Source organism: Ranitomeya imitator, chromosome 4 (genome assembly GCF_032444005.1).
Source record: "Ranitomeya imitator isolate aRanImi1 chromosome 4, aRanImi1.pri, whole genome shotgun sequence".
Taxonomy (NCBI): domain Eukaryota; kingdom Metazoa; phylum Chordata; class Amphibia; order Anura; family Dendrobatidae; genus Ranitomeya; species Ranitomeya imitator.
This window is the reverse complement of record NC_091285.1, coordinates 193,595,088-193,739,266: the sequence shown is the minus strand read 5'-3', so window position 1 is coordinate 193,739,266 and position 144,179 is coordinate 193,595,088. Positions and strand designations below refer to the sequence as shown.

General features: G+C 44.7%; 2 protein-coding genes across 2 annotated transcripts; both read left to right on the top strand.

Moving 5' to 3' along the window:
* The first annotated feature begins 42,825 nt into the window (after nt 1–42,825).
* Nucleotides 42,826–57,683, top strand: LOC138675733 (PE-PGRS family protein PE_PGRS33-like). The gene is made up of 9 exons (XM_069764209.1): nt 42,826–42,932; nt 44,284–44,357; nt 44,987–45,049; nt 45,149–45,190; nt 51,555–51,596; nt 52,910–52,963; nt 54,209–54,259; nt 55,001–55,597; nt 57,569–57,683. Exons 1-8 carry the CDS (start codon nt 42,884–42,886, stop codon nt 55,589–55,591), a joined length of 966 nt encoding a protein of 321 aa, XP_069620310.1. The 5' UTR covers nt 42,826–42,883; the 3' UTR covers nt 55,592–55,597; nt 57,569–57,683.
* Nucleotides 57,684–68,704: 11,021 nt separating this feature from the next.
* On the top strand, nt 68,705–130,668 carry LOC138674023 (uncharacterized). The gene is made up of 9 exons (XM_069762001.1): nt 68,705–68,789; nt 69,644–69,735; nt 69,861–69,923; nt 72,828–72,875; nt 78,989–79,039; nt 82,090–82,155; nt 90,873–90,920; nt 109,949–110,361; nt 130,560–130,668. The coding sequence occupies exons 1-8, from the start codon at nt 68,735–68,737 to the stop codon at nt 110,339–110,341; spliced, it is 816 nt and encodes a 271-aa protein (XP_069618102.1). The 5' UTR covers nt 68,705–68,734; the 3' UTR covers nt 110,342–110,361; nt 130,560–130,668.
* The last annotated feature ends 13,511 nt before the right edge of the window (nt 130,669–144,179 follow it).

The following is a 144,179-nucleotide window of genomic DNA, read 5'->3' as shown; positions in this document are numbered from 1 at the left end:
AAAAATTATTTTTTAGCCCCCAGTTTTATATTTTCCTAAGGGTAACAGGAGAAATTGGACACCAAAAGTTGTTGTGCAATTTGTCCTGAGTACGCTGATATCCCATATGTGGGGGTAAACCACTGTTCGGGCGCATGGCAGAGCTCAGAAGGGAAGAAGCGCTTTTTGACTTTTCAATGCAAAATTGACTGGAATTGAGATAGGACGCCATGTTTCATTTGGAGAGGCCATGATGTGCCTAAACAGTGGATACCCCCACAAGTGACACCATTTTGGAAAGTAGACCCCCTAAGGAACTCATCTAGATGTGTTGTGAGAACTTTGAACCCCCAAGTGTTTCACTACAGTTTATAATGCAGAGCCATGAAAATAAAAAATGTTTTTTCCCACAAAAATTATTTTTTAGCCCCCAGTTTTTTATTTTTCCAAGGGTAACAGGAGAAATTGGACCCCGAAAGTTGTTGTCCAATTTGTCCAGAGTACGCTAATACCCCATATGTGGGGGGGAACCTGTCATGATTCCAATGGCAGGGAATCACAAAAGGACAAGCACCAACGAGATCTAGGGTGATGGAACCTGAGCTGACCGCGACCCTAAACCTGAACACACAAATAACAATAGCCGGGGAACGAGCCTACGTTGATCCTAGACGTCTCGCACCAGCCGAAGATCTAACTTCCCCTATTAGAAGAAACACAGACCTCTCTTGCCTCCAGAGAAATCCCCCACAGAAATAGCAGCCCCCCACATATAATGACGGTGAAATGAGAGGAAGGCACATACACAGTATGAAAACAGATTCAGCAAAATGAGGCCCGCTAAAACTAGATAGCAGAGGATACAAAAGTAAACTGCGCGGTCAGCAAAAAACCCTTCAAAAAACCATCCTGCAATTACTTGAACTCATGTTCCAACTCATGGAACATGAGGAGCAATTACAGCCCACTAGAGCAACCAGCAGCATAGAAACAATTATATGCAAGCTGGACAAGACAAAAATAAAGCAAAACGTGGAACAAGAAAATCAAAAACTTAGCTTGTCCTGAAGATTACTGAAGCCAGAAGCTGAGGTAACAAAACACTCTGATAACCTTGATAGCCGGCGGGGAAATGACAAGAAAGCCCGGTTAAATAGGAAACTCCCAAATCCTAATAGAACAGGTGGACACCAGAGACAGCAGAACACAAATCACCCAGTACCATCAGTAACCACCAGAGGGAGCCCAAAAACAGAACTCACAACAGTACCCCCCCCTTGAGGAGGGGTCACCGAACCCTCACGAGAACCACAAGGGCGACCAGGATGAGCCCTATGAAAAGCGCGGACCAAATCATCAGCATGAACATCAGAGGCAACCACCCAAGAATTATCCTCCTGACCATAACCCTTCCACTTGACCAAATACTGGAGTTTCCGTCTGGAAACACGAGAATCCAAGATCTTCTCTACAACATACTCCAATTCTCCCTCCACCAGCACCGGAGCAGGAGGCTCAAGCGAAGGAACAACAGGTACCTCATACCTCCACAACAACGACCGATGGAACACATTATGAATAGCAAACGATGCCGGGAGATCCAAACGAAACGACACAGGGTTAAGAATTTCCAAGATCCTATAAGGACCGATGAACCGAGGCTTGAACTTAGGAGAAGAGACCTTCATAGGAACAAAACGAGAAGACAACCACACCAAGTCCCCAACACGAAGGCGAGGACCCACGCGGCGACGGCGATTAGCAAACTGCTGAGCCTTCTCCTGGGACAACTTCAAATTGTCCACCACATGACTCCAAATCCGATGCAACCCATCCACCACCATGTCCACTCCAGGACAATCAGAAGGCTCCACCTGACCAGAGGAAAAACGAGGATGAAACCCCGAATTACAAAAGAAAGGAGAAACCAAGGTAGCAGAACTAGCCCGATTATTAAGGGCAAACTCGGCCAGCGGCAAAAAGGTAACCCAGTCATCCTGATCAGCAGAAACAAAACACCTCAAATAAGTTTCCAAGGTCTGATTAGTTCGCTCCGTCTGGCCATTCGTCTGAGGATGGAATGCAGACGAAAAGGACAAATCAATGCCCATCTTAGCACAGAACGTCCGCCAAAATCTAGACACAAACTGGGATCCCCTGTCAGAAACGATGTTCTCCGGAATCCCATGCAAACGAACCACGTTCTGGAAAAACAGAGGGACCAACTCAGAGGAGGAAGGCAACTTAGGCAAGGGTACAAGATGAACCATTTTAGAAAAGTGGTCACACACAACCCAGATGACAGACATTTTTTGAGAGACAGGGAGATCCGAAATAAAGTCCATGGAAATGTGCGTCCAAGGCCTCTTCGGGATAGGCAAAGGTGACAACAATCCACTGGCTCGAGAACAGCAAGGCTTAGCCCGAGCACAAACCTCACAAGACTGCACAAAAGAAGGCACATCCCTCGACAAGGAAGGCCACCAAAAAGACCTGGCCACCAAGTCTCTAGTACCAAATATTCCAGGATGACCTGCCAACGCAGAAGAATGGACCTCGGAGATGACTCTACTGGTCCAACTATCCGGAACAAACAGTCTCTCAGGCGGACAACGATCAGGTTTACCCGCCTGAAACTCCTGCAAAGCACGTCGCAAGTCTGGGAAGACGGCCGACAAAATTACCCCATCCCTAAGGATACCAGTGGGCTCAGAATTTCCAGGGGAGTCAGGCACAAAACTCCTAGAAAGAGCATCCGCCTTCACATTCTTTGAACCTGGCAGGTATGAAACCACAAAATTGAAACGAGAGAAAAACAGTGACCAACGAGCCTGTCTAGGATTCAGACGCCTGGCAGACTCAAGGTAAATCAGATTTTTGTGATCAGTCAAGACCACCACACGATGTCTAGCACCCTCCAGCCAATGACGCCACTCCTCAAATGCCCACTTCATGGCCAAAAGTTCCCGATTACCCACATCATAATTCCGCTCAGCGGGCGAAAATTTTCTAGAAAAGAACGCACATGGCTTCATCACCGAGCAATCGGAGCTTCTCTGTGACAAAACCGCCCCCGCTCCAATCTCGGAAGCATCAACCTCAACTTGGAAAGGAAGCGAAACATCAGGCTGACGCAACACAGGAGCAGAAGAAAACCGGCGTTTAAGTTCCTGAAAGGCCTCCACAGCCGCAGGAGACCAATCAGCATCATCAGCACCCTTCTTAGTCAAATCCGTCAAAGGCTTAACAACACTAGAAAAATTAGTTATAAAACGACGATAGAAATTAGCAAAGCCCAAGAACTTCTGCAGACTCTTAAGAGATGCAGGCTGCGTCCAGTCACAAATAGCCCGAACCTTGACGGGATCCATCTCAATAGTAGAAGGGGAAAAAATATACCCCAAGAAAGAAATCTTCTGGACTCCAAAGAGACACTTTGAGCCCTTTACAAACAAGGAATTAGCCCGCAGGACCTGAAACACCTTCCTGACCTGCTGAACATGAGACTCCCAGTCATCAGAAAAAACCAAAATATCATCCAAATACACAATCATAAATTTATCCAGATATTCACGGAAAATATCGTGCATAAAGGACTGGAAGACTGAAGGAGCATTAGAAAGTCCGAAAGGCATTACCAAATACTCAAAATGGCCCTCAGGCGTATTAAATGCGGTTTTCCACTCATCACCTTGCTTTATTCGTATAAGATTATACGCACCCCGAAGATCAATCTTAGTGAACCATTTAGCCCCCTTAATGCGAGCAAACAAATCAGTCAACAAAGGCAAAGGATACTGATATTTTACGGTAATCTTATTCAAAAGACGATAATCTATACAAGGCCTCAAGGACCCATCTTCTTTGGCCACTAAAAAAAAACCTGCTCCCAAACGGGACGAAGATGGACGGATATGTCCCTTTTCCAAGGACTCCTTAACATAATCCCGCATAGCAGTATGCTCTGGCACTGACAGATTGAACAAACGACCTTTAGGAAATTTACTACCAGGAATTAAATCTATAGCACAATCGCAATCCCTGTGAGGAGGAAGCGAACTGAGCTTAGGCTCCTCAAAAACATCCCGATAATCAGACAAAAATACAGGAACCTCAGAAGGAGTAGATGAAGCGATAGAAATCGGAGGTGCATCATCATGAACCCCCTGACATCCCCAGCTTAACACAGACATTGTTTTCCAGTCAAGGACTGGATTATGAGTTTGTAACCATGGCAGACCAAGTACTAGAACATCATGTAAATTATACAATACCAGGAAGCGAATCACCTCCTGATGAACGGGAGTCATACGCATGGTCACTTGTGTCCAGTACTGAGGTTTATTCATAGCTAAAGGTGTAGAGTCAATTCCCTTCAAAGGAATAGGGACTTCCAGAGGCTCAAGACTAAACCCACATCGCTTGGCAAATGACCAATCCATAAGACTCAGGGCAGCGCCTGAATCTACATAGGCATCGACGGAAATGGATGATAATGAGCAAATCAGAGTCACAGACAGAATGAACTTAGACTGTAACGTACTAATGGCAACAGACTTATCAACCTTTTTTGTGCGTTTAGAGCATGCTGATATAACATGAGCTGAATCACCACAATAAAAGCACAACCCATTTTTCCGCCTATAATTTTGCCGTTCACTTCTAGACTGAACTCTATCACATTGCATTGTCTCAAGTGCCTGTTCAGAAGACACCGCCAAATGGTGCACAGGTTTGCGCTCCCGTAAACGCCGATCAATCTGAATAGCCATAGTCATAGACTCATTCAGACCCGTAGGCGCAGGGAACCCCACCATAACATCTTTAATGGCCTCAGAAAGGCCATCTCTGAACTTTGCAGCCAGGGCGCACTCATTCCACTGAGTAAGCACTGACCATTTCTGAAATTTTTGACAATATATTTCGGCTTCATCTTGCCCCTGAGAGAGAGCTAATAAAGCTTTTTCAGCCTGAATCTCCTGGTTAGGTTCCTCATAGAGCAAACCCAATGCCAGAAAAAACGCATCCACATTAAGCAACGCAGGATTCCCTGGTGCCAATGCAAATGCCCAATTTTGAGGGTCACCCCGCAGGAAAGATATAATAATCTTAACCTGCTGAGCAGGGTCTCCAGAAGAGCGAGATTTCAAAGAAAGGAACAGCTTGCAATTGTTCCTAAAATTCAGAAAACTAGATCTATCTCCAGCAAAGAACTCTGGAATAGGAATTCTAGGTTCAGACATAGGAGCATGTACAACAAAATCTTGTATATTTTGAACCTTAGCAGCAAGATTATTCAAGCTGGAAGCTAAACTCTGGACGTCCATGATAAACAGCTAAGGTCAGAGCCATTCAAGGATTAAGAGGAGGAAAAAAAAAAAAAAAAAATCAGCCAGGCTGCAATTAAGGCTAGGCAGCAACCTCAGAGGAGAGAAAAAAAAAAAAAAAAAACTTCCTCAGACTACTTATCCTCCTACTTCAGCCCAAACATTTTGGGCCGGCTATACTGTCATGATTCCAATGGTAGGGAATCACAAAAGGACAAGCACCAACGAGCTCTAGGGTGATGGAACCTGAGCTGACCGCGACCCTAAACCTGAACACACAAATAACAATAGCCGGGGAACGTGCCTACGTTGATCCTAGACGTCTTGCACCAGCCGAAGATCTAACTTCCCCTATTAGAAGAAACACAGACCTCTCTTGCCTCCAGAGAAATCCCCCACAGAAATAGCAGCCCCCCACATATAATGACGGTGAAATGAGAGGAAGGCACATACACAGTATGAAAACAGATTCAGCAAAATGAGGCCCGCTAAAACTAGATAGCAGAGGATACAAAAGTAAACTGCGCGGTCAGCAAAAAACCCTTCAAAAAACCATCCTGCAATTACTTGAACTCATGTTCCAACTCATGGAACAAGAGGAGCAATTACAGCCCACTAGAGCAACCAGCAGCAAAGAAACAATTATATGCAAGCTGGACAAGACAAAAATAAAGCAAAACGTGGAACAAGAAAATCAAAAACTTAGCTTGTCCTGAAGATTACTGAAGCCAGAAGCTGAGGTAACAAAACACTCTGATAACCTTGATAGCCGGCGGGGAAATGACAAGAAAGCCCGGTTAAATAGGAAACTCCCAAATCCTAATAGAACAGGTGGACACCAGAGACAGCAGAACACAAATCACCCAGTACCATCAGTAACCACCAGAGGGAGCCCAAAAACAGAACTCACAACAGGAACCACCGTTTGGGCGCATGGCAGAGCTCGGAAGGGAAGAAGCGCCAATTGGAATGCAGACTTAGATGGAATGGTCTGCGGGCGTCACTTTGCATTTGCAGAGCCCCTGATGTACCTAAACAGTAGAAACCCCCCACAAGTGACCCCTTATTTGAAACTAGACCACCCAAGGAACTTATCTAGATGTGTTGTGAGAATTTTGAACCCCCAAGTGTTTCACTACAGTTTATAACGCAGAACTATGAAAATAAAAAATCTCTTTTTTTCTCAGAAAAATGATTTTTTAGCCCCCAAATTTTTATTTTCCCAAGGGTAACAAGAGAAATTGGATCCCAAAAGTTGTCCAATTTGTCCTGAGTACGCTGATTCCCCCATATGTTGGGGTATACCCCTGTGTGGGCGTACGGGAGAGCTCGGAATGGAAGGAGCACTGTTTTACTTTTTCAACGCAGAATTGGCTGGAATTGAGATCGGATGCCATGTCGCATTTGGAGAGCCCCTGATGTGCCTAAACAGTGGAAACCCCCCACAAGTGACCCCTTATTTGAAACTAGACCACCCAGGGAACTTATCTAGATGTGTTGTGAGAACTTTGAACCCCCAAGTGTTTCACTACAGTTTATAACGCAGAACTATGAAAATAAAAAATCTCTTTTTTTCTTAGAAAAATGATTTTTTTAGCCCCCAAATTTTTATTTTCCCAAGGAAAACAAGAGAAATTGGATCCCAAAAGTTGTCCAATTTGTCCTGAGTACGCTGATACCCCATATGTTGGGGTACACCCCTGTGTGGGCGTACGGGAGAGCTTGGAAGGAGCACTGTTTTACTTTTTCAACGCAGAATTGGCTGGAATTGAGATCGGATGCCATGTCGCATTTGGAGAACCCCTGATGTGCCTAAACAGTGGAAACCCCCCCAATTCTAACTCCAACCCTAACCCCAACACACCCTTACCCCTAATCCCAACCATAACCATAACCACACCCCTAACCCGAACATGTCCCTAACCCTAACCACACCCCTAACCCCAACCCAACCCCAACACACCCCTAACCAACCATAACCCTAACCACACACCTAACCCTGTCACACCCCTAACCCTAATCCCAACCGTAAATGTAATCCAAACCCTAACCCTAACTTTAGCCCTAGCCCTAACTTTAGCCCTAACTGTATCCCAAACCCTAATGGGAAGAGAGAGAAATAAATCCTTTTTTTATTTTATTATTTTTCCCTAACTAAGGCGGTGATAAAGGGGGGTTTGATTTACTATTTATAGCAGGTTTTTATAACTAGTTATTATGTTTGGCAGCTGTCACACACTAAAAGACGCTTTTTATTGCAAAAAATAGTTTTTTCGTTACCACATTTTGAGAGCTATAATTTTTCTATATTTTGGTCCACAGAGTCATGTGAGGTCTTGTTTTTATTGGTACCATTTTTGGGCACATGACATTTTTATTCCGATTTTTGTTAGGCAGAATGAACAAAAACCAGCAATTCATGAATTTCTTTTGGGGAGGCGTTTATACCGTTCCGCGTCCCGGTAAAATTGATAAAGCAGTTTTATTCTTCGGGTCAGTACGATTAGAGCGATACCTCATTTATATATTTTTTATGTTTTGGTGCTTTTATACAATAAAAACTATTTTATAGAAAAAATAATTATTTTTGCATCGCTTTATTCTGAGGGCTATAACTTTTTTATTTTTTCGCTGATGACGCTGTATGTTGGCTCGTTTTCTGCGGGACAAGATGACGTTTTCAACAATACCATTTTTTTTATATCCGTGTCCGTCTTTTTGATCGAGTATTATTCCACTTTTTGTTCGGCGGTATGATGATAAAGCATTGTTTTTTGCCTCGGTTTTTTGTTACGGTGTTCACTGAAAGGGGTTAACTAGTGGCACAGGTTTATAGGTCGGGCCGTAACGGACGCGGCGATACTAAATATGTGTACTTTTATTGTTTTGTTTTTTATTTACATAAAGAAATGTATTTATTGGAACAATATTTTTCTTCTTTATTTAGGAATTTTTTAATTATTTTTTTTACACATGTTAATATTTTTTTTTAACTTTTTTACTTTGTCCCAGGGTGGAACATCATTGTATAGTGTCAGATTGTTTATCTGACACTTTGCAAAGCACTGAGTCAGATCAGTGATCTGACAGGCAGTGCAGGAGGCTTGCCGGCGCCTGCTCTCAGCAGGCGCTTGCAAGCCACCTCCCTGCAGGACCCAGAAGGACCCCCGCGGCCATCTTGGATTGGGGCCTGTAGGGAGGAGGACAGAGGAGACGCAATCACATCGCCTAGTTCCGAAGGTCTCAGGGAAGCACGCAGGGAGCTCTGTTATGATCATGTGGCCTTGGAGCAGCATGAAAACCTTCACTGGAGTAGGTGGTAACTATACTGACCGCAAACCCTGATCTTATCTCAGCAACTAGAAGTAGCCGTGGGGTGTGCCTAACAAAACCTAGACACCTCGACACAGCCGGAGGACTAAATACCCCTAAAGATGGAAATAGAAAAACTATCTTGCCTCAGAGCAGACCCCCAAAGGATAGGCAGCCCCCCACAAATAATGACTGTGAGTAGGAGAGGAAAAGACACACGCAGGCAGAAAACAGGCTTTAGCAAAGGAGGCCACTTCTAGCTAAATAGAAAAGGACAGGACAGGATACTAAGCGGTCAGCATAAAAAATACTACAAAAATATCCACAGCAGAAAATACAAAACTCCACCACCTAACTAAAGATGTGGAGAGTATATCTGCAACTCCAGAAAATCCAACCAGACTGAGAAAAACAACTGACACAGTCTAAGCTGGACAAATAGAAACAAATGATCAGCACTGAAAATAAGCACACAGCATGTGTGCCTCAGAAAAAGAAACTGCTGAATTGGCAGCTACGCAGGAGAGACCAGGCAGAGATCCAACACTTCCAAAGAAACATTGACAACTGGCATGGACTAATGAGTCCTGCAAAGCTAAATACCCCAGTCAGAATTGCAATTAGCAGATACACCTGTCCAAGACTGCAGCCCAGGGGCAACTGCATTACCATCTACAACCACCGGAGGGAGCCCAAAAGCAGAATTCACAACAGAGCTCCCTCCCTGCGCGATGCTTCCTTATGCCACCGGAACGCTGCGATCATGTTTGATCGCAGTGTTCCAGGGGTTAATGTGCCTGGAGCGGTCCGTGACCGCTCCTGGCATATAGTGCCGGATATCAGCTGTAATAATCAGCTGACACCTGGCTGCGATCGGCTGTGCTCCCCCCGTGAGCACGGCTGATCGCACATGACGTACTATCCCATCCCTGGTAATTAAGTCCCAGGTCACCTCGATGGGATAGTACATCAGATGGCAGATAGGGGTTAATGTTGATGATTATGGCTTATAGGCAATGAAAACCAAAAAGTCATTATCTCAGTAAATTAGAGTAATTAACAGAAAAACTTGCAAAGGCTTCCTAAGCATTTAAAAAGGTTCCTTAGTCTGTTTCAGTAGGCCCCACAATCATGGGGAAGACTGCTGACTTGACAGATGTCCAGAAGGCAGTCATTGATACACTCCACAAGGAGGGTAAGCCACAAAAGGTCATTGCTAAAGAAGCTGGCTGTTCACAGAGTGCTGTATCCAAGCATATTAATGGAAAGTTGAGTGGAAGGCAAAAGTGTGGTAGAAAAAGGTGCACAAGCAACCGGGATAACCGCAGCCTTGAAAGAATTTTTAAGAAAAGTCCATTCAAAACTTTGGGGGAGATTCACAAGGAGTGGACTGCTGCTGGAATCATTGCTTTAAGAGACACCACACACTGACGTATCCAGGACATGAGCTATAAGTGTCACATTCCTTGTGTCAAGCCACTCATGACCAATAGACAATGCAAGAAGCATCTTACCTGGGCCAAGGAGAAAAAGAACTGGACTGTTGCTCAGTGGTCCAAGGTGTTGTTTTCCGATGAAAGTAAATTTTGTTTTTCATTTGGAAATCAAGGTCCCAGAGTCTGGAGGGTATTGACAAGAGGAAGATGAGAGACACCAGACCCAACAATGCAGACCAGCTGGAGGCTGCTATCAAAGCAACCTGGACTTCCATAATACCTCAGCAGTGCCATAGGCTGATCGCCTCTATGCCACGCCGCACTGATGCAGTAATTGATGCAAAAGGAGCCCTGACCAAGTATTGAGTGCATTTACTGAATATACATTTCAGTAGGCCAACATTTGGATTTTAAAATCATTTTTACAGCTGCTGTTATAAAGTATTCTAATTTACTGTGATAATAATATTCTAATTTTTTGAGCAGCACCTGTACATGAAAGATGTTAGAAAGGGGCTAAAACTTATGCTCACACATTGTATACAATGGAGCTTAAATGTGTTTTCTCTAGTACACAGTAAGTCATTTTTATAGTTGTCAGTAATATGCATTAAATGTATATATTAGGTTTATTGCCATCATATACTGCAAATGGATGCCTCTGACAGATGCCATAGAATACTTTTTTGGGGTGGGATGTCAACTGTTCAGCAAAATATGTCTAAATATTTTTTTCTTCAATTTATAAACACTTCCTGGGCAAAAAAAGCTTCCGCCAACAGTGTCATATATTCTTGTTTTCTTTGCAAATGGCACATTAAATTACAGGGAAGTCATTTCCAAAAATCCATCAAAGGTTAGGTTAGCCAAGCAAATATTTACATAAAGCAGGAATGGCTTGTTCCAAGACATTACTATGTATAGTGCTGATACAATCAAAGACACATGAAAACGAGAACATGTCTTTAAAGGTTAATGACTGATGTTCCTTGTGACAATCTTATTAGTTCTGCCATATTTTACAAGGTAATCCGCAATATTTATCTAGTGCTTTACTTTTTCTCTTCTAGAAGGTTACATACAGTCATGGCCAAAAGTATTGACACCCCTGCAATTCTGTCAGATAATACTCATTTTCTTCCTGAAAATGATTGCAAACACAAATTATTTGGTATTATTATCTTCATTTAATTTGTCTTAAATGAAAAAACACAAAAAGAATTGTCCTAAAGCCAAATTGGATATAATTCCACACCAAACATAAAAAAGGGGGTGGACAAAAGTATTGGCACTGTTCGAAAAAACATTTGATGCTTCTCTAATTTGTGTAATTAACAGCACCTGTAACTTACCTGTGGCACCTAACAGGTGTTGGCAATAACTAAATCACACTTGCAGCCAGTTGACATCGATTAACGTTGACTCAACCTCTGTCCTGTGTCCTTGTGTGTACCACATTGAGCATGGAGAAAAGAAAGAAGACCAAAGAACTGTCGGAGGACTTGAGAAACCAAATTGTGAGGAAGCATGAGCAATCTCAAGGCTACAAGTCCATCTCCAAAGACCGGAATGTTCCTGTGTCTACCCTGCACAGTGTCATCAAGAAGTTTAAAGCCCATGGCACTGTGGCTAACCTCCCTAGATGTGGACGGAAAAGAAAAATTGACAAGAGATTTCAATGGAAGATTGTGCGGATGTTGGATAAAGAACCTTGACTAACATCCAAACAAGTTCAATCTGCCCTGCAGTCCGAGGGTACAACAGTGTCAACCCGTGCTGTTATGATGCGGTGGTCTAGGAGCAACATGGAACGAGCTCTGAGGGAAGTGGTAACTGTACTGACCGCAGACCCTAAGCTCAACACAACACTAGAAGCAGCCGTGGAATGCTCCTAACTCTCCCTAGGCATCTCGTCACAGCCTAAGAGCTAACTACCCCTTAAGACAGAAGCAGGAAAACTATCTTGCCTCAGAGAAAATCCCCAAAGGATAGATTAGCCCCCCACAAATAATGACTGTGAGTGGAGAGGAAAAAGACATACACAGAATGAAACCAAGATGAGCACAGGAGGCCAGTCTAGCTTGATAGATAGGACAGGATGGAACACTGTGCGGTCAGTATAAAACACTACAAAAATCCACGCAGAGTAAACAAAAAATCTCCACACCTGACTAAAGGTGTGGAGGGTCACTCTGCTTCCTAGAGCTTCCAGCAAGACAGAAAATAATTCAAACTGAAAATGCTGGACAAACAAAGAAAGCACAGAATGGATAAGTCCACAAGCTATGGACAGAAAAAGTAAGCAAAAACTTAGCTTTGCTGAACTGGTCAGGATAACAGGGAACTCCAAAGAGATGTGAATCCAACCAGGAACCATTTCCAAGTGGCACTAGCTGAAGGAACAGCCAGGCTTAAATAGGCGAGAGAGGAGACGATAAGTGGAGGCAGCTGAATACAGCTAACTCCAAGGAGCAGCCATACCACTTGAAACCACAAGAGGGAGCCCAAGAGCAGAACTCACAAAAGTGCCACTTACAACCACCGGAGGGAGCCCAGGAGCAGAATTCACAACAGTACCCCCCCTTGAGGAGTGGTCACCGAACCCTCACCAGAGCCCCCAGGCCAATCAGGACGAGCCAAATGTAAAGCACGAACCTAATCGGTGGCATGGACATCGGAGGCAACAACCCAAGAATTATCCTCCTGGCCATACCCCTTCCACTTGACAAGATACTGAAGCCTCCGCCTCGAAAAACGAGAATCCAAAATCTTCTCAACCTCATATTCCAACTCCCCCTCAACCAACACCGGGGCAGGAGGGTCAACCGAGGGAACAACGGGCACCACATATCTCCGTAACAAAGATCTATGGAAAACATTATGAATGGCAAAAGAGGCTGGAAGAGCCAAACGAAAAGACACCGGATTAATAATTTCAGAAATTTTATAAGGACCAATAAACCGAGTCTTAAACTTAGGGGAGGAAACCTTCATAGGAACATGACGAGAAGACAACCAAACCAAATCCCCCACACGAAGCCGGGGACCAACACACCGACGGCGGTTAGCAAAACGTTGAGCCCTTTCCTGAGACAACGTCAAATTGTCCACCACATGAGTCCAAATCTGCTGCAGCCTGTCCACCACAAAATCAACACCAGGACAATCAGAAGGCTCAACCTGCCCAGAAGAAAAACGAGGATGAATACCAAAATTACAAAAGAAAGGTGAAACCAAAGTAGCCGAACTAGCCCGATTATTAAGGGCAAACTCGGCCAACGGCAAGAAAGACACCCAATCATCCTGATCAGCAGACACAAAGCATCTCAAATAGGTCTCCAAGGTCTGATTAGTTCGCTCAGTTTGGCCATTAGTCTGAGGATGAAACGCCGAAGAAAAAGACAAATCAATGCCCATCCTAGCACAAAAGGCCCGCCAAAATCTAGAGACAAACTGAGAACCTCTGTCAGAGACAATATTCTCCAGAATGCCATGCAAACGAACCACATGCTGAAAAAATAATGGAACCAGATCCGAGGAGGAAGGCAACTTAGGCAAAGGTACCAGAAGGACCATTTTAGAGAACCGGTCACAAACAACCCAGATAACAGACATCTTCTGGGAAACAGGAAGATCCGAAATAAAATCCATGGAAATATGCGTCCAGGGCCTCTCAGGGACCGGCAAAGGCAAAAGCAACCCACTAGCGCGGGAACAGCAAGGCTTGGCCCGGGCGCAAGTCCCACAGGACTGCACAAAAGCACGCACATCGCGCGACAAGGAAGGCCACCAAAAGGACCTAGCAACCAAATCTCTGGTACCAAAAATCCCAGGATGACCAGCCAACACTGAACAATGAACCTCAGAAATAACCTTACTTGTCCATCTATCAGGAACGAACAGCTTCCCCACTGGACAGCGGTCAGGCCTATCAGCCTGAAATTCCTGAAGCACCCGCCGCAAATCAGGGGAGATAGCAGAAAGAATCACCCCCTCCTTAAGAATGCCAACCGGCTCAAGGACTCCAGGAGAATCAGGCGAAAAACTCCTAGAGAGGGCATCAGCCTTAACATTCTTAGATCCCGGAAGATACGAGACCACAAAATCAAAACGGGAGAAAAACAGGGACCATCGAGCCTGTCTAGGATTCAGCCACTTGGCCGACTCGAGGTAAATCAGATTCTTATGATCGGTCAGGACTACAACGCGGTGTTTAGCACCCTCAAGCCAAAGTCGCCACTCCTCAAACGCCCACTTCATAGCCAACAACTCCCGATTGCCGACATCATAATTGCGTTCCGCAGGCGAAAACTTTCTGGAAAAAAAAGCACACGGTTTCATCAAAGAACCATCAGATTCCCTCTGAGACAAAACAGCCCCTGCCCCAATCTCAGAAGCGTCGACCTCAACCTGAAAAGGAAGAGAAACATCCGGCTGACGCAACACAGGGGCAGAAGTAAATCGATGTTTAAGCTCCTGAAAGGCCTCAACAGCCTCTGAGGACCAATTCGTTACATCAGCGCCTTTCTTCGTCAAATCAGTAAGGGGCTTAACCACACTGGAAAAGTTGGCAATGAAACGGCAATAAAAATTAGCAAAGCCCAAAAATTTTTGAAGGCCCTTCACAGATGTGGGTTTGATCCAGTCATGAATAGCTTGGACCTTAACAGGATCCATTTCTATAGACGAGGAAGAAAAAATAAAACCCAAAAAAGAGACCTTCTGAACTCCGAATAGGCACTTAGACCCCTTCACAAATAAAGCATTATCACGAAGGATCTGGAACACCATCCTGACCCGCTTCACATGAGACTCCCAATCATCGGAAAAAATCAAAATATCATCCAAATATACGACCATGAATTTATCAAGATAATTGCGGAAAATATCATGCATGAAAGACTGGAACACAGATGGAGCATTAGAAAGCCCAAATGGCATCACAAGATATTCAAAATGGCCTTCGGGCGTATTAAATGCAGTTTTCCATTCGTCACCCTGTTTAATACGAACAAGATTATATGCCCCTCGGAGGTCAATCTTAGTAAACCACCTAGCCCCCTTAATCTGAGCAAACAAATCCGTAAGCAAGGGCAAGGGGTATTGGAATTTGACCGTGATTTTATTAAGAAGACGATAATCAACACAGGGTCTCAAGGAGCCATCCTTCTTAGCAACAAAAAAGAAACCCGCTCCCAAAGGTGACGAAGAGGGCCGAATATGCCCCTTCTCCAAAGACTCCTTAACATAACTCCGCATGGCGGCATGCTCCGGCACAGACAGATTGAAAAGTCGGCCCTTAGGGAACTTGCAACCAGGAATCAAGTTAATAGCACAATCACAGTCCCTGTGCGGAGGAAGGGAACTGGACTTGGGCTCATCAAATACATCCAGGAAATCTGACAAAAACTCAGGAACCTCAGGAGAGGGGGAAGAGGAAATTGACATCAAAGGAACGTCACTATGTACCCCTTGACAACCCCAACTAGTCACCGACATAGTTTTCCAATCCAGCACCGGATTACGTTCCTGTAACCATGGGAAACCTAGTACAACAACATCATGCAGGTTATGCAACACCAGAAAACGGCAATCTTCCTGATGTGCTGGAGCCATGTACATAGTCATCTGTGTCCAGTACTGAGGTTTATTCTTGGCCAGGGGTGTAGCATCAATACCCCTCAAGGGAATCGGGCTTTGCAAAGGCTGTAAGGAAAAACCACAGCGCCTGGCGAATTCTAAGTCCATTAAGTTCAGGGCAGCACCTGAATCCACAAATGCCATGACAGAAAAGGACGACAATGAGCAAATCAGGGTTACAGATAAGAGAAATTTAGGCTGTATAGTACTAATGGTAACAGACCTAGCGACTCTCTTAGTACACTTAGGGCAATCAGAGATAACATGAGCAGAATCACCACAGTAGAAACACAGCCTATTCTGACGTCTGAATTCCTGCCGTTCTATTCTAGTCAAAATCCTATCACATTGCATAGGTTCAGGACTTTGCTCAGAGGCTACTGCCATATGGTGCACAGCTTTGCGCTCGCGCAGACGCCGATCGATCTGAATGGCTAGAGACATAGATTCGCTCAAACCGGCAGGCGTAGGAAAGCCCACCATAACATCTTTAAGGGCTTCAGAAAGACCCTTTCTGAAAATAGCAGCCAGTGCCTCTTCATTCCATTTAGTGAGCACAGACCATTTTCTAAATTTCTTGCAGTATAACTCTGCCTCTTCCTGACCTTGACACAGGGCTAACAGGGTTTTTTCTGCATGATCCACAGAATTAGGTTCGTCGTACAATAATCCGAGCACTTGAAAAAATGCATCAACATTCAATAATGCCGGATCCCCTGCTTCAAGAGAAAAAGCCCAGTCTTGAGGGTCACCCCGCAGCAAGGATATGATGATTTTTACCTGTTGAATGGGATCACCAGAAGAACAGGGTTTCAAAGCAAAAAACAATCTGCAGTTATTTTTAAAGTTCAAAAACTTGGATCTGTCCCCAAAAAACAAATCAGGAGTAGGAATTCTAGGCTCTAAAGCCGGAGTCTGGACAACATAGTCCTGGATGCTCTGTACTCTTGCAGCAAGTTGATCCACACGAGAAAACAAACCTTGAACACCCAAGCCAAAGCATATATCCTGAACCACCCAGATATCAAGAGGAAAAAAAAAAGACAAACTAGAGCACAGAAAAAAAAATGGTTCAGAACTTTCTTTTCCTTCTTTTGAGATACAATTAATTCATTTTTGGCCACTTGTACTGTTATGATGCGGTGGTCTAGGAGCAACATGGAACGAGCTCTGAGGGAAGTGGTAACTGTACTGACCGCAGACCCTAAGCTCAACACAACACTAGAAACAGCCGTGGAATGCTCCTAACTCTCCCTAGGCATCTCGTCACAGCCTAAGAGCTAACTACCCCTGAAGACAGAAGCAGGAAAACTATCTTGCCTCAGAGAAAATCCCCAAAGGATAGATTAGCCCCCCACAAATAATGACTGTGAGTGGAGAGGAAAAAGACATACACAGAATGAAACCAGGATGAGCACAGGAGGCCAGTCTAGCTTGATAGATAGGACAGGATGGAACACTGTGCGGTCAGTATAAAACACTACAAAAATCCACGCAGAGTAAACAAAAAATCTCCACACCTGACTAAAGGTGTGGAGGGTCACTCTGCTTCCTAGAGCTTCCAGCCAGACAGAAAATAATTCAAACTGAAAATGCTGGACAAACAAAGAAAGCACAGAATGGATAAGTCCACAAACTATGGACAGAAAAAGTAAGCAAAAACTTAGCTTTGCTGAACTGGTCAGGATAACAGGGAACTCCAAAGAGATGTGAATCCAACCAGGAACCATTTCCAAGTGGCACTAGCTGAAGGAACAGCCAGGCTTAAATAGGCGAGAGAGGAGACGATAAGTGGAGGCAGCTGAATACAGCTAACTCCAAGGAGCAGCCATACCACTTGAAACCACAAGAGGGAGCCCAAGAGCAGAACTCACAAAAGTGCCACTTACAACCACCGGAAGGAGCCCAGGAGCAGAATTCACAACACCGTGCTATCCGTCGGCGTCTGAATGAAAAGGGACTGTATGGTAGGAGATCCAGGAAGACCCCACTTCTTACCTCGAGACATAAAAAAGCCAAGCTGGAGTTTGCCATAACTTACCTGAAAAAGCCTAAAATGTTTTGGAAGAATGTTCTCTGGTCAGATGAGACAAAAGTAGAGCTTTTTGGGCAAAGGCATCAACATAGAGTTTACAGGAGAAAAAAAGAGGCATTCAAAGAAAAGAACACAGTCCCTACAGTCAAACATGGCAGAGGTTCCCTGATGTTTTGGAGTTGCTTTGCTGCCTCTGGCACTGGACTGCTTGACCGTGGGCATGGCATAATGAAGTCTGAAGACTACAATAAATTTTGCAGCATAATGTAGGGCCCAGTGTGAGAAAGCTGGGTCTCCCTCAGAGGTCATTGGTCTTCCAGCAGGTCAATGACCCAAAACACACTTCAAAAAGCACTAGAAAATGGTTTGAGAGAAAGCACTGGAGACTTCTAAGGTGGCCAGCAATGAGTCCAGACCTGAATCCCATAGAACACCTGTGGAGAGATCTAAAAATGGCAATTTGGAGAAGGCACCCTTCAAATATTAGGGACCTGGAGCAGTTTGCCAAAGAAGAATGGTCTAAAATTCCAGCAGAGCATTGTAAGAAACTCAATGATGGTTACCGGAAGCGGTTGGTCGCAGTTATTTTGGCTAAAGGTTGTGCAACCAATTATTAGGCTGAGGGTGCCAATACTTTTGTCTGGCCCATTTTTGGAGTTTTGTGTGAATTGATAAATGTTTTGCTTTTTGCTTCATTCTCTTTTGTGTTTTTTCATTTAAGACAAATTTAATGAGGATAGTAATACCAAAGAATTTGTGTTTGCAATCATTTTCTGGAAGAAAATGAGTATTATCTGACAGAATTGCAGTGGTGTCAATACTTTTGACCATGACTGTATACAATGAGGTTAGGGGTTTTTATTCACCTGTCTGTTATTTTTATTTTGTTTTACAAAAAAAGCAGGAATTGATAAAAAAAAAGAAGGTAATAATTCCAAAACTTTTTGCTTGAAAGATTAGATGACATCTTGCTAGTCATGTTGTTGGTGAATAATGACAAATCACTCCTGATTGATAAATTGGCGCTTATCCTGGCATTATTTCAGGAAACTAATTCTCTATTTTAGGGCTATCAACAAAACAAGTTATCCCATATTGATACAATTACTAGGGGTTAACCACTAGGCCCTCCCAACATTCTCAAGATCATGAGTGAGGAGTTTGGACTTGAACTTGGCTCCTTTCATTATGAAGGAGAGCACACTTTCAGACTAATTTTTATGCAGCTTCCAAGCTCGGTTTTTCAGTTCTGGTGAATCAGATTACTACAAGACAGGTATAATTTTTATTGTTGTACTTTGGGCCTATCCAGTCCTACCACTAGTTTCAGTAGGACTAATTTGCCGATACAATGATTCGTTCTATTTTTGGCAAATAAGAGTTCTAAGTCTACATTGGTTGCAAAAAAATCTTCTTCATCTGAACTCTCACCTATCATTTTTGATGCAGTTCTGACATCATAATGAACACAACACCCAGTAGATGAAGAGGGCAGGTCAGAGAAGTGGTCTTCTCAGGGGAGACTGATCTATGTCGATCTGATTAGCATTATCATCTATATACAATATGCTGGGTGCTGTGAACTCTTATTCGCATATACAGTCCTGCCTTACACAAGACACTAGATAAATGGCTGCACTCAACTGTGCTAAATCAAATGAATTTGTGATATATGAAATGTGAATAGCATAATGGCTTGTGAAATCTATTAAAAAACACATGAGATGCTTAGCACAAAATTTGGCCAAGAAATGTGAGCCCATCCACCAACGTCAAGGTAATCTCATGAATCGGATGGGTCCCTGACCTAACTGCCTAGTGAGGAAACTTGCCTCTGGTTAATGTCATGGTAAAGCCTGTATTTATAGGAAGGTCGGAACCAAACGTGTTGGATGTAATTAAAATCACAGCATGGTGAAGGGCGGGATGTTCAAGTCAGAAAAAATTACATAGTAAATATAGGGAAACTGAATGAACAGCAAACTAGTCTGAACTGGTGCATAACCAAAAACAACTTACATAGCACATAGGTAAATGGCTGCACTCAATTGTACTAAAGCAAATGAAGGTAATCTCATGAATCGGATGGGTCTAGGCAGTTAGGTCAGGGACCCATCCGATTCATGGGATTACCTTGACGTTGGTGGATGGGCTCACATTTTTTTGCCAAATTTTGTGCTAAGCATCTCATGTGTTTTTTTCATAGATTTCACAAGCCATTATGCTCTTCACATTTCATGTATCACACATTCATTTTCTTTAGTTCAATTGAGTGCAGCCATTTATCTATTTGCTATGTAAGTTGTTTGGTTATGCACCAGTTCAGACTAGTTCTCTGTTCAGTCAGTTTACCATTACTTACACAAGACTCTGCTATGTTCTCTCAACTGCCTAAATAGATCAACCCACACAGAACACTTCGGGGAAGGTCTCTATTTGTGTTCTCAGTGGATGCTTAGAAATTCTTAATGATCTCCCAGCCTATATTTGTAGCTTGTCCGTGTCTGGACTCAGTAAGGTTGCATCTAATATACACGATGCACAGCCTTAAACAACCCCTGGACAGGCAAAAGTCTTGCAGGTCAACGGTTAGTTAATAGCCTGTCTAAACAGGCAGACTGCCCTTCTAAATAGATGTAATAGATCTTTCAGTACACATAGGCTGCCATTCATCGCAGCAGCACAGGTCCTGTTTACGTCAGGTGATCAACAGCTTGTTTACATTGCCCAATTGTCTTTAGATAAGTTTTTTTTAGCTTAGTGCTTCTGCATCTTTGTGCTGCTAAATAATGGGGGGGATCTCATCAGCCATCATGTCAGAAGTTTATCAAAATATTAGCTACCATTTAATGAGTTGTGGGCCTTTCTGAGAAGCTCGTGCTTTTGAACAACACCATTGGTTTTACCATGTCATGTACTCGAAAATGGGAAAAAAAATTCCAAGCAACATAGTAACATAGTATTTAAGGTTGAAGGAAGACTTTAAGTCCATCTAGTTCAACCCATAGCCTAACCTAACATGCCCTAACATGTTGATCCAGAGGAAGGCAAAAAAAACCCATGCAGCAAACACTAAGCTTCACATTGGGGAAAAAAATTCTCCCCGACTCCACATACGGCAGTCAGATTAGTTCCCTGGCTCAACGCCCTATCAAGAAATCTAATATGTATAACCTGTAACATTATACTTTTCAAGAAAGGCATCCAGCTCCTTCTTAAATTTTAGTAGGGAATCACACATTACCACATCATACGGCAGAGAGTTCCATGGTCTCACTGCCCTTACAGTAAAGAATCCACGTCTGTTATTATGCTTAAACCTTCTTTCCTCCAGATGTAGAGGATGCCCACTTGTCCCTGTCTCAGAGTAAAAAGATCATTAAAAAGGTCTCTGTACTGTCCCCTCATGTATTTATAAGATCACCCCTTAGCCTTCGTTTTTCCAAACTAAATAGCCCCAAGTGTAATAACCTATCTTGGTATTGCAGACCCCACAGACCTCTAATAACCTTGGTCGCTCTTCTCTGCACCCGCTCCAGTTCAGCTATGTCTTTCTTATACACCGGAGACCAGAACTGTGCACAGTATTCTAAGTGTGGTCGAACAAGTGCCTTGTATAGAGGTAACATTATGTTCTCCTCATGAGCATCTATGCCTCTGTTAATGCATCCTATTATTTTATTTGCCTTTGTAGCAGCTGCCTGACACTGGCCACTAAATATGAGTTTGTTGTCCACCCATACACCCAGGTCTTTTTCAGTAACAGGTTTGCTCAGTGTTTTACAAATAAGCACATAATTATACATCTTATATCTTCTGCCCTAGTGCATAACTTTACATTTATCCCCATTAAAGCTCATTTGCCATTTATCAGCCCAAGCTTCTAGTTTACATAAATCTTCCTGTAATATTTAAGTGCGATGAAATTGCAAAAAAAGTCCATTCTCACACTTGTTTTTTGTTTGACTTTTTTGCTATGTTCACTAAATGCTAAAACTAACCAGCCATTATGATTCATAAGGTCATTACGAGTTCATAGACACCAAACATGTCTAGGTTCTTTTTTATCTAAGTGGTGAGAAAAAATTCCAAACTTTGTTAAAGAAACAATTGCGCCATTTTCTGATACCCTTAGCGTCTCCATTTTTCATGATCTCGGGTTGAGTTAGGGCTTATTTTTTGTGCATCGAGCTTATGTTTTTAATGATACCATTTTGGTGTAGATGTGTTCTTTTGATCAACCATTATTGCATTTTAATGCAATGTCACGGCAACCAAAAAGCGTAATTCAGGCGTTTTGACTATTTTTCTCGCTACTCCTTTTAACGATCAGGTTAATCCTTTTTTTATATTGGTAGTTCGGGCGATTCTGAATGCAGCGTTACAAAATAAGGCTATGTTTGATTTTTTTTTAATTGTTTTATTTTGAATGGGACGAAAGGGGGGGATTTGAACTTTTTTTTTTTTAATATTTTTAAAAACTTTTTTTTTTACTTTTGGCATGCTTCAATAGCCTCTTAGCTCTGCTACGAACAGGTGATGATCAGATCACCTGTATGTAGTAGAATTAAACACTTGCTATGAGCGTTTACCACCAGGCGGTGCTCATAGCAATCTGGCAGTGACAACCATAGAGGTCTCCAGGAGACCTCTGGTTGTCATGCCGACCAATTGGCAACCTGCGGTCATGTAACGCAGGCACTGTTAAGGTACCTTCACACTAAGCGACGCTGCAGCGATCCAGACAACGATCCAGATCGCTGCAGCGTCGCTGTTTGGTCGCTGGAGAGCTGTCACACAGAGCGCTCTCCAGCGACCAACAATGCCGGTAACCAGGGTAAACATCGGGTTACTAAGCGCAGGGCAGCGCTTAGTAACCCGATGTTTACCCTGGTTACCATCGTAAAAGTTAAAAAAACAAACACTACATACTTACCTACCGCTGTCTGTCCCCGGCGCTCTGCTTCTCTGCTCTGGCTGTGAGCACAGCGGCCGGAAAGCAGAGCAGTGACGTCACCGCTGTGCTTTCCGGCTGCCCGGCGCTCACAGCCAGAGCAGAGAAGCAGAGCGCCGGGGACAGACAGCGGTAGGTAAGTATGTAGTGTTTGTTTTTTTTAACTTTTACGATGGTATCCAGGGTAAACATCGGGTTACTAAGCGTGGCCCTGCGCTTAGTAACCCGATGTTTACCCTGGTTACCAGTGAAGACATCGCTGAATCGGTGTCACACACGCCGATTCAGCGATGTCAGCGGGAGAGCCAGCGACCAAATAAAGTGCTGGCCCTCTAGCCCCGACCAACGACATCGCAGCAGGATCCTGATCGCTGCTGCGTGTCTAACTGAACGCAGTGGCGTAGGAAGGGGGGTGCGGGGGGGGGGGCGGTCCGCCCCGGGCGGCACAATGCTGGGGGCGGCCGGCGCTGCAGGAGAAGAAGATAAAAAAAAAAAAAAAAGACGCCCCTTTAAATCTTCGGGCGGCGCCGTCCGCCGCCACGACCAGGGCCAGCTCCCCCCACCCCCGGGTCCCGCCCCCGCCCCCGCCCCCCGCTCTAATACTCACCTCTCCTGGTTCCTGCGGCTTCAGCGTCCTCTGACTCTGCGACGTCTCAGAGCAGAGGGCGCGATGACGTCACTACTGTGCGCGCCGCTCTGCCTCTCTGTCCTGAGCGTCGCAGAGCCGGAGAGACGCTGACTGCACCGGACCTGCGCTGGGAACGGGAGAGGTGAGGATTTTACTTTTTTTTTTTTTTCTTTATGTCTGACTGTCTGGGGCTGGGGCAATGCTGGAGACCATGGGGCAGATTGCTGGACACACTGGGGCAGTACTGGAGACCATGGGGCAGAATGCTGGACACACTGGGGCAATACAGGAGACCATGGGGCAGATTGCTGGACACACTGGGGCAATACAGGAGACTATGGGGCAGATTGCTGGACACACTGGGGCAATACAGGAGACCATGGGGCAGATTGCTGGACACACTGGGGCAATACAGGAGACCATGGGGCAGATTGCTGGACACACTGGGGCAATACAGGAGACTATGGGGCAGATTGCTGGACACACTGGGGCAATACTGGAGACCATGGGGCAGAATGCTGGACACACTGGGGCAATACTGGAGACCATGGGGCAGAATGCTGGACACACTGGGGCAATACTGGAGACCATGGGGCAGAATGCTGGACACACTGGGGCAATACTGGAGACCATGGGGCAGAATGCTGGACACACTGGGGCAGTACAGGAGACTATGGGGCAGAATGCTGGACACACTGAATACTGGAGACCATGGGGCAGATCTCAGGACACATTGAGGCAATGCTGGAGACCCTGGGGCAGACTTCTGGACATACTGGGGCAATACTGGAGACCATGGGGCAGATTGCTGGACACACCGGGGCAATACTGGAGACCATGGGGCAGAATGCTGGACACACTGGGGCAATACAGGAGACCATGGGGCAGATTGCTGGACACACTGGGGCAATACTGGAGACCATGCGGCAGTACAGGAGACTATGGGGCAGAATGCTGGACACACTGAATACTGGAGACCATGGGGCAGATTTCAGGACACATTGAGGCAATGCTGGAGACCCTGGGGCAGACTTCTGGACATACTGGGGCAATACTGGAGACCATGGGGCAGATTGCTGGACACACCGGGGCAATACTGGAGACCATGGGGCAGAATGCTGGACACACTGGGGCAATACAGGAGACCATGGGGCAGATTGCTGGACACACTGGGGCAATACTGGAGACCCTGGGGCAGATTGCTGGACACACTGGGGCAATACTGGAGACCCTGGGGCAGATTTCTGGACACATTGAGGCAATGCTGGAGACCCTGGGGCAGACTTCTGGACACACTGGGGCAATGCTGGACACTGGGGCAGATTGCTGGACACACTGGGGGTAATATACTGGACACACTGGGGCAATGCTGGACACTGGGGGTAATATGCTGGACACACTGGGGCAGACTGCTGGACACACTGGGGAAAGGCTGGACACTGGGGCAGATTGCTGGACACACTGAGGGCAGATTGCTGGACACACTGGGGGTAATATGCTGGACATACTGGGGCAGATTGCTGGACACACTGGGGGTAATATGCTGGACACACTGGGGCAGATTGCTGGACAACATGGGGGTAATATGCTGGACACACTGGGGCAGATTGCTGGACAACATGGGGGTAATATGCTGGACACACTGGGGGCAGGACTTGAGGCATGGGCAGAATGTAGATACGGGGCATGATTGGAGACACGGGGCAGGATTGGATCATGGGGCAGGACGGATACGATGGAGGCTGGTGGGGCAGGATGGGGAGATCATATGGGGTAGAATGGATACTCATGAGGGCAGGATACGACAACATATGGCTGGAGCCAGGAATGAGATAAACGGGGTCAGGGTGGGGAATATTATTACCATAGGGGATAATTAAGGGATATTGTTACTGCAGTGATGTATTTATTTTATTTTTTGAGTATACTGTTTTAAATGGGGGGGCGGTCCTGTTACTGTGCAGAGTGACACTATATCACCTTTTTTTCTTCATGTGGTGTAATGTAGAAGTTGTGAAAAATTAAGTAATGTGTTCTGCAAGCGGAGCTCGAGATAACTGTGTTATTTCCTGCAGAAACGAGTCCTGGCTGGAAGGAATGATGGCGGTCTGTGCTGGATGAAAGATGAAGGACTTCACCTAGAGACGTCACTGGTGAGTCAGTGTTACCTATACACTGACACTATACACTGTATACTATATAGAGGTCCTGTGTATAATGTCACCAGTGATCTCTGTATTACCTCTACACAGACACTGCATACTAAGTACAGATCTCCTGTGAATACTGGCACTTATGGTGATAGTATTGTGGTTTTTTTTTTATTACTGATCAGTATTGTAGTATTCAGTCACTATGTGGTGGTAATATGTGGTCTGGAAATGGTGCGGTGGTATTTGTCCCTTGTATGTAGTATTATTCAGTCACTATGTGGCCTGGTCATGGTGTGGTGGTATTAAGTCACAGGTGTGGCATGTGGGGGTGACACCATTAGGCCCAGTTTAAGTTCTACAAAACAGGAAAACCATTTTTGGTAACCTTTGTGTGTATTGAGCTGGGGGGGAGGGGATGGGGGGGAGGCGCCAAACTCGGGAACAGCCCCGGGCGGCAAAAGCTCTAGCTACGCCTCTGACTGAACGATATCGCTAGCCAGGACGCTGCAACGTCACGGATCGCTAGCGATATCGTTTAGTGTGAAGGTACCTTTAGGAGGAGGTAATGACGCGCTTCCTGCGCAGGTATGTTATATGCCTCTGTCAGAGTTTGACAGCGGCATTTCACATGTTAACAGCCACTTGTGGATCGCGATTCTACCCAGGGCTGTTAGAGGCACATGTCAGCTGATCAGATCAGCTGTCATGTGCTGGAAAAGGTGCGGGCTCACCGCCGGAGCCCGCACCAAACAGAGGACTATGTCCATCTTTGGATGTTAAGGGGTTAAGAAAAAAACAAATGTATCTATTTCTGCAAAGTAGATTAGAAATAATGATGTGTCAACAAACACAAGGAGAAAGCCAGCACCATTCAATCAGTGTGTGTGAACTTGTCCTTAAGCCAAACTTTGGACTGAGCAATCAAGCCTGCAGGTATCAGGTGCCCACAAAATGAGATGCAAACATGTACATAGGAAGAAAAAGTAGTGGCACTCACCGGTCCTTGGATTTTACAAGATCGGTGAGTGCCACTTATTTTTCTTCCTATATAAATAATGATGGGTCACTTTCTGGACTGCTTGCTGTAGTTTTGATCAAACACTATGTTATGAGCAGGAGATTACTATTTATCATTGGGGCCCAATGTGCTTCAAGTTAAGGTACCTTCACACATATTCACACGATTTCGTTAAAGATATCGTTGCTTTTTGTGACGTAGCAACGATATCGTTAACGAAATCGTTATGCGTGACAGCGACCAACGATCAGGCCCCTGCTGGGAGATCGTTGGTCGCTGGGAGTGATCAGGACCTTTTTTTGGTCGCTGATCACCCGCTGTCATCGCTGAATCGGCGTGTGTGACGCCGATCCAGCGATGTGTTCACTGGTAACCAGGGTAAACATCAGGTTACTAGGTGCAGGGCCGCGCTTAGTAACCCGATATTTACCCTGGTTACCATTGTAAAAGTTAATAAAAAAAAACAGTACATACATTCCTGTCACATCCCCCGGCGTCAGCTTCCCGCACTGACTGTGTCAGCACCGGCCGGCTGTAAAGCAGAGCACAGCGGTGACGTCACCGCTCTGCTTTACGGCCGGCGCTTACACAGTGCAGGGAAGCTGACGCCGGGGGACGTCACAGACATCGGAATGTGAGTATGTACTGTTTTTTTTTTTTACTTTTACAATGGTAACCAGGGTAAATATCGGGTTACTAAGCGCGGCCCTTCGCTTAGTAACCCGATGTTTACCCTGGTTACCCGGGGACTTCGGCATCGTTGAAGACAGTTTCAACGATGCCGAAGTCGTTGGTCGCTGGAGAGAGCTGTCTGTGTGACAGCTCTCCAGCAACCACACAACGACTTACCAACGATCACAGCCAGGTCCTATCGCTGGTCGTGATCGTTGGTAAGTCGTTCAGTGTAATGGTACCTTAAGCCTCAGATTTTTATCAGGTAGGACAAGACAGAATAAGATAACATTGTACTGTCTATGAGAGAATGAGAACTATCCTGTCTTATGGGATTCAGACTTTCGACAAAGAGCTTGTGCAGAAAAGTTTGTTCAAGTCAACAAGTGTTCTGTCCTATAGATGTTGAAAAAGCAAGGTCATGGACGATACTATGCAAGAACGCTCATGAAACTGATATTCTTGTAACAATATACAAGACAGACAGAAGCAGAGTTTACTTACTGTCTGGTGTCTAGTCCAACAGAACTTTACATAGGATTTACGCTATTTCTATTTGCTAGCCAAGTTTTTGATATTTGTAGATGTATATAGGAACAATACTGTAAATCTGATAATCTGCTTACAAATCAGCGCTAATCCCATTGTCAACATGACAGGAGAGAATCTCTGCATTATGGTTGTTTAACATCACAGGAAACTAACATGAAGAATGGCTAAAAAAACCAAAGGCTGTAAAATGTCACACATTTATTTTAACATGTTCTTATGCTTACACTATTTCACTTATTAAGGCTAATTTCTATATATCTTACAATATTATTGGAAACATATTGGCTCCTTATTTAAAAGGTTCTGAATATGGAGATAATGTTATAGGAGGTGAATATCTCATTTTTTCAGGGTGAGCGCTTATTTTCAAAAAGGGGTTCATAAGGTAGTTGACAGCATCTTTATGGCTTGAAGGCTGCAGTCCATACACCTCCATGTGAGGAAATGGATTCTTAATGGATGCTTATGATTTATAATTAAAGGGGAGGTCCAAAGGCCAAAGTAATTTTCATTCTAAATCTATATTTAGTGCCATAATCTAAACTATTTTCTTATATACTTGCATTTATTTTTTTTCCCCCTCTTTCTTTTTGATAATGTTTTGTAAGAATCTCACTGCATGGTGGGATACTCAAACGAAGCATCACCAGGGGCCAGAGATTGCAGTTTCTGCACCCTTTCTGAAACGACATGTCACCAGTGACACTTGTTCCAGGGGCTGAGCTAGTTTTTGTCCCCTGTGCACTGTGAGATGTCCACAATGATGGTGTGCGCTCTGTTGCCAGCTCACATCAGTAGTAACTGCCGGCAACAGTTAGAGTACCCAGCATGTAAGAATACCCAGCATGCAGAGAACAGTGACGTCACTTGCGGGCAGGGCTGCCATCAGGGCATTACTGTCCTGACTGGCGTATGGGGCTCGATGAGCAGAGGGGGTCCACATCGGCCCTGTCTCTTCTGCTCATCGGGCCCCAGCGGCAGGCTTCTGCCAGAGCAGTAACTGAACCTGCTTCCGAGATGCAGGTTCAGTTAAACTCTATTGCCATGCGGCCCCGCATGGCGATAGTTAAAAGCCACCAGCCAATGGGAGGCTGACAGCTGACATCAGCGAGCATGTCGCCGGAGTATGACGTCATTGTCATTCACTGGTGAGTGCGCGCTTGATTTGCATGAAGGGAGCATCGCTGCAGGAGCGCGGCCAGGTAAGGAGAAAAGGTTTTTTTATTTTTAGTGAAAGCGGCCCGGGGGCAGGATGGGAGACACAGGGGCAGGATGGGAGACACGGGGAAGAATGGAGACACAAGGGGAAGAATGGAGACACAGGGGGAAGAATGGAGACACAGGGGGAAGAATGGAGACACAGGGGGAAGATGGGACATCACGTGGGGACAGAATGGATACTCATGAGGGAAGGATGGGAGAACATATGGGACCAGGATTGGAGAACATATGGCTGGAGCCAGGAATGAGACACACGGGGGCCAAGATGGGGGATATTATTACCATAAGGGCTAATTAAGGGATATTATTACTGCAGTGATGTTTTTATTTTATTTTTTGAGGATACTGTTTTAAATGCGAGAGGTGCTCCTGTTACTGTGCAGAGCGACACTATGTCACATTTTTCCTTCATCTGGTGTAGTTTAGAAGTTGAGAAAAAAATAAATACTGTGTTTTGCAAGCGGTGCTCTAGCTAAATTTTGTTATTTCCAGCAGAGGCGAGCCCTGGCTGGAAGAAGTGATGGCGGTCTGTGCTGGATGAAGATCAAAAGCAAAGATAAAGGACTTCACCTAGAGACGTCACTGGTGAGTCACTGTGTTACTTGTACACTGACACTATATACCATGTTCCAAATTATTATGCAAATTGGATTTAATTGTCATAAAGATTTAATTGTTTTGTTTTTCAAATAAATTTGTGGATGTACTGTGTCTCAGGGCTCAATGGATCACTGAAATCAATCTTAAACACATGTGATAATTAGTTTTCCAGGTGATTCTAATTAAAGGAAAACTACTTAAAAATGATGTTCCACATTATTAAGCAGGCCTTAGGTTTTAAGCAATATGGGAAAAAACGATCTCTCTGCTGCTGAAAAGCGTTAAGTAGTGCAATGCCTTGGACAAGGTATGAAAACATTAGATATTTCACAAAAACTTAAGAGTGATCATCATACTGTGAAGAGATTTGTGACTGAAACAGAGCACAGACAGAGTTCATGCAGATAATGGCATAATGAGGAAGATTTCTGCCAGACAAATTCATTGGATTAAGAGAGCAGCTGCCAAAATACCATTACAAAGCAGCAAACAGTTACCGTATATACTCGAGTATAAGCCGAGATTTTCAGCCCAAATTTTAGGGCTGAAAGTGCCCCCCTCGGCTTATACTCGAGTCACGGTAGCGGTGGGGTCGGCAGGTGAGGGGCTGAGGGCGCTGGGGTATACTTACCTAGTCCCAGCGATCCTCGCGCTGTCCCTGCCGTCCCACGGGCTTCGGCGCTGCAGTTTCTTCCTCTCTTCAGCGGTCACGTGGGACCGCTCATTACAGAAATGAATAAGCGGCTCCACCTCCCATAGGGGCGGAGCCGCTTATTCATTTCTCTAATCAGCGGTGCCGGTGACCGCTGATAGAGAAAGAAGCTGCGGCACTGAAGACAGGAGGGGACAGCGCGAGGATCGCCAGGACTAGGTAAGTATGTTATATTCACCTGTCCTCGTTCCAGCCGCCGGGCGCCGATCCATCTTCCCGGCGCCTCCATCTTCCCGGCGTCTGCGCTCTCTGACTGATCAGGCAGAGGGCGCGATGACGCATACAGTGTGCGCGGCGCCCTCTGCCTGATCAGTCAGAGCAGAGACGCCGGGAAGATGGAGGCGCCGGAACGAGACGCTGGGAGCTGCAATCAAGGGAGGTGAGTATGTGTTTTTTTTTTTTATTGCAGCAGTAGCAGCGGCAGCACAGATTAATGTGGAGCATCTATGGGGCACAGTGAACGGTGCAGAGCACTGTATATGGGCACAGCTATGGGGCACAGTGAACGGTGCGGAGCACCGTATATGGCACAGCTAGGGGGCACAATGAACGGTGCAGAGCACCGTATAAGGCACAGCTAGGGGGCACAATGAACGGTGCAGAGCACCGTATAAGGCACAGCTAGGGGGCACAATGAACGGTGCAGAGCACCGTATATGGCACATCTATGGGGCACAGTGAACGGTGCAGAGCACTATATGGGGCACATCTATGGGGCACAGTGAACGGTGCAGAGCACTATATGGCACAGCTATGGGGCACAATGAACGGTGCAGAGCACCGTATATGGCACAGCTAGGGGGCACAATGAACGGTGCAGAGCACCGTATAAGGCACAGCTAGGGGGCACAATGAACGGTGCAGAGCACCGTATATGGCACAGCTAGGGGGCACAATGAACGGTGCAGAGCACTGTATATGGCACAGCTAGGGGGCACAGTGAACGGTGCAGAGCACTGTATATGGCACAGCAATGGGGCACAATGAACGGTGCAGAGCACCGTATATGGCACAGCAATGGGGCACAATGAACGGTGCAGAGCACTGTATATGGCACAGCTAGGGGGCACAATGAACGGTGCAGAGCACTGTATATGGCACAGCTAGGGGGCACAATGAACGGTGCAGAGCACCGTATATGGCACAGCAATGGGGCACAATGAACGGTGCAGAGCACCGTATAAGGCACAGCTAGGGGGCACAATGAACGGTGCAGAGCACCGTATATGGCACAGCTAGGGGGCACAATGAACGGTGCAGAGCACTGTATATGGCACAGCTAGGGGGCACAATGAACGGTGCAGAGCACCGTATATGGCACAGATATGGGGCACAGTGAACGGTGCAGAGCACCGTATATGGCACAGCAATGGGGCACAGTGAACGGTGCAGAGCACCGTATATGGCACAGCAATGGGGCACAATGAACGGTGCAGAGCACCGTATAAGGCACAGCTAGGGGGCACAATGAACGGTGCAGAGCACCGTATATGGCACAGCTAGGGGGCACAATGAACGGTGCAGAGCACTGTATATGGCACAGCTATGGGGCACAGTGAACGGTGCAGAGCACTGTATATGGCACAGCTAGGGGGCACAGTGAACGGTGCAGAGCACTGTATATGGCACAGCTAGGGGGCACAATGAACGGTGCAGAGCACTGTATATGGCACAGCTAGGGGGCACAATGAACGGTGCAGAGCACTGTATATGGCACAGCTATGGGGCACAGTGAACGGTGCAGAGCACTGTATATGGCACAGCTAGGGGGCACAGTGAACGGTGCAGAGCACTGTATATGGCACAGCTAGGGGGCACAATGAACGGTGCAGAGCACCGTATATGGCACATCTATGGGGCACAGTGAACGGTGCAGAGCACTGTATATGGCACATCTATGGGGCACAATGAACGGTGCAGAGCACCGTATATGGCACAGCAATGGGGCACAGTGAACGGTGCAGAGCACCGTATATGGCACAGCTATGGGGCACAGTGAACGGTGCAGAGCACCGTATATGGCACAGCTATGGGGCACAGTGAACGGTGCAGAGCACCGTATATGGCACAGCAATGGGGCACAGTGAACGGTGCAGAGCACCGTATATGGCACAGCAATGGGGCACAATGAACGGTGCAGAGCACCGTATAAGGCACAGCTAGGGGGCACAATGAACGGTGCAGAGCACCGTATATGGCACAGCTAGGGGGCACAATGAACGGTGCAGAGCACTGTATATGGCACAGCTATGGGGCACAGTGAACGGTGCAGAGCACTGTATATGGCACAGCTAGGGGGCACAGTGAACGGTGCAGAGCACTGTATATGGCACAGCTAGGGGGCACAATGAACGGTGCAGAGCACTGTATATGGCACAGCTAGGGGGCACAATGAACGGTGCAGAGCACTGTATATGGCACAGCTATGGGGCACAGTGAACGGTGCAGAGCACTGTATATGGCACAGCTAGGGGGCACAGTGAACGGTGCAGAGCACTGTATATGGCACATCTATGGGGCACAATGAACGGTGCAGAGCACCGTATATGGCACAGCAATGGGGCACAGTGAACGGTGCAGAGCACCGTATATGGCACAGCTATGGGGCACAGTGAACGGTGCAGAGCACCGTATAAGGCACAGCTAGGGGGCACAATGAACGGTGCGGAGCACCGTATATGGCACAGCTAGGGGGCACAATGAACGGTGCAGAGCACTGTATATGGCACAGCTATGGGGCACAGTGAACGGTGCAGAGCACTGTATATGGCACAGCTAGGGGGCACAGTGACCGGTGCAGAGCACTATATGGGGCACAGCTATGGGGAAATATGAATGGTGTAGAGCACTATATGGCACAGCTATGGGGAAATAATGATCTATTTTTATTTTTGAAATTCACCGGTAAATGCTGCATTTCCACCCTAGGCTTATACTCGAGTCAATAAGTTTTCCCAGTTTTTTGTGGCAAAATTAGGGGGGTCGGCTTATACTCGGGTCGGCTTATACTCGAGTATATACGGTATTTGAATCTGCTGGTGCCTCTGGATTCCATAGAACCACAAGGTGTAGGATCCTTCAAAGGCTTGCTGTGGTGCATAAACCTACTATTCGGCCACCCCTTAAACAGTGTAACCAAGCAGAAACGTTTGCAGTGGGCCCAGACATACATGAAGACTAATTTCCAAACAGTCTTGTTTGCTGATGAGTGAGTAGTGGATGGTTGGTGGATGGCCATCATGTCCAAACAAGGCTGCGACGTCAGCAAGGAGGCGGAGGCAGTGTTTTGGGCCGGAATCATGGGGAAACAGCTGGTAGAGCCCTTTAAGGTTCCTGAAGGCGTGAAAATGACCTCTGCAAAGTATATAGAGTTTCTGACTGACAACTTTCTTCCATGGTATAAAAAGCAGAAACGTGCCTTCAGGAGCAAAATCATCTTCATGCATGACAATGCACCATCTCATACTGCAAAAATACCTCTGAGTCATTGGCTGCTATGGGCATAAAAGGATATAAACTCATGGTGTGGCCACCTTCTTCCCCTGACATCAACCCTATAAAGAAACTTTGGAGTATCATCAAGCAAAAGATCTATGAGGGTGGAAGGCAGTTCACATCAAAACAGCAGCTCTGGGAGGCTATTCTGACTTCATGCAAATAACTACAAGCAGAGACTCTCCAAAAATTCACAAGTTCAATGGATGCAAGAATTGTGAAGGTGCTCGGGGGACAGAGCGCTCCTCTCTCTAGCTACTGCAGAACGTACAGCTCCTCTCAGTGCAGCGGTCTCTCTGCAGGTGGCGGGGTCCAATCAATGTGGCCTGTCGCGGCGCCGGAACTCGGTGGGACGGAGCGTGCCGCTCACCTGACTGCGTTCTGCTGCGGGTTGACGCCAAAACTGCTGCTGCGTGCGCTTTCCTTTTATGTCACCCCACCTCCCCAGGTTAGGAGGTTGGTCCAGCCTCTCAATTCTTCTCACAGGCAACAGGGGATGCAGCCTCAACAGTTCCAGCAAGCAGATATCCGCAGCCCGGTCTTCCCCCTTACACCAGAAAATGGTACCAATAAAAATAGCAACTCATCCCACAAAAAAGAAGCTGTCACATGACTCTGTCGGCCAAAATATGTAAATTTATAGCTGTCTAAATATGGGGATGCAAAAACTAGTAAACTTACCAACCCGAGGAATACAGTAATGTAATTACTTATACCCCGAGGAATTGCATAAAAAATAAATAAAACCAATTATTCACCTTCTGTTGATTTGTTCATTCTGCCTCCAAAAAAATCGCAATAAGGCTCTGCTCACATTAATCCTGCTCTCTGCGCTGAGCACATACACTGGTGTGTCCATGTAAATCGCTGAAATATATGATACAGACAGAACCCCCAGCGGATGATTCCCTATAATGAGGCAGATGTAGGTGTGGCACCCCAGGAGTTCGGGTACCACAGTAGTGCTGCCTTCCTCTTGGGGAGGGTAGTGCTATGCCTGGAGACAGGTGAGATTCCCTTTGGCAGGTTTTCACACACACAATACCTACTGGATGGACAAATGTCTTTTTTCGGCCTTACTAACTATGTTACCTTCCAAATCCAGGCCAGGAGGGGGAGCTCAAAACCCTGTTTTAGGGCAGCTTCCCTGGATAAAGATCATGGTTTAGAGGAGGAGCTAGTTCAGTTAGTACAGACAGTCTGTGTGCGAGGACAGACAGGGATGGAGCAGAGTGGAGATACAGGACTCCAGGAAGGGATTAGGAAGGCCTCCAGGGAGTCAGAGCGCAGTAGCTGGGTATCGGGAGCCCGAGGTTTTTGTGGACTATAAGACACAGAGCAGAAGCGGAGGGCATTGAATTACATGGATTTTGTCCATATTTACCTGTGGCACAGCAGTACCTTGGAGCCTGGAATCACCGTGAAAGGACCCCAATAGGCACAGCTCAAGCTGCCTGCCATACAGGTACCTGTCCCTGGACAGGAGAACGAATAAGGATTTTGCTTAGGACACTTAGTGGCAGCAGGGACCTCAGAGACAGTAAGCGCATAGCGGAAGGCTCCTACCTGACCTGCCAAGGGGATGCCACTTGTCTCTGGACTACCTGGACCTCTAATTCACTCACCTGTTGCCAGTGCCCTGGACTGTGGTCTGTCACCCACAAGTAAACCAGGTAAAGACTTACAACTTGTCTCCTCCATTTATTCACCTGCCTTACCATCTACGCCACACACCATAGGACCCCTGGGGATCCCGCTTCACCTGTGGGAAGTGTAACATCTGGGCTGCTGAAACATCCTTCAGGGAACCCCTCTAATGCAGCGTCCACCGGTGGCGTCACAACAAACTTTGAACATTTAACCCCCTTTAACGTTAATGCTCAGGGCCACGGACCGGGTCGCAGCCACCATGACATCCCCCTTTGCAACCGGACCCGGTACAGAGTACCCCACTGCCCTGTGGGTGCGTCATAGGCACTGTGGATGCCATAGGACCTGTGATCCAGCAGTGTCCGTCTTTTTAGCCGTGCACAAAGCGCTGTTGGTCACAGTTTTGTGCACTTCTGAAAAGAAGAACAACACTGAACAGAAGCCAGACGGAGTCCAGAGTAACTTGCTGCCTCATTATAGTGAACATCTGTCACGTCATTTGGAAATTTAAATGGAAACCCCAAAATAAGAAATCAGTGTAGAGTGCCGGATAAATGTGATCCTAAATGTTATGTAAAATGTTCTCAATAAAAGCTTTATCTCAATCCACAAAAAAAGCAAGTACCCACTCAGTCCATCACCTGTCAATGGAAATATAGAGGGCTTCCACATTACTGGTAAAGCAAAATGGCTCATTGCACTCCAAAACAAATTCAGCAAATTCTGTGCTCCCAAATCCAAACGCCCCCTCTCTTCTAAGCCCCAGTGTGTCTAAAAAACATTTAGCGTCCACATGTTTGGCATTTCTCCTGCAATGACAGCCTGCCTAATTTACGTGAGTATTTCCAGAAGAATGAGCTGGTCACTATAAAGTACTGGGCATTACAACGCTAGTTTTAAATTTTCACTCAGCAACATCCACAACTGCTTGTTTCTGGAAAATACCCTAAGGCTATGTGCACACATTACGGATTTTGATGCAGATCCGCAGCGTTTTTGGATGCGCGGAATTGCATCAAATCTGCAGTGTAGTGCACAAGCAATGTTAATCTATGTGAAATTGACATTTAGTGTTCACATGCTGCGGAAAAAAAACGTGCGGAATCGCAGGGTTTTTTTCCCCACAGCATGTCAATTCTTTTTGCTGATCTGCAGCGTTTCTGCACCCTTTGACTTCCATTGTGTCAGGCCAATCAGCAGCAAACCGCAGGTTTAAAAAAGATCTGCGGCTTTGCTGCAGATGTCCCTGCGAGAAATGCTGCAGGTCGGGGAAGGAAGAGTGTGTGGGCGGAGACTATGTGTGTGGGCAGAGACTGTGTGTACGGAGATGTGCGGGGCTGTGTGCGGGTGCTTGTGTGTATCTGTGTGCGTGTGTGCGTGGGTGTTCGAGGCTGTATGAGTGTGTGTGTGCGGGGCTGTGTGTAGGCAGGCATCGTCCGATGGGACTACTACTATAGTGCAGATAGCCAGATGATGGGACAGTAGAAGTCCCATCATCCGTCTACTGTGTTCAAGTGTAAAAAAAAAAAAAAACACATACACACATGTAGACATACAGTACATACAACATACAGTATATACTCACCATGCACCTAGTCCCCGAAGCCCTCGATCACCTGGAAAAAAGTAAAATAATAAACCAACAGTAAACTCCCTCATCTGATGTAATCCATTTAATAACGAGTGTCCCACGACGATCTCCCGTGGAGAGCTGTCACATGCGACCGCTCTTCAGGGGCTCCAGGATACAATGAAGGAAGGTATCCTTCCGCACTGTATCCCTCCACCACTGTGAGTACAGTATAGTTCATACTATCACTTGCGGCACCGCTGCATGGGAAAATTCTCATGCAGCAGTGCCGTAAAGTGAGAGGCCATTGAACCCTCAGTGATAACACTGCAGGAGCCATTGTCTCCTGTCAGTGTGTCACTGGAGGCCTATAGAGCGGTCACATCAGGAGAGGGGAGATCGTCGTGGGACAGTCATTATTAAATGGACTGCGTCAGACCAGGAAGTATTTGTGTTGGTTTATTATTTTTTATTTTTTTTCCATGAGATCGAGGGCGTCGCATGGATTGGCAGAAAAATAAAATGGCAAAACTGTTTGGTGTTTTATTTAATTAAAATACCTTATTCTGCATGTGTGTGTGTTTATTGAACCCTTTCACAACTATAGGATTATTAATAGATAGGTGTCTTCTTGACGCCTCTCCATACTAAGGCGGCTTGATGTCACCTTACAATTCAAAGGTGACATTAACCCCCTATTACCCCATATGTCACCGCTACAGGGCAGTGGGAAGAGAGAGGCTAAGTGCCGGAATTGGCGCATCTAACAGATGCCCTATTTCTGGGGTGGTTGTGAGCTGGTATTTGTAGTCGGGGGGGGGAAGGCAGTATCCATTGGGCCAGCCTAGGCTATGAATATCAGTCTGCAGCTGTCTGCAAATAGCCTTTTCTGGCTATTAATTATAAGGGGACCCCATGTTGTTTTTTTGGGGGGGTCCCCCTACTTTAATAGCCAGTAAAGGCTAAATATATAGCTGTGGACTGATATTCATAGCCTGGGAAGTTCCATGGATATTAACCCCTTCCTAAGCTACAAACATCGGCCCCTAGTCGCTGGCTTTCACTCTCTGGCGCAGAAAAATGCGCGGGAGCCCACGCCATTTTTTTTCAATTTTTTTTATAAATTAAACAGATACTGCGTTTAAGGCCGGGGTTACACTTGCGAGAAATTCGCACGAGTCTCTCGCATCAATACTCGGCACTGCCGGTGGCACTCAGGACCGGAGTGTGCGGCTGCATGTATTTCTATGTAGCTGAACACTCCAGTCCCGAGTGTCGGTGGCAGTGCCGGGCATTGAGGTGCGACACTCGTGCAAGTTTCTCGCAAGTGTGACCCCAGCCTAACGCAGATTTTGTGTGTGTTTGTGTGTGTGTCTTTAACACTTTATGTACCATTTTATTACGTTTATTACTAAACATCGGGCTTGGTATTATCTATCTATTTATAGATACACAGTACAGACCAAAAGTTTGGACACACCTTCTCATTTAAAGATTTTTCTGTATTTTCATGACTATGAAAATTGTACATTCACACTGAAGGCATCAAAACTATGAATTAACACATGTGGAATTATATACTTAACAAAAAAGTGTGAAACAACTGAAAATATGAGGTTTTTGAGGAGAGGTGCTAACAGTGCAGCATCTCACTCCTATGACCGCATTAAAGGAGAACGATGTGTTTAAAAGAGTATTATTTTCCTTTGCAGATTTGTAAAAAAAAAATAATTTTGTTTTTATTGCCATTTTCCGAGAATCGTATCATTTTCATTTTTTGGGATATGCAGCTTTTTGATGGCTTATTTTTTGCGTCCTGAATTAATGTTTTAATGACAACTGTTTGGGGTAGAAATGATGTTTTGATAGCTCTTGTTGCAGTATTCAGGCAGCGAAAAAAACTGTTAGGCTGCCGTCACACTAGCAGTATTTGGTCAGTATTTTACATCAGTATTTGTAAGCCAAAACCAGGAGTGGGTGATAAATGCAGAAGTGGAGCATATGTTTCTATAAGGCCGGCGTCACACTTGCGAGTTTTACGGACGTAAGAGCGCAGAAACTACGTCCGTAAAACTCGCAAAAAATACGGCACAATTATTCTCTATGCCCCTGCTCCTATCTGCCGTATTAAACTGATCCGTATTATACGGCTTTCTACGGCCGTAGAAAATCGCAGCATGCTGCGTTTGTCACCGTACTGCGCAAGAAATACGCCAATGAAAGTCTATGGAAGCGTGAAAAATACGGATACGGATTACACACGGACCAGCAGTGTGACTTGCGAGAAATACGCAGCGGTGTTAGAGAGAAAAGCCGGCAATTCAGTGCGGTGTACAGTAAAATCACACTGACAGCTTACAGTCCAATAGGTAGAATAAATGTGTACACATAGAATAGGTATATATATATATATGTCAGTGAGACACATATATGTATATATATTAATATTTATTCCAGCGCTATACAGCTTGAAAGCCGGTAATTCAATTACCGGCTTTTTCTTTCTCCTTCCTAAACCCGACAGTTCCCACGATCTATGAACAGCCAGCAGAGGGCGCCTCACCGCAAATGCAGGTAAATATAGGTCATTGACCTACTTTACCTTCATTCCCTGGGGTTTTGCAGCGAGGAGTAGTGTTGCATTAGCAGAACTCCTGGCTGCAAATTATTTTAACCCCTTCAGATGGATCTACATCGTTGGACTTTACAGATCTGCAGAAGGTATGTATATTGTTGGTTTATTATGTTTTTTTTTTTACAGATCGAGGGTCTTCAGTGACTGGATTGGGCGTTAAATAAAATATTACAACAACCTTTGTTTTTATTTCATTAAAATAATTTTTAATAATGTGTGTGTGTTTTTTTAACCCTTTCATTCAATTGGATTAATAATGGATAGGTGTCATAATTGACGCCTCTCCATTATTAATTTGGCTTAATGTCACCTTACAATAGCAAGGTGGCATTAACCCTTCATTACCCCATATCCCACCGCTACACGGGAATGGGAAGAGAGTGGCCAAGTGCCAGAATAGGCGCATCTTCCAGATGTGCCTTTTCTGGGGTGGCTGGGGGCAGGTGTTTTTAGCCAGGGGGGGGCCAATAACCATGGACCCTCTCCAGGCTATTAATATCTGCCCTCAGTCACTGGCTTTACTACTCTGGCGGAGAAAATTGCGCGGGAGCCCACGCCAATTTTTTCCGCCATTTAACCCTTTAATTTAGTAGAACGCCCAAATTTTGCAGATACACACTACTGACATTAGTAGTGTGGAATCTGCAAAAAAAATGGAGAGAAGACATGGTTTACTGTATGTAAACCATGTCTCAAATCATGTCATGTTTAGGAAGGAGAAAGAAAAAGCCGGTAATTGAATTACCGGCTTTCAAGCTGTATAGCGCTGGAATAAATATTAATATATATACACATATGTGTCTACTGACATATATATATATATATATATATATATAGACAGTATATATATATATTTTTTTTTATTTTTGGGACACATGGATCACTTCTATAGCGGTGTGTTGGTTTTGCAAGCCTGCGAGAAAACCACGCAGTACGGATGCCATACGGATTACATACGGAGGATGCCATGCGCAAAAAACGCTGACACACCCTGCCTACGGAGGAGCTACGGACCACTATTTTTGGGACTTTTCAGCGTATTACGACCGTAATATACGGACCGTATTGTTTTACGCTGTGTGTGACGCCGGCCTAATACTTTTCCTCTAATTGTTCCACTCCTGGTTTTGGCTTCCAAATACTGATGTAAAATACTGACCAAATACTGCTAGTGTGACGGCAGCCTTATTTTATGTTTTGGTAGATCGGACATTTTTTAACACAACAATACCAAATATGTGCATTTTAACATTTTTATTAATTGTTTATTTCTAGTGGGGCAAAAGGGAGATGATTTGAAATTTTGTGGGTTTTTTATATACTGTATTTGTAAAACCTTTTTTCTTTTTTAACTTTTTACTGTATTTAGTAGTTTCCTTGGGAGACTTAAAGGGACACTGTCACCTGAATTTGGAGGGAACAATCTTCAGCCATGGAGGCGGGGTTTTTGGGTGTTTGATTCACCCTTTCCTTACCCGCTGGCTGCATGCTGGCTGCAATATTGGATTGAAGTTCATTCTCTGTCCTCCATAGTACACGCCTGCGTAAGGCAAGATTGCCTTGCGCAGGCATGTACTACGGAGTACAGAGAATGAACTTCAATCCAATATTGCAGCCAGCATGCAGCCAGCGGGTAAGGAAAGGGTGAATCAAACACCCAAAAACCCCGCCTCCATGGCTGAAGATTGTTCCCTCCAAATTCAGGTGACAGTGTCCCTTTAAAGCTGCAATCATCCAATTGAAGACTAATATGGCAGTTATGTTGGCCTTTAGCAGGCTCCTAGCTGCCATGGTAGCCCATTGGTTTTCCTTGATCTTGTTGAAGAGGTTTGATAGCAGTGTGCACACATGTATAGTCAATGGCGTTATTTAATTGCAACAGTCAAAGATTGACACTTGAATTTAAATGGTTAAACTGCAGTGTTTGGAGCTTTTTGGTCACTGCAGTTACAGGTAGATGTTGACTCCGCTCTTGAGCTGGCTTCATACAGCCCTTTGTGACATGATGAAAATGTATATCAAGTTTTTAAGGGGTTAAACCAGAGCTGGATCCAACACAACACTGTTCAGTACGGCTGTATTGCACAAAGCTGAAGCCTAGTCTTTTTAAATGGAGGACATTTTCATGGATTGGTAACATTGGACGCCAAAGGCTCCATTATGTACAGTATATTTTTATATACAATATTCTTCAACATTCATTCACTCCAGATAATATGTGAACCAAAACATGGATATGTTAAAGCTCGTTACTACTCCTGAATTTTTATTTTTTTTTGAAAGCATGCAGGCTTTAAAAAAAAATAAAGAAAAATCATACCTTACAATTTCCCTGTTGCTCCTCTTCCTCTTCTATCCGATCAACCACAGGTTTCTGGCCGAGATGGACTATTGTCAGTCACTGGTCACAGCAGTGACCAAGGCATCTGCGATTGGCTGCAGCGCTCACATGTCGGTTCAGGTGAGCAGCCAGTCTCACACATCTTGTTCTGGCCGGCAGTAGATTGAGGCAGTGATGGAAGAGGAGCTATAAGATATTGGAAAGGTCAGTAAAACATCTTTAATGGGTTCAAATATTTAGTCTGCAAGAAAACTAATGTCCCCAAAAGAACAATCTGCAGTTTTATTACTTTTACAACCAGTGGTCTAATTCTGCTCAGTCGGCGGCCATCTTGGATCTTCCCCAGTGGTCTAATTCTGCTCAGTCGGCGGCCATCTTGGATCTTCCCCAGTGGTCTAATTCTGCTCAGTCGGTGGCCATCTTGGATCTTCCCCAGTGGTCTAATTCTTTCCTGAACTTCTTGGTCTTGCTTCTCCCACCACTTGTAGAACCATTGAAGAACACGAATGTACGTGAGTAAAATTAGCCCAATAACCCTCACCTAAAAGGTGACGCTCATAAGTCGTTCTTGTAAAATGATCTGTATTGTATTTGTTCCGCAGTTCAGTGACATTTACTATTTCCTACCACTGTGTACTCTACATTTGGTTTTACCTGTTACCAGGTAAATGCCAAGATCATATTTGATTTATATGAGGGTACAAATAATGAGTAAGGTAACATCCTTTGATCATTCTAGCACACCATGACAAGTAAGTATTATAATTATCAGATTTCATCGTTCTCATGTTTCACAATGATTTCACACTTTCCTCCTCGTTATGATTTTCGTTTGGTTAGTATTGGATGTATACCTAAACAGCAAGTTGTATAAATTGACCAAATCTTCAGTGTTTCCACATAGTTCATTTACCAGCGTTTACACTGGAGATACACTTGCAAGAAGCACAGAAATGAAGACCATGTGTCTTCTCCTGGTGACTGCAGCTCTTTGTTGCTTTGGTAAGTTCCTCTGATTGTGTTACTATTCTGCTAGTAAGTTCAGTTTTGGAAGAATAATTGACCCACTTTATATCATTGTTAGGTCTAATATTTTGCAGATTGATTTTTATAATTGTTATAATTGTTTTTACCTTTTTTTGCAAACATATTTTTTTTTAATACAGAATTCCAAATTACCTGTATAGATTTCAGAGTTAAATTATAAAATGCTGTCTTTCTGCAACCACCAGTAGGGGGAGCTTAGGAGCATGCTAAAGACTTCTTCAAAGGGGTTTTCTCATGCAGCCGAGCCCCATGAATATGCCCAACTAGGGTATATGGACATCATAAAGTGGAACCCCCTACTCAGAACTCTCCTCTATGAGCCAATAAAAAGAAGAGAACTACAACTCTAGTGCCACCTACTGGAAGTAGCAATCCTACAAGTCAACTTGTAGGATTGCTACTTCCAATAGGTGGCACTAGAGTTCCAGTTCTCTTCCTCTCTGAAGAGACAATTTGCATAATTAGCATATTTCCCAGAGAAGCATTGCGGCTTTAAGTCTCCTCATCTCGGCATGCTTAGCATGTCAATCTCCGCAAGGAGAAACGATGCTTCTTGGATACCAGTAAAAAGAAACACTCTATAACAGTGGCTTCTAATCTGGCAGACTCTGTCTAGCTGTCTTAATGGCTGCCACGTAAAACTACATTTTCCAGTGATAGTATCCTGTCTATCAGTCCCCTGACCTCTGAAGCCACTGATCTGAGTTGTTTGGCTGATATATAATTTTTAAATCTTTACATGGAGTGGTGGGATTACCAAGGGGTAAGTAAAAATAATTTATGTACTCCATAAAATTCTCTTTTTTTTTCTGGCCAGTATTCAAATACCTTTTTAGCTGACAGTAAAATGTCATATACTGATATAGTCACCAGAAAAAGATGTACAAGTCCTATCCCCAGAAATAAAGGAATGACATGGAAGATGCTTTCTGAGCCTTATCATGGCTCCAGAAATACAACAGAGCTGTCGTTAAATCCTCTGCTGCCCCTGTACCAGTCTACACAGCAAAGCTGACAAGTGAGCAGCTGAAAACAGAAAATGTCAGACAATAAGTAATACTGACTCACAATTAAGAAAACAGCTTTAGAAATGTGTTCATGACATAAACCCTATAAAAAATCATAAAGAGGTTGTCCCATCTAGGACATTTATGACATACTAACAGTATATGCCATATAATATTCTTGAGGGGACAACCCCATTAAATTTTAGTAATGATGTTTCAATAAGATTCCTTAAACTGAAAGAAGAATGTAAAGAAATATTATCAGAGAGCGGTAAATAACTGTACTTCATATGTTTTAGCTCCTGCTGCGTCAAATGTTATCAGAGATGAAAATGGCTCTGTTGCAAGGTTAAGCTGCTTGCAGAAAGCTATAGTAAGTATTAGACCAAGTATATCAGCAATGGCCTAGAAAAATAAAAAAACTAATAGAGATTATTAGTATTGATGAGCGAGTGTACTCGTTGCTCGGGTTTTCCCCCGCACGCTCGGGTGATCTCCGAGTATTTGTGACTGCTCGGAGATTTAGTTTTCATCGCGGCAGCTGCATGATTTACAGCTACTAGCCAGGCTGAGTACATGTGGGGGTTGCCTGGTTGCTAGGGAATCCCCACATGTAATCAAGCTGGCTAGTAGCTGTAAATCATGCTGCTGAGGCGATGAAAACTTAATCTCCGAGCAGTCATTAATACTCGGAGACCACCCGAGAGTGCTCTGGAAAACCCGAGCAACGAGTACACTCGCTCATCAATACTAATTATTAGTTCTGAAATTTGATTAAATAAAATAAGATTTGTGATCAGGTAACAGGGTGTGGTTTACAGCATTTATTTAAATGTGTGTCTACTTTTGCTGTCACAGCACATACACAATAGGTAGGGGTCTCGAAAGCAGACCACAGCCATCATGGCTATTTTCCCAGACTCTTAATACAGGATGATTCTTTACATGTGTTTGAAAAATGAAAAAAAAAAATTACCGATTTCATTTTTTCCTAAATTTTAGAGTGCCGATGTAAAAGCTGCTAATGGTGTGATAGAATTTTTCTGCTCGTGTATGAAATATAAGGTAAAAAGAATTCTAATATGGCCATTTACTGCATATTCGGACTATCCTTCATAGTGACTTATTTTTATGCCTAATGAATGTGATATATCTGCTTTTTAGGATGATAAAACGGAACTAATCAAAGCATTAGAAGAACTTGAGGTAAGCAACACATAATATCGTTGTTCTCCTCATTTCAGTGATTAAGTGCACTTCCGGCATGGAGCTTGGTTGATATTCTCATTGCTCTGCATTGTAATCCACAATCTCCTAGTTTATTAAAGACGCTTCTTCTTCTTCCATATACGCCCCATACAGTGCTTACTGCACATGCCTGCCATATACGCCCCATACAGTGCTTACTGCACATGCCTGCCATATACGCCCCATACAGTGCTTACTGCACATGCCTGCCATATATGCCCCATACAGTGCTTACTGCACATGCCTGCCATATATGCCCCATACAGTGCTAGTGCAGCACCCCAGAGACCTGGTTGTTGCAGTATGGCCCCAAGGCGAGTAGCGGTAAGTCCGATGGCACTAAGGAGTTCTCCTGACCAGGTATCACTAGAACACATTACACTTCACACTCCAGCCACTAGGGAGAGAAAAAGGCTTCATTTATTGGGCCACTCCTCACACTGGTAAAACTAGGGGCTGGGGAGGAAGTTAGTCAGAAGCTGACTGGGTTGGAACCAGGCAACATCCCGTGGCAGGGGGTGTTGCAGGGAGAAGACACAGGGGGGTCCCTGTCAGGCGTGGGAACCTGGCAGGTGCCTAGCGACAGAACAGAACGTTACGGAACCGCGCCTGCACACCTTGCGGCGGTATCCTAAGGAAGAGACAAGAGGGGAAGAATATTGTGGAACAGTGTAAACGAGATCAGCACAAAGGAGAGCCAGTAAGAGTTATGCCGAGAGAGGATGGCAACATCTTACTGAGGCGTGTAGTCGGTGGCCGGATCACCGTAGGAGTAACTGACTTCAGGCCTTACTTCAAATTCCGCTGGACAGTTGATTATAGGTTGGCTGTCTACCTTCTACACCTACGAAGACATAGGGGGCAACATTGGGAGAAGAGCGTCTCTAGGGTCCCGGAAGACCTCCAAGCCCTCCCGTCAAACGGGTGGCGTCCTAGCCATAACATATCTGGGGGACGTTAGAAACTAGCAACATCTGGAACCAAAGAACGAGAGAGAGAGAGAGAGCTGTAGAGATCGAACGAAAGAGAACAGCAGTTGTGAGGACTATTCCGAATGCTCAGCAGGGTAGGACTACAACACACAGGCGCTATTGGTAGGCAACGATTTCCATCTGCGAGGGAAACTCTGGATGTGCCCATCGGACCGGCCGGTCTCTGATAGCCCGGTTGAACGTGCTCTGGACTGAGTGTATTGAAGCCTTCAGTAAAAGGTAAAGAGACTGCAACCCTGTGTCCTCGTTATTGCCTGCACCTCACACCATCACCATCCACCTTACTGGGAAGCCCTGGAGACATACTTCACCTGTGGGAAGGTATACCATCCAGCTGCCATTCCATCACCCCAGCGGACCCAACAGCAGCGTCGGTCACCCTGACCGAACACCACAGGTGGCGTCACGAACTCCTGACAGGCTATACCACCACCTTCATTGGACGCCCCTTAGCAGGGTCGCGGACCGGGTCTAGCCACCGTGACAGCCTCAGAACCGAAGCAGAGAGGCCCGGTACCGAAACGTCGTGGCCCTGTGTCTGAGGGCGCTCCAACTTGGCGTCACGAACAGGATCGTACTTAAGCCTGAGGAGCAGGTCATGTGTGCCTTGGAACTGTGATTGAAACGTGTTGGATTGTGATTTATTACAAAGACTGTGTACTGCTATTGCCGGAAAATTCCCGCCAAAACCGCCGCCATTGCCGCAACACGAGCACAGGAGAAGAAGAAAGGCGTGGAAGTGGGCGTGAGTAAGCTGGAGAGCGCGAAGGATAATGGCCGCCCAGTCTAAGTATTGTTGTGTCCTGAGGGCGGGCCCGTCAGCCGCTGAGGTCCGCCTTCTGATCCTCTACGGAGGGTGGGGACAGTGGGGACAGGGCCGACCCCGAAAGAGACGCTGAGAAGAAGACGCAGAGGAAGGGACAAAGATGGCGACTCCCAGGCGACCGCATGGAGACGACCCGGCCAGGCGCAGGCCTGTATCGCCCGCAGCGGCCCCGGAGTTGCCGCCGCTGCAGGACCTCACTGCTGTGCAGCTGCCCGAAGGGAAGCCCGGAGGTCGGATGCCTGATGGTTGGGAGGTTGCCGCCGAGGCTCGGTGGCTGGCACGCTATCTGGAGGCCCGTGCCGAGTGAGTTCCCGGTTGGGCGATCCGTCTGTCCCCTGTGTCTCCTCCTCCACCCGCACCGGCTACGTCGGAACCTTACACCCGACCAGGGAGTTGTGTCCCGCAGGAGCGGGACTTAAGGATCCTGCCGGTGACGGAGCACCAGCGACGCCTAGTGGCGGCTTGGAGAAAACAACCGCAGCCTGTGGAGGTGATAGACCTCACTGCAGAGGAGAAGGTTCCGCCGTCGCACTGGGGAGTGGTGGTCTTTTACAACCCCAGAGAGGAGATGGGGGTGATCCAAGAGATCGGAGAACCCCTGCAGGTCCGTGTGGATCGGAAGGAAGTGGAGCCCCGCTATGGGACGTGGGAGGAGACCCGTGAACTGAGGCCAGGTGATGCAGTGACCTATACCCGGTGGCGGAGGGAGGCCGGCTGGGTGGCCAGGGGTGTCCAGTTGTGCACGGCCCTACATGTGGAAGCTGGAGCACCAGAGGAAGGAGTCCCTGTGGAGGATCACCAAGCAGGCCCGATTCCCGCGAACAACGGCGGAGGCCACCCGTGGCCAACGGAAGGGTGTGGTCTGTGAGGTAAGGCCACAACCTCCGCAACCCCCATTACAGCATTAAACCTCGGAGACCTGAACATTTGTAAATAGTTAACTGTTCCTGCTGCTACCTCCAAACCCGTCCAGGGTTAACTCCTAGGGATTCCTTTGTTGACCCGGGATCCCTATTGTTTTCTATTGCTTGTCTTTTTCTACTGTTTTCCTATGTTGCACAAGTTCATCATTGTTAAAGACTACCGAATCATGGACGGTGAATGATTCACAAACTGGCCTTGTAAATAGTTGCACCTTCTTAAAGGTGCCCCCTACTGGTTTTATAAGTCAAAGAAGACTTTGTGAAGACTTTGTGAAGACTTTGTGAAGACCTTGCGAAGACTTGATGCAGAAGGACTTGCTGATTGCGAACTTGCTGCTGAAAGAGAGTCTGCACCAGAGACTTGGGTCCCTCTTAAAGGGAATGTTTGATGATTGTTTTATTGAGACGTTAATAATGTTGAAGAACTTAGATAGTTAATAATGTTAGTAAAGATTGAGGACAGGAAAGCCTGGAAGTGAACCCGTAGGGGTTAGAGAGAGGGTCCTCTTGAGAAACGTAGAAAGATGGTTGGTACAATGACAGTAGGCCCAGCCAAGGAGCTAGGCGGTCCTGCATTGGGGAAGTTAGAATGGAAAGAAACGAGTTATGTAGCATTTTATAGTAGGCCTTTAGTGGGTAAGCGAACACACCCTTAAAGGAAGAGTTAGTTATTTGTTAAAATTTGCACTTAAGTAGAATACCCGGCTGGGTACTAAAGGTTCTTTGTAGTCTAAACGTTATTTAAAAATATTTAAAACTGTTATTTTTGTTTGTAACGTTCAAGTGTCCTCACCTCCCATAAAGGGAAGCACCTTTTCTATTTATTGTTCTTAGCATTTAAAAATTTTGTATGTCTTCACTGCATTGTATTGTTGCTCTTCTTCCCAGTCCAGGAGTACTGGATTTAACCGGGGGGGAGTGCAGCGCCCCAGAGACCTGGTTGTTGCAGTATGGCCCCAAGGCGAGTAGCGGTACGTCTGATGGCACTAAGGAGTTCTCCTGACCAGGTATCACTAGAACACATTACACTTCACACTCCAGACACTAGGGGGAGAAAAAGGCTTCATTTATTGGGCCACTCCTCACACTGGTAAAACTAGGGGCTGGGGAGGAAGTTAGTCAGAAGCTGACTGGGTTGGAACCAGGCAACATCCCGAGGCAGGGGGTGTTGCAGGGAGAAGACACAGGGGGGTCCCTGTCAGGCATGGGAACCTGGCAGGTGCCTAGCGACAGAACAGAACGTTACGGAACCGCGCCTGCACACCTTGCGGCGGTATCCTAAGGAAGAGACAAGAGGGGAAGAATATTGTGGAACAGTGTAAATGAGATCAGCACAAAGGAGAGCCAGTAAGAGTCGTGCCGAGAGAGGAAGGCAACATCTTACTGAGGCGCGTAGTCGGTGGCCGGATCACGGTAGGAGTAACTGACTTCAGGCCTTACTTCAAATTCCGCTGGACAGTTGATTATAGGTTGGCTGTCTACCTTCTACAGTCCAGAAAAAAAGAAAAAAATGAGCGGCACTGTCCCCACTGCTCCGGTCTCTCTGGACCAACTTCAGGTGAAAACAGAGAAATATATTACTAGATGTTACTCTCCAATAATCCGTAATCATATGGGACTCCGGGTGCTCTTCAAGAAAAACAGTCCATAGACAACAACTTCATAAGAAGAGAAAAATTTGAAGACGACGGCCGTTTCGCGCTGTGCCTGCGCTTCTACGGGTCAAATCCCGTAGAAGTGCAGGCACAGTGCAAAACGGCCGTCGTCCCCCTCTGCTCACACGAGCTTCGGCTCTCACTCCCCCGGCCATGAATTTTATCTGGTGTTAATAAAGGAATGCTTTTGGAAGACTGGTGAGTGCCTTCAAATTTTTCTCTTCTTATGAAGTTGTTGTCTACCTTCTACACCTACGAAGACTTAGGGGGCAACATTGGGAGAGGGGCGTCTCTAGGGTCCCGGAAGACCTCCAAGCCTTCCCGTCAAACGGGTGGCGTCCTAGCCATAACATATCTGGGGGATGTTAGAAACTAGCAACATCTGGAATCAAAGAACGAGAGAGAGAGAGAGAGCTGTAGAGAACGAACGAAAGAGAACAGCAGTTGTGAGGACTATTCCGAATGCTCAGCAGGGTAGGACTACAACACACAGGCGCTATTGGTAGGCAACGATTTCCATCTGCGAGGGAAACTCTGGATGTGCCCATCGGACCGGCCGGTCTCTGATAGCCCGGTTGAACGTGCTCTGGACTGAGTGTATTGAAGCCTTCAGTAAAAGGTAAAGAGACTGCAACCCTGTGTCCTCGTTATTGCCTGCACCTCACACCATCACCATCCACCTTACTGGGAAGCCCTGGGGACATACTTCACCTGTGGGAAGGTATACCATCCAGCTGCCATTCCATCACCCCAGCGGACCCCACAGCAGCGTCGGTCACCCTGACCGAACACCACAGGTGGCGTCACGAACTCCTGACAGGCTATACCACCACCTTCATTGGACGCTTCTTAGCAGGGTCGCGGACCGGGTCTAGCCACCGTGACAGCCTCAGAACCGAACCAGAGAGGCCCGGTACCGAAACGTCGTGGCCCTGTGTCTGGGGGTGCTCCACTTACTGCACATGCCTGCCATATATGCCCCATGCAGTGCTTACTGCACATGCCTGCCATATATGCCCCATGCAGTGCTTACTGCACATGCCTGCCATATATGCCCCATACAGTGCTTACTGCACATGCCTGCCATATATGCCCCATACAGTGCTTACTGCACATGCCTGCCATATATGCCCCATACAGTGCTTACTGCACATGCTTGCCATATACGCCCCATACAGTGCTTACTGCACATGCCTGCCATATATGCCCCATACAGTGCTTACTGCACATGCCTGCCATATATGCCCCATACAGTGCTTACTGCACATGCTTGCCATATACGCCCCATACAGTGCTTACTGCACATGCTTGCCATATACGCCCCATACAGTGCTTACTGCACATGCTTGCCATATACGCCCCATACAGTGCTTATTGCACATGCTTGCCATATACGCCCCATACAGTGCTTACTGCACATGCTTGCCATATACGCCCCATACAGTGCTTACTGCACATGCCTGCCATATACGCCCCATACAGTGCTTACTGCACATGCCTGCCATATATGCCCTATACATTGCTTACTGCACATGCTTGCCACATATGCCCCATACATTGCTTACTGCACATGCTTGCCATATCCGCCCCATACAGTGCTTACTGCGCATGCCTGCCATATATGCCCCATACAGTGCCAGCTGCAGATGTCCTACAGAGTGCCTGCTACAGATGCCTCAAAATATTGTCTGCTCCATATGTTCCCATACAGTACCAGACTCATATTCCACCCTAAAATGCCAGCCACAAATGCACACCTATCGTCCGTATATCACCTCATTGCTATCAGATATGTGGCTGTCATATAATTCACAACAAAACAGTATATTAAATGTTGATTTTACTTTTTGATAGCAGAAGTTTCCTCTCTTTTAATTTCAATTACCTGGATCACCATTTACAGTAATGTTTTCCATTCTCATCTAGGATGTCACTGGCTGCACCATGTTAGGATCAGGTCAAAATCCAGTAAGATTTTTTTCACTAATTTTAATTTTTTTTTTAGATTTAAAGAAGTTGTCCCATAACCAAAGTATGTTTTAATTAATAGATCTTGTAATAATAATACGTTTCATAATTTGATGTCTTAAAAATGTTCCTGTGCTGAAATAATCTTATAAATTTGCCCTTTCTAAATACCGTTATTTGCTGTGTTCTACCATGTAGAGCTGCTCCAGTTCATGGTTGGCACATATCACAGCTCCTAGCCACGGGAGGAAGAATACGTCACTTACGATAAGTGAATATACAGACAAAACAGCAGAGGTTCACAAATGTTTAGGTGAGGGAATACATATCCCTGCCTGTTTGTTTTATCACAGGAGTGAGGGTTTTTGTTATGTCACTAGTGTTAGCTCATCATAAATCAAGTCAGTGAAATATAAGCTCTGTGGCCTCTGGAAATCCTACATCACTGACTTAATTAATGGTGGGCTCAGAGGGTTGAAGATGAGGCAGAAACAGTTGATACTGTGATAAAACTGGCATGGAAATGTGTTACTTGAGAAAGTAGCAGCTGTGAGTCCCTGCTGTTTCGGTTTTATGCTCAATTATCATAAGTGACTTATACTTTCTTCCACGTCCAGGAGCTGTGGTATGTAGTGACCATGAACTGGAGCAGTTCTGCATGGTTGGACACAGCAAGTACCAGTACATAGCAGGGGCACATTTATAAGATTATCTCAGCACAGGAACATTTTTTTAACACATCTAATTATGGAACTTTTTTATTATTCCAAGATCTATTAAAAAGAATCTGTCAGCATGTTTTTCCTACCTCATCTGTGAGCAGCATGATGTAGGCAAAGAGACCCTTAATCCAATGATCACTCAGTTTCCAGGGTAAAGCATTTCTGACACAGAGTTTTTAGATTTAGCATGAAGCAGGGCTGAGAAAGCTAACCCCGTCCACAGCAAGCTCTCTATGTACAAAGTTAATAGACAGTGAGCTGCTTATCTCAGGAGGAGGCGGAGTCATACCAGGAGGCAATGGCGCTGCTGTGACCAATCAATGATAAGCTCCTGCTGCTAAAACAATCATTGCAAAACCACAGAACTTGATAAGAGAGGCATCGAGCAAGCGGTCTTCAGATTACATAGCAAAAACCTGCTGACAGATTCCCTTTAATTAAAATATATTTTGTTCATGGGATAATCCCTTTAAGTACTTCTACATGTCAGTAGGAGAATTTATTTAATATACAACATTCATGAGTCTTACTGAAATCATTGAAACCAAGTGCATGAAGCCCAATAAAGTGAGGGTTATCTGTTGTCCCCAGGCGCATGGAACTACGGATGAAAATGATGCTCTTTCAGTCATTGCACAGCTGCTGGTAAAAAAGAAAAACCTATTTACATTGTATTATATGAAACTTTGTGCATAATATGAAAGCATTGGACACTTTTGAAGCTCATGTCAGTATATTAATTGTTCGTATGGCAGCAAATGGTAATGTAGCTGTGATCAGTCCTACTGTGTTCATCATTACTTTAACATGACAGATTTACATGCACTGAAAGGAAAAGCCATTCCTATTGAATGACTGAAAGGCAGAAGTCTTATAAAACTGCGAAGAATTGATATACAGTTTATAGAAAAATGTCAAAAAAATTCTAAAACGTGAATACCCCTTAACTTTGCCAAGTATTGGGTTACATGGTTACTGAGGAGGGGGTGTGCCCCTATACTGTGTGTATATATATATATATATATATATATAAATATATATCTATATATATAGCCAAAGATCATCACCAATCTCTTTAGCTATGCTTCCCAATTTCACCATGAATTTGCATCGAAATGGGAGAAGGGAAAAAAGATGCTGCCAGACATCGCTGGCAGCAGATTATCTCCCCCAGGAACTAAGGACTGAACGTGTTGAAATGAAGCTTGCCTGATCTTCGTCTCTCCCAATATCTGGTGTCATAGTAGAGGCTGGTGACCCTTATATACATTTAAAAGTTTTGAAAAAATGTTGCCTTTTATTACAGTATTAATAAATGGGTGAATAGAAAACTGATTTTTTTTGTAATTCGCTGTGCACGAATTCAGCAAAATGACTGCCAAGGGCTCCCATTTTCCCCAACCTTAGAAGGCAGGCAAACAGTAAAAAAAAGCTAACAAAAAAAGAGTTAAAAAAACCCCTCACTTCTCCGACCACCCCACTCCCCACTGTTGCACACTGCATTTTTAGCCTTGTCACTATAGGCTGGGACTTACGACCACGACCAAGCATCGGGATTACAGTGCATCATAGCGCCGTGGCGCACCTTATTATTGATGTCCCAGGTTTGGTCCTGACCGGAAGCCCCATTCTAAAGTGTAAACACCAGAGATGCGGGTATACGATGTCAGAAGCAAGAGGCCCCAGACAGAAGGCAGAAAGGAGCAGGGTGATTTCATAGGTTAACGGCGTGATGAGTATTTTTTTTAACATTTCACTTTATTAATTGAATAACTTTGCTGCAAATTGAATTTCAAGGCAAAATCCACACAATTCAAATTTTCCCCTGCTCCGCCAATCTCCAATCGTTGTTTTCAGTCATTAATTGCCAATGACGCATTTCTTTTACAGGAGCAGCTTAGGGCCAATGCCTTCGAATTAGCAATCACTTGTGTTTTGCTGGTAAGTTTCCTTATGTTATAGGTTGAAAATGATAAATGTTCACAAACATATCAAGAAAAAGGCCTGGCCTAGTATATAATGTGATATATGCAATCTACAGGGAGTCGTCTACCGGTGATGTGAGTGGTTTTGCTAGCACTGCTGTCCTGGTGAGAAATGACAGCTTCCCCAGACATCGCTGCGTTATTACAACACGATATGGCGATACTATATATGTTCAATTCATGGAAAGTTGGAACAGTTACCAGATGTACAAATCAGGACCTTCAAATATTTTACTGAGGGTCTTCTGTTAGGATCCGCTCTGTGCTTACACTACCTCTCCAGTGTCGAGTGAATTAAAGCATGATATCATGAAATACCATACCATGCAATATCAGCAGATTTACCAGTTAGCGCTAAACTCTCAATTCTGAACTTTAGAACTGGACCTTTTACAAATCCTTCTTAGCTCAGTATCTGCACAGAGTGTTCTGCAGCCGCTTCCATCCTAAGCGTAATCTGTACATGAGACACTGTAGAGTAGTCTAATCAGAGAGAAACCAGCGGTCCCGTTGTTGTATAGGACCTCAGCACTATATTTGGGTCAGACTTTAAAAATGTCCAGAAGTAAACGTTCCCTTGAACTTGGTTTAGAGGTCTAAGGATGAAAACATGATCTGCGTTTTTACATACGGATGATCTATTAAGATGGAATGCTGTTCCTACAACACTAATATTGTTTTTTTATATATATTGTAGGATGATATGCCTACAGATCTCACACCAAGTAGTCAAGACGACGCCGGCCAAGGGCATAAACGTACAACTCGTCAACTTGATTCAGTATTAAACTTAGTGCCTGGGCTGCTTGGGGGAGTTTTAGGCGGGCAAAGAGGTGGAGGGCTGCTTGGAGGAATATTAGGTGGTGGGCAGGGAGGTGGAGGGCTGCTTGGAGGAATATTAGGTGGTGGGCAGGGAGGTGGAGGGCTGCTTGGAGGAATATTAGGTGGTGGGCAGGGAGGTGGAGGGCTGCTTGAAGGAATATTAGGTGGAGGAGGGCTGCTTGGCGGAATATTAGGTGGTGGTGGGCGAGGAGGGCTGCTAGGATCCTTATTAGGAAGCGGAGGGCCACTAGGATCTTTATTAGGTGGAAGTCTGCTACAATCGATACTAAGTGTTCCTGGATCGTTATTAGGTGGAGGGCTGCTTGGCGGAGTATTGGGTGGACAGGGAGGCAGTGCAGGAGCAAGAGGTGGTCAAAATCAAGGAGGTTTAGTTGGAAATTTAGTTGGAGGTCTCACAGGTGGTGGAGGTTCTGGTGGCTTACTAGGAGGACTTGGACTTGGTTAAAAAAAGGTAAAAAAAATAAATAAATGTATGCGTGTTTAACCCTTTACTACCCGCACATTGTTTTGTGATTTTTTGACATGTTCGGATCAAACGGTACCAATTTTACTTTTTCTTGTAAATATTATATATTACGTATGTTGTTTACAACATTTCAAAAAGAAATGCATTAGTTATTAGGACGTTATGGAAACAGCATAGTGCGGCCTCCTGTGCCGTATAGTCATGAATTGCTGGGATATGAATAGCCCTTTAACTACACTTCCGTCATGCATCACAAGTAAGGCATTTTGAAAGTTGCAGCTACGGTTCTGTTCACATGGCTGTTAGGACATACGCAGCGCAGCGTTTCTCTGCTCCAATTTTAGGAGCAGAAATACTCACCAAGTCATCCGCTGCATCAGTTATACAAACAGAGGGAGAGAGGTCACATTAATCATTCTTATGACAGTTTGGGATCTGTTTTTAGAACACAAAGTTCTAAAAGTGCAGAAGTTTTTTTGTTTATTCTGAAACATGTAATCCAGACTGAGCCCATAATAATTATCAGGGAACCTCTACTTTCATGTGCATCACTGACACAACAGATCACTTATTTAGTTTGGGTGCTCCCAATATTATGAAGCTCAAAAATATGAACACTGAAAGGGACTATCCAAATGAGCAAGTGAACAGGGCCTTAAAGGGATTGTTCACTACTTGGACAACCCGTTTTTTTAAACACTATATTCCCCAATGTAAAATAAGACACTCTAGGCTCACTTCCGACACCGATGCCATGTGAGCACTGCAACCAATCACAAGCCACCGTTGAGCTGCTGAACCGTGCCCGTGCTGGGAACGTGTGAGAATTGCTGCACATCAGTGCCTACTGATTGGCTGCAGGGCTCACGTGGCATAGTAATGTCACATGAGCCTTAGGAAACCCAGCGCCGACATTGCAGGAATGCCGCTGGTACGTGACGTGAGTGTAGTGCATTCAGTCTATACATTGGGGAATATGGTATTTTAGAAGGGGTTGCCTAAGCAGTGGACAACTCCTTTAAAGGCAACCTGTCACTGGAAAAATTGCTATTAACCTGCAGATATGGGGTTAATCTGCATGTTAATATCATTCTTAACCTGCCCGGCGCCCGCACTTACCCGAATGCTGCTGGGAAGAAATTGACTTTATTCTCATCGCCAACTTTCGGTTTCAGTTTATTTTTTGAAGGAACCCAACAGCATCGCCTGCTTCTCTATTCTAGAAAACCATAATTTAATGTTATGATAGAAGTTATGGTATGCCCTTCCATTTTGTTTATGCCCTATGCAGTATACCTTTCTTTTTTAAATCTGTACCTTAAAAGGGAATCCATCATCAAGTTTGTGTTACCCCATAAGAGAACAGCATGATGTAGGGGCACAGACCCTAATTCCTAGTCATATTTCGCCTACTAGGCTAGTTGCTGTAGCTTTGATAATAACCGTTTTATCTGCTGCAGATCTACCAGTTCTCTGAATGTTGGGCTCTGTATTACCCTGTCCACACCACAGACTGTGCATAGGCAGAAAGCTGCCAATTGGTGGTCGGGGGGGGGATACAGAGCTCATGAAAATGGTTGGATTATCTGGTAGCAGGTTTACTAGTTATCTAATGATGATCTCCTGCTAATGAAACAGTTATTTTATCAAAACTACAGCAAGCAGCCCAGTAAGTGACACATCACTGGAATTATGGTCTCTGTCTCTACATTATAATGTTGTCAGATTAGATGGCAAAAGCTGGTGACAGATTCCCTTTACCTGTACATATGTGATGTGAAGTTACATTCATCTGAAGCAAATGTACATTTTACTGATTTTGAACATTATGGTTTTTTTTTTAAAGTATTTAAGATATAACATTAAGTATAAACTACAGTGATGCCATTGTTTATTCTCACAGTATGGTTCTAAAGGTAATGCACCTAATAGTTTTTTTTCCTTTTGTTTTCACAGGAAGCCAAGGTCACAATCCCGATGAGTTTGGAATGTAATATGCAGATGGAATCAACCATCTCCATTTATAGTTTAGTGTTGTTGATCAAAAATCAAATAAATTCATTGAAAATCAGTATTTCTCACAGTTTTTGTCTTGACTGACTAGCTTCACGAATCATACAGTGCCCATATAGTACTATAATGTGCCCACATGGCATCAAGAATAGCGAAATAGTGCCCATTGACTGATAAACCTTGCGCAATAAGTAGTGTATGCAGTACCCACACAGCATTTTAATGGGTAGAAATAAGGCAAAACTCAGACCAATAGCATTCTCCTGGTCTCGTGTGCCACCTACACAAATTACTAATGTTATGAGGAATAGGCTGGCAAAATTGTCAAGATGGTGCTGGCGCCACTATCACTTCATCTGCACTTACCCATTAACATTTCAGAGAGAACCTGATACGTGATGTATATGTAAGGAAGGTTACAAGTAAACTGTGATATTCTACCTGGTTTTTTTTTTAAACTAGAATATCATGTGAAATTATTAGGGTTTAAAGCGAGCTATCACTCTGTTCATAAATTTAAAGGGAACCTTTCATATCCCCAAGCACAACTGGCCTGCAATGGGGCTAATCTGCAGGTTAATAGCATTCTAAATCCATGTGGTTGTTGTACTGAAAGCGAGGCTACTGGCAGAAATAAATGTTATTCCTCCCTGCAGCCTCCAGCTTTCACTCATAGGGGCGTGGCTTCAGTCACTGCTAGGTATACAGTGAGCGGAGGCTGTTACCACCCTCCCACCACTGACAGACAACTGGCTCAGCAGTGCATCAGTACAGAGCCAGGTGTGAGTCAATGTATTGAAGGGTGACTGAAACCGTGCCGGCCACATCTCTATGACTGAAAGCCGGAGGCTGCCGGAAGGAGGATAGTTAATTTCTTCCCTGCAGTGGGGCTTTCAGTGCAGCGGCCGAGCAGCTTTAGAACGCTATTAACCTGCAGGTTAACCCCATATCTGCAGGTTAACAGTACTTAATGACATAACAAGTTCCCTTTAACCCCTTTCTGATATCAGACATAATAATCCGTCCATGTGCCCTGGGCCTACCTGACCAAGAACGGGTGCACGGGTGATCGCCGCCAGGCGTCAGCTGACTCTGACAGCTGACACCTGGCACTAAGTGCCAGGAGCAGTCATAGACCACTCCCGCCATTTTAACCCCCCGAACACGATCGCAGCATTACGGAAGCTGGAGAGGGATGACAGCCCCTCTGCCTTTAGATCTTAGACCCAGCAGTGTAACGCGGGGTCCCTATCGTTGACATGGTGACCCGATGTCGTCATGACATCCGGGTCACCAGACCTAGCAAACTTGCTGATCATGCCCTATGCATGATGAGCAAGTTTGTCTGTCACTGCAGAGCTGACAGTTTATGCAGCATGGGAATCCTGCTTCTTCTCCATGCTGTAGAAGCAATCAGCATGCAAAAAATAATAGTCCCATATTGGGACAAAGTAAAAAAAATTATAATTGTAAAAATATGTAAAACAAAAAATCAAAAATAATAATAAAAAAATTAAAAGATATTGTATCTCTAAATAAATATTTGAATGAAAAAAAAATCCAAAACAATAAAAGTACACATATTTGGTGTCACCGCGTCCGCATGACCTGACCTATAAAACTGTCCCACTAATTAACCCCTATACTGAACACCATAAAAAAATGAATAAAAAAACAAGGCAAAAAACAATGCTTTATCATCATACCGCCAAACAAAAAGTGGAATGAAACCCGATCAAAAAGACAGATAGAAATAAACATGGAGCTGCTGAAAACATAATTTTGTCCTGCAAAAATCAAACCATCATACAGCTCCATCAGCGGAAAAATAAAGTTATAGCTCTCACAATAAAGCCATGCAAAAATAATTATTTTTTCTCTAAAAGAGTTTTTATTGTATAAAAGCGCCAAAGCATAAAAAAACAATATAAATGAGGTATCACTGTAATCGTACTGACCTGAAAAATAAAACTACCTTATCAATTTTACCACACACGGAAAATGGAACGGCATAAACCTCCACCCCAAAAGAAATTCCTGAATTTCTGTTTTTTGTTTGTTCTGCCTCCCAAAAATCGGAATATAAAGCAATCAAAAAATGTCATGTGATCAAAAATGGTACAAATAAAAACGTCAACTTGTCCCGCAAAAAAAAAGACCTCGCATGACTCTGTGGGCCAAAATATGGAAAAATTATAGCCCTCAAAATCTGGTGCTACAAAAAAATATTTTTTGCAATAAAAAGCGTCGTTTAAGTGTGTGACTACTGCTAAACATAAAAACCCGATATAAATCTGGTATCACTGTAATCACACCGACCAGAAGAATAAAGTCGCCTAATCACTTATACCGCACGAGGAACGGCGTAAAAAATAAAACCAATTCTTCACATGCTGTTGATTTTTTCATTCTGCCTCCCAAAGATCGAAGTAAGGCTTGGCACACATTTATCCTGCGCTCTGTGTTGAGCTCTTACACTGGGGTTTCCGAGTAAATCTCTGAAATACGTGATTCAGATGGACCCTCTGGCAGAAGTTTCCCTATAATGAGGCAGATGGAAGCACTGTAAACGCCGTCTGACCTGTGATCGGGCAGTGTCCGTCTTTTTAGGATTGCATAAAAGTGCTGTTAGCCACAGTTTTTTGTGCACTTCTGAAAAGGACACCGCTGAACAGAGGCCAGATGAAGTCCAGAGTAACTCTGCTGTGTAATTATAGTGAATGGCTCCCTCAGGGGTTTCATCTGAATCACATCACTTGGAGATTTAGATGGAAACCTCAAAGTAAGTGCTCAGCGTAGGGTGCCGGATAAATGTGATCCCAAACATTATGTAAAATGTTCTCAATAAAATCTTCAACTCTATCCACAAAAAAAGCAAGTCCTCACTCAGCTCTGTCATCTGTTAATGGAAATATAGGGATCTTCCATGTTACTGGTAGCACAAACGCTCTGGAAAAACAAAATGGCTCCTCACCCACCAAAAGAAATTCAGCAAATTCTCCGCTCCCAAATCCAAATGCCACCTCCCTTCTGAGCCCCACAGTGTACATAAACCACATATAGCGTCCACATTTGGCATTTCTGAAGCATTGAGAGCCCGCCTAACTTACAGGTGCATGTCTCCAGAAGCATGAGCTGGGCATAACGTACTGGTGACTGCAACGTACTGGTTACTACAGCGTACTGGCCACTACAACGGCAGTTTGCACTTTTCACTCGGCAACATTCATTGCTGCTTGTTTCTGGAAAATACCCATGGAGTCAAAATCGTCACTACACCTGTACATAAATTCCCCAAGGGGTATAGTTTCCCAAATGGAGTCACTTGAGGGGGATTCTGCTCTTCTAGCTATTAGGGGCTCTGTATATGGAGTCCACAAAGTCTTCCAGGAAAATCTGCACTCCAGGAGGCAAATAACGCTCCTCTCCTTCCGAGTCTCTCCTTATGGCTAGGTGGTACCGTACAGCCACAAGTTTTATTCTCATGTGGGACTAGGTATCCCTTTCTGTCTTGATCTCTAACAATGTTTTTAAGAGGATTTGAATAAAGATAAAGTTTTTTACAATCAGGAAGATGTGCTGGATTATCATGGATTAATTTTGCATGCGGGCTTGAACGCTATTCCATGCACCTTCGTGGATAACTGCACCTGCTGTGGACAATTCAAGGGTGAGCTGATGAACTTTTCCTCATACTTTACAGCCACATATGGCATATTGCCACATTCAGTAGAAATTGTGGGACACATTTTGGTGTCATTATTACCCACTTCTTGTGTGAAAATGTAAAATCTTTGGCTAAAACAAAATTTTGGTGGTACAAATGTAGTTATTTTGTCTTCACTGCCCAATGGTACAGTATAAAATTCTGTGACACAAATGTGGTGACAATGTAATAGTATGCAGGTACTGAGGGTGTCACCACGGAACAGACAGACCAACAGTTGAGGGGTTTATTAACAGGAATCAGGTTCTCGCGGGGAGGAAGCAGTAGAATATAACTAACAATAAAACAGTGCAAAAATATGGGAATCGAACAAAGTAACAGAAGTAAGCAGAAATTCTTGAGAAAAAAACACTTATCAGTCTGATGAGGACTTACTTGAAGGGTCGTCTTCTTCTCTTGCTGCACTTGTCCCTCCATGTTCGTGTAACTTCCAGCCTCAAGGCCTGGGGTTGCTGGGCTCCTCTTGAACTTGTTACTGCAACAGACTCACTTTTACTCATCCCACACTCTAATTAACTAAATCCAGGAAGTGCCTCAACTATAACTGTCCTGGCCACTCCTACTTGGAAATCTCCTACTTCTTATCATAACTTTATCTTATATCCTAATCTACAGTGCCCCCCCCCCTTCACTAAACTGTATATTACCCATTACTATTACTAAACCTTACTCTAACACTGTATCTTCCTATCTCTATCTCTAGTCCATAAAGATACATAGCTTACATAGTACACCAACATCATAACATTATTTAGCAAATTAGTACACAATAAAACAATACCACATAACACATAACTCTGCACATAAAAAGTACCCGCTTTATTGGGAAGGAACGTGAAGGGATGCAGGGCATAACTTAGCCCCCCAACACATCCCTTACACTTAGGCACATGCGCAGTCCTGGTGTCTTAAAGGGATAGCGTGCATCAGCCAATGGCTGGGGAACACTTACTATTTAAGGAACCTCCACCCTGTGGGAGGTGCCTGTGCAATGTTTATTCCTAACAATCTTGTTAGTTCTCAGGACCCAGTGTTGGTATTCCTTTATATCTGCCTATCAGCCATGCATGCCCGCCTGCCTGTCTATCAGCCATGCCTGCCTGCCTTTCTATCAACCGGACCAGTCTGCTTGTCTATCAACCTGTCCAGCCTGCACCTGACAGTGCCCCTCTTTACATCAGCTGGTCCCATCTGCACCCGTGGTTCCTGTGTTCTCACAGCCCCTGCCTGTATCTACTGGACCTTTCATCAGGCTGCCCCAGCTACCTGTTCCTAGAGGGTCTGCTGCCATCTACCCAAGGTCAGCCCTGGAGTAGCACTTGGTTCACCTCCTTTGTCTCTTCTTGGATCACAGTATCGTATGCAACTGTGTATCTGAGGTCGAATTGGGTGAGGCTCCTAGTTACACCCCTCCAGTCTTACTTTGGGTCCTGACACATTGGTTCCACCACTCAGTCCGTTTCACGACCTTACTAATGTGCCCCAGCCTGGCTGACCCTGTATTCTTTCACACTGATCTCCAGGTCTGGCTAACACTGCAACCTTCTTACACTCTTCCAGATTAGGTGCCCTTATTTGCCTGCTATGAGGAACTGTCACCTCTGTAGGATTGCTTGTTGAATAACTTGATCCTTTGCGAATCTGTTGCTTCCACACACACCCAGTGCAAAAGATTCTCCTTTGTGGGTGTACTTCCTTATCTGTATCTCAGTACTAACTAACTTCAAACCAGGAACTGCCACACTGGTCCCTAATACTCTTCCCCAACTATGGGCCGGTTTTACAGTTAACACTGTTACCCCTAACTAAGAGGAACTGCAGACCCCAGGAGGATAAAGACATGCGATACAATATATTTTGCACACATTAAAACAACTGGTGTCTTCAGGGGGTGATAGCCATCTTCCCAACCCTTTCAAGCACATACATAGAGCGTAGTATGGGTTCATTAGAAATTATAGATTTATGAATTTAGACGGGATATGTGGGATCAAGTCTCCTGAACTGCACACATTATAGAGGTCTTTGGAGGGATCTTTAAAGGTCTCAGGGGAAAGTACGAAAAAAAACTTTCTCGTTGGAAATGTTTAGTTACTTTTTCACCACTAATACAGGTGCATGCTCCAAAATAAACTACCTTATATACTCGAATATAAGCCGACCCGAGTATAAGCCGAGACCCCTAATTTTGCCACAAAAAACTGTGAAAACTTATTGTCTCGAGTATAAGCCTTTGGTGGGAAATGCAGCAGCTACCGGTAAATTTCAAAAATAAAAATAAATACCAATAAAAGTAAAATTAATTGAAACATCAGTAGGTTAAATGTTTTTGAATATACATATTGAATCAGGAGCCCCATATAATGTTCCATACAGTTCATGATGGGCCCCATAAGATGCTCCATACAAAGTACGCCCCATATAATGCTCCATAAAGTTCATGATGGGCCCCATAAGATGCTCCATACAAAAAATATGCCCCATATAATGCTGCATAAAAGATTAATGATGGCCCCATAAGATGCTCCATACAATAATATGCCCCATATGCTGCGCCATAAAGGTTGATAGCCACATAAGTTGTTCCATAGAATAATATGCCCCATAAAATGCTGCACAAAGGTTAATAATGGCCCATTAAGATGCTCCATAGCATAATATGCCCCATTTGCTGCTCCATAAAGGTTGATGGCCCCATAAGATGCTCCATAGAATAATATGCCCCGTATATTGCCCCATACAGGTTGATGGCTCCATAAGATGCTCCATAGATTAATATGCCCCGTATACTGTGTTAGGGTTGGCGGAACGCACCGAATATATTTATTAAATGAGATAGGTGCGTTCTTAACCCTGGATCCACCATGCAGGAAAGAACCTGCTGCTAAACAAGGCGGCGAAGCAAATTAGTACAAACGAACTCTGTTACTTCATAGCCCATAGTAAAGAGAACGCTGTGCCCTGTTAAGCTCACAGGGGACACAGCTACTGTGTAGAGCCGACAGTGGTCATGCAGTCCAACCAACATGCAGCTCCTCTCCGGTAGCTATTAGCCAGCCCTGAATTCAGACATACACTCCTCGCAGGAGGTGCCAGCATTCTAGGGGCTTATTTCAGCCGGGTCCCTGACTGCATACACGACCACACTGGCGCTGAGCTCATACATATTTGATACTAGAGCATGGCTGTGCAGTCATGCGCACCTCTTATAGCTGCAGCAAGTACAGGACCTTCCTAGAAGGACCAATGAGAGGCTGCCACAGATGTTGAACACCTTCAGGACCTTCCTAGAGGACCAATAGGATTTGCTGCAGTACCTGAGCATGTGACCCTTGATCTCCAATGAAAGATCTTACCCTGGGCATGCTCAGAAGGGGAAAAGTAGGACTTAGTCCCAAAGACTTCTGCTCGCTGCTGACCAGTACTAGCTACAATGGCAGAAGCTGGAAGGACAGCAGTAACCCTTCGCACAGTGTCAGACTGAGCATGACGCTGGGACCGACGCCTCCGTTCAGCAGGCTCCACTGCGGCAGGAGAAGAATGGAAGACCGCAGCGGAGATGGCTCGAGATTCCCCCTGTGCAGAGGCAGGAACTCGACCCCTATCATGCTGCTCCATAAAGATTGAAGGCCCCATAAGATGCTCCATAGTATAATGTACCCCGTATGCTGCCCCATAAAGATTGATGGCCCCATAAGATGCTCCATAGAATAATATGCCCCGTATGCAGCTTCATAAAGATTGATGGCCCCATATGATGCTCCATAGTATAATATGCCCCGTATGCTGCTCCATAAAGGTTGCTGGTCCCATAAGATGCTCCATAGAATATTACGCCCCGTATGCTGCTGCTGCGATAAAAAAAAGACATACTCAACTGGCAAGCGGGGACACCGGCGCGATATGGGGGGCCAGGTGCCGGAGTCGCCGCTGGATCAGGCCCCCGGCACTTGTGATATTCACCTGTCCCCGTTCCACTGCTGCGCGCCGCTGTGTCTTCTGGGTCTCTGCAGTGACTGTTCAGGCAGAGGGCGTGCACTAAACAGGTCATCGCGCCCCCTGACCTGAACGTCACAGCGCGGCGGTGAAATCGGGACAGGTGAATATCGCATGGCTCACCCTCTCCCGTTATACTTACCCTCCTGGCGTGGTCTCTGCACTTCTCTGCTTTGTTCCGGGGCCTGCAGCTCCTTCCAGTGCTGAGCGGTCACGTGGCACCGCTCATTAAAGTAATGAATATGCGCTCCACACCTATGGAAGTGGAGTTGCATTCATATTCATTACTTTAATGAGCGGTACCAAGTGGCCGCTGAACACAGGAACAAGCTGCCAGCACCAAAGGCCATCGGAGAAGCAGAGACCGTGCCAGGACAGGGTGAGTATGATGTGACAGCTGCCACTCCTGCCGCTCCCCCTCCCCCGCCGACCCCCTGGGACAATAATTCGAGAATAAGCTGGGAGGGGCACTTTCAGCCTAAAAAAAATGGCCTGAAAATCTCGGCTTATACTTGAGTATATACGGAATATTTGAATAAACTATACTGTGTTTTCTACTCTGCCTTCCAATTAACTGGTAACTTTAGAAGTATAATATTGCAAATCCAATAAACTATTAACATAGAACATTTTAGATAGGACATAATTTTGAATAATGTTATCATACTCCTAGAACAAAGAAAGCTAAAATGAAAGATCCATGTTATAAACTCAGATGTACAGCACTCGACTATCTCTGAACTCCCATAGGGATTTAATGAATGAATGAATGCTTGGCTTCTGCCACATTTAGACTTACCTTTTCAGAGCCCTGTTCTTGGGATTGGTGGAAGTACCATTGGTCAGGTTCCCCAAAGATCAGGAAGGTATTTCCTATCTTATTGATAGGACACAACTTCCAAACTCATCACAAATCCTTTAAGTTACAAATGAAATTAATAATTTAATGTCTCACTTCACTGATGAGAGTATTGTACTTACTTTCATAACGCATGTCAAATTGGTTGTTAAATTCTTTTGAAATTTTAACTAAATCTCCTTCCACAATGCCCTGTGACATGCATTTATGCCACCGTGATTGTGCATGGCCCGTGGTTATACCTATGGGATCATCCATGAGTGGTGGAGGAGTTCAGTCAATTGCAATCACTGCTTCAACAACGATTTCTTCAGCTCCCTGTGTTTAAAGGGGTTGTCCACTAGTAGGACAACCTCTTAAACTAAATGTTCTGCCCCAATAAAATAATAAATCCTATACTCTCCTCCCACGTCGGCCCAGTTCCAGCACTGTCAGCACTTGTGGTCCTGGGTCTGTGATTCGGTGGAATTACATGTGATGCCCGGAGCCCAATCAGCCCTGGCGTCCCAGAGGATGAGCTGCAGCCTTGACTTCCTCCTCATGTTCAGTTCATAAAAAGGCGGAGACGGTGATGCCAGCGCTGATTGGGCGTTGGAGTAAAATGTCACAACACCGCATCGCAGCCAGGGGGAGAGCGAGTGCCAACACCACGGGAACAGCTCAGGCACAGGAGGGGAGTATAGGCTTTGTTATTTTATTTTAGTTTTAGAAGGGGGTTGTCCTAGTAGTGGACAACCCCAATAAGCATGACATAGGCCTAATAACAGCCCCAGACCTGTCCTTAGACAATCCCTTTAAGGGCAACCTTAAGTTTACCATAGTTTAGGCCTCATTCACACATCAATATTTTTGCATCAGTGTTTGTATGCCAAAGCCATGAGTGGAACTTACAGAGTAAAACTATAATTGAAAGACTATAATTGAAAGATTGACACCAGTTCTGTGTTTTGGAGACACTCTTGGTTCTGGCATACTAATACTGATGAAGTACTGATGATGTAAAAATACTAATGTTTGAATGAGGCCTTATAGCCAGTATGGATGAAGCACATAAAAACCATGTGTAGTTTTCCTGCACAGCACATTCTGCCACTACGTGAAAACCAATGGGTAAATAATTAATTCAATAGTGATAATATACTAATTTGATTTAAATAATATAAAAAAATTGTAAACTCTATACAGTCCCCCCCCCAAACTGCCCATCTTTATACCACTCTCAACACACTGCATCTCACCATACTGTCCCCCACATTCTCTTTCTACAATCTGTCCCCCGCATGGTGACTCTCTCTATACTTTCTGCAAACATTGCCCCCTCTTCATACTGTCCCCCCCACACACACACAGCTCCTCTCCATTCTGTCCCTCATACAATGCATCCTCTTCATACTGTCCCCCAAACACTACCTTCTCTTCATACTGTCCTTCCACCACACTGCTCTCTCTGACATTTCTCCCCTCTCTGACAACACGTCCCCCATATTGTCCCCCCATATAGCCCCTTCACACTAAACACTCCTCCCCCATCTGCAATAACAGTCTTCTTTATCTTCAGTTCCTATTCCGTGCTTACCTTATCATTGCTTTTAGGGCTTTTGGTCCTCAGCACCAAGATAAAGTGACATCATAATGCCGCTGCACGTAGGCACGTTTGGGTTCGGGCTAGATGAGCTCTCATTCCCTGCCTCTGCAGTGCTAACACCGCTCTTGTGTTTGATTGCATTTGCATGAGGAAGAAGTGAACAGAATTGAATACAAACAGCAAGAAACAGCATTCTAACTGTTCTCTGAGTGCTCCTCTGTGTGTTTGAGTATTGGCTGAGATGGCTGTTGACTACAAACATCAGGAAACAGTGTTTTCCCTGTCTTCAGAGATGGCTTTTAGTGTAAGCGAAATCCAGTTCTAGTTGTTGACTGTGACAATCTACAGAATGCTCAATTATATTCTAGCTCAGTGTTCCCCAACTCCGGTCCTCAAGAGCCACCAACAGGTCATGTTTTCAGGATTTCCTTAGTATCGCACAGGTGATGGAATTATTGCCTGTGCAGGTGATGCAATTATCACCTGTGCAATACTAAGGAAATACTGAAAACATGACCTGTTGGTGGCTCTTGAGGACCGGTGTGTTTAGGAACACTGTTCTAGCTGGTAATTGTGTTTAAACTCAGAGTGACCTGCTCTAGTCTGTATTTTCCCATTAAGTAATGAATTTCATCATGACTTACCTGTGTTTTCTTTTTGCACCTCTTATTCCGTCAGGTAAAGTGTTAGATAACATTGTATATATTGACTTGAGAATAATATTAAACATTAAGGCATCAGCCTTTGATCCTCCTTGCTAATACGACAAGTATCATGATCATCAGATTTCATCTGTCTTATGTTTCACAATGATATCACACTTTCTTCCTTATGATGTTTGTTTGGTTAGTATTGAATGTACAACTAAACTATTCTGTATAAATGGACAAAATCCCCAGTGTCTCTATACAGTACACACTGAAGACGTACTTTGCTGGTAGGATGGACATGAGGACTATATTGCCACTTCTGGTGATTGGAGTCACAATTTGCTTTGGTGAGTGTCAAAGATTTACACTGTCAGTTCGAACAATATTTTACCAAATCAAAATCAAGATCAGTAGAATATACATAATGCATTTTATTTTAATGTATGTATTGACTTAAAATGTCCTTTTTCAACAAAAGTGAATGTTAAATGAAAGACGACATGGTAGGCATTAACCTGCATTGTATAGCGAATTCCTTAGACATTCTGTACAGCAATCTGTACAAATGAATGTCTTCTTTAAGCTTAATAATTTTGATTGGGAAAATTTTACATAAATGTTATTTGCAGCACCCGGTGGTGAAGGACTCTACACATTGTATGGAGCTGTGCAGTGCAGCTCCATACAATGTTTACATCCAGCCACCACCATGACTAATAACAGCTGATTACTGGGACTGCTAGGTGTTGGGTGATATGAATGACCATTCCTAAGCATGTTAACCCCTGATGAAGCATTTTGCGTGAAACGTCTGTTGTTTGCGGTAAGCATCTGGACACCTTGCTCCTGCTTACTGGCTGACTTCTTTCTTTCTTTCTTTCTCTGTTTATTCTTAATCTTTGGTCTTGTGACTCTCTTATGATATTTATTACTATCATATATTGACCATATTTTTATGATTCTACAAGCCAGTGAGCGACGTCTTGAGCCAAAATATGTGTTGCTTCACATACATGGTGTGTTCTCTTGTGACTGATTACTTTATGTGCAGGAGTTTGTGATGCCTGAGTGGTCTTCTAAGAGAGGTGACATGTTTGGAACAGGTTTTAATGTATCTTCTAGGATCTCTTCACGAAAATAAATAAGGAAATATATTATATTAAATTCTAAAATTATACTAATTGAACATAATTGGTTCTAGATGCTGCAACATCAATTTACATAATTAGAAATGGAGATGGAGACGCCAAACAAGACTCTGCTGCAATGCCCAGCTGCTTGCAGAAAGCCATGGTAAATATATGCAAACGTATATATTAAAATATGTCCTTTACTCTGGCATATACAGTATGCTGCATTAGATTATCTTTTTTTAAAAATGATGGTATATATGATAGAAATTATTTTCTTCTTTTTAGGTAGAAGATGGGACAGCTGTTGATGGCGTGATAATATTCCTGTGTTCATTTATGAAGTACAAGGTACATTATTACAGCAGTGAATTTTACCGGTCTAAGGGCTTCTATGGTGCTAAAGATGGGTTCTCATCATTATAAGTAATTACTTACACTTGTATCACCTTTGGTTCAGTTTATATTTGACTTATAAGATCTACTATGTGAACACAGCGTCTTTTAGACTTCAGCGCAGCCACTGAGTTTTCCCAATTGAAGTCGCTTTAGGAAAACACTGGGAATCGGTTTCCTGAAGTGGTTTCGCGGGCGTCTTTTACTGTATACTGGAAATAGAAGACACCCAAAGATTGAACATGTCACTTCTTTCAACTACTTCAGGATTTCCGAACCCCCTGAAGCAGTAAAAGGAAGTGACATAAGATGGAACAAGTACACAGAAGTGTCGTTTTGTGGAGTTTTGTGAAGCGTAATCTGCCAAAAAAAATGTCTGCTCATAGCCTAAAACTGGTTTCACTTATTAGTTTATTTGGAAACCCCCCAAATAATGATTCAATTTTTTTTACATTACTTTTTTTGGCAGATCTATTTTCCACACCACAAAACCCCAAAGAAAGTGAAGACATGTTTTACTTTGATCCGTGTTGCGGATCAAAGTTATCAACGAAAGTCAATGACTATGTGAAAAAATAATGGACAGCACACGGAAGTCATCCTTTCGTTGTCTGTTATTACTATACTACTAGCTATTGAACCCGTTCTACGCCCGGGTGGCGAGCATTTATATTGGTGTATGGTCTCCATCCTGGTATGTGCTGCTCCATCCTGCGCCCCCATCCTGTCATGTGCTGCTCCATCCTGCGTCCCCATCCTGTCATGTGCTGCACCCATCCTGCGTCCCCATCCTGTCATGTGCTGCTCCCATCCTGTGTCCCCATCCTGTCATGTGCTGCTCCCATCCTGCGCCCCCATTCTGACATGTGCTGCTCCCATCCTGCGCCCCCATTCTGACATGTGCTGCACCCATCCTGCGCCTCCATTCTGACATGTGCTGCACCCATCCTGCGCCTCCATTCTGACATGTGCTGCACTCATCCTGCGCCTCCATTCTGTCATTTGCTGCTCTCATCCTGCGCCCCCATCCTGTCATGTGCTGCTCCCATCCTGCGCTCCCATTCTGTCATGTGCTGCTTCCATCCTGCGCCCCCATTCTGTCATGTGCTGCTGCCATCCTGGGCCCCCGTTCTGTCATGTGCTGCTCCCATCCTGCACTCCCGTTCTGTCATGTGCTGCTCCCATCCTGTGCCCCCGTTCTGTCATGTGCTGCCCTATTCTGTCATGTGCTGCTCCCATCCTGCGCCCCCATTCTGACATGTGCTGCACCCATCCTGCGCCTCCATTCTGACATGTGCTGCACCCATCCTGCGCCTCCATTCTGTCATTTGCTGCTCCCATCCTGTGCCCCCGTTCTGTCATGTGCTGCTTCCATCCTGCGCCCCCATTCTGTCATGTGCTGCTGCCATCCTGTGCCCCCGTTCTGTCATGTGCTGCTTCCATCCTGCGCCCCCGTTCTGTCATGTGCTGCTCCCATCCTGCGCCCCCGTTCTGTCATGTGCTGCTCCCATCCTGCGCCCCCGTTCTGTCATGTGCTGCTCCCATCCTGCGCCCCCGTTCTGTCATGTGCTGCTCCCATCCATATGCCCCATACGCTGCTCCATAAAGGTTTATGGCCCCCATAAAATGCTCCATAGTATATGCCCTGTACACTGCTCCATAAAGGTTGATGGCCCCCATAAGATGCTCCATAGTATATGCCCCCGTACACTGCTCCATAAAGGTTTATGGCCCCCATAAGATGCTCCATAGTGTATGCCCCGTACGCTGTTCCATAATGGTTTATGGCCCCCATAAGATGCTCCATGGTATATGCCCCGTACACTGCTCCATTATGGTTTATGGCCCCATAAGATGCTCCATAGTATATGCCCCCGTACACTGCTCCATAAAGGTTTATGGCCCCATAAGATGCTCCATTATGGTTTATGGCCCCATAAGATGCTCCATTATGGTTTATGGCCCCATAAGATGCTCCATTGTATATGCCCCGTATGCTGCTGCAATATATATATATATATATATATATAAAAAACATGCTCACCTATCGCCGCTGTGCGCCGAGTGCTGGGGGGCCTGAGCAGGCGGGGACACCGGCGTGCTGTGGGGGGGTCAGGTGCTGGTATCGCCGCCAGCTCAGGCCCCCCAGCACTTACTATATTCACCTGGCCCCGTTCCACCGCTGCGCGCCGCCATCTTCCCGGTCCTCTGGCTGTGACTGGTCAGTCAGAGGGCGGCGCCGGCGCGCATTAAGTGCGTCATCACGCCCTCTGAACTGAAGGTCACAGGCCGAGGACCGGGAAGATGGCGGCGCGCAGCGGTGGAACGGGGCCAGGTGAATATAGCCGATACTCACCCTCCTGGCGGTCCCTGACTCTCCGGTGGAGATCGCGGTGTGCGTTCAGTGTTAACGCATACCGCGATCTCCTGGGAGCGTCACTCTGTGAGGCCCAGACTGCGCCGGCACTTGCGCAGTCTATAAAGGCTTCGGACAGAGTGACGCTCCCAGCGTTATATTATAGATTTAATGGGTGAAACAAGCTAAGAATTTTTATTTACATACGTGAACACAGATTCAAGATGGATCATAAAAACCTGACACACAGACCAAAAATGGGTCTAGCCCATGTAAAAAAAATCATGGACCGTTTTTTACAAATGAGAAAAAAAAAAAAAGAAAAGATATCTGAAACTGGTCTGCCTCTCCAAATAGATGTCGTACTCACCTTATTCTTAGGAAAAACATATCCTTGCAACGTGATAACATTATAAAATGGAAATATTCCTTTAATTCCAGGGTTGTTTACTATGCAGAAGTAATATTTGTATAGCTAATTCATGCAATACACTTGTTTATAGGATATGAGAAACAAAGAAGAACTCATGGAAGCAATTCAACATCTTGTGGTAGATACATTTCAATATTGCTGTTATCAACATTATTGTCATCTTCATTATCTCGGGTACCTAAATCAGTTTTATGCATGGGCACCCATTGTTCTGTATTGTATTTACAGTTGTGCTCAAAAGTTTTCATACCCTGGCAGAATTTCTGCTTTCTTGGCCTTTTTTTCAGAGAATATGGAATGATTTCACCAGTGGCGTAACTACAAAGTTATGGGCCCCGGTTCGAACTTTCAAATGGCCTCCCCCCGCCCCACCATGCCAAAATATTTTCCACCCAAATTCACATTTTCCCTATTAATTTTGCACACTATAGCTTTATTGCAAAGTTGTATAGTGTGACCTCAGTTACATAACTATCCAGTGCCCCATCCTGGCATATATTTGTCCCCCGTACTGCCATTGTTATGTAATGTATAAAAGAAAATAAACCATTATACTCATCAGGGGCTAACATAGAAGTCATGGGGATCCATATAAGAAGTATAATGCACCCCCATAGTACTCCTTATAGTATAATACACTCCACATAGTCCCCCATATAGTATTGTACACTCCTCAGTCTTCCATATAGTATAATACACTCCTCCGTATATTAAAATACTCTCCTCATAGTGCTCCATATAGCATAATACACTCTTCATAGTGCTCCATATAGTATAATACACTCCTCAGTCCTCCATTTAGTATTATACACTCCACATAGTCCTCCATATATTAAAATACACTGCTCAGTCCTCCATATAGTATAATATACTGCTCATAGTGCTCCATATAGTATAATGCACCCCTCATAGTCCTCCATATAGTATAATACACTCCTCAGTCCTCCATTTAGTATTATACACTCATAGTCCTCCATATATTAAAACACACTGCTCAGTCCTCCATATAGTATAATACACTCCTCATAGTGCTCCATATAGTATAATGCACCGCCATGGTCATCCATGTTGTACAATTCACTTCCCATAGTATGATGCACCATAGTTCTTCATATAGTATAATATATTCCCCATAGTCCTCGATTCAGTATAATGCAGCCCACATATAGTATAATACAGTCACCCCACAGAGTATACTGCAGCCCTGCCATACAATACAATGTAACCCCCATAGAATATAATGCAGCCCCCCTCATAGTGTAATGCAGCCCCTCCATACAGGGGCAGTGAGAAAGACATGAGCAAATGGTGACTAGGGGGCAGGGGACAAGGACACAAGGTGGGTAGGGGAGACAGGCACAAGGGTAACATAGGGGGGCTAGGGAGCAAGGAAGACAGGCACAAGGGGACACATGGGGGCTAGGAGGCAGGGAAGAAGGTTACAAGTGGACTAATGGGCAAGGGAGACTGACACAAGGGGACAAGGGAGACTGGCACAAGGGGACACACAGGGACTAGTTGGCCAGGGAGACTGACAAGGGCACACACAGGGACTAGTGGACAAGGCAGATTGACACAAGGGGCACACGGGGACTAGTTGGCCAGGGAGACTGACAAGGGGACACACGGGGACTAATGGGCAAGGGTGACTGGCACACGGGGACAAGGGACACAAGCAGCATAAGGGGACAAGGGAGACAGGCACAAGGGGATACACAGGGACTAGTGGGCAAGGGACACTGACACAAGGCTACACACGGGGACAAGGGATAGAAGCACAAGGGGACTTATAGGGACTAGGAGGAAGGGGAGAAGTGTTATGATCTGGTGGCCTAGGAGCAGCATGAGACGGACTCTGGAGAAGGTGGTCCCTGTACTGACCGCAAACCCTGAACCTAGCAGCGCAACTAGAAGTAGCCGTGGGGGGTACCTAACACTCCTTAGACCCCACGGCACAGCCTAATATCTAACTTCCCCTAAAGACAGAAACAGGAAACCTATCTTGCCTCAGAGAAAATCCCCAAAGGATAGATAGCCCCCCACAAATATTGACTGTGAGAGGAGAGGGAAATAACATACGCAGATATGAAATCAGATTTTAGCATAGGAGGCCATACTAGCTAAAAAGAAAGAATAGAACAGAGTACTTTGCGGTCAGTATAAAAACACTAGAAAATATCCACCACAGAAAATACGAATCACCACATCTGACTAAAGACATGGGGGGTATATCTGCATCTCCAGAGACACAGCTTGGCTGCAAAAAATCCTTCACAGACAAAGCTGGACAAGACAAAAGCATGAATATGCACAGAACTATAAGGTCCACAGCAGGTGGACAGCAAAAACAAAGCCAGGACTTATCTTTGAAGAAAAGCACAGCAAACTGGAGAGACCAGCAGGGAAGTGAATCCTCCAAAAACAATGGACAACTGGCAGGGACTAAAGAGTCCTGCAAAGCTATATACCCCAGTCAGTTTTGCAATTAGTAGATACACCTGTCCAATCCTGCAGTCCAGGCACAACTGCATTATGCTCTACAACCACCGGAGGGAGCCCAAAAGCTGAATTCACAACAGAGAAGGGCACAATGGGACACACGGGGACTATGGTGCAAGGGAGACAGGCACAAGAGGACACAAGGGGACTCCGAGGGCAGAGTAGATAGGGACGCAAAGGCTGCAAGGGGACAGAGGAAGACGGGGGGAGACTTGGGAGGAGGGAAGAAGGGGGCACAGGGATTACAAGGACAGGGTAGATGGAGAACACACGGTGAGAAAGGGGTCAGGGGATACTTGAGAGCAGGGCAGACGAATGACACGGGGACAAGGGGCAGGGAATGCATGGGGGGTGCAGGAGGACTCAGGGCATGGGAGATGAGGAGCATTGGGAGACCAGGGGAGGAGGAACAATGTGTGTACGGGGGGCCCGGAGGAGCACAATGACCTGAACCTGGGGACCTACTAGTACATGGGGCATGGGACAGCAGGGAGGAAACGGGGCTGGTGTCACAGGGGGCCAGGGACGCTGGGGGCCGAGACGGCAACACACGGGCAGCAGACACACCTCACTTCCGCCGGTCCCATACACCTCCATGTTCATCCCCGGATCCTCCATATGGCTGAGCCGCTGCGGCATCCCCCTCCTGGGTGGCTTGGTCCACGTGCCCCCCACTAGCTCCGGAACCGCCTGTTCCCGGTCCCAGCAGCCGCCACAGGCTTTGCCAATATGGCGGCCACCATCATCTGTGCAGATGCTGCACTGCCTGGGCCCCGCACACAGCGGGTGCGCGATGAAGTGATGTCATCACGCACCCGCAGTGTCAGAGGCAGAGGGGAATGATGGGAGAGGGAGCATCAGCTGACGCTCTCTCCTCCATCAATGCTTTGAACTGTACCGGCATCATAAACGCCGGTATAGTTCACTGTGGCGGCTGCGACGGGGGGAGTCGGGTGCCTCTGACCTGTCGGGCCCCTGACTTGCCAGATTGTGGTAGTCACCCCCCTGCCTCACACACACTACAGATATCACACACACACACACACACACACACACACATACTTCAGATATCACACACACACACACACTACAGATGTCACATACACACTACAGATATCACACACACACACACACACACACTACAGATATCACACACACACACACACACACACTACAGATATCACACACACACTACAGATATCACACACACACTACAGATACCACACACAAACACACACACTACAGATATCACACACACACACACACTACAGATATCACACACACACACTACATATATAACACACGCACTACAGATATCACACACACACACACACACTACATATATAACATACATACTATAGATATCACACACAAACACACCAGCTCATACACACATCTCACACTCCTCTCTGGTAAAGGGGAGGCTGATATTAACCTGCAGCTCCTCAGCTTCTCCTGCTTGCACACCGCTGTCATGTCCCGCACCTCCCCCACTCTCCCCTTCAGTCCCGGGGCTCAGAGCAGAAGACGCTGTCACAGTCTCACAGTGCTGACTGGAGCTGCTTCCAAGTTCCTCTCACATACCCCGGCTCCCCCCTCCCCCTAGATATGCCTCGGACTGTTGGCGTGCGGGAGGGATCTCCTGCACTGCAACATGGTGTCGGCCGGTGCCTCTGACCTGCCGGGCGGCGGGCCCCTGACCTGCTGGGTCCCGTTGCAGTGGCATCCGCTGCGACCGCGGTAGTTATGCCACTGGATAACACCAAAACTTTTTCTCCACTCATGGTTAGTTGTTGGGTGAAGGCATTTATTGTCAAAATACTGTGTTTCTTATTTTTAAATCATAATGACAACCCAAAACATCCAAATGACCCTGATCAAAAATTCACATACCCTGGTGATTTTGGATTGTGAATCATGGGGAAAGCAGAAGAATTGTCAACGGATCTACAGGAAAAGGTAGTTGAACTGTTTAAAACAGGAAAGGGGTACTAAAAGATATCCAAGGAATTGATAATGCCAGTCAGCAGCGTTCAAACTGTGATTAACAAATGGAAAATCGGGGGCTCTGTAAACACAAAACCATGGTCAGGTAGACCAAAAAAAATGTTGTCCCGCCAGGAAAATTGTTCAGGATGCAAAGAAAAATCCACAAATAATATCAGCTCAAATACAAGACTCTTTGAAAACCATCTCAGTCTCCTGACCTCAATATCATTGAGACACTCTATGGAGATCTCAAGCTTGCAGTTCATGCTAGACAGCCCAGGAAATTTACAGGAACTGGAGGCTTTTTTCCAAGAAGAGTGGCAGCTTTACCATCTGAGAAAATAAAGAACCTCATCCACAACTACCACAAAAGACTTCAAGCTGTCATTGATGTTAGAGGGGGCAATGCACGGTATTGAGAAATGGGGTATGTGAACTTTTGATCAGGGTCATTTGGATGCTTTGGGTTGTCAATATGATTTAAAAAGACAAAACACAGTAGTTTAACAATAAATCGCTTCACCCAGCCACTAACCATGAGTTGGGAAAAAGTTTTGGTGTTATCATTCCTATTCTCTGAAAAAAGGCAAAGAAAGCAAAAATTCTGCCTGGGTATGTAAACTTTTGAGCACAACTGTATATGCCATCACCTTCAGCAAATGTGTAATTATTGTATTTAATGTATTTAATTATTGCGATATATATATTGGATATATTGCACTAAAAATTATATGCGAGTTCTGCCTAAAGACATTTTTGCTTGCAGGTTACAAAAATTTAGGAATTAAAGCTCTTATGTCAATTAGAGTAAATGTTGTAATGGTTGATTGATCAAGGTGTTTTTTGCTAAAATTCTGACATAAAACACCTAGAAATGTCTCAAAGTGTTCTGAATTTTGACCATTTTACACCCCCCGCCTGACTACGGTATTTTATGATAACATCCCTGACTGAAGTAACACACAATTAGTCAAGGCTGATGTACGAGACGTCAGTCTTGGTGAACCAGGCCTGTAGTTCTCCAACAGCTGCGGAGCCACAGGTTGCAGTCTACTGATGCAGATGCAAAGGTTTAATCTGTTTGGTACCATTGACCCATAGATTTTCTTTTGCCCTGTGCTTGCAGTAGAAGATAAACTGGACATTTCTGTCTCTTAGTTTGAACAATTAGTAGTGATTTAACAGGAATATGTCAGCAGAATTTCACTCTTTATGTGCAAATGTTGCTCCTTCAAAGGTAAGTCCAGCAATACCTTTACATGGCCAGTCCATTTCTTCATTACTGGAGAAATCAAAGTTTGAATTGATATACAAATGAGAATGTAGATTTGAAGCCTCTGTCACTCCAGCTCTACTTTGCACACCCAGCGATGTCTCCTCCTGCTTCACTGACAGCCTCTATATTGTCTGGCTTCAGGCAAAGGAGCTGTCAGTCAAACAGGAGGAGGCAGCGATGGGAAGGGAATATAGTTGGAGTGATAGAGGCTTTATATCTACAATAGTTCTTTAATCTCAAGTGCACATCCATTCCAATGCAGATTTTTCAATAAAGGAGAATTGAACTGGCCATCTTAAGGTATTGCTGGACTTGTTTTTGATAGCGCAACATTCACATATAAATAGTTTAGGGAGTGTGAAATCCTGTTGACAGTTTCCTGAGCAACACTATTAAACTGGAACATATACATATTGAGCATAACGATGAAACAGTGGTATATAATTAATCTTTACTCTCTGATTTAGGATGTCACTGGCTGCAGCGTCAAAGATATTTTTGGATCAGAAGCAAGTCTGGTAAGACATTTGTTATTTATACTATACTATTTAGAGGAACTTTCACTTGTCAGTATTATGTACTGTATGTATGTTTATTTGAAACTGTTACATTTCATAAAAAATGGGGCTATATTTGTTTGAATATATAACAATCTATCAAAAAAACATTCCTGTTAGGATTATGTGTCAATTATCGAGGGTCACGCAATACAGATTTGTTGTAAAGCAAACTTGTCATCAGGATTTTGCTAAGTAAACTACAGACATTGTCAGGTTGGCACTGTTACACTGATTAAAATGATACCTGGGTTCAAGAAATACGTGTTGTCAGTAGCGTAACTACCGGGGAGGCAAAGCCCCAGGCCCTGCGCTCTGAGGAGGCCCACCCGGAGCTTGGCTACTGTAACTGTATCAGCGTGCACATCGTGCCGATACAGTTACATTCTGTGACAGAGCAGGGAGAATCGATCTCCCTGCACTACCACCCAGCCGCTATGAGGTCCCTAAGCATGTGGGTGGGGGCCGGTGCCAATAGTGGGCCCTCACCGCCCATCATCACAGGTTCAACTGTTTTGGCTGGATGCCGATACAGCTGACCGCATTGATGAGAGAGCGTTACGCTCCCTCTGCCATCATCCCCCTCTCAGCATCTGATGCAGACACTGACAGTGGGCGCGATGACGCCACTACCCGGTGCCCGCTGTCAGGAGATGTGCGGGAGCTCAGAGCAGAAGAGGAACCAGGAGGAAGAGAGGTGAGTATTGTATTTATTTTTTTTATGGAGGTGCATCATACTATAGAGGCTTGATGGGCTGCCTTATCTTAAAGTCTGCCTATGGGTGGCTGCATTATACTATAGAGTCTGCCTATGGGGGGGCTGCCTTATATTAGAGTCTGCCTGGTGTGCACTATATTAAAGTCTGCCTATGGGGGGCTGTCTTATATTAGATTCTGCCTGGTGTGCATTATATTAAAGTCTGCCTATGGGGGGCTGCATTATATTAGAGTCTGCCTATGGGGGGCTGCCTTATATTAGAGTTTTCCTGGGGCTGCATTATATTAGAGTTTGCCTATGGGGAGCTGCCTTATATTACAGTCTACCTGGGAGTGCATTAAATTATAGTCTGCCTATGGGGGCTGCCTTATATTACAGCCTGCCTATGGGGTGGCTGCTTTATATTACAGTCTGCCTATGGGGGATTGCATTTTATTACAGTCTGCCTATGGGGGCTGCCATACATTACATTCTACTTATGGGGGGCTGCATTATACTATAGAGTCTGCTAATGGGGGGCTGCATTATACTGTAGATTCTGCCTATGGGGGGCTGTATTATACTATATAGCATCTGCCTATGGGGTCCTGCATTATACAATATAGACTTTGCCTTTGGGGGGTGCATTTTACTATATCGAGGACTATCTGGTGCATTATACTATATGGAGGCTATCTAGGGGGCCATCATACAGTGTGGAGATTACAGTGATGGGGCCATCATACAATGTTGGAGCCATCAAACAGTTTGGGGGATACTAAGGGGTCAGTATATATACAGTGAGGGAGCATTATACTGTGTATAAGAGAGCATCATACTGTATAGGGGAGCTGTACAGGGGGAGACTCGGGACACTTATTGTTATAGGGGAACTCAGGTTACTGTGTCTGTCAAAGGGGCACACAGGGCACTATTATTTTCTAGGGGACAAAATGTGGGCACTGTTTTCTATGGCACTTGCACCCGGCATTACTATATTCTAGAGAGTTGCTTTAGAATTTAAAGGGCACAGAGAATAGATGGTGACAGTGCTGAAAATATGAGACATGAAATGTGTCTTTCTTTTAATCTCTGCAGCAGAGTCCCTGGCTGTAAGAAGTTGTCATGTCGGTCTGGGCCAGATGGAAAAGACGGCAAAAGTGAATGATTCCATCAGAAAGAACGTCAGTGCTAAGTCACCATCTATAACTGTGCAATAATCACTTATATATTCTGCAGGACTGGTATTTACCACTGACCATATGGCGGTAATATCCATGTTGGTCTTTATATAGAGATTATTTACAGTAACGGTGCGGTCATCTCCTACATCCACTATTAGGGTGGGTCACTCAGTTGTAATCAAGGTTACCTGGTTAGGGCCCCACTCAGAAGTTTTGCCCCCCCGAACCAAAACCCTAGCTACACCTCTGCGTGTTGTGGTTGTTGTTTAATCTTTGCAGTTTTGAGCTAATGAGATTCTCATGCTTCAGGGCAGCCTGTGGGCAAAGCTTTATCAGTGACCTTGCGTGGTTAATATTGTGGGCTTTTAAAAAAAAATGTAACGCCAACGAAATGGCACTGGCAGAGGCACATTCACAGTAGCATCTCTCGCTTGCCGATAGATGCCACTGCGCCTGAGCCGCCACAATTTTGCTGTAGCCAAAGTTTATTTTGATCCAACAAAATGGTGCCTACACTTGCACAGTAGCATCTATCAGAAAACTATGCTCTCAATTTGCGCAAGTGCCACCCACCAGTGGGAGGGGCTTGCAAAGATTAAGAGCATTGCTTACAGATAGATGCTACTGCAAATGCCCCGCCTGGACCATTTTGATGGCGTTAAATTTATTTTTGAAAAACCACAACATTAACTGCACAAGTTCAGTATTTACAATAAGAGGCAGGTCACTGAAGGTTCAACAAACAAAGATTAAACAACAACCACAAGATGGATTTCTTGAACCCTGGTATCATTTTAATCAATGTAACAACGCCAACCTGACAATGCCTGTAGTTTACTTAGCAAAATCCTGATGAGAGGTTCGATTTAATAAGGATCCTCTGACAATACGTCAGAACTACATTCGAATAGACATCTTGTGATTCTTTCCCTAGTAATATGAATGTGATGTATGACACACAGTACCTAGACTGATAATGATATTATTACAGAAAGATATGTACAAGAATATATTACCTTGGCAATATCTCAAATATGCTTGATTCTTTACTAAAAAATGGTAGGGATATTTAATTTATCATATATATATATATATATATATATATATATTCTTTCTCTTCTGTTTCTCAGGAACAGGTGGCTCTGGATAGGAATGGTGTTCTCACAAGCCATATAACCATCATGGAACAATTACTGGTAAAATAAACATATACTGCATCTGTGACAAATTGGTTCAAAACTGGCCACAAACATCACAGTGCAAAAAGATTTCTGATCACGGTAACGCTTTCCTAGCTACACAACCGTAACGGTGCCCATACACTTTAGATTGATGTTGGCCAGACGCTTGTACGAATGACAGTTACATTACCTCTCCTTATTCTCTATTTTTCTTTTCCACTTTAAACAAAACATAGATGATTATAATGGTGATGATAACTCCCACAAAAGCTGGGATAGTTTTCTCCAAACTGAGAGTGATGTGCATGTCACCTTAAAAAAAAAAAAAAAAAAGTCTCCTTGTAATTGTCACACTGTGGGTAGACGCCTGGCAACTCTTCCATTTAGCAGGGCTCAGGAGAATTCTGGGCTTTATTCTTTAATGCCTATACAGGGATCTGGAATTTTATATCCACAGAGTGGATACTGGCCAGTGGAGTGAACAGGCAGAGAATTGTTGTGATGCCAGGTGTGAAGGATGGGGGGGATTTATTGACAGCTTACAATCCTAAAAACATGCAGCAGTAACAGGACACCTAGCTCAGCAGGGGGCGGGGGCAGCTTCTGGACCTCAAAAGGGAATTCACACCCCCACCAACTAGCTAGTACAGGAAGAGCCCCTGTGGATCCATACCATGCAGTCTAACTGCCTTGTATAAACAGCTATGATTTTATAAGGAGAACATGAACTTATCGTATGTCCTAGCCACACACGACTACATTTTTTAGATCTCTTCAATGGGCCAAATGCCTTCTAGCATCTCGACCTGTTCTAGCAACACATGGTAGGATGATATGTAAGATACAGGTTGTGAGCAAGTGTGGTGCCACGTCAGTGACTGCGTGGGAGACATCCTCTCTCTCTATCCCGTGTGGACATGGGGTGTCTGTGTAAAACTATAACAAACTGACGTTACGTGTCCCCAGGGGGTGCGGAATGTCACAATGATATTGGGGAGACCGAATTACATGATGCTTCTTATGTAATAGTGACATCAAGCGGGATGGCAAGGAGCTGGTTCGTCACACCAGGTCTAATCAGAGTCAGGGATACAATCATGAGAAAACAAGACAATGTCAATAACTAAACACCATAATATTTAAGATACAGAGCTAAACATAGCTAAAGACCAAGGTAGTAAAAAAAAATATATAACAGGCAGTTTGAAGTAATCTACTGGGCATTTAAATAGAGAGTTGCCCCGCTAAAAGCAGACTGGGTTTCAAGATGTTCTGTTCAAGCTCTTTTGAAGAAACACCTAGAAATGTCCAATTCCGAGGACTGTACACACAGTTATCAGTCAAGGAAACTAGATGAAAGAAATATTATCCTTACTTTCTTTCAAAATTGGAAGATGTCCAGCAGTGCTATCATTTCAACACAGCATCAATCAGTGGGACCCCGATACACCCAACTACTGTTCAGAGAAGCTTGGTCAGAAGTGATCTTGATGGGAGAATGCCATGCTTTCAATATGGATGTAACACTCATGGATCATGAACCCACTGCGCCACGGTCCGGTGAGAGACTGGAAAGGCGTAACTAGATGACCACCTGTGTTTTCACTAGAGCTACTGGTGGTGTGTTTAGACTTGAGCCACAAGGAATGCCCAGTACTGCTGCAGCTAACCCCAAGGTTAATCAACCAAATAAATAACTATATGTGTGGTCGTGTATCTGTATAAATATATAACACCTATAAATATGAAACAACAACCAATGATATGAGATTCAAATATATAATTTTATTATAAACACAATAATAACAGTTTAAAATTCAGGAAAGGACCACCAGGTGGCAGTAGAATGCAGGTTATCATACAAGGGCATGTCAGTAAAATTTGAATAATTGATTTCCAAGGGAATCAGATAATGTAACGAGCATGGAAATCTCACCATAAATGATTAAAGGTTGAGGTAATTTTGCTTATATTGCACTATTCACATTACATAGTATATTCCATATGGAAAAATAAAAAATAAAGTGAATATTGTGCACTGTGGAAATCTCACTATAAATGATCAAAGGTTGAGGTAATTTTGCTTATATTGCACTGTTCACATTACATAGTATGTTCCATATGGAAAAGTAAGGAATAAAGTGAATATCGTGCATATAGCAGAGTTGATATTACAACAAAAAAAAAAAAATACTCAAAAAATAAATACAGTGACAAAAAAGTGAAATTTACCCAGAAAAATCTAAATAAATAAATAGTAAATAATAAACTACCTCAAAAGGGCACCAAATAAGTCACATTCCATTTAAAGTGAACACTGTGCATGTCTCCCTCGTCAAAGCTGAAGCGAAACACGTGTTGGGCCGTGCGGGCTTATCATCAGGGTATGTCTGACCATGGAAATATTTCACATGATTACATTTTGGTGCACTTGGTAACTATTTGATGTTATTTATATTTTTGTTTCCCCCTTTATTTACTGTGCACAGCACTTTATTATATCTATTTTGGGGGTATATTATTTATCTGTCTATATAAGCTTACTTATTCACAGTGTTCACTTTAAATGGATACTTTCCTGATACATGCACTTTATATTGTACTATTAACACGCAGTGCAATGTGACTTATTTGGTGCCCTTTTGAGGTAGTTTATTATTTACTATTTATTTATGTAGATTTTTCTGGGTAAATTTGACTTTTTTGTCACTATTTATTTTTTGAGTATTTTTTTTTGTAATATCAACTCTGCTATATGCACGATATTCACTTTATTCCTTACTTTTCCATATGGAACATACTATGTAATGTGAACAGTGCAATATAAGCAAAATTACCTCAACTTTTGATCATTTATAGTGAGATTTCCACAGTGCACGATATTCACTTTATTCTTTATTTTTCCATATGGAATATACTATGTAATGTGAACAGTGCAATATAAGCAAAATTACCTCAACCTTTGATCATTTATAGTGAGATTTCCACAGTGCACGATATTCACTTTATTTTTTATTTTTCCATGCTCGTTGCATTATCTGATTCCCTTGGAAATCAATTATTCAAATTTTACTGACATGCCCTTGTATGATAACCTGCATTCTACTGCCACCTGGTGGTCCTTTCCTGAATTTTAAACTGTTATTATTGTGTTTATAATAAAATTTATATTTTAATCTCATATCATTGGTTGTTGTTTCATATTTATAGGTGTTATATAGCTAACCCCAAGGGTCTGGACAGGAGGAGCAGACTCGGTGTCCAAGGCAGGGACAGATGCAGAAGGTACTGATGTAGACGCTTGTTCAGATGGGCCAGACACTTGGACCGGAACTGGCAGCGTGGGTTTCAGGCACAGGAATTATGGAGCAGTTTTAGGATTCTGGTTCTGCGGGTGCGGTTTCAAGCACAGGTACCAATGGAGCACTTTAGATAAGTAAGCCTGGGCATTTCAGGTACCGCAGATGCAGTTTCAGGTTCCGCTAAAGAGGTTTCAGGTTCAGGTAACGCCGGAGTGGTTTCAGGTTCAGGTATCACCGAAGCAGTCTCAGGATTGTCTCAGATAAGATGGATACTAGAAAGCAGTACTGGTACTGGTACAGGTTTAACTGGACTGGTAAAAGGACCTCATAACAAGCAGCTTGCAGACTGACTAACTACAATTGTTACTTAGACACCTCCCTAGATTTGGAGATGCCTTAAGTACTAAGTGTCTCCTAGCTATTGGCTGAGGACACTTAGGATTGTGCGTTGCCCTTTTAAGAGGTCGGGAATGTGCACGCACGTGCCACCAGGAAAGTAGTGCAGCAACCCCTGAGACTGGGGCATAGCAGCTGGAGCAGAAGACATGACAGGGCGGCCTGGGCGGTAAGTGAGTTGGTGTTCCTGCTGGAGGGAGGGGGGAAAGCATGCAGGGATGCTGGAGACACAATGGAAAAAAGACTATGAAACTCAATTATAAATAAAAACCTAAGAGCTGGGCTACAGAAAATGGCACCAGGTGCTCTGCTCTGATTAGTCAAAATGTGAACTATTTGGCTGTGATAGGAGGCAGTTTATTTGTTGAAGGGCTGGGAGCAGTACAATAATGAGTGTATGCAGGCAACAGTGAAGCATGGTGGAGGTTCCTTGCAAGTTTGGGTCTGCATTTCAGCAAATTAAGTTGATGATTTTATTATGATTAACCGTTTCAAGACCAGGTTTTGTTTCAATTTTGAGTTTCTGTTTTTTCTCCACTTCTTTCCAGAGCCATAACTTTTTTATTTTTCCATCAATATGGCCATATGAGGGTGTGTTTTTGTGGGACGAGTTGTACTTTTGAAGGATACCATTGGTTTTGCCATATAGTGTACTGAAAAGTGGGAAAAACATTCAAAGTGTGGAGAAATTATAAAAAGTGCAATTCCATAATTGCTTTTTGTTTTGCTTTTTTACCATGTTCTGTAAATGTTAAAACTGACCTTCCACTATGATTCTGCAGATCATTAAACGTTCATAGATACCAAATATGCATAGGTTCTTTTTTACTTAAGTGGTGAAAAAAAAAATTCAAAAAAATTTGCCATTTTGCGAGACTCGTAGCGTCTCCATTTTATAGGATCTGGAGCTTATTTTTTGTGTGCTGAGCTGACATTTTTATTGATACCATTTTGTTGTAGTTACAATCTTTTTTATCTCCCGTTATTGCATTTTAAAGCAATGTTGCGGTGACCAAAAAAATGTAATTGTGGTGTTTTGATTTTTTTCTCGTTACGCCGTTTACCGATCGGATTATTTTTTTATATTGATAGATGGGGCGATTATGAACTCGGCAATACCAAATATGTGTTTTGTTTTTAATTGTTTTATTTTGAATGGGGCGAATGGAGGGTGATTTAAACTCTTATTTTTTAATATTTTTTTACTCTACTTTTTACTTGCTTAAATAGTGTTCATGGGAGACTAGAAGCTGTGGTCATACGATCGCTTGTGCTATATAGAGCAGTGCTTCAGCCCTGCCCAGTGAAGCAGAAATGCTCCCTTGCTATGAGCGCCGACCACTGGACAGCGCCCATAGCGATCCGGCAATGAGAACCACAGGGGTCTGCTCAGATCCCGGGTTGTCATGCCAACCCGTCAGCGACCTGCAGTCATGTGACACGGATGCAGATGGGCAGGATTAGTGATGTATTTCCGGCACAATCGTGTTAAATGCCGCTGTCAGAGATTGACAGCAGCATTTAACATGTTAACAGCCGCGGGTAGATCGCGATTCCACCCACGGTTGTTAGGGGCACATGTCAGTTGATGAAATCGCCGGAGCACGCAGCAAACGCTAGGAGGCCACCTTAGGCTGGTTTCACATTTGTGTTTAAAAACGCAGCGTTAAAAACGCAAACGCAGGTGGTGAAAATACCAAAAAAATAAGAAAAAAGAGAAGCGCACTCACCAGTGATGATACGTCAGATTTATTCGGACATAAATGCTATAATCCAGGGAGGGTAGTGAAAACACACGGACGACGGCCGTTTCATGCGCAATGCACTTCAACTGGTCCAGTTGAAGTGCATTGCGCACGAAACGGCCGTCGTCCGTGTGTTTTCACTACCCTCCCTGCATTATAGCATTTATGTCCGAACAAATCTGACGTATCATCACCGGTGAGTGCGCTTCTCTTTTTTCTTATTTTTTTGGTATTTACATGAACTGTTGTACAAGCAGCACCCCGGCAAGTATTTTTTTTGCCTTATAGGCTACATATGGCAATATAGTGCACTGGAGGAGCGTCATAAGAGTCTAATGAATAGCAGTGGTGCGAATGTCACTTTTTCTTTGAGTTATATGGGCAGGTGGTGAAAAAACGCATGTAAACACGTGCAAACGCTGTGTTTTTTAGACGCATGCCTTTTTGTATGCGGTAAAAAAACGCAGCGTTTTGACGCGTTTACATGCATTTTTTCCTGCGTTTGCGTTTTTGAAACGCATGATGAGAAGTGTGTGACAGCTGCCAATCATCACAATCAACTAGAAAACCCACTAGAAATAGCTAGGGTTAGGGTTAGGATTAGGGTTAGGATTAGGGTTAGGGTCCCTTTGTGTTAGAGTTAGGATCCCTTTATCACCTTGATGGTGGGGGTTAGGGTTAGGGTTTGGATCCCTAGGGTTAGGGTTATGATCACTTTATCACCTTGATGGTGGGGGGTTAGGGTTAGGATTAGGGTTATGATCACTTTATCACCTTGATGGTGGGGGGTTAGGGTTAGGGTTTGGATCCCTAGGGTTAGGGTTAGGGTTATGATCACTTTATCACCTTGATGGTGGGGGGTTAGGGTTAGGGTTAGGATTAGGGTTTGGATCCCTTTATCACCTTGATGGTGTGGGTGGCTTATCAGTGTGTAGACTTGTTTTTTTCTATGGAAACGCATGCGTTTAAAAACGCATCCAAACGCATGTGCTATAAACCCATGCGTTTACATAGACAGCAATAGGTTTTTTTGCCGCAAAAAATGCATGCGTTTTTTTGCGGCACAAAAAACGCCTCTAGAAATTACTACATGTTGCATTTCTGCAACCAAACGCAAGCAGAGAAACGACGCATGCGTCGTCAAACGCGGCAAAATGCATACAAAAAAACACATGCGTTTTTAATGTTAAACATAGGGAAAAAAACGCATGCGTTTTTTTGCGCTAAAACGCAGCGCCAAAAAACGCAAATGTGAAACCAGCCTCAGACGTACCTATACGTCTAAGGTTGTAAAGGGGTTAAAGGTGTCCTTACTGTTGAGTAATACAGGCAGATACTTATCCATAATGCAATACCTTCAGGGAGTAATTTGATTGGCTCCAATTGTATTCTGCAGCAAGACAACTACCCCGAACTTACAGCCAATGTAATTAAGAACTACTGTATACTCTGCATAAAGAAGAATAAGGAGTCCTGGAAATGGTGACATGACCCCACAGAGCCTTGATCTCACAATCATTGAGTCTGTGTGGTATTACATTAACCTCTTTCTGACCTCAGACGGGAAAATATGTCCGAGGTCAGAACCCCCACTTTGATGTGGGTTCCGGCGGTGAGCCCGCATCAAAGTCGGGACATGTCAGCTGTTTTGAACAGCTGACATGTGCCCGCAATAGCGGCGGGTGGAATCGTGATTAACTAGTCAAATGCCGCTGTCAAACGCTGACAGCGTCATTTAACTACCACTTCTGGCCATCGGGCCGGAAATGAGCGCATCTCTGATCCCCGTCATGTGACCGGGGATCAGCGATGCGTCGGCATGACAACCAGAGGTCTCCTTGAGACCTCTATGGTTGTTGATGCCGGCCTGCTGTGAGCGCCACCCTGTGGTCGGCGCTCAATAACAATGCAGTAATTCAACTACATAGGAGCGATCTATGGTTCGCTCCTATGTAGCAGAGCCAATCGAGTTGTGCCAGCTTCTGAAGCATGGCAAAAGTTTTAAAAAAATGTTTTAAAAAATATGAAAAAAAATATAACAGTTTAAATCACATCCCTTTCGCCCAATTCAAAATAAAACAATTAAATAAAAAATCAAACCTACACATATTTGGTATCGCCGTGTTCAGAATCGCCCGATCTATCAATAAAAAAAAGGATTAACCTGATCGCTAAACGGTGTAGCGAGAAAAAAAATTGAAATGCCAGAATTAAGTTTATTTTGGTCGCCGCGACATTGCATTAAAATGCAATAACGGGCGATCAAAAGAACATATCTGCACCAAAATGGTATCATTAAAAATGTCAACGTGGCACGCAAAAAATAAGCCCTCACCCGACCCGAGATCACGGGTATTGGAAAATGGCGCATTTTTTACATTTTTTTTATTTTTAGCAAAGTTTGGAATTTTTTTTACCACTTAGATAAAAAATAACCTAGACATGTTGCATGTCTATGAACTCATAATAACCAGGAGAATCATAATCGCAGGTCAGTTTTAGCATTTAGTGAACCTAATAAAAAAGCTAAACAAACAACAAGTGTGGGATTGCACTTTTTTTTGCAATTTCACCACACTTGGAATTTTTTTCCCATTTTCTAGTACACGACATGCCAAAACCAATGATGTAGTTCAAAAGTAGAACTCGTCCCGCAAAAAATAAGCCCTCACATGGCCATATTGACAGAAAAATAAAAAAGTTATGGCTCTGGGAAGGAGGGGAGCGAAAAACGAAAATGCAAAATCGAAAAAAGCTAGGGTTATGAAGGGTTTAAGAAAAACAAGGATTTGCACAAGTGTACATTCACAGAAGATATGTGGTTAGTTATCCAACATGCGTGGAAGAACTTTCCTCCAGAGTTCCTTCAAAAACTGTGTGCAAGAGTATATAGTAGAATTGATGCTGTTTTGAAGTCAAAGTGTGGTCACACCAAATATTGTGACCACAAAAAGTTAGCAGTATTACCACTGCTAATTTTTAATACATTCTTACTTTCCAGAAATTTTTTTACACACCTGCCTGAAATTTTTGAACAGTATTGTGTATATAAAGGAAAAACAAGCAGCAACAGTTTACATATAGTAGTCATTGATTGCACGCCCAGCAGTTGTAATCCAGTACAACTATTCGCAGTTGAAACAAAGAACAAATGCAGGCAAAGAATTCAGATGAAATAGATAGGTGATTTATTTCCCCATGCTTAAAATGTCCAACAGATGTCTTGTCATATTTTTGATTATATACAAAAATATTGATAAATGTAATTAATCCTAAGTTCTTTTTGCAGGAAAATCATGTGATACTGCCTATAACCACAACTGTATGCGCATTCCTGGTAAGAGTTTTTACAACTACTTGAATTCTATGATAAAAATGCTAGGATATATTTCTCAATCATTTCTAATTATGAGACACTGCAAATTGTATCTAGATACTGTTAGAACAGCGCTGGCACCCCTGTGCATGTCCCTTTCCTCCTCCCAGCAGGGATTCCGCCATGTTCACCTACCCGTCCCTCGGTTTCTGTTTCCTCCCAGGACCTGTGCACAGCAAGCAGTGGCAATGTGCTTAGGACACATGCACGCTCACTGTCTCTTAAAAAGGCAGAGCTAGCGCTTCTGAAAACTTCCCCAGCCAATAACTGATATGTAAGGAACCCTCAGGGCCGGACTGGCCATCTGGCAATTCTGGCAAATGCCAGAAGGGCCTGTCTGGTCGTGGGCTGCCTTGCCTGCTATGTTGTTAACAGAATCGGTGTTCTCAAGACTCCCATACTGTTAAGAGTTGTGAAGGAGCACAAGTCGCTGACTCTGTCACTTACCCCACGAGACGAGTATCATTAGAAATATTGGTCTTGTAGAAAATCTTCCTTTCCTCCATCCAGGGTAATATTAGTAATATGTCCCCTCTGGTTCATGGGGACGGGGGCAAAATGGGCCTCTGTGATTTCAAATGCCAGGGCTGAATTTCATCCCCAGTCCATACCTGCCTCCGCTACTGGGAGGTGCCTTAGCAACATTAGTATTCAGTGTGTTTCAAGCTACCAAGTTATAAGGTCCCTGTGCATGTGCTACATGAACCTGATCCTGTCTGTTGTGAATTCAGCTTTTGGGCTCCCTCCGGTGGTTGTAGAGGGTAATGCAGTTGTGCCTGGATTGCAGGAGTGGACATGTGTATCTACTAATTGCAGGACTGACTGGGGTATATAGCTTTGCAGGATCCTTTAGTCAGTGCCAGTTGTCCATTGTTCTTGAATGATTCACTTCCCTGCTGGACTCTCCAGTTTGCTGTGTTTTTCTACAAAGATAAGTCCTGGCTTTGTTTTTGCTGTCCACCTGCAGTGGACCTTATAGTTCTGTGCATTTTCATGTTTTTGTCTTGTCCAGCTTGGTCTGTGAAGGATTTTTTGCAGCCTAGCTATTTCTCTGGAGATGCAGATATACCCCCCATGTCTTTAGTCAGATGTGGTGATCCGTATTTTCTGCGGTGGATATTTTCTAGTGTTTTTATACTGACCGCATAGTACTCTGTTCTATTCTTTCTTTTTAGCTAGTATGGCCTCCTATGCTAAAATCTGATTTCATATCTACGTATGTTATTTCCCTCTCCTCTCACAGTCAATATTTGTGGGGGGCTATCTATCCTTTGGGGATTTTCTCTGAGGCAAGATAGGTTTCCTGTTTCTGTCTTTAGGGGTAGTTAGATCTTAGGCTGTGCCGAGGGGTCTAGGGAGCGTTAGGTACCCCCCACGGCTACTTTTAGTTGCGCTGCTAGGTTCAGGGTTTGCGGTCAGTACAGGGACCACCTTCTCCAGAGTACGTCTCATGCTGCTCCAAGGCCACCAAATCATAACACCTGTCCATTCTGCCTGCCCTGTAAGAACCTCATCCTGTCTGTCCATTCTGCCTGCCCTGTCTGAACTGGTTTTTCTCCGCCCTGCTGTAACCTGTTCCTGAGCCCATCCTGCCTTTACCAAGTCCAGAGCCTGATCCGTCTTTACGCTCACCAGTTCAGTGTGAACCTGCACTTGTGATCCTGTACCTGAGTCCGTCCTGTGTTCATGAACTTATCCTGTCCATTTCTGATCCAGTACCTGTTCTGTCTACCAGCCACACATCCTCCTGTTTTCTAGTTCCTGGCCTGTTCTGCTTCCCTGCCCCTTTCGTGGGTTAACTGCAGCGGCTTCGGGGTCTGACCTGGAGTAGCACCTGCTGATCATCTTGGATCAAATCTAACCACACCATCAGAGGTTCTAGTGAAGAACCAGATGATCGCTTAGTTATGCCCCTCCAGGCTGCATAACATATAGTATAAAAATATGCCATATGACACGATTCCGCTGCTCAGAGTGTCTGGGACTCTGTGATGGACAGCTCTGTCATCCTGTGCTGCGGTGTGCTGAGCTGTTGGTGCTTTGATTGACAGCTTGGTTGACCTATCTGACTGGCAGGTGCAGAGATATCCACAGGTGCTCCCTGTTCTTGGTAATTGCCCTGCTATTTAGGTGAGCAGTCTGGCCCAGATCACTGCCAGTCAAAAGCTTGTTCTAAGCTTGTGCTCTCTGGTGTATACGCCTGTAGCCTGTGCTGTAAGTTCTGATCTTCTGCTGCTGACCTTTGGACCGTGTTCTGACTACCCGTTTGTTATTGCCCCTTTGCTAATCCGCTCCCTATTTCTCTGGTATTCTGACCCTGGCATGTGACCTGACCTACTACTTTGTATTTTTCCCTATCCTTTACTATGTGCTCTTCTGGTATTGACCCCAGAACATCTGACTTCGCTGATTCACAGCCTGGCTGTGGACTGTGACTAGCATCACACCATATTTCTCATAGCTTTTCATGCTGCTTTATGAATCTGGCACGTCTTTGAGTTTACACCACCTGTTAGTTGGCTTACTTTGTGCATACAAATTTTGTTACACTGCATTGCACTTTAGGTATATATCTATAGAGTAGGGGTGGGTAATTAATTTTCCCAAGGGGCCACATGACAGATTATGACTGTTACAGGGGGGCGAACCAATAGGCTGAAGTTGAATTCTGTACAATATTAATATTAACATATTAATTAGAATTATTTTTTTTTATGCTAATTGTATCACTTAATATTGAGCAGAATTAATTATGCCAACATCCTCTATATACACCGTATGAGCCCGCACACAGCCTCTGTATACTGTACAAGCCCACACATAGCCCCTCTATATACAGTAAGAACCCCCATATAACCCCCTATATACAATGTGAGTCCCGACATAGCCTCCTGTATACAGAATGAGCCCCAAATAGCCTTCTATATACAGTATAAGCCCCGGATAGCCTCCCCATATAGCGTGTGAGCCCCCAAATAGCCTTCTATATAAAACATGAGCACCTACATAGCCTTTATATACTGCATGAGCCCCCATATACCTTCCTATATAGAGTATTTACCCCACATAACCTCTCTATACAGCATGAGCTCCACATAGCCTTGTATAAACAGCATGAGCTCCACATAGCCTGCTATGTATAGTATGAGCCCCACATTGCTTCCTATGTACAGTATAAGCCCCGCATAGCCTCCCCATATAGTGTGAGCCCCACATAGCCTCTCTATATACAGTGTGAGACCCCACATAGCAGGCATGGTGCGCCTTGTGGGCCACTATTTTAGCCAATCTGCAGGCACAATATGGCCCAATGGCCGTAGTTTGCCCAGATCTGCTATAGAGGGATACTTATTATAAAAAAATATAAAATTAATACTTTATTGTAAATACTTTAAAATAATTATTCCATGAAAAATAAATGTGACTAAATACATAGTTGTTGCATCACCCCAAGAAGCACTTCAGTAGCAAACCCTGCCTCTCCTGTGAGGTTTATAGAGAAGAGATATTTAGACCAACTTCGTTATACCAAGAAACAGAAAGATGATCGGCACAGAGCTTCACTATAGCGCAATTGGAGATTCGCTTAAACGATCTGTTTCAGAAGGACAGATGAGGTCTCCCTTACTGTGAGCTGCGGGTGGTGCTATGCAATCGTCAGAGTTTTGTACAAGACCATATAATGAGAAGAAAAATGATGCAGCACTCACCCTTGCGCTTCTTCCAAGTGTGCTCTTTATTCAGCAAAACATACTATACATAGTATGAACCGGCATACGCAGTGATCTGTGAGGGAGCAGGAGTGAGGAGAGACCGGACGACAGCCGTTTCGCGCTACGGCGCTTCTACGGGTCCATATTTAGACCAGCAGGGGGGATTATTGTAATTTAATTGTAAAAGAAAGTAAAATACATCCTATCTCCAATTTGTGCCAATTAATATATCCATTATGTCAATGAACAATTTTGGACATTTCGATAAATGGCATAGGAAGAAACAAGAAAGTCAGCTCACCCATCCAAGTATCCAGGACTCAGAGCACAGAAACTGCAGTGCAGCAGGAAAAGCATTCAATCCAATAGGTAATCTAGCTCAGGCAGTCTGTTAAAGGCTTTCAAAATTTATTAGGAAAATTATTTAAAATAAGTAATCCATTCAGCATAAAAGTGACAAGCCCGCAATGTGGGAAGAGTTCTATGGGCAGACTCCTTTCGAGCCTAGCGGTTCTTAATCCTTGCATACCTCAATATGTGACTTTTATACTGAATGGATTACTTATTTTAAATAATTTTCCTAATAAAAGTTGAAAGCTTTTAACAGACTGCCTGAGATGGATTACCTATTGGATTGATTTCGATAAATGTGTACATGGGATACACCCCTGATAGATATATGAATTGTCACAAATTGGGACATAGCATTTATTTCACTCTCTGTTAGGCCTCATTCAGATATCCGATATTCTTACACAAGCGCTATATGCGGTTTTCACGAATAGCAATCGAACCTGTGATAGTCTATATGACCATTCACACGTCCATGATTTTTTGTGGACCATGCAAAATCGCGGAGACATGTTCAATTGTAGATGTCATGAAAGACAGTTTTTTGCATTAAGTTACGTCAGAATTCTGTTACATTTAGCTTAATAATAAACCTTTTTTTAATGTGTGAGGTTTATTGTATATAGAATATATACAGCTGTGGCCAAAAGTATTGATACCCCTGCAATCCTGTCAGATAATACTCAGTTTCTTCCTGAAAATGATTGCCAACACACATTATTTGGTATTATTATCTTCATTTAATTTGTCTTAAATGAAAAAACACAAAAAGAATTGTTCTAAAGCCAAATTGGATATAATTCCACACCAAACATAAAAAAGGGGCTGGACAAAAGTATTGGCATTGTTCGAAAAATCATGTGATGCTTCTCTAATTTGTGTAATTAACAGCACCTGTAACTTACCTGCGGCACCTAACAGATATTGGCAATAACTAAATCACACTTGCAGCCAGTTGACATGGATTAAAGTTGACTCAACCTCTGTCCTGTGTCCTTGTGTGTACCACATTGAGCATGGAGAAAAGAAAGAAGACCAAAGAACTGTCTGAGGACTTGAGAAACCAAATTGTGAGGAAGCATGAGCAATCTCAAGGCTACAAGTCCATCTCTAAACACCTGAATGTTCCTGTGTCTACCGTGCGCAGTGTCATCAAGAAGTTTAAAGCCCATGGCACTATGGCTAACCTCCCTAGATGTGGACGGAAAAGAAAAATTGACAAGAGATTTCAACGCAAGATTGTGCGGATGTTGGATAAAGAACCTCGACTAACATCCAAACAAGTTCAAGCTGCCCTGCAGTCCGAGGGTACAACAGTGTCAACCCGTACTATCCGTCGGCATCTGAATGAAAAAGGACTGTATGGTAGGAGACCCAGGAAGACCCCACTTCTAACCCCGAGACATAAGAAAGCCAGGCTGGAGTTTGCCAAAACTTACCTGAAAAAGCCTAAAACGTTTTGGAAGAATGTTCTGTGGTCAGATGAGACAAAAGTAGAGCTTTTTGGGCAAAGGCATCAACATAGAGTTTACAGGAGAAAAAAAGAGGCATTCAAAGAAAAGAACACGGTCCCTACAGTCAAACATGGCGGAGGTTTCCTGATGTTTTGGGGTTGCTTTGCTGCCTCTGGCACTGGACTGCTTGACCGTGTGCATGGCATTATGAAGTCTGAAGACTACCAACAAATTTTGCAGCATAATGTAGGGCCCAGTGTGAGAAAGCTGGGTCTCCCTCAGAGGTCATGGGTCTTCCAGCAGGACAATGACCCAAAACACACTTCAAAAAGCACTAGAAAATGGTTTGAGAGAAAGCACTGGAGACTTCTAAGGTGGCCAGCAATGAGTCCAGACCTGAATCCCATAGAACACCTGTGGAGAGATCTAAAAATGGCAGTTTGGAGAAGGCACCTTCAAATATCAGGGACCTGGAGCAGTTTGCCAAAGAAGAATGGTCTAAAATTCCAGCCGAGCATTGTAAGAAACTCATTGATGGTTACCGGAAGCGGTTGGTCGCACTTATTTTGGCTAAAGGTTGTGCAACCAAGTATTAGGCTGAGGGTGCCAATACTTTTGTCTGGCCCAGTTTTGGATTTTTGTGTAAAATGATCAATGCTTTGCTTTTTGCTTCATTCTCTTTTGAGTGTTTTTCATTTAAGACAAATTAAATTAAGATAATACCAAAGAATTTGTGATTGCAATCATTTTCAGGAAGAAACTAAGTATTATCTGACAGAATTGCAGGGGTGTTAATACTTTTGGCCACAACTGTAGGAACTTGCTTACTTGTAATTAGAGTTACATTTATTTGCTTACACTTTGCTGCTTGAGCTGGAATATCACAAATGTCTAATGGTCAATTTACCTCATTAACATAAGTTAACTGGTCCTTAAACAACCACCAATCGGCTCCTGCAAGTGTAACATGGTGCAAGGTGGTGGCTGTGAGGAAAGGCGCTCGTCTTCAGCCTCCCAGCATGTTACATGAAAGTGTGAGTCCCTGGCTGAGTGTGTGGGCTTGGGCTCTGGAGGTGTAGGCAGCCAGGGCCAGGTCTGCTGTCATGGCCGACAGTAACCCCTGTATCACCCCCTGGCCCCCTCCTAGGACAAGATCATGTTTTCTTCTCTGAGTACCTTGGTGCTGCTTCTCTGTGTCATCTGGGATCTCCCGGCATGAGAGTGTGTACCCTACAGACGGGTCCGCAATTAAAGAGTCACAGTCTGGCTTCACTTTAACTTCAACTTCTTTACTTAACACAGCATGGTAACACAAGCCCCATCCAATACCAATAAAATAAAGACACAAAGGACACAGAATTAACTTTGGAATAAATTGGCCGTGGCGTTTATTTTTGGGTAACTAAACAGCAATTTAATAAAATTTTAATAACCAGGATAACTTCAATAAATAATTCCAAAAACCGAATAAGCTTTACCATAAGAAGTCCAAATCCACCCGAATCCGGGCGATTATTCCCACAAAATAAACGGCACGACAGAAGGGGTAGTGAGAACAGAAAAAAAAAAAGGGGGGGGATGGCGGGATCTTCAAATCTTGCTTGAGGTAACTGCGCCCAGCGCGCCCAAAACAGCTGTATTTATAGATAAGAATTCCTCCTGCACAGAGCTGATTAACCAATCACAGTCCGTAGAAATTGCGGGAAAAAACACCTGAAAGAAACCGGTTTTAACCAGATAAAACCTGCTCGTGCCTAGCACAGCTTACTAGAGGAATTCATTAACCCTTTGAAGTGAATAAAAACACACACAGTTTACCGAATAAAACGTAATTGTTAACATGGTGGCCGTGTTATCATGCGCCCCCCTAAGATTTCACTAAGGGGAGGGCGTTCATGGTAACACAAGCCCCACCCAATACCAATAAAATAAAGACACAAAGGACACAGAATTAACTTTGGAATAAATTGGCCGTGGCGTTTATTTTTGGGTAACTAAACAGCAATTTAATAAAATTTTAATAACCAGGATAACTTCAATAAATAATTCCAAAAACCGAATAAGCTTTACCATAAGAAGTCCAAATCCACCCGAATCCGGGCGATTATTCCCAAACGCCAAGCCTTAAAAAGGCAAGGCCCCCCCAAAACGCCCCAGCCAACTTTCGATAATGGCCTGGAGATCCAGATTGAAGATATCCAGGCCAATATCGGACAGGTGAACTAGATCCCCTCTATACAATCCCGGGACACCATCCTCGAGGTTGACGTGCCTGAAGGAAAAACCATGAATTAACGGCATAAAATTCTGAATATTCCTGTTCACCCTCTTCCTGATTCGTTCAAGGAACGAAGAGCCCTTCTGGAACCACAGTAATCTAGGTACAATTTCTGAAAATACAAATGTAGAACAAGCAAATTCCGATTTCAATAAACACAAATCCCTCTTAATGAAAGATAACAGGTCAAGGGTTTTTAATTTACCAAGATCGTTACCACCTAAATGAATAATGACTAAGTTTGGATAAGGTCTCTTCTCAGCTAGCTTACGAATCTCAAAGATCAAGTCTTGCCAAATCATCCCTCTCTTGCTATGCCAAAAAATCTGGATGAGGGAATTATCAAAGGATAAATTCTCAGTATAGCATCTCACGAATGCCCTCTTCTCGGCCCAATAAACAAAGGAGTGTCCGATGATCCAAATGGTAAGAATACCTAAAAGATGAACAACAAATTAATGATATAATTGAGGGCGAATATATAATTTAAAGCGGTTCGACTCCCATCTACCAATTCTTCTAATAGTTGTTTCACTAAGGCCGAGTCTAGCAGCCTCAGTAGCTGCCCCAATCCGAAATGAATGTGATGAAATTTTAAGATCTCCCAAGCCCAAATAATTCAGAGATTTTTTGAGAATAAAATTAAATTGAAAAACGGTCGCCGGTTCTTTATTCATATGTAAAAGAAGGGGCCGTCAGAGCTAGGACGGTAGGACAACCATCTCTGGGCATTGGCCACCGGACAGATGATCGAATCAGAAATAGCCCTAAGTTTTACGGATGCACCCCTGCCCAATTGATCGGTTTTAGACTTTTTTATAAACAAGATCAAATGATGACCTTGAAACGACACATGCTCCAAAGCCAAACCCGCCGGAGACGATTTCTTGGGGGAAACAATTTCACTCACTCTCAATGCTGCAAAAAACGCAAAACAAAAAGCGGTAGCGAAAAGCGACGCTTCAAAACGATCAGAGCAGACAGAGGGAAGTGATAAGCAAATGTCCTTAAGTAATTGAGCCGAAATAGGCCGACGCATATCGGGTAAAAAGGAGGCTTTCCGAAAACCTTTTAAAAATTGCTTGACCACGAAAAATTCCGATAACGGCTTCTTACCAGAGATCTTTAGAAAAAATGAAATCCCTGCCAGATTTTTTGAAAGAGCTGAGAAGGATAGGCCATCCCTAACTAACTGTTCAGCAAAGCAAAGGGCAAAAGCAGGGTTACTCTCATAACAGGAATAGTTATTAACATTACAGAATCTAACCCACATACTCCAAGCGGCTGAATAATCCGCCCATGTTCTATGTGCCAAAGAATTCTCCACATACGAATGAATCAAACTTGAATTAGCTCCCATATCTGAGGAGGACAAATTGATCTTCCTTTGTCTGTTCCCGAGACTTGATCCAATGGTTGAGACGCCTGGCGGTGACAAATGAGCTGTGCATTATCAATGCTGCTATTGATGGAAAAAACAGCTTTGAGCCAAATATTAGATTTTAAACAGAGAAGGGTCAACTGCCTGAGAATTACAGCACAGAAATGATTCTTAGAAGAGAGGGTATTTATCATAAAGACTAATCCCTGTTTATCCGAGCGGAAACTAATTCGTTTATTAGCAAGATGAGCACCCCAAAATTGAATAGCCAAAAAAAATGGAAAAAAGGTCCAAAAATGCTAAATTTCTAGTAAGGTTGCTTTTAACCCAAGAAACAGGCCATGATTCAAATGCCCACTCGAAGGAAAATGCTAAACCCATCCCGAGGTGCTCATCAGTGAAAAAGGATAGATTAAGCTCATCTGAAAATACAAAGGGGGATTGCCAAAGATTCTTCCCGTTAAAATCTAACAAAAACTTCAACCAAATTTTTAAATCATCTTTAGTATCCCTGTTGAGGCGAAGGTGGGCATGTGGGGATGAGTGACCAGCTGTGAGCTCATATAAACGTTTCGAGAAAACCCGGCCCATAGGAATGACCTTCAGGGCGAAATTTAACATTCCTAAAAGCGACTGGAGCTCTTTAAGAGTAACCTTGTCCTTAGGTAAAAAACTTTGAATCAGTGAACACAGCTTACCAATCTTTTCATTTGGAAGGGAGCAGGTCATGCTCGCAGAGTCGATATGGATACCAAGAAAAAACCAAAGAAGTACACGGAAAAACTGTTTTTTCTTCCGCAACGGGACGCCAAAATGCTCGCAAATCTTTAAAAAACTGGATAGGAGGGAAAAACAGGCATCCGAGCCCATAGGGCCAACAAATAAAAAATCGTCTAGATAATGTAAGACTCCCCCTTTGGCTACTGAAAATTCAACTACCCAATGCAAAAATGTAGAAATTGACTCAAAATAGTAACAGGACAACGAAAAGCCCATGGGAAGGCATCTATCGAAAAAGAATTTATCATCAAAAGTTATACCCAAAGAATTAAAACCTTGAGGATTGACTGGTAGAATTCTGAAGGCGGATTTTATGTCGGATTTTGCCATAAGAGAATTTCTTCCGAACTTCTGGAGGATTTCAATCGCATCGTCGAAGGAAGAATACTTCACAGAACAAACATCAGTGTTGACTTCATCATTAAGAGAAGCTCCCTTCGGGTAAGACAAATGGTGTATTAAACGAAAGGAGCCAGACTCTTTCTTAGGAACTACCCCAATAGGGGAAATCCTAAAGATTTTAAACGGAGGAGAATCAAAAGGGCCTGACATTCTACCCGCCTCCAATTCTTTTGCCAGTTTATCCCTAATAATTAATGGGTACTCGGCAGCCGAGGGCAGATTCTGGACTAATTTACAACCCATGCCTTTGAATTGTGGAACGAAAAAACCTTCTTGAAAACCATGAAAAATAAGAGAACTAATCTCCTGATTTGGAAAAACCCCTAACCATGGGACCATGTTTTGCACTTTCACTGGGGTCAAAGCCCTTAGGAACAGGTTCTTTATTGGGCCCTTGTTGTCCCGAGTGAAATTGTTTCCTATAGCATTTAGACATTGGGTGGCTGCCCCCACAAAAGGAACATTCATGCCGGAAGCGGCAATTAAGAGCCCACTTGCAATTCCCTTCATTGAAGGCGAAACATATACCTTTTTTAGGAGGGGCATTCACATTCTGTCTAGCTGCCGGGAACCTTTGGGGCAACATTAAATTAATCCAAAGTCCGATATCTTTCTTTCCCCAAGATAAATTGGGATACATAGCCAATTTTTGTCTAAATGACTCGTCATATTGGAGCCAAGCCATACCCCCAAAATGTCTATAAGCCTCTAAAATAGAATCCAGGTGCTGAAATAAGCCAGAACAAGCACCAGGAAATTTCTCCCCTAAAACAGCAGCATAGATAGCGAATGCCTGGAGCCAATTGTTAAATGATTTAGGATTAACCTTTTTCTTATCATCGGCTTCATCCTTCCTATCATATCTATGCTGCTGTTCTTTTGAAGAAGGTAATAGGGAAAAAATGTCCACATAATCCTTATTCCAGATCTGCTCTTTTACAGAAGAACTAAGGTGAAATCCCAATGGGGACACCTCACCCCCCCCCCCCCTCGGCTCAATACACACAAAGGTTACCAAAAATAGGGCAACACACGATAGGGTCTGCAAAAAAAAAAAACAAGTTCTGCTTACCTGACCGCGCTCCTGCTCTCTCCACGCAGCTGAAGCGTGCACTCGCCGGCGACTGACAATGACGTCAGAAGCCGTCGACGTGTGCGCTGCGGCCGACTTCAGCTGCCAGCCTCCAAATGGCTGGTGGCTGTTGTTAACTATTGACGTACGGGCGCGGGCCCGCACGTCAATAGCGTTAAACAGCTGCAGCGCCGGCCGCGGTTTTAGAGGGCCCCGGGCGAAAGAGTCTCAGTGGGCCCCCCCTTTAACACATAGCATGATTCATGATGCAGATACAGCAGAGAAATATAGCATAGCCACATAGCATATAACACAGCCCACGTAGCATATAGCACAGCCACGTAGTGTATAACACAGCCCACGCAGTATATAGCACAGCCCACATAGTGTATAGCACAGCCACGTAGTGTATAACACAGCCCACGCAGTATATAGCACAGCCCACATAGTGTATAGCACAGCCACGTAGTATATAACACAGCCACGTAGTATATAACACAGCCATGTAGTATATTGCACAGCCCACGTAGCATATTGCCCAGCCACGTAGTATATTGCCCAGCCACGTAGTATATTGCCCAGCCACGTAGTATATTGCCCAGTCACGTAGTATATTGCCCAGCCACGTAGTATATTGCCCAGTGATGGAGTATACAGCACAGAGCCACGTAGTATACAGACTTAAAATAAAAAATAAACATATACTCACCCTCCGATGAATTCTGGCCCTGTATCGCACGAGGCAGCTTCCAGTCCCAGGGTTGGTATGAGCGCAGGACCTGTGATGACGTTGCGGTCACATGACCGTGACGTCATGGCAGGTCCTTCTCACATACCATCCTTGGCACCGGAAGCTGCCACTTGCATGGAGCGGGCACTGGAGCGTTGCGAGGAGCGGGAAAGGCGATGGAGGGTGAGTATAGCAGGTTTTTTCATTTTTTTATTATTTTTAACATGACATATTTTTACTATTGATGCTGCATAGGCAGCATCAATAGTAAGTAGTTGGGGACACACAGGGTTAATAGCAGCGGTAACGGAGTGCGTTACACCGCGGCCCGTTACCGCTGCTATTAACCCTGTGTGAGTGGTGACTGGAGGGGATTATGGAGCGGGCGCTGATTGTGGGGAGTATAGAGCAGGCGCCGGGCACTGACTGCAGCGGAGGGACTAATCGGACTGTGCCCGTCGCTGATTGGTCGCGGCAGCCATGACAGGCAGCTGCCGAGACCAATCAGCGACGACAGACAGAGGCCGCGACCAATGAATATCCGTGAAAGAAAGAAAGACAGACAGACAGAAAGACGGAAATGTGACCCTTAGACAATGATGTGATATATATATATATATATACATATATACTTCTCACCTGTGTCTTGCCTCTCTGTTGTTTTCTGTCTCTGTTCTCACATCTTTTCTGTCTCCCGCTCTGATTTTCATATTTCCTTCTGCCTCTTCTTCCTGCTTGTCCGTGGCTCCGCCCCCGACATTTAGCCCCGCCCCTCCATGGCTCTTCACATTGTGAGAGCAGTGACGCTGCTGGAGGGGCGGGATCGGAGCTTCTGCTGCTGACTGCAGGTGCGGGGGTGAGTCACAGCGTGTGTGACTGTGTGCCCCTGCTACACTGCAGCCAGCAACTCTGCACGGCCGCGCGCACTGCCAGCGCTCTGCTCCAGTCCTCATAATGCTGGGAGGAAGGAGCAGAGAATGAGTGCACACAGCCGTGCTGATAGCCGCCCCCACATTGTGCCGCCCGGGGCGGCCCGCCCCCCCCGCACCCCCCTTCCTACGCCACTGCCTCACCCTTTTCTTGCTGGATGACGTCACGCTCCATGGAGACTTCGGCACCCGAACCCCCATGAGCTGGAGACTGTTGCAGAGATGCTGGGCTGTGATCTTCTTCCAGATCAGAAACTGGTGACCCGGACCTCCAAGATGCTGCCGCGGCGGCAGCTGCGCTCACCTCTCTTGCTTGAGTAGATCTTGATAGTCGGGATGTTGTCGGTGGTGATCCCTGGGCCCCGGCAGCTCTTTTATGGCTGCGGTGGCTAGATGAGGAGATTCTGGCATGTCCGGCCACAGGTGCTTCCAGAACCGCTGCGCGATCCCTAGAGGAAGTTCCGGCGGCAGGTAGCGATGACGCCGGTAACGTGCGACGAGCGTCGCTACGTTCCCGCGAAATACTGGGGGATTCCCGGCTTGAAGGCCTCCTACTCCTGCTGCGAGGTTCCGGTATCCGGTCGGGCACTCTGGAAGATGGCGGCGGTGAGTATGATGCCCTGGGCCGGCGACTCCTTGCTGAGCTGCGGCATGGAAGCGGCTGGACCGGCGGCTCACATGGGACTGGAGAAGAGAGCGGGGTTTGCGGCACGGGAGCTGTAAAAACTTCCAGAGCGGAGGTAGGTTTTACGGCAGGTTGTATAGCTAGACAGCTCCGTAGCCACTCCACACCGCCCTCATCCTCCGCCCTTCGGAGCAGTTGCTGCATAAGCTCCTCCATCAGCTGATATCTTCCTATCTTCTTATCTTCAAATCTTGCTTGAGGTAACTGCGCCCAGCGCGCCCAAAACAGCTGTATTTATAGATAAGAATTCCTCCTGCACAGAGCTGATTAACCAATCACAGTCCGTAGAAATTGCGGGAAAAAACACCTGAAAGAAACCGGTTTTAACCAGATACAACCTGCTCGTGCCTAGCACAGCTTACTAGAGGAATTCATTAACCCTTTGAAGTGAATAAAAACACACACAGTTTACTGAATAAAACGTAATTGTTAACATGGTGGCCGTGTTATCATGCGCCCCCCCCTAAGATTTCACTAAGGGGAGGGCGTTCATTATCCAGGGCACAGTCAATCATAACAATTGGCAATGCTTTCCCTTGCCTCTTCTCTGTGCCGCTAAGCCTGTCCCCGGGACGGTTCATTTCCTCTGGTCCCTCAGTGTCCTCAATGTCCAGAATTCCTGCTTCTCATGGGGGTATTCTCTGCCATTTCGCAATGGTCCTTAGCATAGCGTCCCATGCAAAAATCTGCCACATCCTGGATACCTAGCTCCCGTTCTGCTAAGCCTTCTTCCCGTAGCACTGCAGTCCCACTTATACTGCACCGCTATCTCTGGTGTCGCTGTGCTTCGTTCTGTACTCCGACCCCCTGGATACTGACTGCTGGGCCCACTCTTCTAACAAATGTTGCGATGTTTCACACGGGTGCCCCGGCCCCAACTGCCTAAACCATGGAAAATCTCACTACTTATCCCACCGTGTCCCTCCTACAATTAACTATTACTATCCCACTAATAATGCCCCCATCTAGTGGCCAACTTAGGGTAATACTCTCCCCAAGCACTATATGTAATGAACGGCCCGGGGAACTCACTTTCCCAAGCAACAATAACGGTGCAAAACATGTAACCAATAATATATATATATATATATAGTATATATAGTATATATATATATATATATATATATATATATACTAGATTGTGGCCCGATTCTAATGCATCGGGTATTCTAGAATATGCATGTCCCCGTAGTATATGGACAATGATGATTCCAGAATTCGCGGCAGACTGTGCCCGTCGCTGATTGGTCGAGGCAACCTTTATGACATCATCGTCACCATGGCAACCATTATGACATCATCGTCGCTGTGCCCGTCGCTGAATCAGAAACGTGAGATGTCTACGTCCTTTATGACATCATCGTCGCTGTGCCCGTTGCTGATTGGTCGAGGCCTGGCAGCCTCGACCAATCAGACGCGGGATTTCTACGTCCTTTATGACATCATCGTCGCTGTGCCCGTTGCTGATTGGTCGAGGCCTGGCAGCCTCGACCAATCAGACGCGGGATTTCTACGTCCTTTATGACATCATCGTCGCTGTGCCCATCGCTGATTGGTCGAGGCCTGGCGGCCTCGACGAATCAGAGACGCGGGATTTCTACGTCGACGCTGTGCCGGTCTCTGATTGGTCGAGGCCTGGCGGCCTCGACCAATCAGAGAGCCGGGATTTCCAGGACAGACAGACAGACAGACAGACAGATGGAAAAACCCTTAGACAATTATATATATAGATGTACAGAGTAATACACTTCAGGTATAGCAATACTCTTATGTACGGCTGGCAATACACTTGTACGTGTAGCAGTACCACTGTGTATAAAACATTCATAACATCAAATATATATAAACAAGGATTGGGAGAGAAAAAGGCATTATAACTGTCACATCCCGTACAGGAGTATTAAGCCTGTGCCAGCCACATGTAGCCAGTATTGTGGGCTGGGCAGGACCAGGTATTTCACAGTTCAATGCGGGAGACCAACTTCAAAAATCTAGTCTTTATTAAACGGTAACTAGGTAAGGGTTATACAAAGGATAGTGGGTACAAAGTCTTATGGACATTTCCTTTATAGTATGAAGCATTATTCCACACAGCATCCTTCCTCTGTAGTATAATTCAAGGCTTTCAAAGCACACTGTTTCCCCCTACTTTGCCACAACACAGCTTTAAGTCCTGGTTCACAAGTCTCCTTGTTCAGCGGCTCCACAACCTATTTCTTCCTTTACTGGAGCCCTGGATCTCTCAGTCGGGACCCTTCACTAGTTCTCATCTCTCAGTCCTGCTATGGCCCATCACCTTCTGCGTTACAAGTTTGGGGTCTCATGGCTAGGAGTCTTCTCTTAGGACCCGTCTCCGAAAGACCACTCTGCCTCTTTCTGTTACTTTCTTAGGATTGCATTTTCCGTTTTCTTAGTCTCCTCTCTCTCAGGGACAACCTTTATGCAGCTCTGCTCACTATGCACTCCAAACTCTATCTCCTCTTCCAAGCAGGGAGCAGTCACTCTCCCTAGAATTAGCCCCTATATTCCTATACCCTACTTTACACTATCTATCCTACATTACACCTTACTATCATTAGCTTACAGTATGCATTTTATACTTACAATACTTATCAACCTCTATACAGAATACATTACATGACATGGTATTTACAAAAGACGCAAGACATTGTTTACATTGCAATTCACACACATTGGCGCGATAGCACAGTCCTCCACCCTTACACAAACTAATGGTGGAGCGCCCTGCAAGGGCAAGGGGTTACTCTGTATCGGGTCCTGCAGATCACAGGGGGATGTCACAGTGGCTGACCCGTTCCATGGCCCTGGGACGTCCATATAAAAGGGAAAGGTTTTTAAAGGGATAAGGTTTATGTTTGTGACGCCACCTGTGGTATTCGGTCAGGGTGACCGGCGCTGCTTTAAGGGGTCCACCTGGGTGGGGTGATGTTATGGCAGCTAGATGGTATACCTTCTGTGATGCAGTGATCCCTGTTACAGCTAGGGGGCGCTGTATGTGCTCCCCAGGACACGCATGGAGGCGTAATGGGGATAGTAAGACAGTGTCCGGCATTGTGGTGAATGGTCGGTATGTATGTCGCAGAGGAAGGAACTCTGCATTGTCAGCCTGAAGCAATGTTGTGTTTTGGGACCTGTAGTCCCACAAGTAGTTGTGTAATTCTTAAGGGAGGCTGGCAAGGCTAGTTATGAGAGATGGGCGGGTCAAACTAGCCACACACACACTCCCACCTAGGGGGGTGGTTAAATATATGGTATATAATGTGACCAGGGTGTGGGTCACATGGTTCCTGTATGCTCTCTGAGTAAGGTCCTGTAAGCCTATGTGTTGGGAGTGCCGTCTCCCTGAAGAGCACGTAGTGGGGTTATGAACCTGGTGGCCTGGGGTGATGGACTAATGTCCTGAATACCACCTGGACAGGCCACATGCCTCTGTGTTGGACGGTCCCAGGTGGGTTGGACGTCCTGAAGAGCACAGTGTGATCGTGGTCCTGGATGGTCTGTGTTGGAAGCTCCTGTGAGTGGAGTCTTCCTGGAGCACCTGAAAGACCGTGGACCTGGACGATCTGTGTTGGGGAAGCTATTGTCCTTCGGTGGGTCTGGACTGAGTGAGGTATGCCTGCCAGGCAAGTTGGTGATTCCCGTGAGGCAGCTTTCCCAGAAGACAGGACTGACAAGGAGTCAGCGTGAGGAGCGAAGCTCCTGGAAGGTAACCCCGGACAAGGGGATTGTAATGTACTGTAGTTATGGCAGAGAAGTGTATCTGCTATATGAACTGTGTGGTAACCCACAGCAACTGGTCAGGAGAGGACCAGCATGTTTAGTTGCCGCAGACTAATGAAGTAACGGACTATGTGTAAGCCAATGATGTGTAACTTGGCTTACGGTGCAGTTTATGATGCTTAAATAAACCGTATGGACTGTTTTTTTTGTGTGCAAAACCGTGCCCGTGTGCTTGAATCCCGTGCCAAGCGAGTATTTCCCTACCCGTTAGTGAGTGAAATCTTACACTTCCCACAGGTGAAGTTTATCCCCAGGGCTTCCCAGTATGTAGATGGTGAATAGCGCAGTGAAGAACGAGGACACAAGGTTGCAGTCTCTTTACCTTTACTGAAGGCTTCAGCATGCACAGTCCAGGGCACCAGACCACAGGGCAGGCAGAGTCGGGCCGGTTCAGAGGCAAGTCCAGAGTCCCCTTGTCCAGGTGGAAATCAATAGCCTTCACTTGCGCTGTAGTGGTGTAGTCCCTTACTGCATAAGTTTCAAATAGGGGTCTCTCTCTCTCTCTCCGTCCCCCCGTATAGGATAGGACAAAACCCATATGACTGGTGACTTGAGCCTGTTTATAGGGTCTCTTAGATAACCCGGCTCTGTGGGGTGTCACCGTGCCTCCTGGGTGTAGGTGTGGACAGGAAACATACAATTAGCTGTCCTGCCGGTCTCTGAAGTAAGGCATAGAGGTCCTTACTACCTCGGTGTCCCGGCTACCGGTGTTCTGTGCCTCAGAAGGAGGCAGCCTGTTTGGGACTGGTCCCCTTCTGGTATCCTCTCCTTTGCTTTGCCTCCCTTCACGCTCGCTGCAATACAGTTCTGCCTTCAAAATGTCTCTTTCTGGGAGCTGCAGCTCTGAGGGCATGCACAGCTCTGTGGACCCTCTGTCCTCCTCAGACGGCTGTCTGGAACTAACTAACTTTCCCTACAGACTACCAGTTCTATATGTATGGGGATTCACATAGTAAATAGGATCAGAAGCTCCCCTGGTGGCCTGGAGTATGAATGTGTTGCATGTCTGTGATACCTGGATGCAGTTATCCTTCCTTGCCTCGGAATGTAGCATCACTCTCCGCCAGAAGAGGAAAGCAATACCACTGTAACGACCAGGACCCTGGGGCGCCACACTGGCACACCACTTATTGGCTGATATCCTGTTTCGCACATAAGGGGAAGTGAATGTACAACTATTCAAATGGGAGGTACCATAATATTAGGTGTGCTGTATACTCTGAATCCTTACTGAAAAAGAATTGCAACAAGTGCATAGATTCTTGACCGATCAAAAATTATTTTACATCATATCAAAATGATTTACAAAAGTAATGTTAAAAGTTGAAATCACAAAATATTGATGTGATTTATACTTATGGGTATCACAATTAGGTATTTTCTCTAATAATATATTTTTTTTTTCTCTTACAGAATTCTATTGAGAAATCTTCAGATTTTGTCCTACAGAGTAGTAATGGGGTCATTCAAAGAAAAAACAGAAATACTCGTGACCTTTTAGGCCTCGTAGGGGGACTAGCAGGGGGTCTTGATGGAATAGGAGGATTGTTAAACCTACTCGGTATAGTTGGTAAAGCAGTAAAGGTACTTGACCCTGTTTTGTCACTGGTGGGAAAGCTATTAGATGGCCTTGGTGGAGTGACAAACCTACTTGGAGGTGGCCTTAATGGAGTTACAGGATTGATTGATCCTTTATTGGGAGTATTGGGAGGAAGTGGCCCATCACAGGGAGATTTGTTAGGAGGCTTACTTGGAGGAGTGGTAAACACACTTGGAGGTCTCACAGGTGGAATCCTTAATGGTTGACATCTTGGAGGATAAAGAAGGTAATATACTTTTATCTATGTATATCTATAGCTGTACCCATGCTGGGGTAAATACAGAGAGTAAGACCCTGTGTCATTATCTATCTCTAAAATTTCCTAGCAGCTATGAACCATGATATTCATTAGCTCAGTCCGTTACATGCAATCTAATAGAATGCGGGAAGCCACTGGCCTTCTAAACCACTGGGCCCTTGTGCAGTGGGACATGTCACGTATATGGTTTGTCTGCCCCACATATATATATATAATGCAACCATTGACCAAATCTTCAGAGTCCTTATACTTTTAAAAGAGGTGTATTATGAGTTAATATATTATGGTGCGCTTGTAGCTGGCTATACACATTAAATTAATAAGGGCTAAATTATCTAACCCCAAGTAAACGAGGGTTAACTAACTTCCCTTCAATAACAGACATTGTGAGAAAGAAATATCACATTTTGGATTGCAATATAATTGATCTTTTTGTTTTCATATGGGCAAAAACACAATCTCTGGTCTGACAGCAGCCTTTCCCCTCTCCTTATTGAAAATACGGTACGTGCACACTTTTGTGAGCCAAGTATTGTATATGGGGGAGTCAAGTGGAATAGCTGCAGTCAGGATTAGATTTGTATAAAAATTCTCCAGGGCAAATTTTTTTATATCTGCGTTTTCGCTGAATAACTTCCTCTTCTTCCAAAGCCATAATTTTTATTTTTCTGTTGACCGAGACGTATGAAGGCTTAGTTTTTGTGGGACAAGTAGTAGCTGTCAATGACACCATCCATTTCACCACATAATACTCTGAATAATGGTGTTCATTCTGCAGTAAAAGTGACCTGAAAACCCGATTCTCCGGGTAATTACAACTAGAGTTCCTTCAGTAGGCCCTCGGCTGTTAAAGTAAACCATCAGCACCCCACATTTGCTTGTCAGGTGGCTGATGGGAGTTGGCTGTGACGTCATTTAAATACCACTGTCAGCACTGTCAGAGAGTTATTGCAATAAAATGGGGAGCCAAAGAGCGCAATAGGGTCTTATCCACGTTACACAGGAGAGAATATACACCAAATTTGCTCACCTGGTTAGGATGAGATGGGAGCAAAAAAGTAGCGGCTGCTGCAGATCCACAGGTCTTCAACAACCAGAGAAAGTACTGTATTCAATGGGAAATTCGTCGTCAAAATTCCACGCTGCCACTGGGATGAAATTCAGGCTGAATTTCATCCTAGCGGCAGCGCGGAATTTTGACGACGAATTTCCCATTGAATATAGTACTGTCAGAGAGTGACTGGGCATCTAAATGGCTAAGAGCAGCTGTTAGAGACAGATGCCAACTATTTAGTATAGCCAGTATCTAACGTGTGTGGAGAGAGCTCAGTTCTTCAGTCCCCTCCACCACAGTAACCCCAGCGCTACATGTACAGTTACATCCATATGGGCGGAGGAGTTATCCCCTTACAGACATATGACGTACTGGTATGTCCCATGCCGGTTCTCTGACTTTGATATGGTCTCACATGTTGAGCCCCCATCTTTCCTGTAATGTAATTTTAACAGCTGTGGGTGGAGGCTGTCATTACTATACTCCTCTGAAAGCCAGTATTTAGCTGGCATTCATAGGAGATCGTGATTTTCACTATACATAATAATAGAATATATAACAGAAGCGATCAGACGATCGCAGCTTCAAGTTCCCTAGGGTGACTAACAAATACAGTAAAAAGTGAAAATTTAAAAAAATATAAAAAAAAAATTCCCCAATAAAAATAAAATAATAGAACAAAAATGTAAAAATACACATATTTGGTATCACTACGTTCATAAAAGTCCAATATATTAAAATATAAAGATAATTAATCCTATAGGTAAACTGCATAATAAGAAAAAATCAAAATGACAGAATTAAATTTTGGGGGGAATATGCAACATTGCAATAAAAGGCGATCAAAACATTATATCTACTCCAAAATGGTATAATTAAAAGCATCAGTTCGGGGTGCAAAAAAATAAACTATCACACAACACTACATCTTGAAAATTAAAATTGTAAGGCCATGTTCACATACTCAGTATTTGGTCAGAATTTGACATCAGTATGTGTAAGCCAAAACCAGGAGTGGGTGATAATACAGAAGTGGTGACATGTTTCTATTATACTTTTCCTCCGATTGTTCCACTCCTGGTTTTGGCTTACACATACTGAGGTAAAATACTGGCCAAATACTGAACGTGTGAATGTGGCGACAAAAAAAACCTATAATTATCCAGGTAAATACATTTACGCAGATATCAAACGTATAGTTTTTTTTTGTGAGTAGTGAAAAAAAAATTGGAAATTTGTTAAAAAATACAATTTTGCTTTTATCGCCACATTCACATGCTCGGTATTTTGTCAGTATTTTACCTCAGTATGTGTAAGCCAAGACCAGGAGTGGAACAATCAGAGGAAAAGTATAACAAACACGTCACCATTTCTGTATTATCACCCACTCTGTTGTGAATTATGCTTTTGGGTTCCCTCCAGTGGTTGTAGGTGGTAATGCAGTTGTCCCTGGGTTGCAGTCCTGGTCAGGTGTATCTGCTGATTGCAGTTCTGACTGGGGTATTTAGGTGTGCAGGATTCATTAGTCCTTGCCAGTTGTCCATGGTTGTTGGGAGGTGTTGGACCTCTGTCTAGTTCCTCCTGCCTTGCTGCCAATTCAGCAAAGATAAGTGTTTGGTTTTGTTTCTGTGGCACACATGCTGTGTGCTTGATAATTCAGTGCTATTCATTTGTTTTTTCTTGTCCAGCTTAGATTGTGTCAGTATTTTCTCAGTCTTGTTGGATTCTCAGAAGTTGCAGATATACGTTCCATGTCTTTAGTTAGATGGTGGAATTTTTGTATTATCTGCTGTGGATATTTTTGGAAGGGTTTTAATACTGACCGCTTAGTATTCTGTCCTATCCTTTCCTATTTAGCTAGAGTGGCCTCTTTTGCTAAATCCTGTTTTCTGCCTGCGTGTGTCTTTCCTCTCCTACTCACAGTCAATATTCGTGGGGGGCTGCCTATCCTTTGGGGTTCTGCTCTGAGGCAAGGTAGAATTCCTATTTCCATCTATAGGGGTATTTAGTCCTCCGGCTGTGTCGAGGTGTCTAGGGTTTGTTAGGCACACCCCACGGCTACTTCTAGTTGCGGTGTTAGTTTAGGATTTGCGGTCAGTACAGTTTCCACCTACTCCAGAGAAAGTTTCATGCGGCTCCAAGGTCACCGGATCATAACACCACTCCTGGTTTTGGCTTACAAATACTGAAGTAAAATACTGACCAAATACTGAACATGTGAATGTGGCGACAAAAGCAAAATTGTACTTTTTTTTAACAAATTTCCAATTTTTTTTCACTACTTCATAATCATAATCATACTCCCAGGTCAGTTTTACTGTATAATCAACATGGTAAATAAAAAGAAAAGAACGTTGTGGAATTGCACTTGGAATCTTTTTTCCTGCTTTCCAGTGCATCACATGATAAAATGAATGGTGTCATTCAAAAGTACAACTCGTCCCACAAAAAACAAGCCCTCACATGGCAATGTGGATGGATAATAAAAAAGTTATATCTCTCGGAAGAAGGGGAGGAAAACAATGGAAAATAAAGCTATAAAAGCTCTTTGGTCTTGCCAATGTTGTAGAGGTTAAAGTCTGACTGAAGAGTCTGTGGACAGGAGTCTTTTATAATGGTGACTATGTAAGACAGCTGTCTTTAATGCAGGTAAAGAGTTGATTAGGAGTGTCTAACTGGTCTGTAGGAGCTCTTAAGCTATATGCACACGCTGCGGATTACTCTGCAGATTTTTCCGGACTGATTTTGGTAAATCCGCAGGTAATCCGCACTGCGGATTTACTGCGGAATTACCGCAGATTTACCTCGGGATTTTTTGTGTGGATTTCACATGCGGTTTTACACCTGCGGATTCCTATTATGGAGCAGGTGTAAACCCACTGCGTAATCCGCACAAAGAATTTACATGCTGCAGAATAAACAACGCTACATTTCCGCGCATTTCTTTCCACAGCATGTGCACTGCGGATTTTGTTTTCCATAGGTTTACATGGTACTGTAAACGCATGGAAAACTGCTGCAAATCTGCAGTGGCCAATCCGCTGCGGATCCGCAGCGTGTGCACATACCCTTAATGGTTGGTATTGGATCAAATACTTATTTCTCACTGCAAAATGCAAATAAATTTATATAGTTTATACAATGTGATTTTCTGGATTTTATTTTAAATGTTAAAATTAACCTACCCTTAAAATTATAGACTGTTCATGTCTTTGTCAGTGGGCAAACTTACAAAATCCGCAAGGGGTCAAATACTTATTTCCCCCAATGTATGTCTCCCATCCTGGTATATATATCTCACATCTGGCCCATCCTGGTATTTATGTCTCCCATCTGGGCCCATCCTAGGATATGTCACCCTTCCTGCTATATATATCCCTTTTCCTGGGCCCTTTCCCAGTTTATAGGTCCTCCATTATGGGACCCTTTATGGTATCCATATTCCCCATTCTGTCCTATCGTCGGTCCATCCTGATATATATGTCTGTGATCTTGGTATATATGTCTTCCATCCTGGTAATTATGTCACCCATCCTGGAATATGTCTACCCTTCCTGGCATATATGTCCCCCATCTGGGCTCATACTGCTATATATTGCTCCCATCCTCGTATGGAGGAGTAACAGGTACCAGACATCCTGGTAGATATATGTCCCTCATCTTGGTGTATATGTCTCCCATCCAGGCCCATCCTGATATACGTCCTCCATCTGGACCCATGCTGATATACATATATATATATACTCGAGTATAAGCCGACCCCCCTAAATTTGCCACAAAAAAATGGTAAATCTTAATGACTCGAGTATAAGCCTAGGGTGGAAAATGCAGCAGCTACTGGTAAATTTAAAAAATAAAAATAGATACCAATATAAGTAAAATTAATTGAGACATCAGTAGGTTAAGTGTTTTTGAATATCCATATTGAATCAGGAGCCCCATATAATGCACCATACAGTTCATGATGGCCCCATAAGATGCTCCATACAAAATACGCCCCATATAATGCTCCATACAGTTTATGATGGGCTCCATAAGATGCTCCATATTAAAATATGCTCCATATAATGCTGCTCAAATGCTGATTATGGCCCCATAAGATGCTCCATAGACACATTTGCCCCGTATAATGCTCCACAAATGTGGATTATGGCCCCATAAGATGCTCCAGAGATATTTTCACAATATAATGCTGCACATGGCCCCATACAGATATTTGCCCCATATAATGCTGCACATAGCCCCATAAGATGCTCCATACAGATATTTGCCCCATATAATGCTGCACATGGCCCCATAAGATGCTTCATACAGATAATTGCCCCATATAATGCTGCACATGGCTCCATAAGATGCTCCATACAGATATGTGCCCCATATAATGCTGCATGGGGCCCCATAAGATGCTCCATACAGATACTTGCATCATATTATCCTGAACATGGCCCCATAAGATGCTCCAGATATTTGCCCCATATAATGCTGCATATGGCCCCATACAAATATTTGCCCCATATAACGCTGCGCATGGCCCCATAAGATGCGCCATACCGATAATTGCCCCATATAATGCTGCACATGACCCCATAAGATGCTCCATACAGATATTTGCCCCCATAACGCTGCACATGGCCCCATAAGATGCTCCATACAGATAATTGCCCCATATAATGCTGCACATGACCCCATAAGATGCTCCATACAGATATTTGCCCCATATAATGCTGCACATGGCCCCATAAGATGCTTCATAGAGATAATTGCCCCATATAATGCGGCACATGGCCCCATAAGATGCTCCATACAGATATGTGCCCCATATAATGCTGCACGGGGCCCCATAAGATGCTCCATACAGATACTTGCACCATATTATGCTGAACATGGCCCCATAAGATGCTCCAGATATTTGCCCCATATAATGCTGCATATGGCCCCATACAAATATTTGCCCCATATAACGCTGCGCATGGCCCCATAAGATGCGCCATACAGATAATTGCCCCATATAATGCTGCACATGACCCCATAAGATGCTCCATACAGATATTTGCCCCATAACGCTGCACATGGCCCCATAAGATGCTCCATACAGATAAGTGCCCCATATAATGCTGCACATGACCCCATAAGATGCTCCATACAGATATTTGCCCCCATAATGCTGCGCATGGCCCCATAAGATGCTCCATACAGATAATTGCCCCATATAATGCTGCACATGACCCCATAAGAACAACAATCCCAAATACATATTGTGAGGCAACGGGTTCTGGCGAGAATACCGCCAATGAACTCCGGACTCACAAAATCTGCTCAAAACATATCATAATGACAAGAGGAACAACTGAGCATCGATGAACAATTTCAATAAACTTTATTCAAAAAGGTTAAAACATACCATGTAATTTCAAATAAGTATATCATAAGGTAACATGAAACAAAGATGAAAATCAAGAAAATGCTGAAGACATAGCCCCCATGCCCCTACTCCCCCACCCTGAGATAACTACCCGGCAAGGGATGTACAAACCAGGCCCCTGCCTACCCCCTCCCCCCCTCCCCTAAAGAATACAGAGGAGGGACAAAGAAAATAAAGTACTGAATATAACTAGCAATAAGGGTATATACACTAGTATGTCCCCTAAGACCGACCCCTTTCCCTCTATGTTGTGTAGCATAATTAATAGGAACACCATATAGTATAAAAATTCATATAGCTGACATGAGGGCAAACAGGGTTAATTCGGTCTATAGACAGATAAAGGGAACTACTAGCATAGCTAGTCTAAGGGGTAAGCCCCCATGCACACAGCGGTGCTAACCCTGCTGGCACTGGGAGTATCAAATAACATATAACAAAAAACGCCAGCATGGGAGCAGAGGCTTACCAATTAGCAGGGCAGCAGGGCAGGGTGGAGAGATAGTCAGGAGGTGGTCCCCGACGCGCGTTTCGCGGCCTCAAACCGCCGCTTTCTCATCCCCTTGTTATATGTTATTTGATACTCCCAGTGCCAGCAGGGTTAGCACCGCTGTGTGCATGGGGGCTTACCCCTTAGACTAGCTATGCTAGTAGTTCCCTTTATCTGTCTATAGACCGAATTAACCATGTTTGCCCTCATGTCAGCTATATGAATTTTTATACTATATGGTGTTCCTATTAATTATGCTACACAACATAGAGGGAAAGGGGTCGGTCTTAGGGGACATACTAGTGTATATACCCTTATTGCTAGTTATATTCAGTACTTTATTTTCTTTGTCCCTCCTCTGTATTCTTTAGGGGAGGGGGGGAGGGGGTAGGCAGGGGCCTGGTTTGTACATCCTTGCCGGGTAGTTATCTCAGGGTGGGGGAGTAGGGGCATGGGGGCTATGTCTTCAGCATTTTCTTGATTTTCATCTTTGTTTCATGTTACCTTATGATATACTTATTTGAAATTACATGGTATGTTTTAACCTTTTTGAATAAAGTTTATTGAAATTGTTCATCGATGCTCAGTTGTTCCTCTTGTCATTATGAAATGACCCCATAAGATGCTCCATACAGATATTTGCCCCATATGCTGTTGCTGCGATTAAAAAAATAAAAAAATGACATACTCACCTCTCAGGCCCAGACACTTGCTATATTCACCTGCTCCGCGCTGCACCCCCGACCGCCGCTGTGTCTTCTCCGTCCTGTGCACTGACACTCAGGCAGAGGGCGGCACACACTAATCGCGTCACCGCGCCCTCTGACCTGAGCATCACTGCAGAGGACGCGGAAGACGCAGCGGCACAGACGGTGGAACGGGTAGCAGGTGAATATAGTGCACTGAGTTATACTCACCTGCTCCTGGCGCGGTCCCTGGATGTCTGTTCCCTGGTGCCGGCAGCTTCTTCCTGTAGTGAGCGGTCACATGGTACCGCTCATTACAGTAATGAATATGCGGCTCCACCCCTATGGGAGTCAGGTCCATACTCATTACTGTAATGAGCGGTACCATGTGACCGCTCACTACAGGAACAAGCTGCCGGCGCTGGGGAAAAGACGTGCAGAGACCGCGCCAGGAGCAAGTGAGTATTATTACACAGCTCCGCTCCCCCTCCCCTCCCGACCCCTGCATATGATTCGAGTATAAGCCGAGAGGGTTACTTTCAGTCCAAAAACGTGGGCTGAAAATCTCAGCTTATAGTCGAGTATATACGGTATATATATCCCCTTCATCTGGGCCCATTCTGGTATAAATGTCTCCCAACTGGGTGAGCATCCTGGTATATATGTCTCTTATCTGGGCCCATCTTGGTATATATGTCTCTCATCCTGGAATATATGTCTCCCATCCTGGTATACATGTTCACCCTTATTGGTATTTATACCCCATCTTGGGAATCCCTGGTATATATTGCGCCTTTCCTCGCATGTTTGGCAGCCATCCTGGGTCCATCCTTGTATATATGTCCCTCATCCAGTTATATAAGTCTCCCATGTGGGCCCATTCTGGTATCTATATCCCACATCTGGGCCCATCCTGGATCCTGGTATATATGACACCCATCTGACACATACCAGGATGGGAGACATATATACCAGGTTGGGGAAATATACAGTGGGGCAAAAAAGTATTTAGTCAGTCAGCAATAGTGCAAGTTCCACCACTTAAAAAGATGAGAGGCGTCTGTAATTTACATCATAGGTAGACCTCAACTATGGGAGACAAACTGAGAAAAAAAAATCCAGAAAATCACATTGTCTGTTTTTTAACATTTTATTTGCATATTATGGTGGAAAATAAGTATTTGGTCAGAAACAAAATTTCATCTCAATACTTTGTAATATATCCTTTGTTGGCAATGACAGAGGTCAAACGTTTTCTGTAAGTCTTCACAAGGTTGCCACACACTGTTGTTGGTATGTTGGCCCATTCCTCCATGCACATCTCCTCTAGAGCAGTGATGTTTTTGGCTTTTCGCTTGGCAACACGGACTTTCAACTATCCCCAAAGGTTTTCTATAGGGTTGAGATCTGGAGACTGGCTAGGCCACTCCAGGACCTTGAAATGCTTCTTACGAAGCCACTCCTTCGTTGCCCTGGCGGTGTGCTTTGGATCATTGTCATGTTGAAAGACCCAGCCACGTTTCATCTTCAATGCCCTTGCTGATGGAAGGAGGTTTGCACTCAAAATCTCACGATACATGGCCCCATTCATTCTTTCATGTACACGGATCAGTTGTCCTGGCCCCTTTGCAGAGAAACAGCCCCAAAGCATGATGTTTCCACCACCATGCTTTACAGTAGGTATGGTGTTTGATGGATGCAACTCAGTATTCTTTTTCCTCCAAACACGACAAGTTGTGTTTCTACCAAACAGTTCCAGTTTGGTTTCATCAGACCATAGGACATTCTCCCAAAACTCCTCTGGATCATCCAAATGCTCTCTAGCAAACTTCAGACGGGCCCGGACATGTACTGGCTTAAGCAGTGGGACACGTCTGGCACTGCAGGATCTGAGTCCATGGTGGCGTAGTGTGTTACTTATGGTAGGCCTTGTTACATTGGTCCCAGCTCTCTGCAGTTCATTCACTAGGTCCCCCCGCGTGGTTTTGGGATTTTTGCTCACCGTTCTTGTGATCATTCTGACCCCACGGGGTGGGATTTTGCGTGGAGCCCCAGATCGAGGGAGATTATCAGTGATCTTGTATGTCTTCCATTTTCTAATTATTGCTCCCACTGTTGATTTCTTCACTCCAAGCTGGTTGGCTATTGCAGATTCAGTCTTCCCAGCCTGGTGCAGGGCTACAATTTTGTTTCTGGTGTCCTTTGACAGCTCTTTGGTCTTCACCATAGTGGAGTTTGGAGTCAGACTGTTTGAGGGTGTGCACAGGTGTCTTTTTATACTGATAACAAGTTTAAACAGGTGCCATTACTACAGGTAATGAGTGGAGGAAAGAGGAGACTCTTAAAGAAGAAGTTACAGGTCTGTGAGAGCCAGAAATCTTGATTATTTGTTTCTGACCAAATACTTATTTTCCACCATAATATGCAAAAAAAATTATAAAAAAACAGACAATGTGATTTTCTGGATTTTTTTTTCGGAGTTTGTCTCCCATAGTTGAGGTCTACCTATGATGTAAATTACAGACGCCTCTCATCTTTTTAAGTGATGGAACTTGCACTATTGCTGACTGACTAAATACTTTTTTGCCCCACTGTATGTTCCCCATCATTGTACATACAGTGACATGTTAAAATGTGGACACCCCTAGTCAAAATTACTGTTATTGTGAGCAGCTAAGCAAGTTGAAGATGAAATGATCTCTAAAAGGTCTAAAGTTAAAGATGGCACATTTCCTATGTATTGCAGGCAAATACACTGCTCAAAAAAATAAAAGGGAACACTAAAATCCCACATCCTAGATATCACTGAATGAAATATTCCAGTTGCATATCTTTATTCATTACATAGTGGAATGTGTTGAGAACATAAAACCTAAAAATGATCAACGTAACTAACAAATAATATCCTACGGAGGTCTGGAGTTGGAATGATGCTCAAAATCAAAGTGGAAAATGAAGTTACAGGCTGATTCAACTTCAGTGGAAATGCCTCAAGAGAAGGAAATGATGCTCAGTAGTGTGTGTGGCTTCCACGAGCCTGTATGATCTCCCTACAATGCCTGGGCATGATCCTGATGAGATGGCAGATGGTCTCCTGAGGGATCTCCTCCCAGACCTGGACTAAAGCATCCACCAACTCCTGGACAGTCTGTGGTGCAACGTGACTTTGGTGGATGGTGCGAGACATTATGTCCCAGATATGTTCAATAGGATTCAGGTCTGGTAAACGGGCGGACCAGTCCATAGCTTCGATGCCTTCATCTTGCAGGAAGTGCTGACACACTCCAGCTACATGAGGTCTGGCATTGTCCTGCACTAGGAGGAACCCAGGGCCAACCGCATCAGCATATGGTCTCACAAAGGGTCTGAGGATCTCATCTCGGCTCTGGCGAGCACATGGAGGGCTATGCGCACTCCAAAAGAAATGCCACCCCACACCATTACTGACCCACTGCCAAACCGGTCATGCTGAAGGATGTTGCAGGCAGCAGATCGCTCTCCACAGCATCTCCAGACTCTGTCATGTCTGTCACATGTGCTCAGTGTGAACTTGCTTTCATCTGTGAAGAGCACAGGTTGCCAGTGGCGAATTTGTCAATCCTGGTGTTCTGTGGCAAATGCCAAATGTCCTGCATGGTGTTGGGCTGTGAGCACAACCCCCGTCTGTGGACGTCGGGCACTCAGACCATCCTCATGGAGTCGGTTTCTAACCGTTTGTGCAAACACATGCACATTTGTGGTCTGCTGATGTGGCCATTTGTGACATTATATATATATATAGAGAGAGAGAATCATCTTTTACATTTTAAAAATTACAAAAAGAAAAATGGCCCGATGCAAAAGTTTGAGCACCCTTGGAGATTCATGTGCTCAGACAACTTTGAACAAGGTTTCAGACCTTAATTAGCCAGTTATAGTTATGGCTTCTTCACTATTATCATTAGGAAAACCAGGTGATGCAAATTTCCCAGCTTTATAAAAACCAAGCCTCCTCTAACCTTGCACCCAAAAAAGCAGCCATTGGTTCTTCTAAGCAGCTGCCTAGCACTCTGAAAATGGTTGAGGCCCACAAAGCATGAGAAGGCCATAAAAAGATAGCAAAGCGTTTGCAGTTGAAATGGCAGTTAACAGCAACAGTGGAGGCCAAGATAAGGTCTGAAAGACCAAGCTAAATTTCAGTGAGATCAGCTCGTAGGATTGCTGGAGAAGCAAATCAGAACCCCTGATTTACTGCAAAAGACCTTCAGAAAGATTTTGCAGACTCTGGAGTTGTGGTACATTGTTTTAGGCCGGCTTCACACTTGCGAGTTTTACGGACGTAAGAGCGCAGAAATTACGTCCGTAAAACTCGCAAAACATACGGCACAATTATTCTCTATGCCCCTGCTCCTATCTGCCGTATTAAACCGATCAGTATTATACGGCTTTCTACGGCCGTAGAAAATCGCAGCAGAAAGCTGCGTGGGAGCCCACGCCAATTTTTTCCGCCATTTAACCCCTTAATTTACTAGCTAGAACGGCCAAATTTTGCATATACACACTACTAACATTAGTAGTGTGGAATATGCAAAAAAATGGTGATATGAGATGATTTACTGTATGTAAACCAGGTCTCATATCATGTCGGGTTTAGGAAGGAGAAAGCAAAAGCCGGTAATTGAATTACCGGCTTTCTGCTATATCGCGCTGGATGAAATATTAATATATATACATATGTGTCTACAGTGTATATATATATATTTTTTTTTATTTAACACATGGATCCCTTGTACAGGTCCTTCTCAAAAAATTAGCATATAGTGTTAAATTTCATTATTTACCATAATGTAATGATTACAATTAAACTTTCATATATTATAGATTCATTATCCACCAACTGAAATTTGTCACGTCTTTTATTGTTTTAATACTGATGATTTTGGCATACAACTCCTGATAACCCAAAAAACCTGTCTCAATAAATTAGCATATCAAGAAAAGGTTCTCTAAACGACCTATTACCCTAATCTTCTGAATCAACTAATTAACTCTAAACACATGCAAAAGATACCTGAGGCTTTTATAAACTCCCTGCCTGGTTCATTACTCAAAACCCCCATCATGGGTAAGACTAGCGACCTGACAGATGTCAAGAAGGCCATCATTGACACCCTCAAGCAAGAGGGTAAGACCCAGAAAGAAATTTCTCAACAAATAGGCTGTTCCCAGAGTGCTGTATCAAGGCACCTCAATGGTAAGTCTGTTGGAAGGAAACAATGTGGCAGAAAACGCTGTACAACGAGAAGAGGAGACCGGACCCTGAGGAAGATTGTGGAGAAGGACCGATTCCAGACCTTGGGGAACCTGAGGAAGCAGTGGACTGAGTCTGGTGTGGAAACATCCAGAGCCAACGTGCACAGGCGTGTGCAGGAAATGGGCTACAGGTGCCGAAATGGGCTACAGAGAAGCAGCACTGGACTGTTGCTAAGTGGTCCCAAGTACTTTTTTCTGATGAAAGCAAATTTTGCATGTCATTCGGAAATCAAGGTGCCAGAGTCTGGAGGAAGACTGGGGAGAAGGAAATGCCAAAATGCCTGAAGTCCAGTGTCAAGTACCCACAGTCAGTGATGGTGTGGGGTGCCATGTCAGCTGCTGGTGTTGGTCCACTGTGTTTCATCAAGGGCAGGGTCAATGCAGCTAGCTATCAGGAGATTTTGGAGCACTTCATGCTTCCATCGGCTGAAATGCTTTATGGAGATGAAGATTTCATTTTTCAGCATGACCTGGCACCTGCTCACAGTGCCAAAACCACTGGTAAATGGTTTACTGACCATGGTATTACTGTGCTCAATTGGCCTGCCAACTCTCCTGACCTGAACCCCATAGAGAATCTGTGGGATATTGTGAAGAGAAAGTTGAGAGACGCAAGACCCAACACTCTGGATGAGCTTAAGGCCGCTATTGAAGCATCCTGGGCCTCCATAACATCTCAGCAGTGTCACAGGCTGATTGCCTCCATGCCACGCCGCATTGAAGCAGTCATTTCTGCCAAAGGATTCCCGACCAAGTATTGAGTGCATAACTGAACATTATTATTTGATGGTTTTTTTGTTTGTTATTAAAAAACACTTTTATTTGATTGGATGGGTGAAATATGCTAATTTATTGAGACAGGTTTTTTGGGTTATCAGGAGTTGTATGCCAAAATCATCAGTATTAAAACAATAAAAGACGTGACAAATTTCAGTTGGTGGATAATGAATCTATAATATATGAAAGTTTAATTGTAATCATTACATTATGGTAAATAATGAAATTTAACACTATATGCTAATTTTTTGAGAAGGACCTGTATATCCGTATGTCGGTTTTGCAAGCCTGTGATAAAAACACGCAGTACGGATGACATACGGATTACATATGGAAGATGCCATGCGCAAAAAACGTTGAAACACCCTGCCTACGGAGGAGCTACGGACCACTATTTTCGGGACTTTTCAGCGTATTACGGCCGTAATATACGGACCGTATTTTCATACGCTGAGTGTGAAGCCGGCCTTACTGTTCAGAGACACCTGCACAAATATGGCCTTCATGAGAAAGCAACCATGGTTCATGGTTATATTCAGGCACGGACTGGCCCACCGGAGAGCCGGAGGATCCTCCGGTGGGCCCTGGCACTGGCACCTGCTGGCAGGGCCCCCACTGCTCCAGCCTCCAGGGCCCCCACTGCTCCAGCCTCCAGGGCCCCCCCGCCGCCCGCCTTGAATACTCACCCTGCTCCAGCGATGGTCTCGGCGTCTGCACTGCAGCTCGTCCTGAACGAGCGGTCACGTGACACCGCTCATTAAGATCATGAATATGCGCATATTCATGATCTTAATGAACGGTGTCACATGACCGCTCAAGCAGGAAGAAGGTGCTGCGCCGGCGCCTGGAGTCGGGACAGAGCGCGAGGGATGTCGGCACGGCCGTGCAGTGGGACAGGTGAGTATGAGGGACGAGGCACGTGTGGGGCTCAGTTCTGGCAGCAGTGGGCGCCCGGTGTGGGCACCTGTCCTGCGGGCTGCTCACACCGTCTGTGCTAGCTGTGTGCAGGCGCTGCAGATACACGGTGTGCACACAGGAGCCAGCTGTTGGGACCGGCACTTGTTCTTATAGTACTGATTTATAGAAAGGAGCCCTCCAGCTGCCATCAGGCGCTACTGTGTATGCACCAGAGACCACACCTGGAGGTAAACTAGTGAGGTGGGGGAGCAGCTATTGTTTCTGGACTATTCATTGAAGATCACTCCAATAACACCGTAGATTGGCTGCTCACAGAGAGCAATAGCTTGCATTCCTAATCCCTCCAGAGATAAAGGTGTGACACGTGACAGGATGCCCTCAGGTGATTGGCATTGCTGGAGATACAGCTCTCTTCAGTGCTGACATCTGGATGGTGGCCGGATACTGGTGCTGAGCCCGATGACATCTCAGCCTGTAAGAGTGTAGGCGATTGGCATGGCTGTCACTGGCACGCTCTTATCTTCCATCCGGCATTGTCCCCTTAGCTGAGGAGCTGTGTCTCATTCATGTATGTGCAGCCACAGACTTCTTCCCATTAACCTCTTCCTACGCCTGCAGCTCCTACAGGTCCAATATGGAATAGCTAAAGGATCAAATGAAATCTGTGTCCTCCAGAATAGAACATCTGGTTACTGGGGTACGCGGTGTTATCACACACGTCCCTGGACTGCACAAACTCGTGTGTGTCCATTGTAGAAAAAGTTGTTAGAAGTTCCTTTCCTGGGTATTATAGGGCTGAATTTATGTACTGCTGTTAACAGTGCAGTGGTGACTTCTGCCTTGTTGGAAATCATGCCACCTCGTATACGCCATAAAATAGGCATATCCCTTTTAATGCCGCACGAATCACAATGAATCTCACCTAATTGCCTGTGTGTCTCTCAGCAGTGTTCTCTGTTCATATTACCTCTGTAATAAGGTTAGTAATTCTCCGTACACATGTTCACTCTGCTAAAAAGGCATTTGCCATCAGTGTGTGCACTCTGCCATACTTCACTACTCCAGTCACGGACTACTACTATAGTCCGCAAGTCCTAGAGGTAGCAGAGCTGGGGTTGTAACCGGGCACAACGTACCATGGCCGCACAAAGTCACAGGTGGCTTCTGCAGATAAAGTTGGCAAAGGTGTTTAGCAGGGTTTACACAGTTTTATATTGTGTTTATCTAAAATATATATATATATATTATATATGTTTTGTTTTATTGAATAAAATGTGTGTGTGTGTGTGTGATGAGCTGCGGTGAGCTGTGTGTGTGTGTGTGGTGAAGGACAATGATATTGGTGGGAGAGACAATGATGGAGGTGATGGGCAATGATGGTGGTTGGGGGAGACAATGATGGAGGTGATGGTCAATGATGGTGGGGGGAATACAATGATGGAGGTGATGGGCAATGATGGTGGTAGGGAGGCAATGATGGAGGTGAGGGGATGCAATTATGGAAGTGATGGGCAGTGATGGTGGGGGAGACAATGATGGAGGTGATGGGCAATCATGGCGAGGGAGGGAATGATGGAGGTGATGGTCAATGAGGGTGTGGGGAGGCAATGATGGAGGTGATGTGCAATGATGGTGGTGGTGGAGAGGCAATGATGGAGGTGATGGGAAATGGTGGTGGTGGGAGGCAGTGATGGAGGTGATGAAATGGGCAATGGTGGTGGTAGGGGGAGGCAATGATGGAGGTGATGGGCAAGGATGGTGGTGGGGGGAGGCAATGATGCAGGTGATGAAATGGACAATGAAGGTGGGGGAGGAGGCATTGATGCAGGTGGTGGAATGGGCAGTGATTGAGGTGGTGGGGGAGAATGATAGGGGTGGTGGGGGAGAAGGCAATGATGGAGGTGGTGATGAGGACAATGATGGGGTTGAAGAGGGGCTGCATTATACTTTATGAGGGGGCTACATTATATTCTGTGGGGGGACTGCATTATTCTCAGGGGACTACATTATATTATGGGGGGCTACAACATACTATGTGAGGGGGCTACAGTATACTCTATGGGGGGAGCTACATTATATTCTGTGGTGGGGCTGCATTCTCTCAGTTGACTACATTATATTCTGTGGTGGCTGCATTATACTATATGAGGGGGCTGCATTATACCCTATGAGGGTGCTACATTATATTCTATGGTGGGGACTGCGTTATACCTGAGGGGGTTGCATTATATTTTGTGGGGTGCTGCATTATATTCTATTAGAGGGGACTGCGTTATATTCTGTGAGGGGGCTAAATTATATTCTGCGAGGGGGCTACCCAACCCTTGCTACATAATTAAGACGTTTACTACCTTATATTATACCCTGATATTAGCTACATAGTGGGCCCCAAGAATGATTTTCTCTGGTGGGCCCAAGGTGCTCCAGTCCGACGCTGGTTATATTAAACCTATTTTTGCACAAATAAGTTGGTTTTTGCTATAAGTGTGCACATGTTCCATCAAGGTGTGTGTACTGACACATCCAGTATACTCTATGGTTATACTTAACCTTTCCCTCCCTCTTTTTGCACTTTATATTGCTATATTGCACATATAAGTTTTTATTTGCTATAAATTTTGCACATATTACATTAATAAGTCTGTACTTGGAATATATGCAGAATGGTCTTTTTGGTTGCATGTAAATCCAGCTAACAATATATGTCATCTTGGGGTGATGCTTGAACCTGTTATTGAAATATAATATAGGGGTCAGCCTGTACCATTGTTGATACTGATTTTATTATACAAAAATTATCCCATTGTGCACACACGTGTTTTTTATCTGTAATTTTTATTGTTTTTTTGCCAAGTGTATATATAATAAAGGCATTTTAATCTTATTCCTGCTTGGGAGATCTTCTTTGACTTTTCTATATTGGCTGTGGTTGCTTTCTCTTGGTACGGTGGTGGTTTCCACAAATCTCTCCACAGGACACTAGTCACTAGCACGTGTAATTAAGATTTTATTATTTTTATCGATTTTATTATTTGGCATATAGCAATTAGTCTACCTGTGGTTGTTACTTAAATATGGCCTTCATGGTAGAGTCATCAGAAGAAAAAATCTCCTGCATTCTCACCATAAAATTCAGCGTCAGAAGAATGCAAAAGAACATCTAAACAAGTCTGATGCATTTTGGAAACAAGTCCTGTGGACCAATAAGGTTACAATACAAGTCTTTGGCCACAATGATCAAAGGTATGTGTGAAGAAAAAAGGACACAGAATTTCAGGAAAATAACATTTAGCCAACCATTAAACATGGGGTGGATCAATCATGCTTTGGGTTGTGCTGCAGCCAATGGCACAGGGAACATTTCATGGGTAGAGGGAAGAATGGATTCATTGACATTTCAACAAATTCTTGATGCAAACATAACACCATCTGTAAAAAAAAGCTGAAGTTGAAAAGAGGATGGCTTCTACAAATGGATAATGATTCTAAACACACATCAAAATCCACAATAGCATACATCAAAAGAAGTAAGCTGAAGGTTTTACAATGGCCCTCAGTCTCCTGATCTGAACATTGAAAATATGTGGCTAGACCTCAAAATGTCAGTTGATGCAAGATGACCCAGGAATCTCACAGAACTGGAAGAATTTTCCAAGGAAGAATAAATGAAAATCCTTCTAACAACAATTGAAAGACTCTTGGCTGGCTACAAAAAGCGTTTACAAGCTGTGATGCTTTCAAAAGGGGCACTACTAGGTCCTAACCACACAAGGTGCATAAACTTTTGAATCAGACCATTTTACTTTTTTGTAATTTTTAAAACACAAAAGGTGACTATATACATATGGGAATTTTTGCCTAAAATACAAAGGAAATGTGTCACCTTTAACTTTAGGCCTTTTAGAGATCATTTAATTTTCAACTTGCTTTACTGTTCACACTAAAGGTACCGTCACATTAAGCGACGCTGCAGCGATCTAGACAACGATCCCGATCGCTGCAGCGTCGCTGTGTGGTCGCTGGAGAGCTGTCACACAGACAGCTCTCCAGCGACCAACTATGCTCTGCTGTGCTCTGCTTTCCGGCCGGCGCTTAGTGCAGAGAAGCAGAGCGCCGGGGAGGACAGACACCGGAATGTAAGTATGTACTGTTTGGTTTTTTTACGTTTACGCTGGTAACCAGGGCAAACATCGGGTTACTAAGCGCAGCCCTGCGCTTAGTAACCCGATGTTTACCCTGGTCACCAGGGGACTTCGCATAGCCCTGCGCTTAGTAACCCAATGTTTACCCTGGTTACCAGTGAAGACATCGCTGAATCGGCGTCACACACGCCGATTCAGCGATGTCTGTGGAAGATCCAGCGACGAAATAAAGTTCTGGACTTTCTGCGCCGACCAACGATGGCACAGCAGGATCCAGATCGCTGCTGCCTGTCAAACTCAATGATATCGCTATTCATGACGCTGCAACGTCACGGATCGCTAGCGATATCGTTCAGTGTGAAGGTACCTTAACAGTAATTTTGACCAGGGTTGCCCACATTTTTACATACCACTGTATGTCCACCTTCCTCGTATATGTCCCCATCCTCAGCCCATCCTGGTATATGTTTTTTTATCCTGGGTCCCTCCCTGGTATGTATGTCCCCCATTTTTGGCCTTTTCCTGGTGTAAATGTCCCCCATCCTGTGCCTATCCTGGTATATACAGTATGTCTCACATCATTGTATATACAGTATGTCTCCCGGCCTGGGCTTATCCTGATGTATTTCTCCCATCCTCGTATATACAGTATGTCCCCCATCTGGGTATATAAGGCTCTCATTCTGGTATATACAGTATGTCCGCCATCCTGGTATATACGGTATGTCCCCCGTCTGCGCCTATCCTGGTATATAAATTTCACATTTTGCCGCTGTCCATTAACACATAAAAATAGAAACGATTCTACTCACCCTCCATGCTCCCTCGCAGCATTGCATCCTCTTCTGAAGCTGGCAGTTGACTTATGCGTACTATCGATGGGCAGCGCATGACAACACTGCCATGCGAAGCCTGTGACTGGCTCAAGGATGTCAGATGCTGGCCTCTGATTGGTCGGCGGCATGTATTGTAGCATAGTCTCTGAGCCGCAATACACTTCAGCTAAATGTGCATTTTTGGACGCACATCCAGCTGAAGTATGAACTGGAGTCGACAGGCACCCCGCATTGGCATCGTCGCAACGGTGATCGTTAGGTCTCTGGTTGGAATCTCACCTATCTTATGGCTAGGCCATAAAATGTTTAGCCTGAGACAACCATTTAAATTCCAAGTAAATTCATTTCCTTTTGTTATCTTTTGCCAAATTGGTAAAAATTCTACTCAGCTTGCTATCATTTTCCTGGGAAAAGTTGGGTGACTAACAACTAATGTGGCCCACTTTATAGCACCTGAACAGATTCATACAATGTCTCCATAATATTGAATGTCAGTAATTACTATCTACTGCCAAGCAATAATTTTTGTATTTATGTTTTCAATACAGGAAGAAGACACATTCTGAAACACATTCAGCTGAAAATTCTTTTGCCATGTGCAGCTTAGTGCTTTAATAGTCATCACAGGCTCAATAAATGAAATCATAGCAAAATCATCATGTGTCTCTTTTGTTGTCTTCTCGAGTATCATAGGACAAGATAGGCCATCACTATTATTATTTATTTTTAGAGCACCTCCAATTCCATTTTGCTGTACATGAGCGAGGGTTACATACAAAACACAAAATTAATTACAGAGAACTAAATAACAACAGACAGATACAGAGGGGAGCGGGCCCTTGCGGGCTTACAGTCTACAGGATAATGGGGAGGGAGACAGTAGGGTAAGAGGTTGTGGTGGCTTCAATGGTGGTGAAGTGGCAGCGGAGTCAGTGCAGGCATCTTGAAGAGATGGATTTTCAAGTTCCGTCTGAAAGTTCTGAGTGTGGCGAATAGTCGGACATGTTGGGGCACAGAATTCCAAAGGATGAAGGATATTCGGGAGAAGTCTTGGAGGCCAATCGGTGAGAAGCATATAAGTGTGGAGGAGAGAAGGAGGTCTTGAGCGGACTAGAGGTTATGGGTTCAAAGATATCAGGCAATTAGTTTGGAGATATATAGCAGTGAGAGATTATGGGTGGCTTTGTAGGTTAATGTTAGTAGTTTAAATTGGATATGTTGGGGAATTGGGAGCCAATGAAGGGATTTGCAGAGGTAAGAAGCAGGGGAGTAGTGAGGAGAGAGATAGATTAGTCAGGCAGCAGAGTCAAGGATGACTGGAGAGGTGCAAGAATCTTAGCTGTGATGCCACAGAGGAGGATATTACAGTAGTCAAGACGGGAGATGAAGAGAACATGTGGTTGAAAGTCCTTACTGAGAGCTGGAAAAGATGTGAAAAAGATGCAGACAATCCTCTTATCAAGCTGAGACTGAAGTTTATTTAAAGATACGCAGAAGAAAAGTTCATGGAAAGTCAGTGAGGCAAAGCATGCAGGCCCGAACAGGTGTCTAGACAGACAAAGTAATGCTGGGATATCTGGCGATGGTCTGGCGATGGTGTGGCCTGGCGGCAGACTGGCAATGGTGTGGCCTGGCGGCAGACTGGTAATGTTGTGGCCTGGCGGCAGACTGGCGATGCTGTGGCCCCGAACAACAGTAATGGACTTTTTATACATGGTTTAGACAAAGAAAGCTGCACATTGCAGCAAAGGGTGTATACATGATAATCTCATACTGCAGAGAAACGTGATTTAGAACAAAGAATACAATGACATAGTATAACAACATTAATGAACATTTCTCCAAACTAAGCCATAAACCTCCATGTTCCTCTTAGCTACTGTCATGAATCTGATTACAGCTCTTAGCATGCTGCTATAACTATTCATACACTGACAGCTCTTGATTCTGGTGTCTATCTTAACTCAATACATATCCCATTCACTACCATATAATAACACTTATTTCCTATCACAGTACTCTGCAGCTGTTCCAATTAGTCTCCTCCCAGGACTCCATCCATACTTACTAATGGCACTGAGGTCATTTAATACCTCTATTCTGGGGAAAGCCTCAGCTCTTTTAGCAAAATTAGTTGACTAGAGATTTTCCAAGATGGCTACTAGAGCCAACATGGCTGTTCATTATATTATGGCTGACCATTCTCTCACACATGCACTAGCATTTTATTACAGTCAAGGTTGAGGAATGGACAAAATTTGGAAATAATTTTGAGTAAGAGATGGCAGAAGACAGCGATAGTTTAGAATATGTAGTTTGAAGGACAAGGCAGAGTCGAGGGTTACTCCAAGGTAGCGGACTTCCGTTATAGGAGAAAGCGTGATGTAATTTATTGTAATCGATGGATCAGGCATGGGGGTTAGACGAGATAGAGGAAACATGATAAGTTCATTTTTGTACACATTTAGCTTTAGGAAGCATAGTGAAATGAAGGAGGATATGGTTGATATGAAAGGACGTTGTCTCTGACCACCAGGGACACTCACTGATCAGTAAAAAAGGGAAGGCATTGTGGCACTCACTGACAACTGACATACAGTATTAACATCCATACACGTGTCACTGCGGTTAGTTCTGCAGCAAACCTCAACTGACCCGTGCCGTTGCAAAGGGAGCTGCCACCAGCAGATTGTGGCGTTTTTATTGCCTAAGTGTATTCAGCGTGGCAGAAGATTCCTCAGACATCCATTAATAACCTCATTGATAGCATGCCAAAGCATATAAGTATGGAGCGCCCCCAGACGCAGGGCCGCGGGTTACTCGGTATCGGTCCTCTCTGTCTCGGTGCTGGGGTTGTCACGGTGGCTGGACCGGTCCGTGACCCTGATAAGGAGCGTCCAATGAAAGGGGTGATGAAAGTTTGTCAAGGGTTCGTGACACCACCTGTGCTATTCGGTCAGGGTGACCGACGCTGCTTAGGGGTCCGCTGGGGTGATGGAATGGTAGCTAGATGGTATACCTTCCCACAGGTGAAGTATATCCCCAGGGCTTCCCAGTAGTGTAGGTGGCGATGATGTGAGGCGCAGGTAATAACGAGGACAGAGGGTTGCAGTCTCTTTACCTTTTTACTTAAGACTTCGGGATCCGCAATCCAGAGCACTGCTAACAGGGCTAGCTGAGTCTGGCCGGTCCGAAGGCACATCCAGAGTTCCCTTTGCAGGTGGAAATCAGTGCCTACCAACTAGCGCCTGTGTGTTGTAGTCCTTCCCTGCTGAGCATTCGGGATAGTCCTCACAACTTTCGTATTCGTTCTTTCTCTTCTCCGTCCCCCAAGTTTATCTGGCTGGGATGCACCCGTATGATGGGTAGGCTCGGAGCTATTCTGGGACCCTAGAGAAGCCCCTCTCCACTTTTCCCCCTATGTCTGCTTAGGTGATGTAAGGTAGACAGCCAACCTATAATCAACTGTCCTGCCGCTGTTTGAAGTAATGCTTGAAGTCTGTTACTTCCTCGGCGTTCCGGCCACCGGCTACGTGCCTCAGTAGGATGTTGCCGATCTCGGGGCACGACTCCTACTGGTTTATCTCCTTGTGCTGCGATTTCGTTTCTCACTTCTTCACAATATCCTTCGCTTCGTATCCTTCCTTAGGATGCCGCCGCAAGGTAGTGCAGGCGTGGCTCCGTAACTGTCTGTCCTTTCTGCTAGGTACCTGCCAAGAACCCACCCCTGACAGGTCCTCCCTGGAGCTCTCCCAGGCTGCGTTCTGTTCTAACTTCCTATCCAACCCCCAGTTTTACCAAAGTGTGAGGAGTGGCCTAATACATAGTGCCTTTTGCTTCCCCTGGTGGCCGGAGTGTGAAGTGTAATGTGTGACTGTGATACCTGGTCAGGTGAACTCCTTTAGTGCAATCAGACATAACATCACTCCCGTTAGTGGCAGAGCGACATTACTGCAACGACCAGGACTCTGGGGTGCTGCACTCCCCCCCTGGTTAAATCCAGTACTCCCGGACTGGGAAAAGAAGAACAACAATACATGTTAGAAAAAGACATACAAAATTTTGAAATGCTGTGAATAAGTAAATATAACAATGCTTCACTTTATGGGAGGTGAGGTCACTTGAACGTTAAAAACAGAAACATATTGAAACATTTTAAATAACATCCTAACTTACTGACTATAAATAATTTCCTATTACCCAGCCGGGTATTCTACTAAGTGCAAATCGTTGAACAATAATTTAACTTTTCCTTTAAGGGCGTATAGGCTGAAGCCGCTAAAGGCTTACTACAAAACACTATGGTACAAAGCTAACATTCTCTTTACTTCTTTGGCTTCACATATGCAGGACCGCCTAGCTACTTGTCTGGGCCTATTGCATCCCTTCTTCTAGGTCCACAGCAACCATCTCTCTATGGTTCTCAGGAGGACTCACTAACCCCTACGGGTTCACTTACTAGCTCTCTAGCTACATGTAAACATTATTACTATCTCACTACTGAAGGCAATATTATCAAAGTGCAACAAGTAAACATTCCCTTTAAGAGGAAAAATCAGCCTTTTCTGAGGTAGTGCAATCAATCAACAAGTCACTAATAAACTTTAAGACAAGAGAAACTTTCACGTCGTCATCAGGAACAGTTTCTTCGCAAAGTCTTCTTTGTAAAACCAGTAGGGAGCACCTTTCAGAAGGTGCGAACTATTTACAGAACCAGTTTGTGAATCATTCACCGTCCATGATTCGGCAGTCTCTTGAAACACTGATGAACTTGTGCAAAAGAAAAAAACGTAAAACAATAGGGATCCCGGGTCAACAAAGGGATCCCTTTAAGAAATAACCCTAGACGGGTTTAGGCAAAAGCAGGAAACAAACAGTTAACTATTTACATTTGTCGGGGTTTCGAGGTTTATTTCTGCGACGGTATGTTGCAGGGCATCAGTTGGTAGCGAACACTTCCTGGCCTGGGAAGATCTGTGTTCGACTTCTCATCCGATGCTGTATCAATGTCACTAATCGGTTTTTCAGGTATAATCTGGGTTCGAATGTCAATTTTGGTAGTAGGTTCAGTAGCGGCAATAATGCCCACTGTGGTAGTAGTATTAGGATTTGTCAGATCAGAGTTAGTCTTAGTCATGGCAGCAGGTGGCGCTGCTACGGGGTCTACCATTAGGTCTTCTGTCACTGGGGCAGGGTCGTTCTTCATACCTGCTTCAGATACGGTCCCTCCGCTGCCGGCCTGCTCCATCTCCGCTGGGATCTGGAACGCTGACTGCGGGGCCTTGCGCTGTGGCGTTGTCATCTCTGTTTGCAGTATCTCGCTTTCTGGCAGGGCCTTGCTTTCTGGCTTCGGAGCGCTGGAACTTCTTTCTTGCTCCGGACCAGACGAGGCTGCCGACAGACGTCTGGTGAGGCCCCCGATGACGGTCTCCTTCCACCCAGCCTCAGTGCTCAGCTGCATCTGCCGGAGTTGATCGCTGAGCTCGTCCACTCCGGCCTGCAGGAAGTCAGGGCCAAAAGGTGACGCCTGGCCGCGGTATCTCTCTGGGTAGCTGGGGGAGTCCTCGGCTCTGATCCCACGCTCCGATCCCGGGCAGCTGGCCATGGCGTCTCCCACGTGGCTCACTGTTGTGAATTCCGCTCTTGGGCTCCCTCCGGTGGTTGTAAGTGGCACTTTTGTGAGTTCTGCTCTTGGGCTCCCTCTTGTGGTTTCTAGTGGTATGGCTGCTCCTTGGAGTTAGCTGTCATCAGCTGCCTCCACTTATCTTCTCTTCTGCTCGGCTATTTAGGTCTGGCTCTGTCTTCTGCCAGTGCCACTTGTAAATGGTTTCTGGTTGGATTCACATCTCTTTGGAGTTCCCTGTTATCCTGACCAGTTCAGCTAAGCTAAGTTTTTGCTTGCTCTTTTCTGTCCATAGATTGTGGACTTATCCATTCTGTGCTTTCTATGTTTGTCCAGCTTATCAGTGTGAATTTATTCTGTCTTGCTGGAAGCTCTGGGAGGCAGATTTGCCCTCCACACCTTTAGTCAGGTGTGGAGTTTTTTTTGTAAACTCTGCGTGGATTTTTGTAGTGTTTTATACTGACCGCACAATATTCCATCCTGTCCTATCTATTTAGCTAGACTGGCCTCCTGTGCTCATCCTGGTTTCATTCTGTGTATGTATTTTCCCTCTCCACTCACAGTCATTATTTGTGGGGGGCTAATCTATCCTTTGGGGATTTTCTCTGAGGCAAGATAGTTTTCCTGCTTCTTTCTTTAGGGGTAGTTAGCTCTTAGGCTGTGACGAGATGCCTAGGGAGAGTTAGGAGCATTCCACGGCTACTTCTAGTGTTGTGTTGAGCTTAGGGACTGCGGTCAGTACAGTTACCACGTCCTTCAGAGCTCATTCCATGTTGCTCCTAGACCACCGTATCATAACAGTACAAGTGGCCAAAAATGAATTAAATGCATCTCAAAAGAATGAAAAGAAAGTTCTGAACCATTTTTTTTCTGTGCTTTGGTTTGTCTTTTTTTTTTTTTTTCCTCTTGATATCTGGGTGGTTCAGGATATATGCTTTGGCATGGATGTTCAGGGTTTGTTTTCTCGTGTGGATCAACTTGCTGCAAGAGTACAGAGTATCCAGGACTATGTTGTCCAGACTCTGGCTTAAGAGCCCAGAATTCCTACTCCTGATTTTTTTTGGGGGGACAGATCCAAGTTTTTGAACTTTAAAAATAACTGGAAATTGTTTTTTGCTTTAAAACCCCGTTCTTCTGGTGATCCCATTCAGCAAGTAAAAATCATCATATCCTTGCTGCGTGGTGACCCTCAAGACTGGGCTTTTTCTCTTGAAACAGGGGATCCGGCATTATTGAATGTAGATGTATTTTTTCAAGTGCTCGGATTATTGTATGACAAACCTAATTCTGTGGATCATGCAGAAAAAACCCTGTTGGCCTTGTGTCAAGGTCAGGAAGCGGCAGAGTTATACTGCCAGAAATTTAGAAAATGGTCTGTGCTCACTAAATGGAATGAAGAGGCTCTGGCTGCTATTTTCAGAAAAGGTCTTTCTGAAACCCTTAAAGATGTTATGGTGGGCTTTCCTACGCCTGCCGGTTTGAGCGAATCTATGTCTCTAGCCATTCAGATTGATCGGCGTCTGCGCGAGCGCAAAGCTGTGCACCATATGGCAGTATCCTCTGAGCAAAGTCCTGAACCTATGCAATGTGATAGGATTTTGACTAGAATAGAACGGCAGGAATTCAGACGTCAGAATGGGCTGTGTTTTTACTGTGGTGATTCGGCTCATGTTATCTCTGATTGCCCTAAGCGTACTAAGAGAGTCGCTAGGTCTGTTACCATTAGTACTATACAGCCTAAATTTCTCTTATCTGTGACCCTGATTTGCTCATTGTCGTCCTTTTCTGTCATGGCATTTGTGGATTCAGACGCTGCCCTGAACTTAATGGACTTAGAATTCGCCAGGCGCTGTGGTTTTTCCTTGCAGCCTTTGCAAAGCCCTATTCCTTTGAGGGGCATTGATGCTACACCCTTGGCCAAGGATAAACCTCAGTACTGGACACAGATGACTATGTACATGGCTCCTGCACATCAGGAAGATTGCCGTTTTCTGGTGTTGCATAACCTGCATGATGTTGTTGTACTGGGATTTCCATGGTTACAGGAACATAATCCGGTGCTGGATTGGAAAACTATGTCGGTGACTAGTTGGGGTTGTCGAGGAGTACATAGTGACGTTCCTTTGATGTCAATCTCCTCTTCCCCCTCTTCTGAGGTCCCTGAGTTTTTGTCGGATTTCCAGGATGTATTTCCCTTCCTCCACATAGGGACTGTGATTGTGCTATTAACTTGATTCCTGGTTGTAAGTTCCCTAAGGGACGACTTTTCAATCTGTCTGTGCCAGAGCATGCCGCCATGCGGAGCTATGTTAAGGAATCTTTGGAGAAAGGGCATATTCGGCCCTCTTCGTCACCATTGGGAGCGGGTTTCTTTTTTGTTGCTAAGAAGGATGGCTCCTTGAGACCCTGTATTGATTATCGTCTTCTTAATAAGATCACGGTCAAATTCCAATACCCCTTGCCTTTGCTTACTGATTTGTTTGCTCAGATTAAGGGGGCTAGTTGGTTTACTAAGATTGACCTCCGAAGGGCATATAATCTTGTTCGTATTAAACAGGGTGACGAATGGAAAACTGCATTTAATACGCCCGAAGGCCATTTTGAATACCTTGTGATGCCATTTGGGCTCTCTAATGCTCCATCTGTGTTCCAGTCTTTCATGCATGATATTTTCCGCAATTATCTTGATAAATTTATGGTTGTATATTTGGATGATATTTTGATTTTTTCCGATGATTGGGAGTCTCATGTGAAGCAGGTCAGGATGGTGTTCCATATCCTTCGTGATAATGCTTTATTTGTGAAGGGGTCTAAGTGCCTATTCGGAGTTCAGAAGGTCTCTTTTTTGGGTTTTATTTTTTCTCCCTCGTCTATAGAAATGGATCCTGTTAAGGTCCAAGCTATTCATGACTGGATCCAACCCACATCTGTGAAGGGTCTTCAAAAATTTTTGGGCTTTGCTAATTTCTATCGCCGTTTCATTGCCAATTTTTCCAGTGTGGTTAAGCCCCTTACTGATTTGACGAAGAAAGGCGCTGATGTGACTAATTGGACCTCTGAGGCTGTTGAGGCTTTTCAGGAGCTTAAACGCCGATTTACTTCTGCCCCTGTGTTGCGTCAACCGGATGTTTCTCTTCCTTTTCAGGTTGAGGTCGACGCTTCTGAGATTGGGGCAGGGGCCGTTTTGTCTCAGAGGGAGTCTGATGGTTCTTTGATGAAACCGTGTGCTTTTTTTTCCAGAAAGTTGTCGCCTGCAGAACGCAATTATGATGTCGCCAATCGGGAGTTGTTGGCTATGAAGTGGGCGTTTGAGGAGTGGCGACATTGGCTTGAGGGAGCTAAACACCGTGTTGTGGTCCTGACCGATCATAAGAATCTGATTTACCTCGAGTCGGCCAAGCGGCTGAATCCTAGACAGGCTCGATGGTCCCTGTTTTTCTCCCGTTTTGATTTTGTGGTCTCGTATCTTCCGGGATCTAAGAATGTTAAGGCTGATGCCCTCTCTAGGAGTTTTTCGCCTGATTCTCCTGGAGTCCTTGAGCCGGTTGGCATTCTTAAGGAGGGGGTGATTCTTTCTGCTATCTCCCCTGATTTGCGGCGGGTGCTTCAGGAATTTCAGGCTGATAGGCCTGACCGCTGTCCAGTGGTGAAGCTGTTTGTTCCTGATAGATGGACAAGTAAGGTAATTTCTGAGGTTCATTGTTCAGTGTTGGCTGGTCATCCTGGGATTTTTGGTACCAGATATTTGGTTGCTAGGTCCTTTTGGTGGCCTTCCTTGTCGCGCGATGTGCGTGCTTTTGTGCAGTCCTGTGGGACTTGCGCCCGGGCCAAGCCTTGCTGTTCCCGCGCTAGTGGGTTGCTTTTGCCTTTGCCGGTCCCTGAGAGGCCCTGGACGCATATTTCCATGGATTTTATTTCGGATCTTCCTGTTTCCCAGAAGATGTCTGTTATCTGGGTTGTTTGTGACCGGTTCTCTAAAATGGTCCATCTGGTACCTTTGCCTAAGTTGCCTTCCTCCTCAGATCTGGTTCCATTATTTTTTCAGCATGTCGTTCGTTTGCATGGCATTCCGGAGAATATTGTGTCTGACAGAGGTTCTCAGTTTGTCTCTAGATTTTGGCGGGCCTTTTGTGCTAGGATGGGTATTGATTTGTCTTTTTCTTCGGCGTTTCATCCTCAGACTAATGGCCAAACTGAGCGAACTAATCAGACCTTGGAGAAGTATTTGAGATGCTTTGTGTCTGCTGATCAGGATGATTGGGTGTCGTTCTTGCCGTTGGCCGAGTTTGCCCTTAATAATCGGGCTAGTTCGGCTACTTTGGTTTCACCTTTCTTTTGTAATTTTGGTTTTTATCCTCGTTTTTCTTCTGGGCAGGTTGAGCCTTCTGATTGTCCTGGTGTGGATTCTGTGGTGGACAGGCTGCAGCAGATTTGGACTCATGTGGTGGACAATTTGACGTTGTCTCAGGAAAGGGCTCAACGCTTTGCTAACCGCCGTCGGTGTGTTGGTCCCCGGCTTCGTGTGGGGGATTTGGTTTGGTTGTCTTCTCGTCATGTTCCTATGAAGGTTTCTTCTCCTAAGTTTAAGCCTCGGTTTATTGGTCCTTATAAAATTTCTGAAATTATTAATCCGGTGTCTTTTCGATTGGCTCTTCATGCCTCTTTTGCCATTCATAATGTTTTCCATAGATCTTTGTTGCGGAAATATGTGGTGCCCGTTGTTCCCTCGGTTGACCCTCCTGCCCCGGTGTTGGTTGAGGGAGAGTTGGAATATGAGGTTGAGAAGATTTTGGATTCTCATTTTTCGAGGCGGAGGCTTCAGTATCTTGTCAAGTGGAAGGGTTATGGCCAGGAGGATAATTCTTGGGTTGTTGCCTCCGATGTCCATGACACCGATTTGGTTCATGCTTTTCACTTGGCTCGTCCTGATCGGCCTGGGGGCTCTGGTGAGGGTTCGGTGACCCCTCCTCAAGGGGGGGGGTACTGTTGTGAATTCCGCTCTTGGGATCCCTCCGGTGGTTGTAAGTGGCACTTTTGTGAGCTCTGCTCTTTGGCTCCCTCTTGTGGTTTCTAGTGGTATGGCTGCTCCTTGGAGTTAGCTGTCATCAGCTGCCTCCACTTATCTTCTCTTCTGCTCGGCTATTTAGGTCTGGCTCTGTCTTCTGCCAGTGCCACTTGTAAATGGTTTCTGGTTGGATTCACATCTCTTTGGAGTTCCCTGTTATCCTGACCAGTTCAGCTAAGCTAAGTTTTTGCTTGCTCTTTTCTGTCCATAGATTGTGGACTCATCTATTCTGTGCTTTCTATGTTTGTCCAGCTTATCAGTGTGAATTTATTCTGTCTTGCTGGAAGCTCTGGGAGGCAGATTTGCCCTCCATACCTTTAGTCAGGTGTGGAGTTTTTTTTGTAAACTCTGCGTGGATTTTTGTAGTGTTTTATACTAACCGCACAGTATTCCATCCTGTCCTATATATTTAGCTAGACTGGCCTCCTGTGCTCATCCTGGTTTCATTCTGTGTATGTCTTTTCCCTCTCCACTCACAGTCATTATTTGTGGGGGGCTAATCTATCCTTTGGGGATTTTCTCTGAGGCAATATAGTTTTCCTGCTTTCTTTAGGGGTAGTTAGCTCTTAGGCTGTGACGAGATGCCTAGGGAGAGTTAGGAGCATACCACGGCTACATCTAGTGTTGTGTTGAGCTTAGGGACTGCGGTCAGTACAGTTACCACGTCCTTCAGAGCTCCTAGACCACCGTATCATAACAGTTCACTTCTTCTCTCTCCTTGTCCTTTTCCCGCTCTCTCCTCCGTGGGCGGTTTCGTTTCTTTTTTCTCCGCCCCCCATTGAGGATCAGGAGGCGGATCTCGGCTGCTGACGGACATGTCCTCAACGTACAGAAATATTTAGACTGGGCGGCTATTACTTTTCGCGCTTCTCAGTTCGTCCACGCTCACAACTCCACGCTCTTCTTCTTCTCCTGCGCACCTCGTGGCGCAGCAATGGCGGCGGTTTTGGCGGGAATCTTGGTGGCAAATAGCAATACACAGTCTTTGCAATAAATCACAGTTCAAGCACAATTCAGACACAGATGACCTGATTCTTCAGGCTTAAGTACATCCTGTTCGTGACGCCAAGTTGGAGCGCCCCGTGACGCAGGGCCGCGGGTTACTCGGTACCGGTCCTCTCTGTCTCAGTGCTGGGGTTGTCACGGTGGCTGGACCTGGTCCATGACCCTGCTAAGGGACGTCCAATGAAAGGGGTGATGAAAGTTTGTCAAGGGTTCGTGACGCCACCTGTGCTATTCGGTCAGGGTGACCGACGCTGCTTAGGGGTCCGCTGGGGTGATGGAATGGCAGCTAGATGGTATACCTTCCCACAGGTGAAGTATAACCCCAGGGCTTCCCAGTAGTGTAGGTGGCGATGATGTGAGGCGCAGTTAATAACGAGGACACAGGGTTGCAGTCTCTTTACCTTTTTACTGAAGACTTCGGGATCCGCAATCCAGAGCACTGCTAACAGGGCTGGCTGAGTACGGCCGGTCCGAAATCACATCCAGAGTTCCCTTTGCAGGTGGAAATCAGTGCCTACCAACTAGCGCCTGTGTGTTGTAGTCCTTCCCTGCTGAGCATTCGGGATAGTCCTCACAACTTTCGTATTCGTTCTTTCTCTTCTCCGTCCCCCAAGTTTATCTGGCTAGGACGCACCCGTATGACGGGTAGGCTCGGAGCTATTCTGGGACCCTAGAGAAGCCCCTCTCCATGTTTGCCCCCTATGTCTGATTAGGTGATGTAAGGTAGATAGCCAACCTATAATCAACTGTCCTGCCGCTGTTTGAAGTAATGCTTGAAGTCTGTTACTTCCTCGGCGTTCCGGCCACCGGCTACGCGCCTCAGTAGGATGTTGCCGATCTCGGGGCACGACTCCTACTGGTTTATCTCCTTGTGCTGCGATTTTGTTTCTCACTTCTCCACAATATCCTTCGCTTCGTATCCTTCCTTAGGATGCCGCCGCAAGGTAGTGCAGGCTCGGCTCTGTAACTGTCTGTCCTTTCTGCTAGGTACCTGCCAGGAACCCACCCCTGACAGGTCCTCCCTGGAGCTCTCCCAGGCTGCGTTCTGTTCTAACTTCCTATCCAACCTCCAGTTTTACCAATGTGTGAGGAGTGGCTTAATACATAGTGCCTTTTGCTCCCCCTGGTGGCCGGAGTGTGAAGTGTAATGTGTGACTGTGATACCTGGTCAGGTGAACTCCTTTAGTGCAATCAGACATAACATCACTCCCCTTAGTGGCAGAGCGACATTACTGCAACGACCAGGACTCTGGGGCGCTGCAAGTACATGTACGTATCTCTGCACACGACGTTCATACACAATACTGAATAAATTGATATGTTTAAAAATGTTTTTTCAATTTTTTCATAATTTGCATGTTATTGACATGTCTATGGATCCTGTGATCTTCCTTTTGATGTTGAAATCTTAAAGAGGTTTTCCGGTCTGCACCTTGTGAGAATTCTTTGTTGCTGACACCGGGGAAGGGGGGGAAGGTCATATTACCGCAAGTATGCTACTTTCATACTTTCGGCCACATTCTGACTAGACTGTATTCAATGGTGATCAATACACTAGCATTGACTGATGCCATGCACTTCAAGTTGGAACTTGACTTCATGCCAAGAATATGCCAAGTTGAAAATAAAGATATTGGCACGCTCAGGGGTCACTATGTCTGTCAGAGCCCAAAGTGTTAATCACTGGGCGTATTGCAGCACCCCAGAGATCTGGTCGTTGCAGTATGACACTCAGCCACTAAGGGGAGTGATGGTACGTCTGATGGCACTGAAGGAATTCTACTGACCAGGTATCACCAGCACACATTACACTTCACACTCCGGCCACTAGGGGGAGAAAAAGGCTTTATTTATTGGGCCACTCCTCACACTGGTAAAACTAGGGGCTGGGGAGGAAGTTAGTCAGAAGCTGACTGGGTTGGATTCAGGCAACATCCCGTGGCAGGGGGTGTTGCAGGGAGAAGACACAGGGGGGTCCCTGTCAGGCGTGGGAACCTGGCAGGTGCCTAGCGAACAGAACAGAACGTTACGGAACCGCGCCTGCACTACCTTGCGGCGGTATCCTAAGAAAGAGATAAGAAAGGAAGGATATTGTGGAACAGTGTAAACGAGATCAAGCAAAAAGGAGTACCAGTAGGAGTCGTGCCGTGAGACCGAGGCAACATCCTACTGAGGCGCCTAGCCGGTGGCCGGAACATGGCGGGAGTAACTGACTCTAGGCCTTACTTCGAACTCCGCAGGACAGTTAATTATAGGTTGGCTGTCTACCTTAAATTTCCTAAGAAGACATAGGGGGCAACATTGGGAGAGGGGCGTCTCTAGGGTCCCGGAAGACCTCCAAGCCTTCCCGTCATACGGGTGCGTCCTAGCCAAAACATACCTGGGGGACGAGAAACTAGCAACATCTGGAACTAAAGAGAGAGAGAGAGCTGTAGAGAACGAACAAATGAGAACAGCAGTTGTGAGGACTATTCC

Excerpts from the sequence above, each read along its gene's own strand:
- LOC138675733 (XM_069764209.1), top strand. The coding sequence starts at position 42,884 with ATGAAGACCATGTGTCTTCTCCTGGTGACTGCAGCTCTTTGTTGCTTT. Across the intron at positions 45,050-45,148 it reads GCTCGTGTATGAAATATAAG|GATGATAAAACGGAACTAAT; the intron begins GTAAAAAGAATT and ends TCTGCTTTTTAG. Across the intron at positions 51,597-52,909 it reads TAGGATCAGGTCAAAATCCA|GCGCATGGAACTACGGATGA; the intron begins GTAAGATTTTTT and ends TGTTGTCCCCAG.
- LOC138674023 (XM_069762001.1), top strand. The coding sequence starts at position 68,735 with ATGGACATGAGGACTATATTGCCACTTCTGGTGATTGGAGTCACAATT. Across the intron at positions 69,736-69,860 it reads GCTGCTTGCAGAAAGCCATG|GTAGAAGATGGGACAGCTGT; the intron begins GTAAATATATGC and ends TCTTCTTTTTAG. Across the intron at positions 82,156-90,872 it reads CCATCATGGAACAATTACTG|GAAAATCATGTGATACTGCC; the intron begins GTAAAATAAACA and ends TTCTTTTTGCAG.